This window comes from Muscardinus avellanarius, assembly GCF_963383645.1.
Source record: "Muscardinus avellanarius genome assembly, chromosome: 1".
NCBI lineage: Eukaryota > Metazoa > Chordata > Mammalia > Rodentia > Gliridae > Muscardinus > Muscardinus avellanarius.
This window is the reverse complement of record NC_137786.1, coordinates 230,461,202-230,595,232: the sequence shown is the minus strand read 5'-3', so window position 1 is coordinate 230,595,232 and position 134,031 is coordinate 230,461,202. Positions and strand designations below refer to the sequence as shown.

Below are 134,031 nucleotides of genomic sequence, written 5' to 3'. Positions count from 1 at the left end.
GAGTACATGTAAACCCAAGAGAGCCCAAGTTGAGCAACAAACACACACACACACACACACACACACACACACACATATATAGATTTTTTTTTTTTTTGCGGGTCTGGGGATGGAACCCAGGGGCATTCGAACTCCGAGTTCCACCCCCAGCCCTATTTTTTATTCTTTATTTTGAAACAGAGTCTCACTGAGTTGCGGAGGGCCTCACTAAGTAGCTGAGGCTGTCCGTGAACCGCGATCCTCCAGTCTCAGCCTCCGAAATGCTGGGATCACAAGCCTGCGCCACCACGTCCCGCACCCCTACCCCTTATTATTTTTTATTGTGAAACAGTTTTCTCGCTAAGTTGCAGCGGCTGACCTCAGAACTGCGATCCTCCTGCCCCAGCCTCCCAACTCTCTGGTATTACAGGTGTACACCAACATACTTGGCCATAAAAAAAAAAAATAATAAAAAGATTCTAATTCCATTCATCAGTGATGGGAGTTTGGGTTTGTGTCCACTTTCTGGCTATCATGAATAAAGCTGCTATGAACATTGGTGTGCAAGTTTTTGTTTTTTGTTTGAACATCTGTTTTCGATTCTTTGGGGTACATGGCCAGGAGTGGAATTGCTGAGTGACATGGTAATTCTGTTCTACTTTTGGGGGGGAATGCCAAATTGTTTTCCACAGCTGCCGCATAACACATTCTCACCAGCAGTGGGCCGGGGATCCGATTTCTCTTTATCCTTGGCAACACTTGTTGTTGTCTGTCTTTTATGTTACAGACGTCCTGGTGGGCGCAGGAAGGTTTGTGGGATGGATCTGCATTTCCCTCGTGACTAATGATTGAGCTACTTTTCATGTGGTCCCCCCCCCCCGCCCCCTCTCCTGTCATTTGTATATCTTCTTGGAGACATCTTTATTCAAATCTTTTGCTCATTCTAAAAATTGGGTTAAGGCCAAGTGTGATGGCGCATGCTTATAATCCCAGCCTGGGAGGCTGAGACAGGAAGATCATGGGTTCTCGGCCAATCTCAGTATTTAAGTGAGGCCCTCGGCAACTCAGTGAGACCCTGTTTCAAAATAAAGTATAAGCCGGGGGCGTGGTGGCCCACGCTTGTAATCCCCGCGCTTGGGAGGTGGAGACAGGAGGATCGCGCAGATTCGAAGCCAGCCGCACTGGTTTGAGAGACCCTGTTTCCAAATTAAATGTATAAAAATGGATCTGGGAGTGTAGCCCGGAGGTAGAAGGGTTTCAGGGACCCAGTACCACCAAAAAGAAAAAAAAGTATAAAAAAAATAGGGCAGGGGTGTAGCTTGGAGGTCAAATGCCCCTGGGTTCCATCACCAGTCCCGCAAAAAAAAAAAAAAAAAAAAAAATAGAGCTGGTGGTGGTGGCGCACGCTTGTAATCCCAGCATTTGGGAGGCTGAGACAGGAGGATCACGGGTTCACAGTCAGCCTCAGCTACTTAGTGAGGCCCTCCACAACGTACTGAGACCCTGTTTCAAAATAAAGAATAAAAAATAGGGCTGGGGGTGTAGCTCAGAGGTATCCATCACAGATGAACGGATCACACAATTATGACTATACACACAGTAGAATTCTGCTCAGCAATAAAAAAGAACAAAATTCTATCATTTGCAAGAAAATAGAAGGACCTGGAGAACATTATGTTAAGTGAGATTAGCCAGTCACAGAAAGGGAACTGTGTTTTCTTTAATATGCAGAAGGGGGGGCCAATGGGGGAGCTAGGGGGAGCCGGGTAATAGAGGAGAAACCTTAGTGGGGCCGGAGGTGGTCTAGGGGGAGGGGAGGGAGAGGAGGACAGAGAAGGAATCACTTCCGAGGACATTAGCACGTATGTGAGAATACCCACGTCCATCTCAATACCCTGTGTGGGAAAAGCCGGCCACGAGCTGTGTACGTGAATGTCTCTATCACTGGGATCTACATTATTTTTTATTTATTTATTTTTGGTATGGCGGATTGAGTTCAGGAGCATTCTACCATTTTTTTTTTTTTTTGCAGTCCTGGGGATGGAACCCAGGGGCATTCTACCTCCAAGGAGCCCTAGTTATTTATTATTATTCTTTTTTTGATAAAGAATAAGGATATTTAATGCACATGATAAGCATCTTTTATAAAATATGAAGGATCAGTATTGAAATAAATGTAGAATATCCTGCTTTAGAACACAGTCATCTCACATCCTATGTAGCCAGATCAACTCATTTGCTCAAATGGATCTATGGACCCTATTTATTTATTTATTTATTTATTTATTTATTTATTTATAATTTTTGTAGTACTGGGGGTAGAACCCAGAGGCTTTTAACCTCCGGGCTATACTCCCAGACCTATTTTATATTTTATTTGGAAACAGGGTCTCACTAAGTTGCTGAGAGCCTCACTAAGTAGCTGAGGCTGGCTTCGAACCTGTGTGATCCTCCTGTCTCAGCCTCCCAAGCGCAGGGATTACAAGCGTGCGCCACCACGCCCTGCCCGGCCTCTATGGACCCCTTTCTATAAACAAAGACAACATAGGTTTATTCCTTCCTTGTCCTCATGGAGTGCACAGGAAGGAGGAGTCAGGCTTCGAACCCATTTCTTGCTTTCAGGTCTGATATACAATTGGGTTTCCATCTCCGATACCCTTTTTTTTTTTCTTTTGGTGGTACTGGGGTTCCTGGAAGCCCTTCTACCTCCGGGCTACACTCCCAGACCTATTTTTATATTTTTTTTATTTGGAAACAGGGTCTCCTAAGCCAGCGCGCACGGCTGGCTTCGAACCTGCGCGATCCTCCTGTCTCCGCCTCCCAAGCGCGGGGATTAAAAGCGTGCGCCACCACGCCCGGCTATTTTTTTAAGTAGGAGAAAACAGCACGTGTCATTTGCAGAAGCTGGGAGCCCTTCACTAGCAGCAATGGATTTTATCTCCCCACTGAAAGCGGATGCCCACAGCCTCACCATGGAGAGTGGGCTCCGCTGCTCCAAGCACACCCTGGCCCCAGTGCAGCACAGAGGAGTGCGGCCATGACCTGGGGTCTCCTGGGACACCTGGCCCAGGGAGCCTGCCCGGCCATATGGGCGGGGCTCCCTCCGACTCACCCAGACATTTTTCTTACATCGTATGCTGTCCAGAATTCCTGAGCATGTGCGGCAGGAGCATTCTACTTTGGGGGAGATTTCTTCAAAAATTCAAGGTGAGCCGGGCGTGGCGGCGCACACCTGTCATCCCAGCATTCGGGAGGCTGAGACTGGAGGATCACGGTTCACGGACAGCTTCAGCTACTTAGTGAGGCCCTCCGTAACTTAGTGAGACCCTGTTTCAAAATAAAGAATAAAAAAACAGGGCAGGGGATGTAGCTCGGAGGTCAAATGCCCCTGGGTTCTATCCCCAGACCCGCAAAAAAAAGAAAAAAAAAAAAATTCAAGGTGGATTGGATTGGATTCTGTCTGCCTCTCCCGAATACTGGCCACCACCGCTGCCACCATCTTGGTCCGGCTCCACAAAACTTTTTCTTGAGTAGTATGTTATCCATAGTTCCTGAGTGTGGGGCAGGAGCAGTCTCCTTTTGGGGAGATTTCTTCAACAATTCAAGGTGTGTTTGATTGGAACTGTCTGCCTCTCCTGGATACTGGTCGCCACCGCTTGGTTCTCCTAGAGGAGGTTGTTAGAATTCCTGTGTGTGTGCGGCAGGAGCAGTCTACTTTCTGATCTCTTCCGGGATGTCCCTCCAGAAATCACTTTTCTTGCAGTGGCGGGTGTTGCGCATCTTGCCTCTAATTCCGCCATTTTCCACTCTCCTATATGTACCAGTATTGGGAAGAGGTTTCAAAATGTATTAATGTACCAGTATTGGGAAAGATTTCCAATTTTATTTATTTATTTATTTATTTATTTATTTATTTATTTATTTATTTGCGGGTCTGGAGATGGAACTCAGGGGCATTTGACCTCCGAGCTACACCCCCAGCACTATTTTTTATTCTTTATTTTGAAACCGGGTCTCACTGAGTTGCAGAGGGCCTCACTAAGTAGCTGAGGCTGTCCGCGAACCGCGATCCTCCGGTCTCAGCCTCCCGAATGCTGGGATTATGTCCGGCTTCCAATTTTAAAAATATATCTTTGGCAGTGAAGAAAGCCAGGAGCTGTGGGGAGAGGGCTGATAATTAGCAAAGGAATAGAAGAAGACTAGGGCCTTTTTACATTTCTAAAGAGAGGCAAAATTCCTCATGGATGTGAGGAAATCCCAGATCCCTGAGAAGCAACTTGACACATTTTGGAGTGTAATAAAAGGTGAGGGGTCTGTGCTGAAGCCTGAGCTGCGCCCCCTGCCCCAGTGGGGGCAGATCTGGCTGGGGTGGAGACAGAGCAGGAGACCTGGGTTAGAGATAGGGCGGCATGTATATATATCAAAGCACCTGCCGCAGATCTGGTAGGGCTGCCTATAAGAATACTCTGCATCCAGGGATTTTTGGGTAACATGGGGCTGTAACTGTCTTCTGTATTTCTATCTTTTTAATAAACTTCTTTAAAAAATCTTCAGCAAGAGTCTGGGCCATTGCATATTTATCCTTAGCTCAGGATAAGAACCCGCGTCTTTTTATCTTTTTGTGGTATTTTGGGGGAATTATTCCCAGGGGTCTAACAAAGATCCCTGGGGATGGTTCCCCCAGACGGTAAGAGTCACCCTCAAACCCATAACACTATATTTCAGATAGGAAGTCATCACTGGAAATGTCTCTGTATGTTGTCCCAGTCAGCTAATAAGCCAAAATCTGTTGTCCAGGGTTTCTCAGAGGGATTCATGTCCTATTTGGCCGCTGCCAACTGTCATCGCTGCAGCTGCCGCCGCCGCCATCTTTTTCCCTCTCCAATATTTTTTATTTTATTTTATTTTATTTTTCGGGTCTGGGGGTGGAACCCAGGGGCATTCGACCTCCAAGCTACACCCCCTGCCCTATTTTTTATTCTTTATTTTGAAACCAGGTCTCACTGAGTTGCAGAGGGCCTCACTAAGTAGCTGAGGCCATCTGTGAACCTCGATCCTCCGGTCCCAGCCTCCCGAATGCTGGGATTACAAGCATGCGCCAACACGCCCGGCTCTCCAATATTTTTTAATAAAAGAAAACAGTACGTGTCTTTTGCAGAAGTTGGGGGCCCGAGCGCTTAGCAGCAGTGGGTCCTATCTCCCCACCAAGAGTGGGGGCCCATGGCTTCACCACAGAGAGCAGGCTCTGCTGCTCCGAGCTCACCCAGCCCCAGCGCTGCGCAGAGGAGCCGGCGGCCAGGAGCGCTGGCCGGTCGGCCATGCGGGGCTCCCTCTGACTTGCCCCGAACATTTTTCTTGCATAGTATTGCAATTCTACATTGTCCAGGGCTCCTGAGCGTGTGGCGCAGGTGCAATCTACTTTCGGGGAGATTTCCTCAAAAGTTCAGGTTGGCTTAAATTGAATCTACCTGCCTCTCCCCGATACTGGCCGCTGCCATCTTGGCCCTCCTGAGCTTTTTTCTTACATAGTATGTTGTCCATAATTCCTGAGTATGTGGGCAGGAGCAGTGTACTTTCGGGGAGATTTCTCCAACAGTTTAAGGCCAGTTACACTGGATAGACAGATGCCCCTCCCAAATACTGGTCACCGCCTTCTGGGTCTGTCTCTCTATTATTCTTCTTTATTTTGAATCAGGGTCTCACTGAGTTGCAAATGGCCTCACTAAATAGCCGAGGCTGGCCTTCAACCGTGAACCTCCTATCTCAGCCTCCCAAATGCTTGGATTACAAGCGTGTGCTACCATACTCGACTACTTTTTATTTTGAAATAGGGTCTCCCTAGGTTGATGAGAGTCTCACTACTTGTTGGAGCTGGCCTCCTGTCTCAGCCTCCCAACTCTTGGAATTACAGGCATGCACCACCACATCTGGTGAATTCTATTATGGTGTGAGACTATAATGCAATAAAAATATGTATAAAAAGTAATTGTCAAGCTGGGCGTGGTGCCTCATGCTTGTAATCCCAGCATTTGGGAGGTGAACACCGGAAGATCCCGGTCCCAGACAGCCTCAGCTACTCAGCAAGGCCCTTTGCAGCTCAGTGAGACCCTGTTTCAAAAAATAAAAAGAAGCCGGGCGTGGTGGCGCACGCTTGTAATCCCCACGCTTGGGAGGCTGAGACAGGAGGATCACGCAGGTTCGAAGCCAGCTGCACTGGCTTAAGAAACCATGCTTCCAAATTTAAAAAAAAGTATAAAAATAGGTCTGGGAGTGTAGCCCTGAGGTAGAAGGGTTTCTAGGAATCCCAGTACCACCAAACAAACAAACAAACAAACAAATAAAAATAAAATAAAATAAAAAGAAGCCGGCCTTGGTGGCGTATGCTTGTAATCCCAAAATTTCGGAGGCTGAGACTGGAGGATCTTGGTTCCCGTACAGCCTCAGCTACTGAGTAAGACCCTTTGCAACTTGGTGAGACCCTGTTTCAAAATAAAGAATAAAAAATTGGGCAGGGGGTGTAGCTCAGAGATTGAATGCCTCTGGGTTTCATCCCCAGACCCCCCCACACACACAAAAAAAAAAGATTTTTAAAAATAGGATTGGAGATATAGCTCTGCGGTACAATCCCCCTGGATTCCATCCCCAGTACAGAAAAAAAAAATAATAATAATAATTGAAAAAGTAATTGTCTATCTCCTCAAGAAAAAAAAAAGTAAGGAAATGAAAAAACAAAAACAAACTAAATAATAAAACAGGGCTGGAGTATAGCTCAGAGGTAGAATGCCCCTGCGTTCAGTTCCCAGTAATGTACACACACACACACACACACACACACACACACACACACGCATGCACACAATTTTATTTTATTTTTTCTTCTTTTCTTTTGCAGTACTGGGGGTGGAACCCACAGGTTTTCTACCTCCAATCTACACCCCCAGCCCTATTTTTTATTCTTTATTCTGAAACAGGGTTTCACTGAGTTGAAAAGGCCTCACTAAGTAGCTGAGGCTGGCTTTGAACCTACATGATCCTCCTGTCTCAGCCTCCCCAATGCTGGGATTACAAGCATGCGCCACTAACCCCAGTTTATTCTTTTTATTTTTGAAACAGGATCTCACTGAGTTGCAAAGGGCCTCGCTAAGTAGCCGAGGCTGTTGTGAACCTCGATCCTCTTGTCTCAGCCTCCCACATGCTGGGATTAGAATGCTGGGATTAGAAGTGTGCGCCACCACGCCCATCTATTTAGAATTGTGTGTGGGCAGGATGTGGTGCCGCAGGCTTGTAATCCTAGTACTTGGGAGGCTGAGACAAGAGGATTGTGGTTGAAGGCCAATCTCAGCTATGAGGCCCTCTGCAACTTAGTGAGACCGTTTCTAAAAGAATAAAAAAGTAGGGTTGGGGGTATAGCTTAGAGGTAGAATGCCCCTGGTACCACAAAATAAATAAATGCATAAGTTAATTAATTAATATAATTAAAATAGGGATCAGGTGTAACTCTGAGATAGAATACCTCTGGGTTCAATCCCCAGTAACACACACACACGCACACACACACACACGCACGCACACTCACACTACCTCTGGGTCACATTATCAGGTAAGCCAAAGGATGGGAGATTGCTGCAGGGCAGAGACGCAGAAGGAGATGGACAGGCTTCTAGGTTGGGTTTAGGGGCGCCCAAGCCGAGGTGGGAGCTGGGGCAGTAGTGGGTACGCTTCTTGGGATCCTCTTTCTGCAGCCAACTGCTGTCACAACCAGCTCTGTGCGGGTGTCGCCAACTTGCAACCTGGGCACATCTGGCCTACACCTGTCCTGGCCCTGCCCTGGGCTTCTGTGACGCTCCACTGGGGGCTCTTGGAACCTTCCTGGCACTAGTGCATGTGCATTCTAGAAGTGGGCGCACACCTGTCATCCCAGCTACTGGGGAGGCTGAGGCAGGAGGATCTCAGGTCCAAGGCCTGGCTTTCCAGCCCTATTTTTTTTTTTTTTTTTTTTGATGGTCCTGGGGATGGAACCCAGGGGCCTCTACCTCTGGGCTACACCCCCAACCTATTTTATATTTTGTTTTGAAACAGGGTCTCATTAAGTTGCGGAGAACCTCACTAAGTAGCTGAGGCTGGCTTTGAACCTGTGTGATCCTCCTGTCAGCCTTCCAAGCGCTGGGATTACAAGCGTGCGCCACCACATCCGGCTTCCAACCCTATTTTTTATTTTTATTTATTTATTTATTTTGCAGTACTGGAGATGGAACTGACGGGCATCCTACCTCCAATCTATACCCCAATTCCTTTTTTTTTTAATATTTTATTTTTTTTTGCGGGTCTGGGGATGGAACCCAGGGGCATTTGACTTCCAGGCTACACCCCCTGCCGTATTTTTTTTATTCTTCTTTATTTTTGAAACCGGGTCTCACTGAGTTGCAGAGGGCCTCACTAAGTAGCTGGGGCTAGCCTTGAACCGTGATCCTGCGGTCTCAGCCTCCCAAATGCTAGGATTACAAGCCTGCGCCGGGTGCTGGGCTGGCCCTTCCAGTGGACGGGAACTCGCTCCTTGGGCTAGAGGAAGACAGCTGGCCTTTCTCTAAGGAAGGGCCCACCCTTTGTGCAGGAGGAGCCTTCGCTGTGGGTTCCTTCCTGCATCCTGTTGTCTAGAGCTGATCCTGGGCTCAGGCCAGGAGTTCAAGATGCTCCTTCCCGCCCGTGCGGGCCGGGGCATGGTGCCCAGGCCCAGTGATGGAGGTCGGGGACCCGCAGCTGAGATCCCCCTTAAGAGCGAAGGCTGCAGGCTTATGAGAGTGCGCCCCCACGCCCAGCAGGAGGGTGTGTGTGTATAATGTACTGGGGTTGAACCCAGGGGCATTCTACCCCCAAGCTACACCCCCCCCCCCAGCCCCATTTTTTATTCTTTATTTTCAAACAAGGTCTCACTAATTTGTATAGGGCCTCACAAGTTGCTGAGGCTGGCCACGAACCAAAGATCCTCCTGTCTCAGACTCCCAAGTACTAGGATTACAAGCATGTGCCACCACACCCCGCTATTTTTAAGGGTTTTTTTTTTTTTTTTTTTTTTTGTACTGGGAATTGAACCTAGAGGCATTCTACCTCCAATCCATACCCCCACCCGATTTTTATTTCTTTATTTGGAAATAGGGTCTCACTAAGTTTCTGAGAGCACTGCTACATCACCAAGGCTAGCTTTGAACCTGCGATCCTCCTTTCTCAGCCTCTCAAGTACTGGGATTATAAGTGTGTTTTCAGATTTTTTTTTTTTTTTTTTTTTTGTGTGTGGTACTGAAGATTGAACTCAGGAGCATATCACCTCTGAGCTACATCCACAGCCCGATTTTATTCTTTATTTTGAAACAGGGTCTCACTAAGCTGTGGAGAGCCCAAGTCCCTGAGGCTGGCTGTGAACCTGGATCCTCCCAAGTACTGGAATTTCAAGCGTGCGCCACCACCCAGCATGTTTTCAGAAGTTTTAACACAGTGTCTCGCTAAACTGTCCAGGTTGCCGTGTTCCCAGTCCTCCTGTCCCATCCTCCTCATTTGCTGGGATTATAGGCGCCGGTGCCCCCAGTTTATTAGGCAACTTTAAAAAAATTTACTTATTATTTTGTGATACTGGGGAGAACCCAAGGGGATTCTATCTCCAAGATATACTTGAAGTCCTTTTCATTATTATTATTATTTTTGAAACAGGTTCGCTTTAAATTGGTAAATCTGGCTAAATTACCGAGGGTGGTCTCAAAACTGTGATCCTCCTGTCTCAGTCTCCCAAGTACTGGGATTCCGGGCATGTGCTACCACGCCTGGAATTCTTCTTTTTGTGGAATTATATACTTAAAATTCCAGTACTTGGGAGGCTGAGACAGGAGGATTACAGGTTTGAGATCAGCCTCAGCAATTTAGTGAGGCCCTGTTTCAAAATAAAAAGTAAAATAGTGCCAGGTGTGGTGGTGCACGGTTGTAATCTCAGTATTTGGGAGGCTGAGACAGGGGAATCGTGGTTCGAGGACAGCCCCAGCTACTCAGTGAGACCCTGTTTCAAAATAAAGAATGAAAAAATAGGGCTGGGGGAGTAGTTTGGAGGTAGAATGCTTCTGGGTTCCATCCTCAGTACCATCAAAAAAAAAAAAAAAAAGAATAAAAATAAATAAATATATAAATAAAATAAAAACTAAAAATAAATAAAGAAAAAGTAAAACAGTTGGGGAAGCCAGGTGTGGTGGTACACGCCTGTAACCCCAGTACTTGGGAGGCTGAGACAGGATGTTCACAGGTTTGAGGACAGCCTTATCAACCTAGCAAGACTGTTTCAAAATATAAATAAAATAGCCGGGCGTGGTGGCGCACGCTTGTGATCCCCGCGCTTGGGAGGCAGAGACAGGAGGATCGCACAGGTTCGAAGCCAGCCTCAGCTACTTAGTGAGGCTCTCAGCAACTTAGTGAGACCCTGTTTCCAAATAAAAAATAAAAAATCTGGGAGTGTAACCCGGAGATAGAAAGCCTCTGGGTTCCACCCCCAGTACCACCAAAAGAAAAAAAGCAGAAAGAAAAAAAAAAAGAAAAAAATATATAAAAGGCTGCGGTTATAGCTCAGAGGTAGAATGCCCCTGGGTTCAATCCTCAGGGGCATTCAAAACTGTCATTGTGTAACTTTACGTGTGCTCGTATTTTTGCAAAGCTAGCATTTCTGGGAAATAGTGATGCCAACCCCTCCCCCTGGAGCCCCCTTCAGCCAATGGGGTGAAGAGCAGGAGGCTGCGTTCCCACCAATAGGAGCGAAGGTGCCCGAGCCCCGCGTGGGAAACGCCGGGCAGGCTTCCTCCGCGTGGTTCCCGCACGCCTGACCTCACTGGAGGCAGGAGCTCTTTTTGCAAAAAGTAAAATTCACCTTGCCGAGCTGCTTCAAATGCGTGATTTTTTTTTTTATGACCCCATAAAAATTTACTTCTGACAGTACTTGGGAGGCTGAGGCAGGAGGATCACAGATTTGAGAACAGCCTCAGCAGGTAGTGAGACTCTCAACCTAGTGAGGTCGTGTTTCCAAATAAAAATAAAATAGGCTGGGGTGTCTCTTGAAGGTGGAATGCCCTTGTGTTTAGTACCACAAACTAAACAAACAAAAACCCAAGGTGTACAACTCAGTGGCGTTTAGTATATCTACCCAGCCTTACCTAGTTCCAGAATATTTTCATAATTCCAAAAGGAATCTTGTAATCCTTCAAACACACATTCCCAATTCTTTTTTTTTGGGGGGTGGGGGTGGCACTGGGGTTCCTGGAAGCCCTTCTACCTCTGGGCAACACTCCCACCCAGACCTATTTTTTATTTTTATTTGGAAGCAGGGTCTCTTAAATCAGCCAGGCTGGCTTCGAACCTGTGCGATACTCCCGTCTCCTCCTCCCAAGCGCGGGGATTACAAGCGTGTGCCACCACGCCGGGCTCCCAGTGCTCCTTGACCGATCCCCTAGCAACCTTCAATCTGCTTCTCTCATGGACTTACCGATTCTGAATATTTCTTTTTTGCGGTGGTGGATGGGGATTGAACCCAGGAACATTCGACCTCTTCGTTTTTTACGGCTGAATAATATTCTGCTGTATAGACAGACCATATTTTGATCATCCATATTCCAGTTTATGGGCATTGAGTTGCTCCTCTCTTTGAGCTATTTAATAGTGCAGCTATGAATATTTCTGTACTGTATGAGTTTGTTGGAACACCTGCTGCCACTCCATCTGGGTATCTGCCTACAGCGGCATTGCTGAGTGGAAGGTAATTCTGTGTTTAACTTGCTGAGAACCTGCTGAATGGTCTTCCACAGCAGCTGCACCATCTTACATTCTGACCGGCAGTGGGCAGGGTTCTCCCTTCACACCTTTGCTGGAACTGGCCACTTTTCACTTTTTGTGAGTAAATCTATTCTAGGGGGTAGCGAGGTATTTCCTTGTGGCTTTATTTACTCAGGATGGAACCCAGGGGCATTCTACCTCTGAGCTTACACCCCCAGCTCTATTTTTATTCTTTTATTTTAAAACAGGGTCTCACTAAGTCACGGAGGGCCTTACTGAGTAGCTGAGGCTGGCGGCGAAACTGTGATCCTCCTGTCTCAGCCTCCCAAGTACTGGCATTACAAGTGTGCGCCACCACGCCCGGCTTACCCTTTCTTTTTCTGCTCCCAAAAGAGGCCAGCTTCCTGCGTAGAAGAATCTTGTCTTGTTCGGTATATATACCCTAGCAGTCTCCGGCTGAGCAGTCACTGTGACAGGAATACTAGCCTACCACTTTTTTTTGGAGGGGTGATATTGGAAATTAAATACTCGGGCATTCTACTTCTGATCTATGATCCCAGCCCTATTTCTTAGTTTTATTATTTTATTTATTTATTTATTTTTGCGGTATTGGATATGGAACCCAGGGGCATTCTACCTCCGAATTACACCTCCATCTCTATTTTTTATTCATTATTTTGAAACAGGGTCTCACTGAGTTGCAGAGGGCCTCACGAAGTAGCTGAGGCTGTCCGCGAACCGCGATCCTCCGGTCTCAGCCTCCCCAAATGCTAGGATTACAAGGTCTCAGTAAATGGCTGAGAGCCTCACTAAACTGCTGAGGCTGGTTTCGAACCGCGATCCTCATGTCTCAGCCTCCCAAGTACTGGGATTACACGCCTGCAAAAACCACGCCCGGCTCATAAGCAATTTTAAGAAATACGGCTGAGGTCCTCTTGTGCCTGGCGGGAAGAGCCCAGTATCGCCATCACCCGGCCTTGGCTGCTCCTCCGACCCCCTGCTGCCCTCCCTCCCTCCCCTGAGAGCTGGATCCCCGCCAGGAGCCGCTTGAGGTTCCCTTGTTGTGTCTTTAGCGGCCTTTTATCCAGACGGGTCCTTGGATTTTCCTTCTTCCTCACGACCTTGACATCTTTGGCCAGCACAGGCCGGTTTCTTGGTGGACACGCCTCTCAGCTGGGTTTCGCAGCTGTTTGCTCATGGTTTATGCAAAGAGGCCGCGTTTGCTGTTATTTCCACCAGAGCACAGGAGCACGAGGGCTGCCTGTACCAGTGACTTTTGTGTGTGTGTGTTTGTGGCCCTGAGGTTAAACCCTGGGACATTCTGCCCCGGAGCTACACCCCAGACCTATTTTATTTTCATTTTGAAAGGAGGTCTTGCTAGGTTGACGGGAATCTCACTACTTGATAAGGCTGTCCTTGAAACCTCAATCCTCCTGCTTCAGCCTCCCAAGTACTGGGATTACAGACGTGTGCTGCCGTGTTTGGCTTGACTATTACTGTGTGTGGTACTGGGAAGTGAACCCAGGGGTGTTCTACCTCTGAGCTATACCTCTAGGCCAATTACTCTCCCTCCCTTCCTTCCTTCCTTCCTTCCTTCCTTCCTTCCTTCCTTTCTTCCTTTCTTTTTTGTTTTGGTGGTACTAGGGGTGGAACCCAGAGGCTTTCTACCTCCGGGCTATACTCCCAGCCCTATTTTCTATTTTATTTGGAAACAGGGTCTCACTAAGTTGTTGAGAGCCTCACTAAGTAGCTGAGGCTGGCTTTGAACCTGTGCGACCCTCCTGTCTCAGCCTCTCAAGTACTGGGATTACAAGTGTGGCCACCACGCCCGGCTGTTTTTTATTCTTTAATTTGAAACAGGGTCTCACTGAGTTACAAAGGGCCTCATTAAGTAGCTGAGGCTCTCTGGGAACCGGGATCTTCCTGTCTCGGCCACCCAAATGCTGTATAAGTGTGCGCCACCACGCCTGGCTGCTAACTCTTACAGTGGAAAATCTGACTCCTACACCTTCAGTGTGTTTAACAACCTCAGTGTCCTCTCTTCCCCGTGTGTCTGATGTCTCCAGATGGCCGGAGCACAGTGGCCATCGCTCCCCTGCTTATGGGAAAGCTCAGCCTTGGTAAAGGGGAATGAGAGTCAGACGTGTTGGCAAACATCTGTAATCTCAGTGCTTGAGCGGCTGAGACAAGAAGGTCACTGGTTCAAAGCCAGCCTCAGCCACTTAGTGAGACCCTGTTCCTTTTATTTATTTAAATTTATTTATTTATTTATTTATTTGTGGGTCTGCAGATAGAACCACCAAGAGGAGCATTCAACCACCAAACTACACCCTCTGCCCTATTTGTGTGTGTGTGTGTGTGTGTGTGTGTGTGTGTGTGTGTGTGTGGTGCTAGGGTTGGAGCCCAGGGGCATTCTACCTTCTAGCTACACCCCCAACCCTAGTTTTTACTCTTTTTTTTTTTTTTTGGTGGTACTGGGATTCCTGGAAGCCCTTCTACCTCCGGGTTATACTCCCAGACCTATTTTATATTTCTGAAACAGGGTCTCTTACGCCAGCGCGGCTGGCTTCGAACCTACGCGATCCTCCTGTCTCCACCTCCCAAGCGCGGGGATTACAAGCGTGTGCCACCACACCCGGCTTACTCTTTATTTTGAAACAGGGTTTCACTGAGTTGCAGAGGGCCTCACTAAGTAGCTGAGGCTGTCCGAGAACCTCGATCCTCCTGTCTCAGCCTCCCGAATGCTGGGATTACAAGTGTGTGCCACCACGCCTGGCTGTGTCTTCTTTCTTTCTTTCTTTCTTTCTTTCTTTCTTTCTTTCTTTCTTTCTTCTTTTCTCTTTCTTTTTCTTTTCTTTTTTTTTTGTGGCACTGTGGGGATATAATCCAAGGGTCTTCTACCTCTGGGCTATAGTCCCAGAGCTATTTTATATTTTATTTGGAAACAGCGTCTCACTAAGTAGCTGAGGCTGGCTTTGAACCTGCATGGTCCTCCTGTCTCAGCCTCCCAAGGACTATTATTACAAGCGTGTGCCACCGTGCTCGGCTGAATCCTGTTTCTAAATAAAAAATAAAAAAGAGCTGGGGGTGTATCTCGAGGTAAAATGTCCCTGGGTTCAATCCTCAGTACCAAAAAGAAACCCTGGTTCCTGTTTCATATGGGTTTGGTATTGTTGTATGGTATGGGGGGGATTCATTTATTTTATTTTATTTATTATTTCTTTCCTTATTTTTTGTGGGTCTGGGGATGGAACCCAAGCTACACCCCTTGCCCTATTTTTTATTCTTTATTTTGAAACTGGGTGTCACTGAGTTGCAGAGGACTCACTAAGTAGCTGAGGCTGTCCGCGAACCGCGATCCTCCGGTGTCAGCCTCCCGAATTACAGGCGTGCGCCACCACGCCCGGCTGTGTGTGTGTGGGTCATTTAGCTTCTGCTCATTAAGATAACTGGGTCTTCAGCCCCGGTGTTTTGAACAATGCCTCCTTTTTCCAGTGACCAGACAACCCATGTCTGTCAGATGTCAACGTTCCATACAAAGCAAGGGTCTGTTCCTTCTCCTTTCCGTTTGCCCCCCCACCCCCCACTTTATAAGTCCTGCCACTTCACAGTCAGTTCAAGTGCCTGCCTGGGCAAGTCTCCCCTCTGGACTTTTTCTTAAAAAAAATTTTTTTTTTCAGTTCTGGGGATGGAACCCAGGGACTTTCAACCTTCGAGCTACATCCCCAGCCCTATTTTTTATTATTTTTTATTCTTTATTTGGAAACAGGGTCTCACTAAGTTGTGGAAGGCCTCACTAAGTAGCTGAGGCTGGCTGTGAACCTGCCATTCTCCTGTTTCAACTTCCCAAATGCTGGGATTACAAGAGTGCACCATCACTCTGAGCCCCTGGGTACAATTCCCAGTATCACTACCGAAAGAAAAAAAAAAAAAAAGCCCAGCCCCGCCCCCCCAACCTCCCCCCCCCAATTTCTCTACTGTTCAAATTCTTTTTTTTTTTTTTTTTTTTTTTTTGCGGGTCTGGGGATGGAACCCAGGGGTATTCTACTTCTGAGCAACACCCCCTGCCCTATATTTATTTATTTATTTATTTACAGGTCTGGGGATGGAACCCAGGGGCATTCGCTCTCCGAGCTACACCCTCTGCCCTAAATTTTATTCCTTATTTTGAAAAACCGTCTCACTAAATTGCACAGAGGGCCTCACTAAGTAGCTGAGGCTGTCCTCGAACCGAGATCCTCCGGTCTCAGCCTCCCAAATGCTGGGATTACAAGCGTGGGCCGCCACGCACACCGCAAATTCATTTTTTTGTTTTTTGTTAATTCTTTCTTGACAGTGCGGGTGATAGAACTCATGGCTTGGCTGATGCCAGGCAAGTGCTTTTTAACTGAGCTACACCTCCAGGGATGGAGCCCAGGGGCACTCTACCTCCGAGCTACCTCCAGCCCTAATTTTTATTCTTTCTTTCTTTCTTTTTTTTTTTTTTTTTTGGTGGTACTGGGGTTCCTGGGAGCCCTTCTACCTCCCGGCTGCACTCCCAGACCTATTTTTACATTTTTATTTGGAAACAGGGTCTCCTAAACCAGCGCGCGCAGCTGGCTTCGAACCTGCGCGATCCTCCTGCCTCCGCCTCCCAAGCGCGGGGATTACAAGCGTGCCCACCACGCCCGGCTAAATTTTATTCTTTGAAACCGGGTCTCGCTGAGTTGCAAAGGGCCTCACTAAGTACCCGAGGCTGTCGGCGAACCGCCATCCTCTGGTCTCAGACTCCCGAATGCTGGGATGGCAAGCGTGCGGCACCACGCCCGGCTCTAGATTTGTTCTTGACGGACACTATGATAAATGGGCATGGTGGTGCACGCCTGTAATCCTAGTACTTGGGAGGCTGAGGTGGAAGGCTCTCAGGATCTAGGCCAGCCTCAGCCAAGAAGCAAGATTCTCAGCAACGTCGTGTCTGGGCGTGGTGGCGCACGCTTGTAATACAGCATTTGGGAGGCTGAGACCAGAGGATCGCGGTTCACAGCCAGAGTAAAAAATAGGGCTGAGGGTGTAGCTCCGAGGTAGAATGCCCCTGGGTTCCATCCTCAGTACCGCAAAAAAAAAAAAAAAAAAAAAAAAGAATTAAGCCGAGTGTGGGCTTGTTTGTAATCCCCAGCATTCCAGAGGCCGAGACAGGAGGATCGGGGTTCACGGGCATCCTCAGCTACTACTTAGTGAGGCCCTTTGCAACTCAGTGAGACCCTGTTTCCAAATAAAGAATAAAAATTAGGGCTGGAGGTGTAGCTCAAAGGTAGAATGACCCTGGGTTCCATTCCCAGTACTGCCAAAAATAAATAAGGAGCTGGGCGTGGTGGCGCACGCTTGTAATCCCCGCGCTTGGGAGGCTGAGACAGGAGGATCGCACAGGTTCGAAGCCAGCCTCAGCTACTTAGTGAGGCTCTCAGCAACTTAGTGCGACCCTGTTTCCAAATAAAATATAAAATAAGTCTGGGAATATAGCCTGGAGGTAGAAAAGCCCCTGGGTTCCACCCCCAGTACCACAAAAAAAAAGAAGAAAAAGAAAGAGAGAGAGAGAGAGAGAGAGAGAGAGAGAGAGAGAGAGAGAGAAAGAGAAAGAGAGAATAAAAAAAAATGGGCTGGGGGTATAGCTTGGAGGTAGAATGACCTTGGGTTCCATCCCAGATACCACCAAAAAAAAAAAAAAAAAAAAAAAGAAAAGAATAAAAATAGGGCTGGGGGTATAGTTGGGAGATAGAATGGCCCTGGGTTCAATCCTCAGTACCTTCCTCACACACAAAATAAATAAATAAGGCTGAAAGTAAGTGAGGGGGTGTAGCTCAGAGGCAGAATGCCCTGGGTTCAATCCCCAGTAAAACACACACACACACACACACACACACACACACACACACACACACAGAATCCTATCATCTGCAAACAGAAATAATTGCAAAAACTGTACTTTTCTGAGACAGGAGGATTGCAGGTTTGAAGCCAGCATCATAAACTTAGTGAGGTCTCTACAACTTAGGAGACCCTGCTTCCAAGTAAGGAATAAATTGGGCTAGGGGTGTAGCTCAGAGGTAGAAAGCCTCTGAGTTCAATCCCTAGTGCCACAAAGAAAGGAAGAAAGAAAGAAAGAAAGAAATAAATAAAGAAAGAAAGAAAGAAAGAAAGAAAGAAAGAAAGAGAAAGAAAGAAACATACTGAATGGGAGTGGTGATAGCAGGCTTCCTGTCTTTTTTCTGATTTTGGAGGAAATACTTTCAATATTTCAATATTCAGAATGATGTTGGCTTTGGGTGTATCATATATATTGACTTTATTATATTGAGGTAAATTCTTTCTATCCCTAATTTCCTTCCTTCCTTCCTTCCTTCCTTCCTTCCTTCCTTCCTTCCTTCCTTCCTTTTGTACAACAGATGGAACCCAGAGGCATTCTACTTCTGAGATGCAACTCCAGCCCTATTTTTTATTCTTTATTTTTTTTTAAATTTTATTTTTATTTATTTTTTAAGGAGAGTATTAATGAATATATTTTTATTTATTTATTTATTTTAATTAATTTATTTTTAAAATTGGTGCATTGTAGTCATATATCAATCACATTGGAGTACAAGACTTGAGAGGATATACAAGCACACATCATCCAATTAGCCCTCCTCCAGCCCCCATCCCATTCCCTCCCCCTCCCTCCATCCCACACTTCTTTGGTGATTTACTTTGATACATTTGTTTATGTACCTCCTGCGTTTTAAAGAGGCTCCGTCCTCCAGTATTACATACCCTCTGATTGGTCACATTAGTTGCTTCACTATAGGGCCCTTTCTATAGCTCAACCTCTTCCTGTTGCCCTTTTCCTCCTAGTTATTGCTGATTAAGAGAAGCGTCTGATTTATATTTTCTGCGATATTTCTCTGTGCATGCTGCGTTGCAAGTACCAATCCCACTCTTGATGGTCCCAGTAGTGGCCTGGCTACTCAGTGGACTGATCCAGACCTCGCTGGCTCAAGCAGCGGCCTTGCCTCATGGGAGGCCCCAGTTCTGGTCTCACTGGCCCCTGCACCGTTCTAACCCCTAAGCTGGCTTTGGTCCCGGCCTTGGAGGCCGCAGGAGTGAACTTGCCTCACGCCAGGCTCCGATGCTGGCCATTGGCCCCTGCACCAGTCTAACCCCTTGGCAGGATTCCAATCCCGGCCTCGGAGGCCCCAGCACCGGCCTAGCCTCACGGCAGGCTCCAATGCCGGCCTCGTTGGCCCCAGCACCAGCCTAACCCCTCGGCAGGCTCTGATCCCGGCCTCGGAGACCCTAGCACTGGTCATGCCTCAAGGCAGGCTCCGATGCCGGCCTCGCTGGCCCCAGCACCGGCCTAACCCCTCGGCAGGCTCTTATCCTGGCCTCGAGGCCCCAGTACCGGCTTTGCCTTACTGAAGGCTCCGATGCCGGCCTCACTGGCCCCAGCACCGGCCTAACCCCTCGGCAGGCTCCAATCCCGGCCTCGGAGGCCCCAGCACTGGTCATGCCTCACGGCAGGCTCCGATGCCGGCCTCGCTGACCCCAGCACCGGCCTAACCCCTCGGCAGGCTCTTATCCTGGCCTTGGAGGCCCCAGTACCGGCCTTGCCTCACGGCAGGCTCCGATGCTGGCCTCGCTAACCCCAGCACCGGCCTAACCCCTCGGCAGGCTATTATCCTGGCCTCGGAGGCCCCAGTACCGGCCTTGACTCAAGGAAGGCTCCGATGCCGGCCTCGCTGGCCCCCGCACCGGCCTAACCCCTCAGCAGGCTCTTATCCTGGCCTCGGAGGCCCCAGTACCGGCCTTGCCTCAAGGCAGGCTCCGATGCCGGCCTCGCTGGCCCCAGCACCGGCCTAACCCCTCGGCAGGCTCCGATCCCGGCCTCGGAGACCCCAGCACTGGTCATGCCTCAAGGCAGGCTCCGATGCCGGCCTCGCTGGCCCCAGCACCGGCCTAACCCCTCGGCAGGCTCTTATCCTGGCCTCGGAGGCCCCAGTACCAGTCATGCCTCAAGGCAGGCTCCGATGCTGGCCTCGCTGGCCCCAGCACCGGCCTAACCCCTTGGCAGGCTCTTATCCTGGCCTCGAGGCCCCAGTACCGGCCTTGCCTCATGGCAGGCTCCGATGCCGGCCTCGCTGGCCCCAGCACCGGCCTAACCCCTCGGCAGGCTCTTATCCTGGCCTCGAGGCCCCAGTACCGGCCTTGCCTCAAGGCAGGCTCCGATGCCGGCCTCACTGGCCCCAGCACCGGCCTAACCCCTTGGAAGCTGCGATCCCGGCCTCGGAGGCCCCAGCACTGGTCATGCCTCACGGCAGGCTCCGATGCTGGCCTCGCTGACCCCAGCACCGGCCTAACCCCTCGGCAGGCTCCGATCCCAGCCTTGGAGGCCCCAGCACTGGTCATGCCTCAAGGCAGGCTGCGATGCCGGCCTCGCTGGCCCCAGCACCGGCCTAACCCCTCGGCAGGCTCTTATCCTGGCCTTGGAGGCCCCAGTACCGGCCTTGCCTCACGGCAGGCTCCGATGCTGGCCTCGCTAACCCCAGCACCGGCCTAACCCCTCGGCAGGCTATTATCCTGGCCTCGGAGGCCCCAGTACCGGCCTTGCCTCAAGGCAGGCTCCGATGCCGGCCTCGCTGGCCCCAGCACCGGCCTAACCCCTCGGCAGGCTCCGATCCCGGCCTCGGAGACCCCAGCACTGGTCATGCCTCAAGGCAGGCTCCGATGCCGGCCTCGCTGGCCCCAGCACCGGCCTAACCCCTCGGCAGGCTCTTATCCTGGCCTCGGAGGCCCCAGTACCGGTCATGCCTCAAGGCAGGCTCCGATGCCGGCCTCGCTGGCCCCAGCACCGGCCTAACCCCTTGGCAGGCTCTTATCCTGGCCTCGGAGGCCCCAGTACCGGCCTTGCCTCATGGCAGGCTCCGATGCCGGCCTCGCTGGCCCCAGCACCGGCCTAACCCCTCGGCAGGCTCTTATCCTGGCCTCGAGGCCCCAGTACCGGCCTTGCCTCAAGGAAGGCTCCGATGCCGGCCTCACTGGCCCCAGCACCGGCCTAACCCCTTGGAAGCTGCGATCCCGGCCTCGGAGGCCCCAGCACTGGTCATGCCTCACGGCAGGTTCCGATGCCGGCCTCACTGGCCCCAGCACCGGCCTAACCCCTCGGCAGGTTCTTATCCTGGCCTCGGAGGCCCCAGTACCGGCCTTGCCTCATGGCAGGCTCTGATGCCAGCCTCGCTGGCCCCAGCACCGGCCTAACCCCTCAGCAGGCTCCGGTCCCATCCTCGGGGGCCCCAACACTGGCCTTGCCTCATGGCAGGCTCCGATGCCGGCCTCGCTGACCCCAGCACCGGCCTAACCCCTCAGCAAGTTCCGGACCCGACCTCGGAGGCCCTAGCACAAGCCTTGCCTCATGGCAGGCTCCAATGCCGGCCTCGCTGGCCCCAGCATCGGTCTAACCCCTCTGCAGGTTCCAATCCCGGCCACGGAGGCCTCAGTAGTGGCCTTGCCTCACAGCAAGCTCCAATGTCGGCCACTGGCCCCGGCGCCCGCCTAACCCCTCAGCAGGTTCCGATCACTGTCTCTGTGGTTATTATTTCAAAGGTTCCAGTTGTAATATATCAGATCTCTGCCTCCCCCGAATATTGGCCACTGGCATTGCCACTGCCTCCACCGTTTCAAATCCTTCCCAGGCTCTTTTTCCACTCTGAATGTTGTCCAGTGTTCCTAAGCATGCGTGATGGTAGCATTCGACATTTGGTGTAATTTCTCCAAAAAAATAAAGTTGGTAAGATCCGGTTTCTGCTTCTCCTGAATACAAGTCTCCACCACCATCGCGGAGAACTCTTTCAACACCGCATTTCTCCTTGGTCTCCGCTAAACTCTCTCCTTATATGTGATGTCTGAGATTCTTAACAATATAGAGAAATAGCAGTCCTCTTTCACGGCGAATTTTTCCATAAGTTCCAGTGCATTTAGATAAGTTTTGTCTGCATCTCCAGTGTCCTGGCATCCATAACGGCTTTCTTACCTCCTCTCCGATATTTTTCTTTATCTTTTTCTGTTCTGGGCCCGGTTTCTCCAGGGGTCTGGCGTGCTACTCGCAGTTCGGCCCGGGGCCCAGAGTCCCGGCACCCGGGCCCCAGCTGGCTGCCCTGCGCTCAACCCCCGCCCAGAACCCAGCATCTTACTGGGCCTGGTTTCTCCAGGGGTCTGGCATGCTATGCGCAGTTCGGCTGGGACCCAGAGTCCAGTGACCCGGGACCCAGCTGGCGTGCCCTGCGCTCAACCCTGCCCAGAACCCAGCGTCTTACTGGGCCTGGTTTCTCCAGGGGCCTGGTGTGCTACTCGCAGTTCGGCTGGGACCTGAGACCGGGGCCCCAGCTGGCGTGCCCAGCGCTCGACCCCCGCCCAGAACCCAGTGTCTTACTGGGCCTGGTTTCTCCAGGGGTCTGGCGCGCTACTCGCAGTTCGGCCTGGGGGCCCAGAGTCCCGCGACCCGGGCCCCATCTGGGGCGTCCCCCCCCCCCCCCCCCCGCCCAGAACCCAGCGTCTTACTGGGCCTGGTTTCTCCAGGGGTCTGGTGTGCTACGCGCAGTTTGGCCCGGGGCCCAGGGTCCCGCGACCCGGCCCCGGCTTTTGTGCGCCGCGCCTTTATTCTTTATTTTGAAACAGGATCTCACTGAGTTGCAGAGGGCCTCACTAAGTAGCAGAGGCTGTCTGTGAACTGCGATCCTCCTGTCTCAGCCTCCTGAATGCTGGGATTACAAGCGTGCGCCACCATGCCTGGCTTGTCAAATGACTTTTCCATGTCTGTTGAGATGATCATGTAATTTTTGTCCTTGGTTTCATTTGTTTATTGATATGTGTGTGTGTGTGTGTGTGTGTGTATGTTACTGGAGATTATTTTTTGTGGGTCTGGGGATGGAACCCAGGGGCATTCTACCTTTGAGCTACACCTCCTGCCCTATTTTTTATTCTTTATTTTGAAACAGGGTCTCACTAAATTGCAGACGGCCTCACTAAGTAGCTGAGGCTTTCTGCGAACTTCGATCCTCCAGTCTCAGCCTCCCAAGCGCTGTGATTACAAGCAGGTGCCACCATGCCCAGCTATCTTTTTTATTTTTAAGCAGAGTCTCACTGTTTGCTGAGGCTGGCCATGAACCAACGGTCCTCCTCTCTCGATGCTGGGATTATTGCTGGGATTATTGGTCTGCGTGACCACACTCAGCTTTTCCTATGTTCTATTCATGTGATGAATTATATTTATTGACTTGCATATATTGAACCAACCTTGCATTCCTGGAATAAAACCGACTTGGTCATGGTGTACAATCTTCTTGACATGGCCTTTAATGAAAATTGACAGTTGTTTTTTTTTTTGTGTGTGTGGTACTAGGGGTGGAACCCAGAGGCTTTCTACCTCCGGGATATACTCCCAGACCTATTTTATATTTTATTTGGAAACAGGGTCTCACTAAGTTGCTGAGAGCCTCACTAAGTAGCTGAGGCTGGCTTCAAACCTGTGCGGTCCTCCTGTCTCAGCCTCCCAAGCGCAGAGATTACAAGCGTGCACCACCACGCCTGGCATTAGTTTTTTTTTTTTTTGGTTATTATTTATTTTGCAGAACTGAGGATTGAAACCAGGAGCATTCTACTTCTGAGCTATACTCCTATTTTGTATATTTTTAAATTTTTTGTGTAGTACTGGGGATTAAACCCAAGGGCATTTTACTTCCCAGGCCTATTTCTTATTATTTATTTTAAATTAGGTTTCACTATGTTACTGAGGATGGCTGCAAACCAGTGATGTTCCTATCTCACTCTCCTAAGTACTAGGATTACAGGTGTGTGCCACTAACCCCAGCTTTATGTTTTATTTTGAAACAAGGTCTTGCTAGATAGCTGAGAGTTTTGCTAAATTGCTGAAGCTGCCCTTGAAACTGGGACCGTCTTGTCTCAGTCTCCCAAATACTGGGATTACAAATGTGTACCACCACAGGTCTTAAGTAAGAAACTTTGAGCTGGGGGTGGTGGCGCACGCTTGTAATCCTAGTACTTGGGAGGCTGAGACAGGAGGATCACTCAGGTTCGAAGCCAGCCTCAGCTACTTAGTGAGGCTCTCAGCAACTCAGTGAGACCTTGTTTTCAAGTAAAAAAATAGGTCTGTGTGTGTACCTCGGAGGTAGAAAGCCCCTGGATTCCATCCCCAGTACTACAAAAATTTTTTTTGAATTTAATTTGCTTTTTTTTTTTAGTTTTCTCAAATAGAAGCCTATAATAATGATTTTATATTTTCTTTCTTTCTTTCTTTCTTTCTTTCTTTCTTTCTTTCTTTCTTTCTTTCTCTTTCTTTCTTTTGTTCTCTCTTTCTTTCTTTCTTTTTTTGCAGGTCTGAGGATGGAACCCAGGGGCACTCTACCTCCGAGCTACACCCCCTGCCTCATTTTTTATTCTTTATTTTGAAACAGGCTCTCACTGAGTTGTGGAGGGCCTCACTAAGTAGCTGAGGCTGTCCGCGAACCGCGATCCTCCTGTCTCAGCCTCCCGAGTGCTGGGATCACAAGCGTGCGCCACCACGCCCGGCTGATTTTATATATTTGTTCTGATATATCCTCGCAAGGATATGAATTTTGTCTCAGCATTGCATTTGCGGCATCCCATAGGACTTTTTGTTTGTTGTGTTTAGGTACTTGGCCTAGGTGTTAGAAACAGTTTTTAGGGGAGCTGCAAATAAAAAAAAAACACTTATAAAATTAAAAATAACTCTGCAAGGCAACTGACTTCGGCACAGGCACACGGCGAGCGCGCTTGCTATATACAAGGTGCTCAGTCTGCTCAGGGTTCTATCCCCCAACATGAGAGCCCCCATTGGCTAGAGTACAGTCCAATCCAGTTAGGGAATCTTCACTGAGCAGATTTGAGAAAAGGAGAACCGTGAAATCCGTACAAGATTGCAAGAGTGGAACAGATAGATGTGTGCACAGGTTACAAAATAGATGCCTAGGCCTCAGTTATAAAATGGAAATTTTGGCCGGGCGTGGTGGCGCCCGCTTGTCATCCCCGCGCTTGGGAGGCGGAGACAGGAGGATCGCGCAGGTTCGAAGCCAGCCGTGCGCTGGCTTAGGAGACCCTGTTTCCAAAATGAAAATGTAAAAATAGGTCTGGGAGTGTAGCCCCGAGGTAGAAGGGCTTCCAGGAACCCCAGTACCACCAAAAAAAAAAAAAAATAAATAAATAAATAAATAAAAAATAAAAATAAATAAAAAATAAAAAATAAAATGGAAATTTTCCAGTTTCTATTATAATCCTAAATTTGATAGGAAAGATTGCTTTTCTTTCTTACATAGGGACCGAACCCAGGGTTTCATGAATATTAGCCATGTACTTCAACACTGAGCTACATATACCCCAGGCTCCTACTTTTAATAATAATAATAATTTTCTTTAATAATAAAATTATTTAGTTAGTTATTTAGTTATTTTTGGTGGTGGTACTGGGGTTCCTGGAAGCCCTTTTTACCTCCAGGCTACACTCCCAGACCTATTTTATATTTTATTTGGAAACAGGGTCTCACTAAGTTGCTGAGAGCCTCACTAAGTATCTGAGGCTGGCTCCGAACCTGTGCGGTCCTCCTGTCTCAGCCTCCCAAATGCTGGGACCCACAAGCGTGCGCCACCACGTCCAGCTTTATTTTATCTTGAAACAGGGTCTCACTGAGCTGCAAAGGGCCTCACTAAGTAGCTGAGGCTGTCCACGAACTGCGACTTCCTGTCTCAGCCTCTCGTATTCTGGGATTACAAGCATGTGCCGCCACACCCAGCTAGCCCTCTTTTATTATTTTTAATTAATTAATTAATTATTTTGGTGGTACTCAGAACCCAGCTGCTTTCTACCTCTGGGCTATACAAGCGTGGGCCACCACACCCGGCTGTAGCCTTCTTTTATTTTGAAACAGAGTCTTGCTAGATTACTGAGAGTTTCACTAAATTGCTGAGGCTGGTTTAGAATTGCAATTTTTTTTTCTCAGCCTTTCAAGTACTGGGATTATAGGCATGTGCCAGCACACTTAGCTCTTCAACTTATTATTATTATTTATTTTTAAGGTCTGGGGATGGAACCCAGGGGCATTCAACCTCCGAGCTATAATCCCTGTTCTATCATTATTATTATTATTATTATTATTATTATTATTATTATTAATTTTTTTTGGTGGTACTGGGGTTCCTGGAAACCCTTCTACCTCCAGGCTACACTCTCAGACACCTATTTTTTATATTTTTATTTGGAAACAGGGTCTCTTAAGCCAGCAAGGCTGGCTTCGAACCTTCACGATCCTCCTGTTTCCACCTCCCAAGCACGGGGATTACAAGCGTTCGCAACCACATCCTGCCCCCTGCTCTATTTTTTATTCTTTTTTTGGTGGTACTGAGGATGGAACCCTTCTACCTCCGGGCTACACTCCCAGACCTATTTTATATTTTTATTTGGAAATAGGATCTCTTTTATTTATTTATTTATTTTTGAGGGTCTGGGTATGGAACCCAGGGGCATTTGACCTCCAAGCCACACCCCCAGCCCTGTTTTTTATTCTTTATTTTAAGACATGGTCTCACTGAGTTGCAGAGAGCCTCACTAAGTAGCTGAGGCTGTCCGCGAACCGCGATCCTCCAGTTTCAGCCTCCCGAATGCTGGGATGACAAGCGTGCGCCACCACGCCCGGCTGCTCAAATTATTTTTAACTTTCCCTTGAGGTTTCTTCCTTGACCCCTGGGTTATTTTGAAGTGTGTTGTTTGATCTCCAAGTATTTGGGGACTTTCCAGCTATGTGTTGTTTATTTCTACTTTAATTCCACTGTGATCAGAGAGCATAGTATCATTTACATTCTTTTAAATATGTTAAGTTTTTTTGTGTGTGGTACTGGGGTTCCTGGAAGCCCTTCTACCTCCGAGCTACACTCCCAGACCTATTTTTTTTTTTATACTTTTTTATTTGGAAACAGGGTGTCTTAAGCCAGCGCAGCTGGCTTCGAACCTACGCAATCCTCCTGTCTCCGCCTCCCAAGTGTGGGGATTACAAGAGTGCACCAGCATGCACGCCCGGCTAAGTTTTATTTTTGTTGTTGTTTGTTTCTGTTGAGTGTGATGCTGGGGATTGAACTCCGAGGCATTCTACCTCTGAGCTACACTGCCCTAGCCCTATTTTTAAAAAAATATTTATTTAGCCGGGCATGGTGGCGCACGCTTGTAATCCCCGCACTTGGGAGGCAGAGACAGGAGGATCGCGCAGGTTTGAAGCCAGCCGCGTGCGCTGGCTTAGGAGACCCTGTTTCCAAATAAAAATGTAAAAATAGGTCTGAGAGTGTAGCCTGGAGGTAGAAGGGCTTCCAGGAACCCCAGTACCACCAAAAAAAAAAAAAGTAAAAATATTTATTTATTTATTTTTTAATGTATAAAAGACTGCTGATAATTTGGACTTAACCAGTGTTACAGTATATCACTATAACAAATTATGACCCAGCCATTAAAATCACGTTGCAGAGAATGATTCACTAGCACACAGAAGCTGGATGTGGCGGCACATGCAGTAGAATCCCAGCAGTTTGGGAGGGTGAGGCAGGAGGATCCCTAGCTCGAGGGCAGCCTCCACAACTTGGCAAGACCCTTACCTAGTGTGTCTGAAGCCCTGGGTTCAATGTCTTCAATACCCAGCCCTGAGAAAAACAGCATATAGAGAAGCCGGAAAATTCAGCAAAGAGTGAGCGCTTATGTTACCAACAGAAACGTTCTGTTTGTGTAAGACGCCGAGAGGAAGGAATTCAGATGAAGCCTATGCTCCTGCTCGCCCTGCCCCCAACGCCCAGACTCCTTGGCGATTCCTCTGTCCCCCAGAGCAAATGGGTTCTCACCCCTGGCCGTAGGTATGGCTCCTTCTTTATTTTTTAACGTATACTCGCATGTAGGCAGATGTTCATTTTAACAGTGCTTATCATTAGGCAACTGGATTAAGAATCATAATTTTCTTTGTGGCTGTGTTTGTGTTTGTGAATTCTACAAACATATGTATTACTAAAGCATAATTAGAAAAAAATGTCATGACTTAAACAAAAGGAGGGGGAAAAAAAGAAAAAGGCATTCGCCAACGAGGACGGCCAAGTGCGGGGACGCAGGGAGAGGGCCCGAGGCCTGGCCGGCGGGGTCCATGTTCACACACTGCCCTTGTCCACCAGACCCCAGACCGGCTCGGACAGAGCCCAGGCGTCCGGGCTCGCCGCCCGCCTTCCCCGTCCCTCACCCGCGGCCGAGGTCCTCGAGGGCAGGCCAGTCCGTGTTCAGCCGCTTCACCAGCTTGTAGGCATTCACGGGGTGGGCCAAGTAGCCCTCAGGATCAGCAGCCGACTTGCTGGTCAGCGCTTCCATCTTGCTGGCCCAGCTCTTAATCTTGGAGAGCTTGGCTTCCTCCATAAGGATGTACTCCTTCAGGGACTGCACCAGGCCCTCCTCTGCATAAATCAGGCCAGTCCTCTGTCCGATGGAAGTGAAGAATTAGGCCTGCGCGCAGCTCAGGACCCCGAACCAGGCCAGCAGCAGCGTGGGCGCGGAGTGTCCTGGTCACGCTGCCCGGCCTGGACTTACCCCCGGGCTTCCAGACGGCCTGCCCCCTGCACTAGCAACTCCTGGCAGTTTCTGGCACACGCAGGGTCGGTTTTGTTGAATTAGCTAGCGGATTCGCACAGGCCTCCGCAACTGCGGGCTTGGGTGGGGGGAGAACTCAGGTTCGAGCGGGACGTTTGGAGCCCAAGACGCTCTGATCCCACAGCCCCATCTGATGAACGGGCGTGGCCGGGGCAGGAGGGCAGGGCGCGGGCTGGGGAGGAGCCCGACCTGACCTGACTGGCGGTGGGGCGGGGTAATATTTATTTTTGAAACAGGGTCTTAGTAAATTGATAAGAGCCTCACTACTTGCTGAGGTTGTCCTCGGACCTAGATCCTCCTGTCTCAGCCTCCCAGATATTGGAATTACAGGCCCGCAGCACCATGCCAGCCTCGAATATATTAAGATGGTATTTATGGCCTAGAATGCATTCTATCTTGGTTAATGTCCCATGCTAACTTGAGAAGAATATATATTCTGCTATTGTTAGATAAGATTGTCTATAGTTTTCAATTTTTTTTTTTTTGTGGTACTGAGAGTGGAACCCAGGAGCTTTTTTACCTTTGGGCTATACTCCCAGACCTATTTTTATACTTTATTTGGAAACAGGGTCTCACTAAGTTGCTGAGACCCTCACTCAGTAGCTGAGGCTGGCTTCGAACCCGTGCGATCCTCCTGTCTCAGCCTCCCAAGCGCGGGGATTACAAACGTGCGCCACCGCGCCCGGCTTTATTTTTTTTATTTAGAATGTTTCACTAAATTTCTGACTGTTTTACTAAATTGCTAAAACTGGCCTTGTAATTCTCTTGTCTCAACCCCCGAGGACTGGGATTACACGCTATAGCCAGCTAATTTTATACTGTTGATTGGTGGTAGAATTTGTGTGTATGTATGTGTGTGTGTGTGTGTGTGTGTGTGTGTGTGTGTGTATTACTGGGAATTGGACTCAGGGACAGTCTACCTCTGAGCTACACCCCCATCCTATCCTGGACCTGTGATCCTCCTGTCTCCGCCTCCCAATTCCTGGAATTCCAGGCTTGACTATGATGGTGTTGTTCAGCTCACTAATAGTTTAAATCTGCCTGCTGGAGCCAGGCGTGGTGTTGCACACTTGTAATCCCCACGCTTGGGAGGCGGAGACAGGAGGATCGCACAGGTTCGAAGCCAGCCTCAGCTACTTAGTGAGGCTCTCAGCAACTTCGTGAGACCCTGTTTCCAAATAAAAATATAAAATAGGTCTGGGAGTATAGCCCGGAGGTAGAAAAGCCCCTGGGTTCCACCCCCAGTACCACCAAAAAAAAAAAAAAAAAAAAATCTGCCTGCTGGATTTGTTTTTCTTTTCTTTTCTTTTCTTTTCTCTTATTTTCTTTTCTTTTGGGGGGGCCCTAGGTATTGAACCCAGGGGCAACCTACCTCTGAGCTACACCCCCAGCCCTATTTTATTTTTATTTTGAAACAGGGTCTCACTAGGTTGATGAGTCTCCCTCCTTGCTGAGGCTGTCCTCGAACCTGTGATCCTCCTATTTCCTTGGGATCTTGAAAGGCTCCATTGTAAAAGAAAAATTATAAAGCCCCTAGCAACTAGCCTAATGCATAGCAAATAGTTCCTCATTCCTGTTAAAGTGCAGATTTGAGAAATCTTTCTGCTACGGGTTAAAAGTGCAAGCTTAGAACATATTTCTGCTGCAGTTTGAAAAGTACAAGCTTAGGAAACATCATGATTAAGGGTACAGTGATAAAAAAAATATGTGACCCCCAGGTCAGTGTGACCCCCAGGTCAATCCGCCTTGTTCCAGAAATCTGCCGACTACAAGATGGACACACCTGGCATCTTGTCCAACGTTTGACCCCAGAATGTGCTTTTCAAATGGTTTTGTAACTTTCCTTTGACGCATGTAATCTGGCCCAATCCCCTCCCCAGCTTGCGGTCTTTCCCTTTAAATATCCCCAGCCTCAAGCGCTCGAGGTTGATTTCAGCTCCTGCGTGAGTCATGAGACGACCCCAGTGCGCACTGGCTCCTTAATAAACCTTTTGCTTTTGCATCAAGGATAAGTCTCTCGTGTGTACTTGGCGTCGCTTATCCCAAGGCTTGATTGAGGGTCTCCCCTCTACGGGGGTCTTTCAATCTCAGCATATGCCACCGTGCCCCACTACACCACGGCCTTTTCCAATAACCCAGTGTCCTCTTGTTACCGAGGACAAACTTAAACCTTCTATTTCCCTTGCCCTTAGTTGACTTTAAAAAAATCAGAGATTTTGGAGGTCACACAGCTGGTGACTTGTTCGTGATCTCCGACCAGCATCGCTGTAGACGGCACCTCCGCCCTGCGTGCGGGTCATGATGATAACGGTTGCCTAGGTTATTTTTCAGGAACTGGAAGGCCACGTTGGCTGAAAACAGCGCCTCTTCCTGGGCCTGCAGATGGCCGGCGGGTGGCTGGAGCGGGATGCCAGCCTGGGCATCTCTGTCTTCCCGTCCTGCTGTGGTCGTTACCTGCACTCAGGTTTCTCCCCAGCTCTGTGTAGACGTGTCGAGCCCTTGAGAAACGTTTTTTCTGCAACTGTGAAACAGGGTTCCCTTGGTCTAGACTTGCTCAGCCTCCCTCCTCCCCCTTTGAGGCTAAAGACACCGCCAGCTATGACCAGAGACGCCGGACCAGAGAGGGTGACATGACACCGATCCCCAAAAATCTCCACCACTGCAGCCCTCTATCAGCCTCTCTCTCTTCTTCATCATTCCTGCCTATCTGTCCCCCGGAGAGGAGAAGTTGATTTGAGAGCAGAGTTTCCATTGTGTGTGTGTGAGTGTGTGTGTGTGAGACACTGGGGTTTGAACCCAGGGCCTTTCTCTCTCCAAGCTACATCCCCAGTCCTTTCTACTTTTTGTTTAAAAATAGGGTCCTGCTAAGTTGCTGAGGCTGGCCTTCAACCTGCCATCCTCCTGTCTCAGCCTCCCGAGTCTGGGATTACAGGCGTGCGCCCCCACTCCTAGCTTTATCTCCATCGTTGGGGCACTTAGCAAAGCCTTTCTTTCTTCCTAATGCTCATTGTGGGCATTGGTTTTTCTGTAAGATGAGCTTCCAGACCTGGGTTTGGTAACACAATTGGTAGACCTGAGGGGTTTTTTTGTGTGTGTGGTACTGGGGTTCCTGGAAACCCTTCCACCTCCGGGCTACACTCCCAGACCTATTTTATACTTTTTATTTGGAAACAGGGTCTCTTAAGCCAGCGCGGCTGGCTTCGAACCAGCGCGATCCTCCTGTCTCCACCTCCCAAGCGCGGGGATTACAAGCGTGCGCCGCCACTCCCGGCTGGTTTTATTTTGAACTCTGGAACCAGGTAACAATACTTCATTCCATAATAGAATGAGTATTCCAATGAGCAGAACAGAGGAGGTTGATTTTATAAACAGAAAAGGAATTGAGAGAGCTGAAACCGGAAGATAAAAAGCAGATTGGGCATTTCAAAGTTACTTTCCTTGTCTGGAGGGGGGAGGGAGACCAGAAAAATAACTGGTCAACATGTGGTTACTTCTTTTGTGGTACTGGGGCTTGAACCCAGAGGTGTTCTACCTCTGAGCAATACCTCCAGCCCTTTTTATTTTTTTTTATTTTTATTTTTTGGTGGTACTGGGGTTCCTGGAAGCCCTTCTAACTCCTGGATACACTCCCATGGGCTATACTCCCAGACCTATTTTTATATTTTTTTTATGTGGAAACAGGGTCTCTTAAGCCAGCAAGGCTGGCTCCGAACCAGCGCGATCCTCCTGTCTCCGCCTCCCAAGCGCGGGGATTACAAGCGTGCGCCACCACGCCTGGCAAAGCCCTTTTTATTTTGAGACAGGGTCTTGCTAAGTTACCATGCTCTGGCCCGGAACCTGCAATCCTACCGCCTCTGCCTCCCTAGTGTTATACTCAAAGTCCGGGACCCCAGGGTGGCAGAGACCACCACCACACAATAATGCAAAGGCAGGAAGGGGGTGTATTGGGGGACTAGCTCGAGCTAGGGTCCAAGTCCCTCCAACGCAGTGGAGTCTCGACAAGGACCGAGTCTTTGTACTAAGGCAGTTTTATACATTTCAGTCACTCGGCTGTGATTTACAAAGGAGTTATCTTGAGACCAAAAGGAATTTTTACTGCTGTTGTCACAAGCAACGGACAAGATACGTGGTGCCTCCCATTTGGTTCGTGCCTCCTGGGGTTGGTTGGGAGTTTTTCACCCTGACCCAGGCGCCCAAACTGGCACTTAACTGTTAGTTGTTTTCCTGAAACTAAGGCCTAGCGTGTTTGCTGTATGAATGAAGTCTGTCATGGCCCCGCTTAGGTCCTACACTAGTACTGGGATTACAGGTATGGGCCACCATGCCCAACCCCAGACCTTTTTATTTTTTACTATTTATTGTGAGTATGGGGTTGGAACCCAGGGGCATTCAACCTTCGAGCTACAACCCCTGCCCTATTTTTTATTCTTTATTTTGAAACAGGGTCTCACTGAGTTACAGAGGGCCTCTACTAAGTAGCTGAGGCTGTCTGCGAACCATGATCCTCTGGTCTCAGTCTCCCGAATGCTGGTGTTACAAGTATGCACCACCACGCCCGGCTTATTTTATTTTATTTTATTTTATTTTTTGGTGGTACTGGGGTTCTGGGAAACTCTTCTATCTCTGGGCTACACTCCCAGACCTATTTTATACTTTTTTTTTTTTAATAAGGAAACAGGGTCTCTTTAGCCAGCGTGGCTGGCTTCGAACCTGTGCGATCCTCCTCTCTGCCTCCCAAGCGTGGGGATTACAAGTGTGCCTCACCACGCCTGACTGGCTATTTTTATTTTTTGTGGTTCTGGGAATTGAACTCCAAGGCATTCTACCTCCGAGGTATACCCCCAGCCTTATTTTATTCTTATTTTGAAACAAGGGCTCACTAGGTTGATGAGAGTCTTATGACTTGCTGAGGCTGTCGTTGAACCTGCGATCCTCCGATCTCAGCCTCCCATAGGCTGGGGTTACAAGTATGTGCCACCAAGCCTGGCCAACCTTTTATTTTGAGACAGGCTGTTTCTAAATTGTCCAGTCTGGCCTTGAAGTTGGGTCCTTCAGATGTAGAATAGAAATAATAAAATAGGCTGGGCGTGGTGGCGCATGCTTGTAATCCCAGCATTGGGGAGGCTGAGACAGGAGGATCATGTAGGTTCGAAGCCAGCCTCAGCTACTTAGTGATGCCCTTTGCAACTCAGTGAGACCCTGTTTCAAAATAAGGAATAAAAAAATAGGGCTGGGGGTGTAGCTCCGAGGTAGAATACTCCTGGATTCAATCCCCAGTACTGGAAAAAGAAGAAGAAGGAGGAGGAGGAGATGGAGGAGGAGATGGAGGAGGAGATGGAGGAGGAGGAGATGGAGGAGAAGAAGAAGAAAAGAAGAAGGAGGAGGAGGAAGAGGAGGAGGAGGAGGAGGAGAAGGAAGAAGAAGAAGAAGAAGAAGGAGAAGGAGAAGGAGAAGAAGAAGGAGGAGGAGGAGGAGGAGGAGGAGGAAGAAGAAGAAGAAGAAGAAGAAGAAGAAGAAGAAGAAGAAGAAGAAGAAGAAGAAGAAGAAGGAGAAGAAGAAAAAAAATAACCAGGCCCGGAAGGGTTCCTCTGACACCTGTGTTAATTTACAGTATAATCCACTCTTGCTAACTTGCAAGCCAGGAAAGTGAGCACTCTCCACTAAATGCAGAGCTTAAATGTGATACCCTGGACAGGCTTGCTGTTGGACTAGTTAATAATTCAACCTCAGCTGCTAATGTTAACACCTCGACCCAGGCCACCGTGGTAAAGTTAGAAGATTTACAGTAGACGATAGAAGTTACGATGGGATATGGGGCACACGCCTGGTCGAATGGGATTAGCAATTCTGCCAGCCCTAAATGAGCCTGGCCGTTTACATTTGTGTGGCAGGAGGGCTGGAGGTTCACATGGTCCCATTTCCACTTGGATGGACCTCAGACCCGACGGCATGAGTTGTATGATGGCCCTCTTCCAGGGCAATCCAGCGCACGGCAATGAGTCTCGTTAAGAAGACCTCACCTGCCAAACGCGGTGGCGCACGCTTGTAATCCCAGCATTCGGGAGGCTGAGACAGGAGGGTCTTGGTTTGAGGCCAGCCTCAGCTACTCAGTGAGGTCCTTTGCAACTCAGTGAGACCCTGTTTCAAAATAAAGGATAAAAAATAGGGCAGGGGCTGTAGCTCAGAGGTTGAATGCCCCTGGGTTCCATCCCCAGACCTGCAAAAACAAATAAATAAATAAAAAATAGAGCTAGGGGCCAGGTGTGGTGGCGCACGCTTGTAATCCCCGCGCTTGGGAGGCGGAGACAGAAGGATCGCTCTGGTTCGAAGCCAGCCGCGCTGGTTTAAGAGATCCTGTTTCCAAATAAAAATATAAAATAGGTCTGGGAGTGTAACCCGGAGGTAGAAGGGCTTCCAGGAACCCCAGTACCACCAAAAAAAAAAAAAAAATAGAGCTAGGGGTGTAGCTTGGAGTTAAAATGCTTCTGGATTCCATCCCCAGTACCACACACACACACACACACACACACACACACAATTGGAGCATGGTGGTATATACCTGTAATCCCCCAGTACTGGGGAGGCTGAGGTCAGTGGCATTCTACCTCTGAGCTATACCCACACACTTTTTTTGTGTGTGTGTGTGTTACTGGGGATGGAACCCAGCGGCGGTCTACCTCCAAGTTACATCCCCAGCTCTATTTTTTTATTCTTTATTTTGAAACAGGGTCTCATAGCCGGTCATGGTGGCGCATGCTTGTAATCCTCGCGCTTGGGAGGCTGAGACAGGAGGATCACACAGCTTTGAAGCCAGCCTCAGCTACTTAGTGAGGCTCTTAGCAACTTACTGAGACCCGGTTTCCAAATAAAAATATATTTTAAAAAATAGGTCTGGGGCCGGGCGTGGTGGCGCACGCTTGTAATCCCCGCGCTTGGGAGGCGGAGACAGGAGGATCGCGCAGGTTCGAAGCCAGCCGCGCTGGCATAAGAGACCCTGTTTCAAAAATATAAAATAGGTCTGGGAGCGTAGCCCGGAGGTAGAAGGGCTTCCAGAAACCCCAGTACCACCAAAAAAAAAAAAAAAAAAAAAAAAAAAAAAAAAAAAAAATAGGTCTGGGAGTATATGCCAGAGGTAAAAGCCTCTGGGTTCTACCCCCAGTACCACAAAAAAAAAAAAAAAAAAAGAAGAAGAAACAAGGTCTCATTAAGTTGCAGATGAGCTTACTAAGTAGCTGAGATAGGTCCAGACCCTGGGATTCTCCTGTCTCATTGTCCCAAGTTCCCTTTTTAAGTTTATTTATTTATTTATTTATTTATTTGTTTGTTTGTTTATTTGGGGTACTGGGGATGAAACCCAGGGGGATTGTACCTCCGAGCTACACCCCCAGCCCTATTTTTTAGTCTCTTTATTTTATTTTATTTTTGCGGGTCTGGCCAATTCTTTTATTCTTTATTTTGAAACCGGGTCTCACTGATTTGTGGAGGGCCTCACTAAGTAGCTGAGGCTGTCCGCGAACCGCGATCCTCCTGTCTCAGCCTCCCAAGTGCTGGGATTACAAGCGTGCGCCACCACGTCCAGCTGTCTATTTTGTAAATATGGTCTCACTGAGTTGTGAAGGGCCTAAGTAGTTGAGGCTGTCCTCGAACCTCAATCCTCCGGTCTCTGCCTCCTGAATGCTGAGATTATAAGAGTGCACCACCATGCCTGGCTTATTTATGCATTTATGTATGTATGTATGCATGCATTCATACATTTATTTATTTTGTGGTGCTGGGGACTGAATCCAGGAGCATTATTCCTCACAGCCAAACTCCCAACCCCCCCTTTTTTGGTGCTAGAGGTTGAACCCAGGGGCATTCTACCTCCAAGCTACATCCCCATCCCTATTTTACTATTTTTTTATTCTTTATTTATTTACTTATTTATTTATTTTTGGTTTGTTTTTTTTTGGGGGGGGCGGTACTGGGGATGGAACCCAGGGGCCCTCTACCTCTGGGCTACACTCCCAGACCTATTTTATATTTTATTTGGAGACAGGGTCTCTTAAGCCAGCTGAGGCTGGCTTTGAACCTGCAGGATCCTCCTGTTTCAGCCTCCCAAGCGCAGGCTTTATTTTTTATTTTGAAACAAGGTCTCACTATGTTGCAAAAGGCCTCACTAAGTAGCTGAGGCTGTCCATGAACAGGGTTTTTGTCTAGGGGAGGGTGTCTCGGTGCCTGCTTGAGCTGGGAGTGGTGGCGCACGCTTGTAATCCCAGCATTTGGGAACAGGAGGATCACAGTTCATGGACATTTACTTCTTATTTAGAAACAGGGTGTCATTAAGTTGTGGAGGGCCTCACTAATTAGCTGAAGTTGGCCTTGAACCTGTGATCTTCCCAAGTACTGGGATTAAGAGTGTGCCGCCATGCTCACTTAAACCCTTTTTTAAATTTTTAATTTCTTTTTGCGGGTCTGGGGAGGAAACCCAGGGGCATTCAACCTCCGAGGTACAGCCCCAGCCTTATTTTTTATTCTTTACTTTGAAATAGGGTCTCACAAAGAGAGCCTCACTAAGTAGCTGAGGTTGTCAGTGAACCACGATCCTTCTGTTTCAGCTTCCCAAATGCTGGGATTACAAGCATGCGCCACCACACCCAGGCTCTTTTTAATTTTTGAAACAGGGTCTAGCTAAGTTGCTGAGGCTGACCTTGGCCCTATGATCCTCCTGTCTCAGCCTTCCAAGTATTGGGATTACAGGTTTATGCCACCATGGTTGGGACAGGTTTCTTGATTGAAAATACAAGGTAAACCAGGTGTGGTAGCACACACTTGTAATCCCAGCATCTGGGAACTGAGACAGGAACATTGTGATTCACAGCCAGTCTCAGCTACTTGGTGAGGCCCTTCGTAACTCAGCGAGACCCTGTTTCAAAATAAATAATAAAAAAGTAGGATTTGGGGTGTAGCTCGGAGGTAGAATATCCCTGGGTTCTATCCCCAGTACTGAAACAAAACAACACAAAACAAAACAAAACAAAAAACAAAATAATTTTCCTGTCATTGAACAGGGATTTGAAGAGATCCTTAACTCAGCCCAGGAGGGTTTTTTGTTTTGTTTTGTTTTTGCTGTATTAGGGGTGGAACCCAGGGGCATTCTACCTCCAAGCTACACCCCTAGCCCTATTTTTTATTCTTTCTTTCCTTCTTTTATTGTTTTAAAAGCTTTTTAAAATTATTAATTACTTAATTACTTAATTAATTTTGGTGGTAGTGGGGTTCCTGGAAACCCTTCTACCTCCGGGCTACACTCCCAGACCTGTTTTTATACTTTTTAAGTTTGGAAACAGGGTCTCTTAAGTGAGCACGGCTGGCTTTGAACCTGTGCGTTCCTCCCGTCTCTGCCTCCCAAGTGTGGGGATTACAATCATGTGCCACCACGTCCGGCTTATTCTTTATTTTGAAACAGGGTATTACTAAGTTGTGGAGGTCCTGACTAAGTAGCTGAGGCTGGCCGAGAACCTTTGATCCTCCTCTCTCAGCCTCCCAAGTACTGGGATTCCAGGCATAGTACCACCAGGCCTGGCCCCCTGCTTGCTCTCTTGCTTCCAACCTGTGTAATGTTGGAGCAGAGTCCTTGATATCTCCTCCTTTCTGCTTCCCATCGCCATGTCCTGAGCTCTGCAGATCTGTCCTAACATGGACTGAACCTCTGAAATTTCAAAAACAAAAAAAAGTGAGCAAATAAATCTATCTTGCTCTAAGTTGTGGGATCAGTTATTTTTGGACCCTAGTAGTGAGAATGTTGATTGAGACAGAAATTGGTACCAGGAGTGGGGTCACTGTTGTATCTATGTATGACTGTGTTTTGTGAGTCTTTGGAACTGGTTTGTGAGAGGAAGTCGGAAGAGGCAGGATGTAGCCAGAAAGGCAGATTGTAGAGACCGTACCGAGGAGATTTCAGAGGGCAAAGAGGGCTCCATGGGAAAACAGGGTAGAGGCCACACATTTACAATCTGGCAAATAACTTATTGGCATTTTGTCCCTGCCCTGAAACTTTGTGTGAGGCTAAATTTAAAGATGATGAACTGATTAAGCTGTTGGAGGAAATCTCAAAACAGCAAAATATCCAAACTGCGTTATGGATATTTATGTCCATGTTCAGCTAATTGTTCACTAAATTCCAGGATCAGAAAGCAAAACAGAGACTTTGTAGATTTCTAGTTTGGCCAGAAAGGCACGTGTAAAGTTGGGGCCCAGAGAGATAAGTGTTGTGGAAGAAAGTAACATGGCTAAAGAGAGGTCAAATGCTTTGCCGAGAAACAAAGAAAGAAAGGAATGTGGTCAGGGAAGTTGAGGTGCGCCCAGCATGGAGGTGAGCCCAAGGGAAGACCTTAGTGGTGACCATAATGGAAGTGGGCCTCTCACGGCTCAGCACGACAGACAACTTCTTTGGGGTTCTTGGCTTCTGTGGCAAAAAAAAATTTCAACATGTGCCAGTCAAGAGATTTTTTTTTTTTTGCAGTACACCCCAGCTGTATTTTTTAGTCTTTTTATTTTTGAAACATGATCTCACTGCGTTGCAAAGGGCCTTGCTAAGAAGTTGAGACTGTCCGGGAACTGCAATCCTCCGGTCCCTGCCTCCCAAATGCTGGGATTACAAGTGTGCCCCACCATACCTGGCCAAACAGAACTTTGACAAAAGGTGAAGCTCTCTCAGGCTTAATCACCTCAGGAATTACCTGAGCTAGCCATTACAAAAGTATGGGCCTGGATGTGTGTGTGTGTGTGTGTGTGTGTGTGTGTGTGTGTGTGTGTGGTACTAGGGGTAGAACCCAGGGGCTTCTCTACTTCTGGGCTATACTCCCAGACCTATTTTATACTTTATTTGGAAACAGGGTCTCACTAAGTTGCTGAGAGCCTAAGTAGCTGAGGATGGCTTTGAACCTGTGCGATCCTCCTGTCACAGCCTCCCAAGTGCTGGGATTACAAGCGTGCGCCACCACGCCCGGCAGGGGCCTGGCTTTTTAAAGAATAACCAAGTTTTGCTAAATGAAACTGAAGATTTGAGATTTTAAAACCACATTTTTTCTTTCCTTCCCAATATGTCTCCTTTTTACCTAAAAATTTATTTCTTCTATTCTACATCATCAGACCCGGCTGCAGCCATCATGGAGGCATGCCCAGCAGCAGCCATGATGGGACTGGACCCGGCAGTGACCATAATGGAGGCAGACCCAGAGGCTGTGATTGAGAAAGGCCCAGCAGCAGTTAGTAAAAAGGGTGTGACTACCTTTCCTGCTGGTGGTTGATCTCGGGGTTCGCATAATGTTGGCTTTGTTGAAAAAAAAAAAAAAAAGGAGTCATGGAGTCTTCCCCACAGATTTCAAAGGAAGTCCTGGGAAGCCAGCCCATGTATGGCAGAGTAGGAATGCCTGCAAGCAGGCTCAAATGGAACAACTTGTGAAGCTGTGAGGGTAAAGTCAAGGTTACAAGGAAACCCTCTGAGATTTGGAAATGCCAGAAACATGGACCGACTGCGAGGAAAGGTTGAAAACCGTGAGCCGTGGAGCCAGTCTAGAAGAGTCAGTATGCTGCCCAGCGCAACCAGGTCATAGGGGTGGGGCTGCCAAGGTCCCGTGGAGATCACATCTCACCACCATGTCCCCGGAATGCCAGAATTGGAACTGCACGAGCAAATGCTTGTCCTGCTGGATTTTTTTTTATTTATTGTTTTGGTCCTATTCCTTCTTTCTATGCCTCTATGGCTCCCTTTTGGAATGAAAATGCGTATTCTGCGCCATTGTAAATTACATGTATGTAATACTTTATTATTACAGGGGCGCACAACCAAGAGTTCCCCTTGAGTCTCAGAGGAGACTTTGGACTTTGAACTTTTGAGTGATGCTACAACTGTTAAGATTATGGGATTCCTGGGGATGGACTAAGTGCACTTGTGTTGTAAGGTGGTCATGAGACCTAGGGGGCCAGAGGAGGAGTACAGTGATTTGGCTTCGACTGTCCCCCTAGCTCTCACAGAAACAAGGCAAGGTCGGAAGCGGGGCTTGCTTGCTAAGGAGGGGGCCCTGGGTGGTATCCTTGGGATTATATAAGACTCCTATATCCCCCTCCTGGATCTCTTGCTCTTAGTTTCTATGTGGTTTCTATGTCATGAAAGTAGAGCCCTTGTTCTCCCTTGCTCGGCTTCCTCCTGCCGTGCTCTGAGCTCCTCGGACCTGGCCGGGCATGGACTGAATCTCTGAAATCTCCTAAGACTGAGCAAATAAATCTTCTTCCTTTAAGTTACATGGTCAGCTTTCCTGGATCATAGCGTTGAGAATATTGAATGAGACAGGCATGAAGAGCACTTCAACAGCTGGGCATGGTGGCACATGCCCGTAATCTGAGAGGTATTTTACCTCCGAGCTACTTCCCCGCCTCGATTTTATTTCTTATTTGGAAACAGGGTCTCGCTAGGTTGCCGAGAGCCTCACTAAGCTGGCGAGGCTGGCTTTGAATCTACGATCCTCCCGTCTTCGCATTCAAATACTGGGATGACAAGTGTGCACCACCACGCCTGTTCTATTTTTTACTTTGAAACAGGGTTTCACTAAGTTGTTGAGCACCTCTCTATGTTGCAGAGGCTGTCCTTGAGCCCGTGACCCTCTTGTCTCAGCCTTCCAAGTTCTGTGATTGACAGCTTGTGCCACCAAGCCTGGCACCCTATTTTGTTGTTATAGTACTGGAGATGGAACCCAGGGGCATTGTACCTCTAGAGCAGCTATACCCCAGCCCTATTTTATTTTAAAAGAGTCTCACTAAGTTGTGGGGGCCTCACAAGGTTGCTGAGGCTGGCCTCAAACCTGCGATTTTCCTGTCTCAGCCTCCCAAGTACTGAATTACGGGCATGTGCTTCTATGTGTGCTTTCCCTGCGTTGATTTTAAGCCTTTGCGCCCAGCCCAGGGCTCAGGCAAGCCTTTGTGACTGGGTAACCTTGACTCCTTGGATCAATGCCCGGTCTTGAGTGAACCTCCTGTCTCTGAGTCTCCAGGTCTTCATCTGAACAGCCACGCTCAGGCTTCATGGGGTTGCTGAGAGGACCCAGGGACAAGACTTCTGGAAACTGGAACTTGGAGCATTTCCTGAGACTGCAGGATGTGGGCGATGCGGAGGAGCCGGTGGTTATTAAAAATGTCTCCAGGTAGCTTTGATACCTTCCTCTTGGTAACAAACAAAGTTACCCTCTTTATACACAGAGCACCTGAAGGACAGACTATAAGGTGCCCCAGTGACAGGTCCTCGGGGTGGGTTACCCCTGAACTAGAAAGTAATCTCGGGACCTGCGAAGCTGAGGCTTGAGGATCACAGTTTGGAGGTCCAGTCCAGCAATTTAGTGAGAACTCCCAGTAAGTTAGTGAGATACCTAAGTAAACAATAAAAAGCGCTGCGGATGAAGCTTGGAGGTAGTGTATCCCTGAGTTCAATTTCCCAGTACCAAAATAAATAAATACCCTCAAGTGAAATAAAGCACAAAGCCCCTTAGCTCTAGAGGAACTGGCTTCAGTCATTAGGCTGCCTTAGTTTTTTTTTTTTTTTTTTTTTTTTTTTTAATGTGCCTGGAAGAGGGGTGGAGGGGGCGTCCCAGAATCTAACCCGGGGTCTGCAGTGTGTAAGGCGAGGTCTCCGCCACTGAGCCACACCCGGCCCGTTTTCTTTTTTCTTCTTTCTAAAGCCATACACAGAAGCACTCAAAGGCTGGATCCCCACGTCTTGTTTTCTTTGTCCTCGGACCTGGCAACCCTCCACCTCATTCCCCATCTGGCACCCCAGGAGCACCAGGGCTCCTGCCCCCAAGTGGGTAAAAGGAAACCGCAGCTCTTCCCGAAGGGCGAGGCCAGCAGTTGAGAGGTCCGGGCTGTGAGACGGACTCAGTTTCCCCAAGGTGACGTCTCTCGGGTCGTCACGGCGACTGAAGGAGAGAGGGGCGATGTCCAGCCAGGATAAGAAACCTTAGTTCCTACCCTCTGCTACGCGCGCGCGCGCGCGTGTGTGTGTGTGTGTGTGTGTGTGTGTGTGTGTGTGTAGGGAAGGGGCTTCCTGGGTTTGGGTAATTTAGTATTTTCCACGGCTCCCCTAGAGCTGGGATTGTTTCTATTTCACAAGGCGGGGGAGCCCGAGTCCCGGACCGTAGCAGTCTTGACCACTGTGTGTCCGCCGGCACACAGTAGGTGCGGACCTCCCGGCGGCCGCGGCCGGCACCTCCCCGCGGGGAGGATAAACCTCTAGATCATCAGACCTGGCCGGGCCTCCCGCGCCCGGTCACTTGGACCTCCAGGAATCGCCTTTGTTGCGGGCGATCCACCGCCCGCGAAGCCAGCACCTGCTCCTCCCGCGGGGGGCCCCGCTCCGGCTTCGCGGGTTCGCAGCCCGGCCCGCCCGGCCCCGGGCCCCCTCGGTCGCAGCGCCCCGCCCCGGCCCGGCCCGCCCCCGCCAGCCGCGCAGCCCTCGGGGCCCCCGCAGCGCCGCCCGGGGCCGCGCCGGGCTGGCCGGGAGCCGCGGGCGGGCGGGCGGACCTGCCCCGAGGGGGCGGCGGCTCCCGCGGAGCCCGGCCTCGCCGCCCCTCGCCACTCGGGGGGCCCCCGGCGGCCGGGACCGGAGCCCCGGAGGAGCGGGGGCCCGCGAGGGCGCCGGCTCCGCGCCCCGAGCGTCCGCCGCGGCCGCGGGCTCGCCGCCGCCGCCGCTCCCCCCAGCCCCCCGCGAGCTGGCAGGAGGAAATAGCGCGCGGCCCCTTTAAATTTACCCAGGAGCCCTTAAAGGAGCCCCAGGGGCCCCAGACAGGAATCCCCACCCCGGTCCCGCCCGCGCCGCCGAGCAGCAGCAGCCGTCCGTGCGGCCGGCGCCCGAGCAGCGCCCGCGCCCCGGGGCCCCGCGCAGCCCGCGCCCCGGCCCCGGCCCCCGCGCCGCCCCGGGGCCCCGCGCCAGCCGCATGGAGCCCGGCGGGGACCACCGCGGCCGGAGCGGCGGCGGCAGGGGCGGCCCCGGGCCCGCAGCGGCCTCGCCCCGCGGCCGACGGCTGCCAGCCGCGGGCCCGAGCGGCGGCGCGGAGCCCGAGGACGACGGCGGCGGTAAGCGCGGCGGCGGCGGCCCCGGGGAGGGCGGCCGCGGGCTCCGGGCCCCTCGCCGCCGAACAAAGCGGGGACGGGGCGGCGGCGCGGGCGGGGCGCCACCTGGCGGCGGCGCGGTGCAGAGGCCCCCACCCCGGGGCGGCGCGGTGCCGTGGCCCCCCACCCCGGGGCGGCGCGGTGCCGTGGCCCCCCACCCCGGGGCGGCGCGAGGCCGTGGCCCCCCACCCCGGGGCGGCGCGATGCCGTGGCCCCCCACCCCGGGGCGGCGCGGTGCCGTGGCCCCCACCCCGGGGCGGCGCGGTGCAGAGGCCCCCCACCCCGGCGCGATGCAGTGGCCCCCCACCCCGGGGCGGTGCGATGCAGTGGCCCCCCACCCCGGGGTGGCGCGGTGCAGAGGCCCCCACCCCGGGGCGGCGCGGTGCAGAGGCCCCCACCCCGGGGCGGCGGGCTCGGCTGGCCGGCTGCTAGCCGGGGCTCTCGGCTCCCGCCCTCCCCGCCGCGGGCAGGCCAAGTCAGATGGGTGCGCCCACCCAGGCGGACACCCCCGGCCCCGCTGTCTCTTCCTTTTTTTTTCCCAGACTTTATTTGGCCCCGATTTGTTAGCCGTGGCGGGACCGGTCGGTGCTCTGGGCTCGGCGGAGACTCTGATTTCTCTGCTGCAGAGTCACCGCCTTGAGATCCGTGAGGGGTCTGCACGGGCCGCGGAGACCCTGCCCCGATCTCGGAGCGCCTTTCCCTAAAACTCCCCGTCCCCTTTTGTTTTTAAAGAATCTCAGCCCCTCCTCTTTTTTCCGCTCTTAAAGGGCCAGTCGGCTGTAGAGTAGCGAGGCTCCCGCGCTGGAAGGATGCTTAGGGACCCGCTAGCCATCCAGCGCCTCTGCAGACAAAGAGCTCAGGCCCAGGGAGCAGGCACCGCACACCAAAGGTTACAGAGCAAGTTACCAGTGAAGCCAGTGCCCCCCCCCCCAATGAATCTACTTGAAAAAAAGCAAACTAAAACAAAACAACAACAACAACAAAAAAAACCCAACTTCACAACGTGACAGGAGCACTCTCTGGTCCTGTCTTTTGTTTGCCTGACCCTGGGATTCTCCACCGGGAGGATGACCAGAACCTGCCCGTTCAGTCTCAGCGGCCAGGAGACCATTTTCTAGATAAAAGAGGGTCTGAACTGCAGGGAGGGCGGGGGACTGCTCCCTCTGACAAAGGGAGCACCACTGGGCTGGGGGGAGCTCGGTGCCCTCCCTCCTTATTGCTGGGCTGTGGCCGGCTTTCTGCCAGAGCAAAAAATAAATCCCCAGAAAGACTTAATGGGCTCTGGCCGGTGGTGGCCACTCCCTGCTGCAGTATCCTCAGCCACTCCGGTGGCCCTCCTGTCATCCCTTTTCCGGGGCACTGGTCCTCCTAGACTCCGGGGATGCGCACACCCAAGAAACTAGTGTCGCCAGAGGGACTGACAGCTTTGTCTTGGGGACACCTCCCTTTGGGAAAGGGACGCGTGCATAGCCCATCCCTAAAGCGGGACTCTGGAGGCCGCATTTGAGGCTTTATTGGAAGAAGGGAGGCCTTTGGGTGGGGCTCTCCTGGCTGGGGCCCCAGGTGGGTGGGTCTTGTGTGCAGCCTTGGATGCAGACAGATGCCCCCTTTGTTCCGCTCCCAGCCCCAGCCCCAGCCGAGGCTCTCCTGGCCTTATTCCTCCAGCTCTCCTCCAGAAAGGGCACCTGAGGAGGGAGCTGGCGGCCTCTCCGGCCCTCGCCTTATTTTTAAAAGTCACAAGTAGTCCGCACAGTGCCCTGCGTCCTTTTGTCCTCCATTCTCTCTCCCAGGTCCTTGCTCTGTGCAGAGGGCATCTGGACTCCCTGCTTTTCCCAGGCGCCTTTTATTGCTCCTGCCGCCCCCCCCCCCCCGCCCCTCCTCAAGTGCTGAAATCAAAGCCTTGGGTGCTTTCCCTGGAAGCCGGAGATTGAAAACCTGTCTCCCTTTCCCCTTCTTCAGGACAAGATCTTCAGCTGGAAGGGGGTGCCTTGGGGTCCTGGGGGAGTACCCCCCTGCCCTCCTCCAGGGCCAGGGGGCCAGCATCTTCAGGCAGGAAATACTCAGACCACTGCGAGGCCCGGGCCTCGAGGCCCGGGAAAAGCCGCATCCCTGGCCGCGACCATCGGCGCTACTACCACGACCACTGGCGGCTGGAGTACCTGATGGACTTCAACCCGGCCCGCCATGGCATGGTGTGCATGGTGTGCGGCAGCTCCCTGGCCACGCTCAAGCTCAGCACCATCAAACGGCACATCCGCCAGAAGCACCCCTACTCCCTGCACTGGAGCCCCCGCGAGAAGGAGGTCATCAGTAACAGCTGGGACGCCCACCTGGGGCTGGGGGCCTGCGGCGGGGCCCAGGGGCCCGAGGAGGAGGACGAGGAGGAGGACGAGGACGAGGAGGATGGGGCTGGCCTTCCAGCTTGTCCGCCCAAGGGCCCAGGTAATGCCGGACAAGGAGAGGCAGGGGCCTGGGTGTGCGGGGCCCGGCGGGGGCAGCCGCTAGCCCAGGGCTGGTTTACGCTCCTCCTCGGGGTAAGGTCACCGTAGTGCCTTCAGTGTCCGTGTAGGGGGAGGACAGTGGGAAGGGCCACCTTTGACATTCTGTGGTTCTCCAAGAACCACGGAGAGCAGAGGTTGGGTGCTGGGGAGGGTGAAGTGGAGGGAGGGTTTGGGGAAGATGCGGGGCCTGCGGGAGGGTCAGGGAGTTGAGGTGGAGGAGGCCAGAGGTTAGGTGGAGCCTGGTCGGGTGCAGAGGCAGGTGGGCAGCGGGGGGCTCCCCGAGGGCCGGCATCTCAGCTGCTTCCCTCCAACCCTTCCAGGCAAAGCCCCAGCCGGTGGGGCCTGCCGGCGCCAGCGGCGAGGGGCTCGAGGGGGCCCAGTGGCCCCCCGGCGGCGGCGCCTCTCGGCCTCCAGGAGGGCCGGGGGCAGCAGGGGGCTGGGGGCCCGGCGCCTGGAGCGGAGGCTGAAGGAGTCCCTGCAGAGCTGGTTCCGGGCCGAGTGTCTCATGGACTATGACCCGCGGGGGAACCGGCTGGTGTGCATGGCTTGTGGCCGGGCACTGCCCAGCCTGCACCTGGACGACATCCGTGCCCACGTGCTGGAGGCGCACCCCAGCTCCCTGGGGCTCAGCGGCCCCCAGCGCAGTGCCTTGCTGCAGGCTTGGGGTGGCCAGCCTGAGGCGCTTTCTGAGCTCAGCCAGCCCCCACCAGGTGCGCGGCCTCCCCCATAGTAGGGCTGCAGTGTGGGGTCTGTGGCCAGAGCTGGGAGGAGGCAGGGACTCCCGGCTGAGGGCTGAAGACCCCCTCGCCCCCTCCCCCCCTACACACACACTCACCGGGCTGGGGCCTCTGCCTTGGGGCTGGGGCGAGGAGCAGGATGGCCCCCTCTGCTGGGTAAGGGCCACCCGGCCAGTAGGCTGAGCCCCTCTCCTCACCCCTTCCCCAACAGACGATGACCTCGGCCCCCAGGACCTGACCAGAAAGAGCCGGGACTCCGCCCCTGCTGCCGGAGCCCCCTCCTCTCAGGACCTCAGCCCCCCAGACGTAAAGGAAGAGGCTGGCTGGGTCCCTGAGAGGCCCGGGCCCGCAGCGGAGGAGGAGGAGCTGGAGGAGGGCGAGGGCCACAGGGCGGGGGCCCCGGGCCGGCCGCGGGGCCGCGCCCACCGCCGCCACTACCAGGAGCGCTGGCGGCTGGAGTACCTCGTGGAGCTGGACGGCGGCCGGCGCGGCCTGGTGTGCATGGCGTGCGGCGGCGCGCTGGCCTCGCTGCAGGCGAGCGCCATCGAGCGGCATGTCCGCCGGCGCCACCCGGGCGCCGCCGCCCCGCAGTGGAGCGCGAAGGCCGGCCGCCTGCTGGCCCGGGGGCTGCCCGGCCCCGCGGCCCCCCGGGGCGCCCGCCGGGGCGGGGTGGGGGCGGCGGGCGGCGGGCCGGGCCCGGGGGGCACGCGCCAATGCCGCCCTTTGTCCCCAGGCGCAGCCCCGCCGTCCCCCGGGGCGCGGCCCGAGCCGGCCGAGGACGAGGACGAGGACGAGGAGGACGAGCCGGGGGGCCTGGCCTTCCCGCCGCCGCCCCCGCCGCCCCCGCCGCCCCGCAGCCGCGAGCAGCGGCGCAACTACCAGCCGCGCTGGCGGGGCGAGTACCTGATGGACTACGACGGCAGCCGGCGCGGCCTGGTGTGCATGGTGTGCGGCGGCGCGCTGGCCACGCTCAAGGTGAGCACCATCAAGCGGCACATCCTGCAGGTGCACCCCTTCTCCATGGACTTCACGCCCGAGGAGCGCCAGACCATCCTGGAGGCCTACGAGGAGGCGGCGCTGCGCTGCTACGGCCACGAGGGCTTCGGGCCGCCGGTGCCCGCGCCCCGCGACGGCGGCGCCGACCTCAAGCCGGGCGCCGCGTGCCGGGCGTAGCGGGCGGCCGTCCGTCCGTCCGTCCGTCCGTCGGTCCGTCTCGGTGCTAAGCTGCCGCGCCCCCCGCTGGCCGGGCCGGGCCGCGCCACGGACGGGCCTGAGCCCTGGGGCGCCCCGGCCCCCAGCCCGCCAGTCAGTATTAGAGCCTCGCCCCCCCCCTGGCCAGCTCCGTCCCAGGCCAGCGGGCGGCCGGCTCGCTCATGGGTATTCTTGGCCTCCCGAGGCCCCGGGCGGGGGCGGGGCTGCGGCCTGCCGCCGCGCTGGCCTCCCCGGAGGGCCGAGCTGGGATGCAGAAAGGGACTAGCACTTTTTCCCTCGCCCCCCTTCTGCCCCGGGCCCCCTCCGTTCACCCCGACACTGAATCTGGTGCTCTGGGCCAGCGCCAGGCCCATGGACCCGGGGCGCTGGCGGTCCCGCAGTAATCTGCCCTCCCGGCCCTAAGGCCTCCGCGGCCGCCGCCCGCCCCCGGGGCCTCCGCTTCCCTCTCTCCCTGAGGCGGCAGCGCCGGGCCCCTGGGGGGGGAGGGCCCTCTCAGCCCCGCAGTCTCCCAGGCAGGTCCGAGAGGGATGTGTAGACTCATTCTCCCGTGGAGAACAAGTGGCCCCGAGACCAGGCCCTTTTTTGCTCTTTGTATTTTATTTTGAAACTGTATTTAATGCTTTTATATGGAGGGGGGAGGGCGGGGAGAGAGCTGACCCAGTCACCCTTATGTGCAAATGTCTTTATTTATTAAGCGTGTGTCAGAGATAAGCTGTGAGGTGTGGAGGAGGGGCCTACGGGAGCGAGGGCAGAGGCAGGGTGGAGCACCCTTGGACGCCCATACCCTCTGCGGCCTCGGTTCTGGTCCAAGTGACTGCTCTTCACAAAGGGAAGCCACCGCGGGGCCTGGTCAGGGTGGGAAGCCAGGGGCAGGGCTGGAGGGAGCGAGTCCCCTCTCCCCACCGCCCAGGCTCAAGTGCCTCAGGCCCAGCCCTCTGACTCTTCCTGATTGGGAGGTGGATTTTTATATTGTGGATTTTATAGCATTTTTATATTATTTAGGACTGTCAGAGTTGGAAGGGATCCTCATCTCTTCCCTTCTGACAGGTAAAATTATGAAGCCCAGAAACTAAAAGCGATCACACAGCCAGGTAGCAACAGGACAAGAGCTAGAATAGTCTCAACTCCCAGTTCAGTGTTCTTTGCCTTAGGCCACCCTGCTGCCCGGCCTCTGGCGAGTTACTAGTTTCTTTGCCTATTAGGTATGCCAGGGCGTGGCATGTTTGGGCACCACAGGCCTTCACAGTGCACTTGATCCTTGAGGGTAGCGGACACCTGCACTTCACGGAGGATGCTGAGCTCTTAGAAGGATGGGTGGCAGAGGACAGCGTTTGGGGGTCCTGGCCTGAGGCCTCCCAGCAGGGCAAGGCTCTGTGTGTTCTTTGTTGTGGAGGCCATCAGGAGTTTGGGAGTCAGCTGTCCGTTGACTGAAAAGTGAAGTCCAGCGAGTGTGGACCTCCTGGATTTTTGAGAACAGTATTAGAATCTTGACCGTGGACGGCACAAGGCTGCCGTTCTTTTATGTTTCTTCACGCATGTTGCTTTCAAACCCAGAATGAGTATTCTGCCACTTTTTCTACAATGCCCGTTCAAACAGTCTAATCACCTGAGCCCACTGCCAAAGTTCAGGTAAGCCAGGGCAGGGAGCTGGTTAGGAACGGTTTCCCCTTGATAGGCAGGAAGAGGCCTCAGGACCGGATGTCTGGAGACAGCTCCAAGGACTCACTGGCCAAAGTGTGGTCCCTGAACCCACAGCATCATCTTAGGAGCTCAGAGGCTCTGGCAGAAACTGGGGTGGGGCTCGGAAATCCACTTTAACAGCCCCCAGTGATGCTGGGTCAGCTGGTCTTCAGCCCTGTGTGTGCCTCCTTGCCTTGGGGTTCTGACATGAACAGGTGAAGTTTCTTCATGGTTTTTTTTCTTTCTTTTTTGTTAACAGTATGCTTGCTATTAATGGCCAATATGTAAATGTTACTCAATACATATTTATATACCATGTTACTTAGTGACATTATTCAACCCTTTGTATTGTATTTGTGAAGTTGTTTGCATCAGTCATTTAAAAAATCCTTCATCCTAAGTTTTTTAAGAAGTATGTTGAATAAATTTTTAAAATCCAGCTTGAGTCACTGCAGCCTTAGTTCTGGGGAAGAGCGATTCAGAGGCGAGTTCTCCGAGGAAAGACCTGCTGCGTGACCGTGACTGTCTCCGTGCTCTGTGGCTGTGGTTTCAAGGCCACTCCGTACTGTGAGCGAGCAGGGAATCCTTCCAGGCTGGTGCAAAGCTGGCTGAGAGCCGGCGAGCAGATCCCACTGGCCCCTCCATTCTCACTCTTTTTCCTTTCTTTATGGTGCTGGGGATCAAACGGAGGGCCTCACGCACCCCCAGCCCCTCATCTTCCTCCAAGGCCCACCTCTTAGAGGCTCTCCTATGTCCTTTCGGAACCCAGTGCACAGCGGTGCTCTACTCTATGGAAATCGGCAATCTTGGGAACTCGTATGTTGCTTTTTTAAGGCCCCACAGTGGAGTGAGGATGGAGTTGAAGCCTTGTTTGGTTCTTACTTTACCCGAACTGTGTATAAAGAATAAAGTTAGCAGAATGACACCACAGCCATTGTGTTCTTTATTTTTTAATTAACACCACATCAATTTGCAGTTTTACAGGAACCAAGATTCAAGCTCCTTAGGTGCTACTGTATTTTTATGTTGCACGCACAGACACGCACACAGTTTCATTAGTAATTTTTTTGTCTATAGGGTTTTCTTAAAAAAAAAAATTCCTGCGTGGCACAAAAATCTTTCCAATTATCTTAACACAGCAGCAGCAACAACAACAAAAAAGAGCCAGGTGTGGAGGCTTCCAGTGCAGAAAGAGGTCCTCTGGAGGGGAAGTGCGAAAGAACACCAGTGTGTCGACTTCCTGGGAGGGGTGAAGGGGCAATGGCGAGTGAGCTGTCTGCGCCACAGAAAATCAGCTGAGGATTGCAAAGGAAAGGGGACAAGGAAGTGAAGTAGAGTAAGGCAAAGGTACCTTTTATTCTTCGAAATTCCTAATTTTTCAGAGTGGAAAGAATTCTTCCCACTACTTTTTATATAGTTGCAGTACTTTGGGACCATCAAATATGGTAGCCCTTACTTTTAAAGCCAGCAGCTTTTAAGAAACTCCCAACTACGGACTCTGTAGACTTATTTCACATGGAAAGAAACTCGTTTCAAAGAGCAATAAAAAATTCTCAGTTGCTCTCCAGCTGCCGGCAAGAGAGTCCCTTCCCCTGCTGTCTTCCGAGGACACAGAGCCCGTCCACGGCTGGCCCTGCCTGCACCTTCACCCCACACTGAAAGCACTCTCCACAGAAGCACTGGGCTGTGGCAGAGGTGCCGAGCCATCCCCGTGTCTGAGAATGGAACACAGCCCCGGAAGGCCGCCTCGAAGCCGCTACACTCCCCATGAACATAAAACGCACCTACCGGTGCCCGTGTGCGGTCTGGACCCTGGACGCACGCAAGCTCCGCGGCACCTGACTCTGGTCCTTAGGCTACAGCCAAGGGCACAGGCCGAAGATGCAGGCCGCGAGAAGAAAGCAGTGGGCAAGGATAAAGAAAACAGGCCTCTGTGTTTCTGTAGCTCACTGCTCGAGAATGTTCCCCGCCATGGACTGAGAGAGGGTTACAATAACTCAACGGGGGAGCCCACATGCAGATTATTTTTTCTCTAACAAGTTTACAGCAGTGTACAGCAGTTACAGACATTTATTTCATAATAAGAAAGTACAACCATATTTATTAAACTTGAGGTGAGGTGGGCAGGAAAGAGAGGGGAAAGCACATTCAGGAATGAATTCTCAAACTAACGCTCCAATTGGCTTCCAAGAGAAGCACCGGGCCAGCATCCTCCCTGTGGGGCCCTTCTTCCCTGGGGAGGAGCTGCTGGAGCTGCTCTGGCCGCCTCCCTCCCCCGCCCACTTCCTGTTTCCACTCTTACTTCTTAGATGGAATTCTGGGAATGAAGAATTATCACTATCACCTATTAAGTTATCCAGAGTTCGAGGTTATATCATTAAGGGAAGAACAAGAATATTAGGAGTAGCCACTCACAGTGTGAGACAGGAAGATGGAATCAGAGGGCTGCAAAAAACCCAAAGGAATCCCACTCCTGTCCCTAAACAATTTATTCATAAGTTAATGATTATTTCTTAACTTAAAAATAAGGGTGGAACTATAATGGGAACTATATAGTCCTTGGAAACTGGATAGAAGGACCCAAAAGACATGTTCTATTATTTGTCTTCTCCCTTACTGCTAATCTTTCCATTTTCCTGCTACAGGTAAAAGCTCCACCACCATTAAGGAAGAATTTATCCTATTAATTTGATTCTTTCTTTATTCTTTTAGGTTCTAAGATATAAGTTCTTTTTGCAGTCCAACATTTCTTGTGCTTGATACTGAGGTTAAAGGGAAAGGAAGGGAGAGAACATCAAATTTAAAAAAAAGGCCTGGAATGCAGGCTCAAGCTGACACTGAGCATGTCCCTTCATGGTACAAGTCACAGCTATAACTATTGAATGGTGTTCTAGTAACTGTTGAGCTTCAGGTTTCCACGTGGTTTATTCTGCCTTTTTCTTGGCAATTCCAGGGAGTTTTGCTTGGATCCTATTACGGAAAGATAGAAGAGGAAAAAATAAGCATTTCTACTAGGTTTGTATCTTCATAGTGATGCTAAAGACAGTCCTGGACCTGTTGGAGTAATGTGGAAGACATCCTCCCATTTCCCCAGAGATGGGAGAGGAGGGCTGGGAGCTGCTCTGTTCTCTGCTAGGATGAGCCTGAGCTCCGAAGAGACCCACTCCTCTCCCTGCCCCAGGCCGCAGGGCCTCCTGGGTCCTTCACTGAAGGTTCCAGAGAAGGAAGGTACTCAGGCATAATGCCTGCTGACTATGCTCAACACACTAGCAGTGCAGAGCCCATTTCCTTGGCTGTCAGGGACAGAAAAAGGAATGCCAAGTCACTACTAGTGCCCCCAGCCAACTCAGAGGTCAGGGTGAAAAAAACAGGTAAAAGGTCACGGGTCGGGTCTCTGGATCCTTTTTTTTTTTTTTTGCAGGTCTGGGGATGGAACCCAGAGGCCCTAATTTTTATTCTTTGTTTTGAAACAGGGTCTCACTAAGTTGCGGAGGGCCTAAGTAGCTGAGGCTGGTTGTGAACCACGATCCTCTTGTCTCAGCCTCCCGAATGCTGGGATTACAAGCGTGCGCCACCACACCCGGCTCCATGGGTCTCTGGTTCCTGGTTCTCAGGATTGCAGGATCAGGCAACCTAGGCCCTTGGAGGCCACCAAAGCTGCCCTTCACTCTGGCAAAGGGGCCGCCAAGCCCCTCCCCCAACGTCAGATTCCACAGCAGGTGCCCCGAGAGTCCCCAACACCAGCAGTCAAGACGTTAGAGCTAAGCTGGGCACGGTGGTGCACACCCATTACTTGAGACAAGAGGGCTGCAGGTTTGAAACAACTTAGTCTTGGCAACTTAGCGAGGGTGTTGGCAATTTTGTGAGACCCTGTTTCCAAATAAAGAATATAAAAGGGCTGGGGATGTAGCTGGAAAGAAGAATTCCTCTGGGGTCCCATCTCAAGCACCATGAAAAAACAAAAATCCTTGAGCTACAGCTATGTATCTTCGGCAAATAACTGGGAGTAAACAGCTACCACATTAAGATTTGCCCTGACTGCCTGGTTTTAGTGCCTATATAAAGCAAAAAAAATGGGTAAAGATTCTGTCCCCACCCAAACCTGACTGGATAAACTCAGTTTCTTCTTGCTGCACAACCGAGGCCCTTGTGCAGGCGAGGCGAGCGCACTGGCACTGCACCACGCCCCGGCCCGCACAGCCTGCTCAGGGCGCCTGCTAAACACTACACTCGAGCTCAGACACTCAGGGATCTAACAGGCACAGCGCTCTGATCCTTAGCTAATAATAGCTAAAAAATACAAAAGAATAATAACATTTTATTCTAATGTTAAAGCATACAGCAAATATAGAAATAATACACAGTTCCTTGACACAGGAAGACAAAAAGATGTTTATTACTATTTTCTTGATTTAAGCATTAACTGTTTAAAAAAGGAAAAGAGAAGTTAGGTGTAGTGGCATAAACCTGTAACCGCAGCACTTAAAAAGCTGTGACAAGTGGATTGAAGGTTTGAGGAAATGCTCAATAATTTATTTATTATTACTATTTTTTGCAGGACTGGGGACTGAATCCAGGAGCATTCTATGTCCGACCCCCTCACCCCTTTTTTTTTTTTTTTTTTTTTTGCCATACTGGGGATGAAACCCAGAGAAGTTCTACATCTGAGCTGCACCCCTAGCCCCCCTAGTTTTTATTCTTTATTTTGAAACATGGCCTCATTAAGTTGTAGTGGGCCTCACTAAGTAGCTGAGGCTGTGACCATGATACTCTGTCTCAGGCTTCCAAATGCTGGAATTACAAGAGTGCACCACCACGCCCAGCTTAAGAATGTTTCTTCTGAACAAGCAGCTGCAGTAATTTCTAGTAAAATAGAACTATTAACCAAGTTTTTTTTCAGGGTAAAAATGATTATTATCTTTGGCACCAGCATTTTATTTTTTAATTTTAATTTTTCTTTTTGTGGTACTGAGGGTGGAACCCAGAAGCATTCTACCTCTTAGCTACACCCCCAACTGGATTTTATTCTTTTATTTTACATTATTATTTTTTTTTAATTTTTTTTTTTTTTTTTTTGGTGGTACTGGGGGTGGAACCCAGTAGCTTTTCTACCTCTGGGCTACACTCCCAGACCTATTTTATATTTTATTTGGAAACAGGGTCTCAGTAAGTTCTTGAGAGCCTCACTCAGTAGCTGAGGCTGGCTTCGAACCTGTGCGATCCTCCTGTCTCAGCCTCCCAAGCGTGGGGATTATGAGTGTGCGCCACCACGCGGGGCTTTTTTCTTTTATTTTGAAGCAGGATCTCACTAAGTTGAATAAGGCCTCACTCAGTAGCTGAGGCTGGCTGCGAGCCGTGATCCTCCTTTCTCAGCCTCCCAAGCACTGGGATTACAAGTGTGCACCACCACGCCCCGCATGACATCAGCGTATTAGACAAAGGACTAAAAATAATCTTGGGGAAAGAAGCGTATGTCCTGATAAAATGTAGTTCCTAAATGTACTTACTTTTCAACAATTGACTTGGTCTGGTCCCGGGCGATGCCGACATAGTGATCAATCTGGGTCTTTACGGAAGGAAGGAAAGAAGGAAAGCTCAGTGTGGCGACACAGAGATTTAACAACTTCCCTGAAGGTATACTGACTGTTCTTTTTCCTCGTTCAACTTTAAAAAACCCAAAAAACGACTTAATATTAAAAAAAAAAAAAAAAAAGAAAGAAAAATCAATGCCCAGTTTGTCAGTTTTTGCGGTACTGGGATGAAACCCAGGGGCATTCGACCTCCGAGCTATACCCCCGGCCCTATTTTTTTTTGTGGTACTGGGGTTCCTGGAAGCCCTTCTACCTCCGGGCTACACTCCCAGACCTATTTCATACTTTTTTATTTTTGGAAACAGGGTCTCTTAAGCCAGCACGGCTGGCTTTGAACCTGCGCGATCCTCCTGTCTATAAGCGCGTGCCACCACGCCCGGCTACCCCCAGCCCTATTTTTTATCCTTTATTTTGAAACCGGGTCTCACTGAGTTGCAAAGGGCCTCAGTAAGTAGCTGAGGCTGTCCTCAAACCGCGATCCTCCTGTCTTAGCCTCCCGAATGTGGGATTACAAGCGTGCGCCACCACGCTCAGCTTGAAGTTTCTTTTTAGACACTCAGCTTCTATTCATTAAACACTTCCAACTTATTCTTTAATAGAAAATGCACCTGTGTGATAGAAACTCAAAAGGTAGCTGAGGCTGTCCGCGAACCACGATCCTCCAGTCTCAGACTCCTGAATGCTGGGCTTAGAAGCGTGCGCCACCACACCCGGCTTTGATCAGTTTCTTACAGGCACCAGACTTAAAAATGAACTAAAACTCGTCGTGTATCAACCAGCATCATCTGAATCGGAACAAATGCCTACCTTGTACTTCTCATAGACAATTGGGACGCTGAAAACAAGCAGGTCGGCTGAAAGACAAGATGGTGGGGTGTGGCAAACGCAGATGTGAGATGGTCACAAGCGCTCAAGACTCAGGTAATGCACGTTTCCCCTTATCCAACAGAGTGAAACACACATCTTCCTCAAAATGAAAAACCTGGCTAGAGCCCCCAACTTAGGACAGTTACAAAAGAGAGCTAACGTAGAGGAGTAACCTTCCCAGGCACACAGGCTGCTTTCTTTGTCCATAGACAATAAGCTCCAAATTATAAAAGTGGTTGTACTATGAATAAGATCCCTGCAATGAAACCAAATCTTGACAAGTCTCCTTTACTTTTACCTGTTTTGTTTATATAATTTTTCCCCCCAGACTTGAACTCAAGGGCATTACCTCTGAGCTATACCTCAGCCCTATTTTTATTCCCTTTCTTTCTTTTCTTTTGGTGGTACTAGGGGTGGAACCCAGGGGTTTTCTACCTCCCAGCTATACTCCCAGACCTATTTTATACTTTATTTGGAAACAGGGTCTCACTAAGTTGCTGAGAGCCTCACTAAGTAGCTGAGGCTGGCTTCGAACCTGTGTGATCCTCCTGTCTCAGCCTCCCAAGTGCTGGGATTACAAGCGTGCGCCACCACGCCCGGCCTATTCTTTGTTTTGAAATAGGGTCTCACTAAGGTGCGGAGGCCTCAGTAGCAGAGGCTGGCTGCAAACCTGTGATCTTCCTGTCTCAGCCTCCCAAGTACTGGGATTACAAGTGTGCACCACCATGCCCAGCTTGACATTTCTTTACAATTGGGACCACTGGATAATCTTGTAACCACAAACACAGGTTCCTCTAGTAACTAGTTCATGGTCTCTGTGGATGTTAAAGGCTGGGCCTCCTCTTTTATTTTAAGGAACATGGAGATAATTTCCTTGCCACTTACCAAGAATCAGAAGGGTGATTCCATTGAAAACAGCACCCACGTAGGTCATCAGCCACATGAAGACGGCCAGCTGTGAAGGTCAACATCAGAGGTGAAGCAGGAAGAGCCATCATGCAGAACCCAGGGCGTCCGACGCCATTCACCTCTGGTTAAGCATGTCTGCTTTTGCCTGATAAACTCTCTACTACTCTCCCTCTGCATCACACCCTCAACTCCGCCCTCTTTTCAGAAACAAGCTCAGTAAATAGCAAGGCTTAAGGTAACTCCGTTCCTCAGTCCCGCCACCAGAAGCTGCAGACGCAACTCACCTTCAAGGAGTCAACCAGATCCTCCACCAGGAAGAGACGGATGAGGAGCTTCAGGGCCTTATTGACGTGCACCATGGCGGCATTCATGTAGTTGTGGAAGGCTTCCGAGGACAGGGTGATGTCCACATCCAGGTAGGCTCTTTCAGAGGAAGAGGCAGGAGGGAAGGCTGTTAGTGCAGCAGTCCTTAGGCGTGCAGTGGCCCCCAGGGTGCACCTCAGAAAACTGTAGGGGTTTTTTTATTTTTGCCATCACGAGGCAAGGACACTATCATCCTTTAGTGGGCAAAGGCAAAGATTTCCCCAGATATCTGCAAAGTGTAGGACAGTAATGCACAACTGTGTTTATAGGTAAATTATCTATGAATTTCATTTCAGAATGATAAAGGAGGCATGGAAAATATTTGTTAAGCGAGGTATGGTGGTACACATCTGTAATTCTGGTACCTAGGAGGCTGAGACAGGAGGACCAGGCTCAGCAACTTAGCAAGATTCTCAGCAACCTACTGAGACCCTGTTTAAAAAAGAGGGAGAAGCCGGCATGATGGCGCACGCTTATAATCCTAGCATTTGGGAGGCTGAGACAGAAAGATCACACAGGTTCAAGGCCAGCCTCAGCTACTTAGTGAGGCTCTCAGCAACTTAGTGAGACCCTGTTTCCAAATAAAGTATAAAATAAGTCTGGGAGTGTAGCTGGGAGGTAGAGAAGCTCCTAGGTTCCACCCCCATTACACCCACACAAACACACAAAAAAAGGGGGAGAGCCGGGCAGGGTGGCCCTCGGCAACTTAGTGAGACCCTGTTTCAAAATAAAGAATAAAAATTAGGGCAGGGGGTATAGCTCGGAGGTGAAATGCCCCAAGGTTCCAGCCCCAGACCCGCAAAAAAAGGAGGGGGGGGGGAGCTGGGCGTGGTGGCACATGCTTGTAATCCTAGCATTAGGGAGGCTGAGACAGGAGGATCATGGTTCATGAACAGCTTCAGCTACTTAATAAGGCCCTCTGCAACTCAGTGAGACCTGTTTCAAAAAATAAAAAAAGACTAAAAAATAGGGCTGGGGATGTAGCTCAGAGGTAGAATGCCCCTGGGTGCAACCCCAGTATCCTACCCCCACACACACAAAAAAGGGGGGGGGGGAGGCAAGCTTGGGGTATAGCTCAGAGGTAGAATGCCTCTGAGTTCAATCCCCAGTACCACATACTCACATACACAAAAAGATAAATTTGAGAGGGTTCAAAACTACAGAGGACAGAAAGAGATGGTTTCTGTCCCCAGATACTATAGAATGAAGATGCAGCCGTGAGTATAACTTGTTCCTGCACTCAGTGCTGTCTCCTGCATGCAGCCATTCTGCTAGGTGCGGGCTGTCAGGAAAGGGCAGGCTACTTTTGCTTAAGGAGTCCACAGTCACGGGTAAATGAAAGAATAATAGGCATGTTTTTCCTTCCTTCCTTTTTTTTTTTTTTGCAGTACTAAGGATGGAACCCAGGGTCATTGTACCGCCGAGCTGCATCCCCAGCCCTGTATTTTTATTATTTATTTTTATACAGGGTCTCACTGAGTTGCAAAGGGCCTCACTAAGTAGCTGAGGCTGTCCACGGACTGCGACCCTCCTGTCTCAGCCTCCCAAATGCTGGGATTACAAGCGTGCAACACCATGCCTGGTTCTAATCTATCTATCTATCTATCTATCTATCTATCTAATCTATCCATCCATCTATGGTGGTACTGGGGGGGTGGAACCCAGAGGCTTTCTACCTCTGGGCTGTACTCCCAGACTTATTTTATATTTTATCTGGAAACAGGGTCTCACTGAGTTGTGCAGGGCCTTGCTAAGTAGCTGAAGATGTCTGTGAACAGTGATCCTCCGGTCTCTACTTCCCAAATGCTGGGATTACAAGTGTGCACCACCACACCCAGTGATTTCATTTCTATTTATTAAGAAAATATTTACAACCAAATATAAAAATTTAAAAATTAGATGTTATAGCTGGGTGTGGTGGTACACCCGTTAATCCCAGTATCTGGGAGGCTGAGACAGAAAGATTGAGGTTCACAGTCAGCCTCAACTATTTATTTATTTATTTATTTATTTATTTATTTATTTATTTATTTATTTAATTTTGGTGGTACTGGGGTTCCTGGAAGCCCTTCTATCTCCGGGCTACACTCCCAGACCTATTTTTACATTTTTTTTTTTTTAATTTGGAAACAGGGTCTCCTAAATCAGCGCGCGCGGCTGGCTTCGAACCTGCGCGATCCTCCTGTCTCTGCCTCCCAAGCGCGGGGATGACAAGCGTGCGCCACCACGCCCGGCCCCAGCCTCAACTATTTAGTGAGGCCCTTTGCAACACAGTGAGACCCTGTTTCAAAGTAAAGAATAAAATTAGGGCTGGGCCAGGCGTGGTGGCCCACGCTTGTCATCCCAGCATTCGGGAGGTTGAGACTGGAGGATCATGGTTTGTGGATAGCTTCAGCTACTTAGTGAGGCCCTCCGCAACTTAGTGAGACCCTGTTTCAAAATAAAGAACAAAAAAATAGGGCAGGGGGTTGACTCAGGGGTGAATGCCCCTGGGTTCCATTCCCAGACCCGAAGGGAAAAAAAAGAAGAAGAAGAAGAAAGAAAACAGGGCTGGGTGTAACAGGGTAGAACGCCGAGTTCCACGCCCAGCACTACAAAAATAAACCACAAACAAAACAAGCCCTCCCAGGTGTTATAATTAATACGGTTTTATAAAAGACATAAATCCACAAATATCAAAGCAAAAAGAACAAAAATATCACATTAAGACACTAGAGCAAGCCAGGTGTGGTGGAACATGCCTGTAATCCCAGTACTTGGGAGGCTGACACAGGAGGGTTGCAGGTTCACAACCAGCCCCAGCTAGTTAGTTTTTTTTTTTAATATTTTTTATTTGGAAACAGGGTCTAACTAAGTTGCTGAGAGCCTCACTAAGTAGCAGAGGCTGGCTTTGAACCTGTGCGACCCTCCTGTCTCAGCCTTCCAAGCGCGAGAATTATAAGCGTGTGCCACCACGCCCGGCAATGTTTGTATATTTACCAAGAGAAAGTACAAGCACTAGCAGGCAATTCAGTCCTGAGAGGTCACAGTAGGGTCTCTTTCTTTATAATCATTTGCTAATGTTCAAATAAAAAGTTTTTACAGAGCTGGATGTGGTGGTATATGGTTGTAATCCCAGTATTTGGGAGGCTGAGACAAGAGGATCTTAAGTTCAAGGACAGCCTCAGCAAGTAATGAGGCTCTTATAAACCTAGTGAGACTCTGTTTTCCAAATACAACTAAAATAGGGGTGGAGGTGTATCTTGGAGGTAGAATGCCCCTGGGTTCATTTCCCAGTACCACACATACCTACAAAATAAGTTTTTAGAGCTAAGAATTTGTGTGTGTAGGGGCGACTGGGGTTTGAACCCAGGGGGCATTCTACCTCCGAGCTACACCCCCAGCCCTATTTTTTATTCTTTTTTTTTTTTTTTTTTGAAACAAGGTCTCATTAAGCTGTGGAAGGCCTAAGTAGCTGAGGCTGGCCATGAACCTGCGTTCCTCCAGCGTCAGGCCCCCAAGTACTGGGATTACAAGCGTGTGCCACCATACGGGGCACGCCGTAACTTCAATACGGGTTTCTTCACGCTTTTCCTCTTCAATTTCTTAGCGCAAAGCCAGGTGTGGTGGCACACGCTTGTAATCCCAGTACTTGGGAGGCTAGACAGGAGGTTTGAGGCTCACACCCAGCCCCAGCTACTTAGTGAAACCCTGTTTAAAATAAAGAATAAAAACAAATGGGGCTGAGGGTGTAGCTTGGACGTAGAATGTCCCTGGGAAAAGTTATAGCACAAGCAGAAAAGCGAGAAATTAGACCCCAGAAATGCATGACGACCGACTGGTTTCATCAGGACTTGACCCTGGGATTATAAAAACTAAATGAGAGCTAGGAAGGAAATCAGTAATAAAGCAGAAGCAAAAACACTGCGTTATGATATCATCAAAAGCAGCCCCAGGGAAGATTTCAAAGCCATTCCAGACGTAAGCATGTGGGGCTCAGACAGGAACACAGCCGTCTGAGAACCACTCCAGGCGCGCTGGGTACGCAGGGTCTGCGCCTCGCTCAGCATTTACAGGCTCTTTGGTCTTTTTTTTTTTTTTTTGTGGTACTGGGGACAGAACCCAGGGCATTCTACCTCTGAGCGACACCCCCAGCCCTCTATTTTATTCCTTATTTTATTTTGAAACAGGGTCTCACTAAGTTACAAAGGGCCTCACTAAGCAGCTGAGGCTGTCCGTGAACTGCGATCCTCCTGTCTCAGCCTCCTGAATGCTGGGATTGCAAGCGTGCGCCACCGTGCCCGGCAGTATCTTTGTTCTTAAAATGTGAGACTCTAGCATGTCAAAAAGTGCTTGACTCCTACCAGGTGTGGTGTTGCATGCTTGTAATCCTAGTACTTGGGAGGCTGAGAGAGGATTACAGGTTCACAGCCAGCCTCAGCTACTTAATGAGGCCCTCTGCAACTTAGTGAGACCAAAGGAAGAAAAAAAAAAAAAAAAAAAAAAAAGAGGTGGGCAAGGTGGAGCATGCCTGTAACCCCAGCATTCAGGAGGCTGAGATATGAGGATCGCAATTCATGGACAACCTCAGCTACTTAGTAAGGTCCTTTGCAACTCAGTAAGACCCTGTTTCAAATTAAAGAATAAAAAATAGGGCTGGAGCCAGGCATGGTGGCATATGCTTGTAATCCCAGCGCTTGGGAGGCTGAGACAGGAGGATCGCGCAGGTTCGAAGCTGGCCTCAGCTACTTAGAGAAGCTCTCAGCAACTTAGTGAGACCCTGTTTCCAAATAAAGTATAAAAAAATAGGTCTGGGAGTATAGCCTGGAAGGAGAAAAGCCCCTGGATTCCAACCTCAATTCTTAGGGTGATCACACTGTCTCTAGAGAATAATCCATGTTGCCAATCAACTGTATAATTCTTGATTTCTAGTTAGGCCCAGTTTTCAGACCTGATCAGCCTCAGCCAACCCCTCCACTAAGATGTAAAGTATCACTTGGGATATTTCAACTCACTTGAATGGATGGCCTTCTTCTGACTTCTGTACAGCTTGGATGACAGACTTGTAGACTCTGAAGCTGATGGTGACGGAGAGAAGAGCCAGGATGAGGTACGAGACCACGCTGATGACACTGAAAGCGGCCAGGGAGAGCAGCATGATCAGTGTGGTGCCAAAGACGAAGCCGGTCTTCTTCACGTCTCGCCAGAAGATCAGGTCGTGCACTGTCAACGAGGAAGTGCAAGTTACTGACCCTGGACGGTGCTGGCGGGGCCCTGCGTACCCACGTCCTGCTGCCCACAGACTGGCCACCCCCTCCGAGATAAGCTGACACTGAAGAGTTTATTCAGCTACTGCAGGCCACTGGGGCAGTGTTACTGCCTTAAATGTTTTGGCAGAAAGGAAGGCTAGAAAATGTTGCTAGTCCTCAACTACAGTAAGCAGACGTGCTGGGGACATGCCCGTGGTCCCAGCGTTTAGGAAGTGGAGGCAGGGATCACTTGGTCCCAGGAGTCTGACACAGTCCATGCAACACGAGAGACTGCATCTCAACCAACCAGCCAACCGAGAAAGCAGACAATGCTTATGAAATGGCTGGAACAATCGGGCACGGGGGCGCACGCTTGTCACCCCAGCATTCAGGAGGCCGACAGGAGGATCGCGGGTCACAGACAACCTGAGCTACTTAGCAAGGCCCTCTGCGACACAGTGAGACCCTGTTTCAAAATAAAGAATAAAAAAATAGGACACCAGGCGTGGTGGCGCACGCTTGTAATCCCCGTGCTTGGGAGGCAGAGACAGGAGGATTGTGCAGGTTCGAAGCCAGCGTTGCTGGCTTAAGAGACCCTGTTTCCAAATAAAAAAATATAAAAATGGGTCTGGGAGTGTAGCCAAGAGGTAGAAGGGTTTCCAGAAACCCCAGCACCACCAAAAATAAATAAACAAACAAATAAATAAACAAATAAATAAATATAGGGTTGGGGGTATTGCTCAGAGGTAAAATGCCCAAGTTCCATCCCTAGTACCAAAAAAAAAAAAAAAAAAGTTAGATCAACAGACAACAAAACCAAAGCTAACCAGAAATTTCAAAATTGGGGTAGCCAGCAAAGAAAGTGGTGATAAAAACAGATAAATCTCTACTAGTCCTAGTTACAACGAAATACCAGTCTGTTAATCTGAAAAGAATTAAGGAAGGAGTGTGAGTAGGGCACCATATAATTATCCAAACAAGTGTGTGTATGTTTTGGTAGTACTGGGGATAGAACCCAGGGGTGGTTACACAGTCTACCTCTAAGTCCCATGTTATTTTTTATTTTCAAACAAGGTCTTGATAAATTGCAGAAGCTGGTCTCAAATCTGTGAGCCTCCCTTCTCAGCCTCCCACGTGTACCACCATGCCCAGCTAATATTCTTTTTTTTTGGTACTGAGGAGAGAATCCAGGGGCATGTTACCTGAGCTACACCCGCAGACCTTTATGGTTGAGAAAGACACAACACCACTTTTATGGTATTCCTGCCCTAAATATAACCTGAATCCACGGAGAAACATCAGTCAAACTCCACTGGAAAAAAAAACACCTACAAAATAACTCATCTACGCTTTTCAAACTATCAAAAAGACAAAGGCTGAAGAACACTTTCAGATCAGGGGAGTAAAGAGACCCAACGACAAGTAACTACAAACTGTGACCCTAGGCTGGGCCTTGGAGACGGGGATAGAAAGAGCTTAGTAAAGGACTCCACCAATGCTACATTTCCTAAATTTAAGAGTTTTATGTTTATGTAAAACGAAGTTCTTGTTTCAAAGAAATACACTTGAGTGTTTCAGAAGTAAAGAGCTAGGAGGTTTGCAACCAGCTTTTTTTTTTTTCTGCGGGTCTGGGGATGGAACCCAGGGGCATTTGACCTCTGAGCTACACCCCTGCCCTATTTTTTATTCTTTATTTTGAGACAGAGTCTCACTGTGTTGCAGAGGGCCTCACTAAGTAGCTGAGGCTGTCTGTGGACCGCGATCCTCTGGTCTCCGCCTCCCGAATGCTGGGATCACTAGCGTGCCCACTACGCCCGGCTTGCAACCAACTCTTAAACGGTTCACGGAAAACATCTCCACAAAGAGGAAAGGAGCCCGTGCGGCCCGACGGCAACAACCTGTGGCCACACGGGAGTTTTCTGCACTATGCTTGCAGGCCTTGTGTAAGAAAGTAAAGCTTACGGGATGCGGCTGGGATACAGATACATCAGAAAAGGACTGGGGGATAAACAGCTTAAAAGCAAAGTAGAAATTCCCACCTTAGTGCAAGTTGGAAAAAAAAAAAAGCCACTCTTTCTTCTGGAACTTTACTGCCATCTACTGGAAAACTGTCATAGGGACGGTCAAGCCTACAAGGAACCAGTGCCCCCTAGGGACGCGCCATAAGCAACTTGCATGACAGTACAGACAGCCCTGAGCTCTTCAACAGTGGAATTCTGGTGAGATGGAAGTCGACCTCCTGACTGACCGGGAAATATGCAGGGCTTGGAGAAGGTGGCCTGTCCTTTGCATTCAAGGCCTGGCTCAGAGGCTCCTTCCTGAGTGCCCTCCTGCGGCATTATTTTTCTTTGGCGCACTTAAACCTTACCTGCAGGGGGCTCTCAGTATCTGTCACCGAGTGCTTAAACATCGGCCCAGCTAATGATCAAGAGCAGCTCAACCACAGCTTCCGTTTGTTTCCTGATAATACAGAAATCTGCAGAATCCAGCAGACTAAGGAGCCTGAGTACAGAACCAAAGGAAGAAAACTGGCACGCTTTTGGAGACTTTACCTAGCCCTTCTGATGTCCTGGGAAAGGTGACAAGGGGAAGTTGCCAACAGCTCAACACGTGGATCCACCCTAAACCATACCCCGGCCCTTTTTACTTTACTTATTTGGTACTGTGATTGAACCCAGGGGCATTCTCCCCCCAACCTACATCTCCAGCCCTTTTTATTTTGAAGCAGGGTCTCCTTAAATTGTTGAGGCTGCCCTTGACCCTGCAGCCCTCCTGTCTCAAGCCTCCCTAGTGCTAGGATTACAAGCATGTGTTTACAACACCCAGCTAGTACAGTGCATTTAACAACAATTCCAGATGTGGTGGCACATGCCTGTAATCCCAGTGCTTGGAAGGCTAGACAGAAGGATCACAGGTTCAAAGCCAGCCTCAGCAATTTAGCAAGGCTCTTAGCAACTTAGTGAGATTCTTTCTCAAAATTAAAAAATAAGGCTAAGGGGCATGGTGATGCATGTCTGTTTTTTGTTTTATTTTGTTTTTGTGGGTCTGGGGATGGAACCCAGGGGCACTCTACCTCCAAGCTAAACCCCCCGCCCTATTTTTTATTTTTTATTTTGAAACAGGGTCTCACTAAGTTACGAAGGGCCTCGCTAAGTAGCTGAGGCTGTCTGCGAATCGTGATCCTCTGGTCTCAGCCTCCCAGATGCTGGGATTACAAGCGTGCGCCACCACGCCCGGCTAATGCAGGTCTATAATTCCAATACTTGGGAGGCAGAGATGGGAAGATCACAGTTTCAAGGGCCGCCTGGGCAACACAAAATAGCAAGACTCCAGCAACCTAGCAGAGCCACCCCCCAGGAGCCTCCATGTGTTCGGCTGTCTGGAAGCTCTCTGAACCCTGTTCCTTTTGGCTTTCATGCAGGCATCATTACATAGACATAGTTGGTTAAAGGACTGGCCGCTGGGGATCAGCTTCATCTTCTGTCTCTCTCCCTAGCCTGGAGGCTGGAGGGCAGGGCTTCTAATCCAGCCTTGGCTTTTCCACTGACCTTCTCTCCCAAACTGAAGCTGCTACCCAGGAGCTGCCAGCCACCCGTCAATCATCAGATACAAAAGACACTTTTGAAATCATAAGGATTTTCCTAATTGTTTATCAGAAACTGGGGAAGAAGGCTAAATATACATTTCACAGTATTACATCCAGGGACAGTCAGGATGAGCAGAGTGGGAGGATATGAGCTATATTTAGGAATTAGAGAAGGCGGAACTCGGTGATGGGACTAGATGTGGGAGATAAAGGGAGAAGGAAAAAGTCTAGTTGACACCTAGGTTCCAGCTGAGCAAAATGGGTGCTATGGGATCACCCACTGAGATGGGGAAGAATGAGTGGGTGTTATCTTTAGTTTGGAGGGGCAGTGATCCATCAGCATGGAGCCCATCGTTAAGTCTGAGCTGCAGGTCACATAAAAAAAACCTGATTTAAAAGTCATGGAAACTGCTTATACTACCAATACTTTGGAGGCTGAGACAAGAGGATTGCAAGTTTGTGGCCAGCCTCAGCTACTTATGAAGCCCTCCTCAGCTTGGTGAGACTTTTTCAAAACAAAGAATAAAAACTACCAGGGATGGTGGCACACGCTTGTAACTTCAGCATTCGGGAGGCTGACACAGGAGGACTGAGGTTTGTGGATAGCCTCAGCTACTTATTGAGGCCCTCCGCACCTCAGTGAGACCTGGTTTAAAAATAAAAAATAGGGAAGGGGTTGTAGCTTGGAGGTCGAATGCCCCTGGGTTCCATCTCTAGACCCGCAAAAAAAAATAAAAAATAAAAATAAAAATAAAAACTAGGGCTGGAGCTGGGTGTGGCAGCCCATGCTTGTAATCTCAGTAAGACTGAGACAGGAGAATCACTGGTTCTCGGCCAGTCTTAACAACTTAGTGGGACCCTGTTTCAAAATAAAATAAAATAGGGCTAGGAATGTAGCTCGGAGGGAATGCCTCTGGGTTCCATCCACCCACACACAAAAGGGTTGAGGGTATAGCCAGGAGGCAGAATGACCCTGGGTTCAATCCCTAGTAAAAAACAAAAACAAAATATAAGTCCTATTCAAGCAAACATGAAACATGTACCAACATTTACAAAGACCAAATCCTGAGCACTGAAACAGCCCCTCAAATCCTAAAGGGGTTCCGGTCAATTTGAGTGTGTGTTACAGGAGAAGACTGAACCTGGCCGTGCGTCCTAAGATGTTCTATCACTAAGTTCTGAACACAGCCCCTCAAGGTGCTTTTATGCTTCTGATACAGGGTAGTCACATAAAGTATCAGGGGAAACCCAAAATTAATATTACATTTGTAAATAACCCAAGAATGAAAGAAGAAATCAACATGGAAATTAGAAAACATTTGAATTGAATAAAAAAAGTATGTGGCTTATCCTGTGAGAGGTTCTGGGTTCAACTTTTAGCAACACCAAAATAAGTGAATAGATAATTCAAATGGCCAACAAATTTAAGTCAAGTGGCTGTTGGGTTCTGGGCTCTTGCCTGCTCCTGAAGCAGGAGGATTGCAAGTTTGAGGGCAACTTAAGGAGGCCCTGCATTAAAACCTCAAAACAATTATTTGGGGGAGGGTCTGGGGATGGAACTCAGGAGCATTTGACCTCCAAGATACATCCCCTGCCTTATTTTTTTATTCTTTATTTTGAAACAGGGTCTCACTAAGTTAGAGAGGGCCTCACTAAGTAGCTGAGGCTGTCCTCGAACCGAGATCCTCCTGTATCAGCCTCCCAAAAGCTGGGATGACAAGCGTGCGCCACCACGCCCAGCTCTCAAAACAAATTTTAAAAAGAGTTAGGGATGTAGTTCAGGGGTAGAGCTGGCGCCAAGCATGTTTGAGGCCCTGGCTTCCATTCTCAGTCAATGTGTGGGATTTGCAATCGACAAAGCCGAGCATGGTGGAATAGCCCTGCAGCCCCAGCTACACTGGAGGCCCACCTGAGCCCACAAGCTTGAGGCAGCCAGGGCAACACAGTGAGAAAACAACTCAAGAACAAAACAAAAACTCAAAATTCACTGTATTAGCTATGAAAGAATAACCACACGATTATCTTAAAAGATAAAGTGTCAGGCTTGGTGGTGCTTGCTTGGAATCCAGCACTTGGGGGGCTAAGACAGGAAGACTGCAGGTTTGCAGCCAGCTTCAGCTACTTGTGAGGCCCTCTGCAACTTGGCGAGACCTTGTTTCAAAATAAAATAAAATAGAGCCAGGGGCGTAGTTTGAAGGTAGAATGTTCCTAGGTTCTATCCCCAGTAAACACACACACACACACACACACACACACACACACACACTCCCCAATTTGATAAAATAATCCTCTTGCCTCAGCTTCCCAAGCAGCTAACATCAAACTGAATGAAAGAAGACAAGGATATTCTCTTACTACTTCTATTAAACACACTATATTCAGGTCTAGCCAGTGTAGCAAGTCAAGAAAACGATATTAAAAGGCAGCCAGACTGAAGAGGACAAAGCATGACTGCTTTTATTTACAGATGGCATGACTGCTGTTAGGGTTTTTTTGTTTTTGGTTTTTTTTGGTACTGGGATTGAACCTAAGTGCATTCTACCTCTGAGCTATACCTCCAGCCCTATTTTTATTCTTTATTTTGAAACAAAGTCTCACTAAGTTGTGAAGAAAGCCCTAGGTAGCTGAGGGTGGTCAAGAACCTGTGATCCTCCTGTCTCAGCCTTCCAAGTACTGGGATTATAAATGAGCATTAAACTGGGGGGGGGGGCACACTTTTGTAATCCCAGCATTCGGGAGGCTGAGACTGGAGGATTGTGGTTGGCAGACAGCCTCAGCTACTTAGTGAGCAGAGATCCACAATTTAGAGGCCCTGTTTCAAAATAAGGAATAAAAAACAGGGCAGGGGGTGTAGCTGGGAGGTCGAATGCCCCTAGGTTCCATCCCCGGATCTGCGGGGGAAAAAAAGTACCACCATGCACGGCTAGTGTTTGGGCTTAAAATGTCCCCCAAGCCCTCATGTGTTAGACAGTGCAGCCATGTTTGGAGGTAGGACAAGCTGGAGTGGCTCCCTGGGGATGTGGCTGTGAACATTGTATTTCCCAGGCAGGCCCTGCAGCATTTCCTGTGGCCATGAACAGAGGGTAACTGCCCCTCCTCCACCATGCCATGAGTACTACCAGCAAATGAAAGCCTCCTTCAAGCTGTGTAGCAGGTGTTTGGGTTCTAACAGTGAGAATGCTCACTAAAACAATTATTTATATAGATAATCCCGCCAGGCGTGGTGGCGCACGCTTGTAATCCCAGCATTTGGGAGGCTGAGACAGGAAGACCGAATCACGGCCAGCCTCAGCTACTTAGTGAGGCCCTTGCAATTCAGTGAGACCCTGTTTCAAAATAAAGAATAAAAAATAGGGCTGGGGGTACAGCTTGGAGGTAGAATGCCCTTGGGGTTCCATCCCCAGTACCCCCCCACCAAAAAAAAAAGAAAAAAAGAGAAGAAAATCTGAAGGACTTTACAAAAAGCTACTAGAACTAATAAGTGAGGTTAGGAAGGTTGTATGATACAAAATTAATATAACAAAATCAATTATGTTTCCAAGTACTAGTCTGATCATTTAGAAACTGAATTAGAAATACCATTTAAAATAGCATAAAGTGGGGCATAGTGGCAGACACCTGTAATCCTAGTACTTGGGAAACCGAGGCAGGAGGATCACAGGTTCAAGGACAGTCTCAACATATAATGAGGCTCTCATCAACCTAGTGAGACTCTTATTTATTTTCAAAATAAAAATAAAACAGGGTTGGGGTGTAGCTTGGTGGTAGAATGTCCCCGGGTACTGCACACAGAACATTCAAACACCATAGCGAGATACTACCTCATACCCATTAGAATGACTATCACTAAAAAAGCAACAATACACTGAGTGCAGTGACACATATCTATAATCCCAGTGACTCTGGTGGCTGAGGCAGGAGCTTGGGAGGCTGAGGTAGGAGGATCTCAAGTTCAAAGCCAGCGTAGGCAATTTAGCTAGACTTTGTATTAAAATAAAATAAAAAGGGCTGGGGATGTAGCTCAGTGGTACAGCGCTTGCCAAGTATGTGCCAGGTCTTTGGTTCAATTCCCAGTACTGCAAAACACCGCCACCACCCAACCAACCAAAAAACAAAACAAAACAAAGGCTCTACCATCCACCTAGTAACCTGATATGGAAAAAGGGTGCACTGTTCTCTCATTTCTTGTACTCACCCTACACTTAAACACCAGGAACAGATTTTTTTTTTTTTTTTTTGCAGGTCTGGGGATGAAACTCAGGGGATTTGACCTCCTGCCCTATTTCTTATTCTTTGAGACAGGGTCTCACTAAGTTGCGGAGGGCCTCACTAAGTAGCTGAGGCTGTCCGTGAACTGCAGTCTTCCTGTCTCAGCCTCCCAAATGCTGGGATTAGAAGTGTGCGCCACCACGCCTGGCTTAGGGACAGATTTTTTTTTTTTTAAGTCTACCCTTTTGAGTCTACATAGGATTATAAGATGTTAATTTTGGTTAATTTTCATAGAAGACCCTTAAACATTGTTGACTATAATTTAATTTACACAAGGAAACTAGAGAAGGCTGTCCCACCTAGTGTCTCTCAGTGTGATGTGAGAAAGAAATCAGGATGCAGGAGGGGAGAGGGTCCCAACTCCAGGGAAGGTTAGCACGTGACCATTATCAGGCCATGAACCAAGTGTTGCTTCCCTAGCGATTCTGGTACACCTCAAGTGGAGAACCACTCACTGCTCAGGAGCCTCTGTGCCAGCAGGAACTTCTGCAGCAGACACGGAGCCTGGCCACAGCCTCAGCCCATTTTATTTTTAACACCGGGGATCCCTATATTGCAGATAGATCTCCACCTTGCAAACCTCCTGTCTCCTCCCCCAGGTACTGGGATTACTGGTGTGCACCACCACACCTGGCTTGTTAGTGAAATTTAAGTGGTTCCTTTAAGAAAAAAATCCACATCATCTATAATGTGGCCATATTACTATTACTTTTATTGTAAGGGTACTGGGGATTAAACCCAAGGGCATTCCACTTCCCAGCTAAATTCCCTATTTTATTTTTATTTGTAAACAGTGTCTCACTAAGTTGCTGAGGCTGACCATGTACCTGCAATCCTTCTGTCTTAGCCTCCCAGGTACTGGGATTAAAGTGTACGCCACCACACTCAGCTTTATTGTAAAAATGTTAAAGGTGGTCTGTTATTTATGCCCAGGTTATTTAAGAATGCCAGGTGCAATACCCATAATACACCAAAAGAGGGTACTAACACACACAGCAGTAACCTCAGGCTAAGGAAAAAGAAAATGGTCTATACCAATTCAGTAGGACAGTGTAAACTTTGTTGACTCTTGACCCATTTACTGTATTACTGAATTTGAGGAAGGAATTTGGTTTGATTCTAAGTTTAGCCATTCCCAAGGTCAACTGAATAATATATTCTCCCAAGTATATACATCAAAGGTAGTAATAAAAAGCTGTTCAAATACTTATTCTGAAAAGAAATAAATGTGAAAAAAATTTAATGTTTAATATTCAGTTTTAACTTATCTCTTATTTGCTTATATATTTACACTAAGGGTTAAACCCAGGGTCATTCTGCTTCAGAGCCATACTCTCAGCCCTATTTTATTTTTTAAAACAGTCTCACTAAGTTGCTGAGGCTGGGCTCAAACTCAATCCTCCTTCTCAGCCTTGTAGATTACCAGTGTGTGCCACCACCAAGATTGGCTTAACTTCACTTTCTAGAGAATAATTCAAAGATCTGCATGATATACTTTATATTCTCCGCAACAATTTAAAAAAACTAATCAAAATACAACACATCCATGAAAAATTTCTTTTCTTTTTGTGGTATTGGGGATTGAAATCAAGGGCATTCTACCTCCAAGCTATACCCCAAGCCCTATTTTTTATTTTGAAACAGGTTCTAACTAGGTGGTGGAGGGTCTCACTAAGTTGCTGGTGCTGGCTGCAAGCCTGTGATCCTCCTGTCTCAGCCTCCCAAGTACTGGGATTATAAGCATGTATCACCATGCCTGGCTTCTAAGAAAAAAGGAAGAAGAAGGAAAAAGGGGAGAAGGAGGAGGAGAAAAAAGAAGCCAGGTTTTATGACCACAAAAAGAAAAACTGTTAATAAAGCCAAAGGCTAGCTGGGTATGGTGGCAGTTACCTATATTCTCAGTACTTGGGAGAGTAAGACAAGAGGATCACAGGTTCAAGGCTACCCTTAGCAATTTAGCAAGGCCTGGTTTCAAAATAAAAAAGGAATGGGTTTGTGAATCTCAGAGGTAGAAAGCCCCTGGGTTCAATCCCCAGTAACAAAACAAAAACAGAAAAATAACAGAATATAATTATGAGGAGGGCTGGTGATGTGGTTGACAGCATAGCAACTGCCTGACATGTATGAGGCCCGGGGTTCGATCCCAGGCACTGCAAAATGTAGGATGAAATACACGATAGAGGAACAGGCAAGCCTGGTGTGGTGGCACATGCTTGTAATCCCAGCAATTCTTAGACTGAGACAGAAGATCCGGGTTCCCAGACAGCCTCAGCTACTTAGTGAGGCCCCTTTGCAACTCAGGGAGATCATGTTTCAAAAAATAAAGAACAAAAAACAGGGCTGGAGTTGTAGTTTGGAGGTAGAATACCCCTGGGTTCCATTCCCAGTACCTAAAAAAAAAAAAAAAAAAAAGAGGAACAGGCAGTTTAATACTGAATTACATATGTAAAGAAAAAAGATGCAGACATTTTCACATATACTATTACTTTTTCATTAATACTCATAATAAATGAAGCTCATTTTTGAGTTACAAAATATATCAGATGGTGTTTATAAATCTGGATTCAAATTTGGTGGCTGCTGAAATGGGTTAACAGTCTGCTCGGCTACAGATTTATCCTTACCCAAAGAACTCCCCTAAGAGTGGCACAGTGGGCTCCCTGACGGAACACAAAGCTGCCACTGTCAAACACAGACAAACATGCTTCTGGCCACAGGCAAGCTGGCAGCGGGCCACAGCAATCTGTAGGAACCCCTTTCAAACTAACATGTCTCTCAGGCTCTCCAGAAAAATAGTTTTTTGCTCATTAAAATAACCTAACATCCCCTATGCCCTCCATTTCAGATTTATAAAAAGCACAGAAAACAAAATGCATTGACTACCCCCCACCAGCTGAACTGCAGGGTGGATCTGAAAATGCGAACTCGACCACAGTTATCTAAAGAATATAATTACAACAACGTTTTCAATGCTGAATTGGAATGGAATGGATAAAGAAGGCCATAACACTGGCTTTAGTTGTCTTATCCTTTTTTTTTACTCTACTAAGACTGGTCAGGCTTTTGTGCCTGTTGGACAACTATTAAATTTACCAGTTAAGAAACAGAACAAGCCAGGCATGGTGGCACCTCCTTATAATCCCAGTACTTGGGAGGCTGAGACGGGAGTCACAGGTTGGTTTGTGGCCATCCTCAACTACTTAGTGAGGCTCTCAGCAACTTAGTGAGCCCTTGCTTCAAAATAAAGAATAAAAAAATTGGGCTAGAGTAAGCTCCCGAGGTAGAATGCCCTTGGGTAAAAAAAAAAAAAAAAAAAAAGACAGAAAGAAACAAGAGCGGGTCTGGTGGTGACACCAGCTTCTTGGAAGGCAAGAGGATTGTAAATCCCAGGCCAGCCTGGGCAGCTATGCGAGATCCTTTCTCCAAATAAAAAATAACAAAGGCCGGAGAGCTGGCCATGGTGGTTCATGCCTATATTCTCAGTATTTGCGAGGCTGAGACAAGAGGATCACAGTTTTGAGACCAGCCTCAGCAACTTAGCAAGCCTCTCAACAATCTAGGGAGACCCTGTTTCAAAACAAAAAACAAAACAAAAAAAGGCTGGAGATACAATCAGTGGTAGGGCGCCCCCTGGGTCCAATCGCCAATAAAATAGTGGTAGGTGGGCGATCACACCAAAGTAAACAAATAGCCAAAAACAACAACCAAACCCCCACTGCAGATGTAAGCCTGCAAAAGCCACTGAATTCAACCTAATACTAGCTAAATGACAATACCGTGGAAAACCAATGGAATTTCACAAGTGTCTTTGTGCTCGTCCCCCCTTTTCTCCTTGTGCTGGAGACTGGAGCCAGGCCTCATGCATGCTTAGTGTGTGTCCTACCACGGAGCTATACTCCCAGCCCCACACATAAATTCATTTCTAACTCAATATTCCTTCTTTTCTGGTGCACCCCTGAGTTATACCCCCAGTCCTATTTTAGTTTTTTATTTTGAGACAAGGTCTTACTAAATTTCTGAGGCTGGCTGTGAACCTGCGATCCTCTTGTCTCAGCATCTCAGTACTGGGATTACAGGCATGCTCCACTGTGTCCAGTTTTCTTTTCTTTTCTTTTAATTTTTTTGAGGTCCTGAACCCAGGGGCATAAGTTTTCTAATTCAATATCTATGCTAGTCTTAAGCAACACACTTCTCCTATGGTTGTGATAAATGTTGACACGCTTCTCTGACAGTCTGTTAACTAACTCAGACACGTGACATGGTTTCATATTATAATATGTGACATAACATCGATTAAACATTGTCTCTAAAATCTATTATCAGTAATTAGTAAGATAAAATTTAAAAATAGAATGAAGCTTTAGGTAACGCACACACCCTTGAGCTTTCAGATCTTACTGTATTTCCCAGCACGTCTACCTAGTGTGTGCCCTACGGGGACAAGGAGGATCTGGAAACTGGGACAGCACCCCTCCATATTTTCCCAAAACATACAGCAAACTCAGAGAGTTTGAGTGAACACCTACAGAAACTGCCATCTAGATTTTACCATTTACCTCGTGTGTGTGTGTGTGTGTGTGTGTGTGTGTGTGTGTGTGTGTGTGTGGTATTGAGGATGGAACCCAGGGGCATTCTACCTCCATGCTACACACCCAGCCCTACTATTTTAGTCTTTATATGCTGGGATTACAAGCGTGCGCCACCACGCCTGGCTTGGAAGACCTCTTAGAAAAAGAAAAAAAATTAGAGCTGGGCATGGTGGCACGGGCTTGGATTGGCAGCATTTAAAAGGCTGAGACAGGAGGACCACGGTTAGGGAACAGCCTCAGCTACTTAGTGACGCCCTTCACAACTCAGTGATTTTCAAAAATGAAAACACTGAGCCGGGCGTGGTGGCGCACGCTTGTAATCCCTGCGCTTGGGAGGCTGAGACAGGAGGATCGTGCAGGTTCGAAGCCAGCCTCAGCTACTTAGTGAGGCTCTCAGCAACTTAGTGAGACCCTGTTTCCAAATAAAGTATAAAATAGGTCTGGGAGTATAGCCCTGAGATAGAAAAGCCCCTGGGTTCTACCCCTAGTACCACACACAAAAAATAAAAATACTGAAAAGTAGGGCTGGGGGTGTAGCTCCAAGGGACAATGCCCCTGGGTTCCATCCCCAGTACCACACACACACACACACACACACACACACACACACCCCTAATAAGAAAGAAGGAATAAAAAATAGGGCTGGGGTTGTGTAACTTGGAGGTAGAATGCCCCTGGGTTTCATCCCCAGTACCAGGAAAAGAAAAAAAAAAACTATAATAACATCAATAACTATTCTATTCTATTGCAGTTATGTTCAAAATGTACTCAACCAATTTTTAACTGTTAAAACACCAAAAGAAGCCAGGCGTGGTGGCACACGCTTGTAATCCCCGCTCTAGGGAAGCTGAGACAGGAGGATCGCACAGGTTCGAAGCCGGCCTCAGCTACTTAGGGAGGCTCTCAGCAACTTAGTGAGACCCTGTTTCCAAATAAAATAGAAAATGGGTCTGGGAGTATAGCCCGGAGGTAGAAAGCCTCTGGGTTCCACCCCCAGTACCACACACACACACACACACACACACACACACACACACACACAAAAAAAAACCCAAAAGATAATGCCACTTACATAAACCATGCTATAAAACATCTTGTAATTATTTTTGCAGGTAAATTTCTTAGAATAAAATTCTGAGGCAATCCTAGGTCTTTGTTTACAAACTACCTAAGTGCCTTCCTGAAAGGCTAACAATTTACACAGTAGTCACCAAACTACATTCCTGTCTATTTCCTTGCAACTGTTGCCAATCTGGATACTATACCTCAAAACTATCTTCACCAAATTAAGTGTGTGAGGCAGGGCTCTAATCCCCCCAAAATTATTAGAAAATATCATACTGTAATCATACTGTAATTACTGAGTAATTATAATATTATCATAAAGGCTTCATTATTTTTTTTTATCTGTTGTTGTTATTATTATTTTGGTGGTACTGGGGTACCACCTTCTAACTCCCGGCTACACTCCCAGGCCTATTTTTTGTTTTTGGAAACAGGGTCTCTTAAGCCAGTGGGGCTGGCTTCAAACCTGCGCAATCCTCCTGTCTCCGCCTCCCAAGTCCGGGGATTACAAGCATGTGCCACCACGCCCGGCTTATTATTATTATTAATTATTATTATTTTTGCAGTACTGGGGATGGGACCCAGGATCATTCTACTGCTAAGCTACACCCCCAGCCTGATTCTTTATTCTTTGAAACAGGGTTTCACTGAATTGCAAAATCGCTAAGTAGCTGAGGCTGTTCTCAAACTGCGATCCTCCTGTCTCAGCCTCCCAAGTGCTGGAATTACAAGTGTGCACCACCATGCCTGACACATAAGGCTTCATTATAAACTAGTATGTTGGGCCGGGTGTGGTGGTGCACACTTGTAATCCCAGCATTTGGGAGGGTGAGACAGGAGGATCTGGGTTCCCAGCCAGCCTCAGATACTTAGCGAGGCCCTTTGTAACTCAGTGAGACCCTGTTTCAAAATAAAGAGAAAAAAATAATAGGGCTGGGGGTGTAGCTAAGAGGTATAATGCCTCTGGGTTCCATCCCTAGTTCCATAATAAACAAACAAACTAGTATGTAATGTAATTTTAAGAAATAATTCTTTGGCCTATTTTTACCTGGCAACTTTAGGCAGAACATACGTAATTACTGAAGCGAATGTATGTATGTACTTATTTAGTGGTGCTGGAGATTGAACGCAGGGGCATTCCACCTCTGAGCTACAACTTCAGCCCATTAAAAAAATTTTTTTTTTTGGCCAGGCATGGTGGTGCACACTTGTAATCCCCACACTTGGGAGGCGGAGACAGGAGGATCGCATGGGTTCGAAGCCAGCCTCACTGGCTTAAAAAACCCTGTTTCTAAATAAAAATATTTAAAAAAAAAATAGGTCTGGGAGTGTAGCCCAGAGAAGGGTTTAAAGGAACCCCAGCACCACCAAAAAAAAAAAAAAAAAAAAAAAAAAAAAAAAAAAAAAAAAAAAAAAATCTGGAAACAGGGTCTCATTAAGCTACTTCCAAGTACTAGGATTACAAGCGTGCACCATCACGTATGGTGAATTGTTTTTATGTTAAAGACGACTCTTTAGATATACTTATTTAAAAGTAGGCATTGATACAAATACTGAAATGGTTAACATTTTTAAGGATTTATTCATAAAGATAATTTAACAAGTTTTTCAGTTTTTAAATATTCAAAGGAAGACTTGTCAGCCTCTAATTATATCATCTTCTTTAATTATTACCTAAAATATCTATTAATCATAAAATTTGTTCAGTGACAAATATGCTGAACTTCCATATCCCTTTTCATCTCTCCTACTAGGTTAAGTAACTCAGGTGGGAATTACTAATAATTAGCATTTAGACAGTTCTTTACTTACAACTATACTATAAAGCGCAGTAAAATAATTATGATCACCCTAAAATCAAAAGATGCTGAACCAGTTGGGTTAGTTGGCAAAGGTCACACCAATGCATGAAAGCACCAGTAAGACGTGTGTGTGTGTGTGTGTGTGTGTGTGTGTGTGTGTGTCATATAGGAACTAAACCCAGAAGCATTCTATCTACCTCCATGCTACAGCCCAGCCTTTGAAAAAAATTTTGTTTGTTTTTGAAATAGGGTCTTGCTAGGTTGCTGAGAGTCTTGCTACACTGATGAGGCTGGTCTTGAACCTGCGATCCTGTTTCAGCCTCCCAAATCCTGGAGTTATAGGTGTGTGCTCTCATGCCTGGCGACATAGGATTTTTTGTAGCCTCATTTCTATATGTTTCCTCTCTCAAAAGTAACCACCTAGCTGGGCCTAAATTACACTTGTAATTTTAGTACTTGGGCTGGCTGAGACAAAGAAGGACAGCAGACCAGCCTCTGCAACTTAGTGAGACCTTGTTTCAAAATAAAAAATAAAGTAGGACTGGAGATGCAGCTCAGAGGTAGAAGGCCCCTAAATTCAATCCCCAGTATTGAGAAGCAGAGAAAAAGTAACCACCTATAAGAAGTATTACAGCAACTCAGAAAGAAGTCTAGTATTATTGAAATGATGATTAAAGATCACCTACATCAATATTCTCATTTTACAGATAAGGCCCTCAAAGTTTTATATGTAAGCTAATTGTTCAAATCACACTTTTTTGTTGTTTTTTTGGTGGTACTGGGGTTCCTGGAAGCCCTTCTACTTCCAGGCTACACTCCCAGACCTATTTTTACATTTTTATTTGGAAACAGGGTCTCCTAAGCCAGTGCACACGGCTGGCTTCGAACCTGCATGATCCTCCTGTCTCTGCCTCCCAAGCACAGGGATTACAAGCGTGTGCCACCACGCCCGGCAAAATCACACTTTTAACCACAGTAAAACAAGAATCAGAACCTAGCCCTCCTTAATCCAAATTCAATATTTTCAATTACTACAGTATAACTGCTATTCTTAATGATTTAAATTTTGGGAGCTGGGCATGATAGCTCATGATAGCTCATACCTGTAATCTCAGTATTTGGGAAGCTGAGACAGGAGTATCACAGGTTTGAAGCCAGTACTTGGTAATTTGGTGAGGCTCTCAGCAACTTAGCAAGACCCTGTTTCAAAACAAAAAATACAAAAAGGGCGGGAGATGTAGCTCAGAGGTAGAATGTCCCTGGGTTCAATCTCTAGTACCAACCAACCAACCACCAAACAAACAAACAAACAAACAAACAAACAAACAAACAGATTGGGCAGGGACACTGGGTTCAATCCCCAGTACCATATACAAACTACAAACCCTGGGAATAATCCCCAGTATCACCAAAAAATGAAAAAATAAAAAAGGGCTGGGGTTTTGCTCAGAGGTAAAATGGCCTTGTTTTTCATTTTAGTACCAAAAAAAAAGGTATATTTTGGGGTTATCCAAAAACCTTGAGGGGTAGGGTATTGCTCGGTGGTTATGCACACTTACATGTGTGAGAGACACACTAGGCTGAATCTCCAGCCCTGCAAAAACAAAACAGCCAGGTGTGGCAGCGCATGCCTATAATCCCAACTTCAGTAGGCTGAGGCAGGAGGATCACAAATTCAAGGTCAGTCTCAGCAACTTAGCAAGACCTCGTTCTCAAAATAAAAATAGAAGAAAGAGAAAAGAAAGTAATATGGGCTGGGACTGGTATGTAGCTGGGTTATAGAGCTCTTACCTAGCACATGTAAGGCTATCCTCAGTACCACCAAAACAAACAAACAAACAAAAATAAAACAACAACAAAAAAAACACCTAATGATAATTCAAGAAATAATTTTCCACAAACTACTATGCACTAGGACCTGTGCTTGGTGTTAAATCTGACTCAATATTATGTACTAGGCAATGTATTACCTGCCCTTCCACATTTAATCCTCACAATACCATTATACAGTTAAGGATAATTATTATCTCAAATTTAAAGACTAAAATTTAGGAAGATTAAATAACCTATGCAAGCTGGGCATGGTGCATGCTTGTAATCTCAGTACTTGGGAGGCTGATACAGGAAGATCACAGGTTCTTGGCAAGCCTCAGCAACTCAGTGAGGCCACCTGCAACTTAGTGAGACCCAGTTTCAAAATAAAAAAATAAGCTGGGCATGGTGGCGCACACTTGTAATCCCAGTACTAAGGAGGCTGAGACAGGAGGATCACAGGTTCACAGACAACATAGCTACTTAGAGAGGCCCTCTGCAACTTCATGAGACCCTGTTTCAAAATTAAAGAATAAAAAATTGGGCTGAGAGTATAAGTTTGGAGGTAGAATGCTCCCCGTTTCCATCGCAAAAAAAAAAAAAAAGAATTGTTCCTCTAAAATCAGGAACAAGACAAGGATGCCCACTATCACCACTCCTTTTCAACATAGTCCTCGAGACTCTTGCCACAGCAATAAGAAAAAAGAAGAAAATCAAAGTAACTCAAATATGAAGAGAGGGCGTGGTGGCGCACACTTGTAATCCCTGCACTTGGGAGACTGAGACAGGAGGATCGCATAGGTTCGAAGCCAGCCTCAGCTACTTAGTGAGGCTCTCAGCAACTTAGTGAGACTGTCTCCAAATAAAATATAAAATAGGTCTGGAAGTATAGCCCGGAGGTAGAAAGCCCCTGGGTTCCACCCCCAGTACCACCAAAAACAAAACAAAACAAACAAACAAACAAACAAAAAACTATCCTTATTTGCAGATGACATGATCCTTTATCTAGAAGACCCAAAGAACTCAACCAAGATTTCTGGAGCTGATTAACCAATTCAGCAAAGTTGCAGGATACAAAATCAACCTAAATAAATCAGTTGCTTTTCTTTATGCCAACAATGAAAGAAATAAAAGTTTCATTTACTATAACCTCAAAACCAATAAAATACCTATGAATAAACCTAACCAAAGATGTAAAAGACCGCTACAAAGAAAACTATAAAACATTAAAGAAAGAAATTGAAGACGACCTTGGAAGATGAAAAGATCTCCCATGCTCATGGATAGATAGAATAAATACCATCAAAATAGCCATTCTGCCAAAAGTGATCTAAAGATTCAATGCAATTCCCATTAAAATACCAACAACATTCTTCATAGACCTAGAAAAATCAGTCATGAATTTTATATGGAGAAAGAAAAGACCCAGAATAGCCAAAGCAATTCTCAGCAATAAGGACCATACAGGAAGTATCACAATCCCGGACTTCAAATTAAACTATAGAGCAATAGTAGTAAAAACAGCATGGTACTGGCACAACAGGCATATAGACCAATGGAACAGAATAGAAGATACAGAAACAAACCCACACACCTATAGTCAATTAATTTTTTACAAAGGGGCTAAACTCATATGCTGGAGAAAAGACAGCATTTTCAACAAATGGTGCTGGGAGAACTGGCTCTCCATTTGTAGAAAGATGGATCTAAATCCTTACCTCTCACCATGCACAGGAATCAACTTGAGATGGATCAAAGACTTGGAAATTAGACCCGAGACTGTGAAGCTATTAGAGGAGGGCACAGGCTCAACACTACAACAGTTACAGGCAGTAACTTTCTCAACAAGACCTCCAAAGTGTAGGAAATTAAAGCAAGAATTAATAACTGGGATGGCATCAAATTAAAAGTTTCTTCTCAACAAAGGAAACTACCAAGAACCTAAAGAGAAAGCCTACAGAATGGGAGATCTGTACCAGCCACCACTCTAATAGAGGGCTAATATCCAGAATATACAAAGAGACAAAGAGCTCAAAAGACTCTACACTAGCAAATAAACAACCCAATTAAGAAATGGGCAGCTGGGCGTGGTGGCGCACGCTTGTAATCCCTGCACTTGGAAGACTGAGACAGGAGGATCGCACAGGTTCCATCACCTCGGCTACTTAGTGAGGCTCTCAGCACTTAGTGAGACCCTGTTTCCAAATAAAATATAAAAAAGGTCTGGGAGTATAGCCCGGAGGTAGAAAGCCTCTGGGCTCCACCCCCAGTACCACAAAAAAAAAAAAAAAGAGGCAACTGAACTGAATAGACACTTAACAAAAGCAGAGATACAAATGGCCAATAGATACATGAAAAGATGTTCAACATCATTGGCCACCAGGGAGAAGCAAATCAAAACTATGCTGAGATTCCATCTAATCCCAGTCAGAGTGGAAAGCATAAAAAAATCAAATAACAGCTGGGCATGGTGGTGCACACCTGTAATCCCCGTGCTTGGGAGGCTGAGACAGGAGGATCGCACAGGTTCGAAGCCAGCCTCAGCTACTGAGTGAGGCTCTCAGCAACTTAGTGAGACCCTGTTTACAAATAAAATATAAAATAGGTCTGGAAGTATAGCCCGGAGGTAGAAAGCCTCTGGGTTCTACTCCCAGTACCACCAAAAAATAAATAAATTAATTAAATTAAATTAAATTTTAAAAAATCAAATAACAAATGCTGGTGAGAATGTGGGGAAAGAGGAACTCTTTTACACTGTTGGTAGGAGTGCAAACTAGTTCAGCCGCTATGGAAATCAGTGTGGAGATTTTCTTTCTTTCTTTCTTTCTTTCTTTCTTTCTTTCTTTCTTTCTTTCTTTCTTTCTTTCTTTCTTTCTTTTTTTTTGTGGTACTGGGGTTCCTGGAAGCCCTTTTACCTCCAGGCTACACTCCCAGACCTATTTTATTTTTGGAAACAGGGTCTCTTATGCCAGCGCGGCTGGCTTTAAACCTGCGCGATCCTCCTGTCTCCGCCTGTCTCGGCCTCCCAAGCGCGGGGATTACAAGCGTGCGCCACCACGCCCGGCGCCAGTGTGGAGATTTCTTAGAAAACTGGGAATAGATCCACCATATGATTCAGCTCTACCACTCCTGGATATTTTTCCAAAAGGGTTGAAATCAGAGAACTACAGTAACATATGCATACCTATGTTCACAGCAGCGCAATTCGTAATAGCCAAAATATGGAACCAACCCAGGTCTCCTTCAACAGATGAATGAATTGTAAAATTATGGGAAATATACACAGTGGAATTCTACTCAGCTATAAAGAAGAATCATGGCATTCGCAAGAAGATGGAAAGACCTGGAGAACATTATGTTAAGTGAGACCAGCCAGGCACAGAAAGAGAAGGGACATGTGTTTTCTCTAATATGCCCAAACTAGGGAGCGTTAGGGATACCAGAGGGACTCCAGATAATGGAGGGGAAACCTCAGCAAAGCTAGAACGGGAGGATAGGAGAGGAAGAAGGCTGAGGTTGATTAATGGAGGAGCTACATCCGAATATGTGTAAAAGTATGAATGTAGCATGGTTAATACGGATACTCATTTTTGGGAGGGGGAAAGAGAAACGGGGTGGGGAGAGGGCACCAAGCAGTCTAAACATATACCATTTTCAATATGTTCCACTTATAAATTCAAGTAAAAGAAAAAAGAAACGGATGGGGAAAAAAAGAATTGTCCATGGGTTCATTTGAAAAAAGGATTATCAAAAAAGTTTGAAAACCAGCTGAGTGTGGTGATGCATGCTTGTAATTCCAGTGCTTGGGAAGCTGAGTCAGCAGATCACAGGTTCGAAGCCAGGTTCAACTACATAGTGACAACTTAAACCCTGTTTCCAAGTAAGAAATAAAATTGGGCCGAGGGTTTAGCTTAGAGGTAGAATGCCTCTGGGTTCCACCCACAGTGCCTCCAAAAAAAAAAAAAAAAAAAAGTGTGAAAATCATAGATCTGTATGTTGCATGTAACACTAAGTATATAGAGTAAGTAGAGAACCTGAATTTAGATTGGAGATTTGGGGCCCTTTGTGGAAGCCTGAGGGACTGAACCCAGGGGCATTCTACCTCCAAGACATACCCCATCCCTATTTTATTTTTAGTGATAATGGGAATGGAATCCAGGGGCATTCTACCTCTGAGCTACACCTCCAGTCCTTTTTTTTTGGTGGTACTGGGGTTCCTGGAAGCCTTTCTACCTCTGGCTACACTCCCACGGGCTACACTCTCAGACCTATTTTTATACCTTTTTTTTGTGTGTGTGGAAACAAGGTCTCTTAAGCCAGCACAGCTGGCTTTGAACCCGCGCGATCTTCCTGTCTCTGCCTCCCAAGCGTGGGGATTACAAGCGTGCACCACCACACCCGGCCTTTAAAATTGTTTTTTGAAACAGGGTCTCACTGAGTTGCAAAGGGCCTCACTAAGTAGCTGAGGCTGACCGCAAACCACGATCCTCCGGTCTCCGCCTCCTGAATCCTGGGATTACAACCGTGTGCCACCACGCCCAGCCCTATTAATATTTTTATTTTGAAACAGGTTTTCCTTAAGGTGACGAATGATGAGGGTTTCACTACTTTCTAATGCTGTCCTTGAACCTGCAATCCTTGTGTCTCAGTCTTCCAAGCACTGGGATTACAGGTGTGTACCCCCATGTCTGGTTGTGAAAGCCTTTAAATAACTTTCTTTTTTTCCTTTGGTGGTAGTGGGGATTGAACTCAGAGGCATTCTACCTTTGAGCTACACCTCCAGCTCGATTTTATTTCTCTTTTGGAAACAGGGTCACACTAGTTGATTTGAGGCTGTCCTCACACCTTTAATCCTCCTGTCTCAGCCTCCCAAGTACAAGGATTACAGGTGTGCATCACCATGCCCAGCTCAAAACCCCAAAAGAGACAACATGTGAAGTAGTCTGACTAAAAACCAATTGCAAGGAAAGAAATCATTTCAAATAGAAAATAAGAGGAACTGCTACTAGTACCATCTAATGAGCTGAGACCTTAAAAATAATAAATAAGGTCCAAAGTAATAGAACATAGCTGAGCGTGGTGGTGCACGCTTGTAATCTCAGCATTTGGGAGGCTGAGACAGGAGGATCGAGTTCGCCGACAGCCTGAGCTACTTAGTGAGGCCCTTTGCAACTCAGTGAGACCCTGTTTCAAAATAAAGAATAAAAAATAGGGCTGGGGCACAGCACTGAGGTAGAATGCCCCTGGGTTCCATCAAAATCAAAACAAACAAGCCGGGCGTGGTGGCGCACGCTTGTAATCCCTGCGCTTGGGAGGCAGAGACAGGAGGATCGCGCAGGTTCGAAGCCAGCCGCGCACGTTGGCTTAGGAGACCCTGTTTCCAAATATAAAAATGTAAAAATAGGTCTGGGAGTGTAGCCCGGAGGTAGAAGGGCTTCCAGGAACCCCAGTACCACCAAAAAAAAAAAAAAAAAAAAAAAAAATCAAAACAAACAAAAAAACCTACACATATAAAAACAGAGTAATAGAACATATGAGTTTCTCTTACGTATTACTCTAAATATAAACCAGTTCTATAATACTGGTTACCTACTTTCCGAGCATAAAATCTCCGTGGTATATGATCAAATTAATTAAAAGTTTCATTTACTGTCTTTCCCAGCAGGAATTCCTTTATCTTTGATTGCTAAGTAGATTTCACAAGGCCTCTATCAAAAAACCCAAGTGCCCAGCAGTATAACTATTATGGAGATTTTAAAATAATTTTGTAAATAAATGAGAACATGATGATATTCTTAGAAGGAGCAATCACCCTCAGGCCAACCTGTAAGCAAAGGACCCTGAAATAAAATTAAAACATCTAAAAAATTTTAGGGCAAATTAATTTTATAAGATGGTTTATTGCTCTGGGAAATATTGGTATAGGGAAACCAAAGCAGCCAATCAAAAGAAGAATTTCCACTTCCCACCATCTAGTGCCGGTGTCCTAGCTATAGCTCCATAGACGTGGGGTGGGTTAATTTGTAAACATCAACATGGGCCAAGGCCCACACCCTGGCCAGTCATCAATCACAGAATTCACGGCAGCACTTCTAATGTAAACGGTTACCTGAGAGGTCTGTCAGAAGGCTTGCTAGGACATGCTTGTTTACCAGTTCAGTCTTGCTAAAGCTGGAAATACTATCTACCCTATTTTCTTTGAGAATAGTGGGCTTTTTGGAAATCCCCAAATCAGATCCAGTCTTGACATCTGTATGTTCTAGGATGTCACCTGGTCTCTGGAGCCAAGAACCTGGAGCAAATGTTTGCTGGAGTCTTCCTTCGGGAGATTCTTCTCCATCCTGCCCAGAAGCGGAATCCTCGATCTGTCTTTCACCTAATTCTTTAAGAGCTCTGATTGTGAGCTGCTCCTGTTCTAAATCCAGAGACACCACCGGAGCACCAAGGGTGGAGAAAGCAGCCAGGTCACTTCCACTTCTGTCTTTGCTTTTCATGTCTTTCTTTTCAGAAGCTCGTGGTTTACTTTCACTCCAGGCTTCGGCAGGAGCGCCTTTAGTGTCTGCTGCCTTCTGCAATGCTGCTTCAGAGACATCTCCTCCCTCCCTCTCCTCTCCTTTCTCTCTGGTTTCTGTTAAGGCTGCCATCAAGTCCTCCGGGGAGGAATCATCTGTATCTTTAACATATTTTCCACATAATGACTCCAGATTGTCAGCAGCTGTCACATTTAGTGAACATTCTGTCTCATTAAAGACACGCGGAGGTGCTACTGACGGCAGTCTGAAGTTGTCAGTTGTAACGGGCTTTTCGGGCGCAACTTCACTCACAGTATCTGACTGTTTCACATCTTCCAACATGACATCCACATTGGGTACTTGTGAACACACCGTGTCACCAACTGGACTCCTTCCAAGAATGTCAGGCTGAACTTGATATGGCTCGGAGCTTCTGACTGGCTCCTCAGAGCTTTTAGATGTCTTACTTTCTGCCTTCTTGTAACTGGGCATCTCTCCGATTTCCCCTTCCCCTGTTTTTATCATGGCACTTGAACTGGAAACAGGTTTTTCAGCCTGAACTTTATTTTCAAAGGATACATCTGCTGTGATGTCCTCTATGACTGTGTCATCAGAGTCACCAGAACTGTCGGCCTCTGTAGCTTCTCCCAGGACAGAGCTCTGCCAGGTCATGTCATCCTTGAAGTGGTCGTTACAACCCAGCAAGACACGTTTCTCATGTGGAGATCCAGGCAACTCTGTGACTGTGCCATCTTGTTTCTGGGCGTCTACGTGCAAACATTTGACACCGACTTCTTTTGTGGAATCGAGATGATCTCTTACAGGTTTTCCAATGACAGCATTTTCTTGAGGAAGAGATGCTTCTGGCCAGTCGCTTGTGGATTTGGTGACGGAGGCGCTCCCATTAAGAGAACGCACAGGAATTTTCTGCTGAGCGTTCACTCTCAGATTCACAACTGGGATTTCGGAATGATACTCACTCCTGTCAAGTCCTGCGCTCTTCATGGTACCATCAGAAGATTTATCAGTCTGTTGTTTCACTTGGGGAACCAAATCCCAGGTCAAGATTTCATTCGTAAAGTTATGTATGTCATTGACACATCTGGACACCTCCTCCAGCGCTGCGGTAGTGTGTGAAAATTGTCTGGCGAGCAAGGCAGAGGTTGGGAAACGCCCTGCCTCTTTACTTCTCAGTGGAAACACTTTGTCATCAGCCTCTGCCACGTCCGCAGATGGTTCTCCATCACTGTGCACCACCCAGCTCCCCGCAGCGCTCGTGGTCTCCTCGTAGGACTCTTTAAATTCTCTGCCAAACGCTGCTCCGTCAATAATTACTTCAAACGGTGACTCGGGGGACTCTTTTTCCACAATACCACCGCCTGAAGCCTGAGATGGGAACAAGGAGTATGTACACGCACCTTCTGCCTCAGTCTGCTCAGGGAGTTGTTTCTGGGCTGTTACCAGTGTGAACTTGTCATCGGTATCCCGCGCACTTTTATCCTCTCTACTTGGTACCTCACTTGGGTTCTTAGACGCTTGGTCTTTATTTATTTGCTCTTCTTCTACTCGGCTGGTTTCCTTTGAGAGAAATGGAGGATTCGCTGGGAAACTGGCTGGAATGGAAGGGCGGTCACAAGGAACTCCTGCCGCAAGAGGGAGCAGAAGGGAGCCTGCGCTGTCCCTGCGGGTCCCCCGAGGCCTGGCCGCCTCTTTCGTATCTAGACGAGCCACGTGGTCTTTTCCTTCTTCGGCTGTAACGGGCTGGCGGCCTAACACTTCGGTTTTGTCTCCATGTAGTGTCGTGGGGTCAAGTTTTTGTATTTCAGAAGATGAAAGAAAGGAAGAAGTCATGATTTCTGAAGGTGGCTCATTAGAGCAAAGGGCGCGCAATCCCTCTACGGTCAGAATTTGAAAGAAAAAACTGTTCACCAGGAACAATTCACATTCAGCCAATCAGCCAAGCAGCATGCATGTATGTATATATACATATACATACAACATATACATATACACACAGGACGTATATATACACAAACATAAATAACAATGGCTCAACAGAGATCCTACAAGACATGCATAAAACTGCCAACAGGAAAGAGAAGAGCGGCATCATGCTATAAATTGCAAATGGCAAAAAATTTTCTTGACAAGTATTTTTTTTTTTTTTTTTTGGTGGTACTGGGGTTCCTGGAAGCCCTTCTACCTCCGGGATACACTCCCACGGGCTACACTCCCAGACCTATTTTATATTTTTTATTTGGAAACAGGGTCTCTTAAGCCAGCGGGGCTGGCTCCGAACCAGCGCGATCCTCCTGTCTCCGCCTCCAAGCGCAGGGATTACAAGCGTGCGCCACCACGCCCGGTGACAAGTACTTTTTAATTACTCTACCTTTTTCTTTTGGTGGTACTAGGAATAGAACCCTCTGAGCTACCTCATCCCTATTATTTTTTATTTTGAAATAGGATCTCACTAAGTTGCTAAAAAAAACTTGCTAAGTAGCTGAGGCTGGCCTCAAACCTGTGATCCTCCTGTCTCAGCCTCCCAAATACTGGGATTACAGTTGTACATCACCATGCCTGGCTAATTATTCTTCTTTTCTTTTTTCTTTCTTTGCAGTACTGAGGATGGAAGAATCCAGGGCACTGTACCTCTGAGAGCTATACCCCCAGCCCTATTTTTTAGTGGTTTTATTTTTCAAACAGGGTTTCACTCAGTTGCAAGGGGTCTTGCTAAGTAGCTGAGGTTGTCTGTGAACCTCCATCCTCCAGTCTCTGACTCCCGAATGCTGGGATCATAAGTGTGAGCCACCATGCCCAGCTAATCTTTTTTTTTTACTATGAAGTTAAAGCATAAAGAAAGGTGATGGTATTGGGAAATTTGGGGGGATTTTTCTTTTCTGTTTTCTTCCTGTGGTAGAAGTATTCAACAGAAGCAATATAATCATACAAAACAAAAAGTTAATATTATGAAGCACTGACGCCTTTCCCTCTGCACGCTTAACAATTCAGAACATAACTGCCTCTACAGATCCACTGTTAGTCTCAAAACCTGAGGGAAAAAGAAGTGGACAGAGTTCTTTTCTATCTTTACAAGAAATAACAGCTGGGGTGGTGGCACACACTTGAAATCCCAGCATTCGAGAGTTGGAGACCAGAGGATCACGGTTCACGGTCAGACGCAGCTTCTTAGGCCCTTTACAACTCAGAATAAAAAACAGGGCTGGGGGTGCAGCTCGGAGGTACAGTGCCCCTGGGTTACACACACACACACACACACACACACACACACACACACACACACACGCTTTCAACTTGAAAATGAGACTTACTCTATACGATTCCCAAGGAAGAGCTGTCCCACATACGAATGGCCTTGACGCTCTCAACTAAAGAGCATCAAAAAAGGCTGACCTGCTCCCTAACCTCTTGTTCCAACTTACCATTTTTCCCCCAGCACTAGGGACTGAATCCAAAGACATTCTACTTCTGAGCTATACTGCCAGCCCTATTTTTATTCTTTATTTTGAAACAGGGTCTCACTAAGTTGTGGAGGGCCTCATTAAGTGGCTGAGGCTGGCCTTGAACCTGCAATCCTCCTGTTTCAGCCTCCCAAGTACTGGGATTACAAGCATGTGCCACACACCCTGCTCCCAACTTGCCATTTTAATAAAAAAACTTAAATGTGTAAATTAGTATCTTTAGTTCTGACAGTTAACTCTAGAATTCCTTTTAAAATAGAATGAGCTGGGAATGGTGGCAAAGGCCTGTAATTCCAGTACTTGGGAGGCTGAGACAGGAGGATTGCAGGTTCAAGGCCAGCCTCAGAAACTTAGCAACACCGTTATAAAAAAAAAATCACACACACACACACACACACACACACACACACACACACACGCACGCACACGCAAGCCACGGGTGTAATCAGTAGGTAGAATGTTCCTGGGTTCAATGCGCGGTACCAAATAAATAAAATAGAAGTAATGCATTAAGTCTTCCCAGTTCTTAATCACCACAATAGTCATTAATACGGCTCTGTTTTCTAGCTTTCCAGTCTAACAAACTTTTATTAGGGAAAAGATCAAACAAGTGCCTCCAGGAGAAGGCACTGTCACTCTTGCGCACTGTTTTCTCTCTAGACCAAGTAGGTCTCGAATAAATAGTTCCAAATAATGAATCAGAAATTCAGTGAGGCTGAGTACGGTGGCATATGCCTGTAATCCCAGTACTTGGGAGGCTGAGAAAGGAGGATCACAGGTTCAAGGACAGCCTCAGAGGTAGAATGTCCTGGATCCAATCCTCAGTACAAAAAAAAAAAAAAAAAAAAAAAGAATAAAGAGTCCACTTGTTCAGATGAGACCCAAGGAGGTTGACAGCAATGTGTGAACACAGATGAGTAACTGGGAAAATGTGAAAGAAATTCCTTTGGGGTCATTTTCATTCAGCTAATGTTCTCTTTTTCTTTCTTTCTTTCTTTCTTTTTTTTTTTTGGTGGTACTGGGAATGGAACCCAGGGGCCTTCTACCTCCGGGCTCCACTCCCAGACCTATTTTATATTTTATTTGGAAACAGGGTCTCTGAAGCCATCTGAGGCTGGCTTCGAACCGGCGATCCTCCTGCCTCAGCCTCCCAAGGGATTACAAGCATGCACCACCACGCCCGGCTTAATGTTCTCTTTTTCATGAAAGAACCTGAATTATCTTATTAGATAAAAATCAAACTTATAATTTCATTCAAATTTATTAAAGATGTAAATAATTAAGAATCTTACTATAATAAATAAAATTCCACTACTACAAACATATCTCCAGCTGTGTGTGGTGGTAAACACTAGTAATCCCAGGACTTGGGAGGCTGAGACAGTAGGATGACAGGTTCCTGGCCAGCCTCAGCTACTTAGTGAGGCCCTCTGCAACTTGGCAAGACCCTGTTTCAAAATAAAGAATAAAAAATAGGGAGCCGGGAGTGGTGGCGCACGCTTAAAATTCCTGCGCAAGCGAGACAAGAAGATCATCACGCAAGTTCGAAGCCAGCCTGAGCTGGCTTAAGAGACCCTGTTTTCAAATAAAATATAAAAACAGGCCTGGGAGTGTAGCCTGGAGGTAGAAGGCCCCTGGGTTCATTCCCCAGTACCACCAAAAAAGGGGGGAGGGCTGGGGGAATAGCTGGAAGGTAGAAGGCCCCTGGGTTCAATCTCCAGTACTGCAACAAAGAATAAGGTTTCCAAATGCTAATAAAATCCTCTTATTTTGATGTATCATTGAAATGTGATATAGCAGGATCTGAGCTTTAGAGTGAAAAATAGCCTAGTAAAGCTGTAATGTACTGTACTTGGGGGGAAGTCTTCATATCAGCATGACAGAATGTAAGATAAAGTTTAGCACTGTTAAAAAAAAAAAAAAACAATCTTAAGTACTATAGGCTACACTAAAATCAGAAAGTCTAAAAACTGGGCTGTGTATTGCTATTGGCCATACTGGTCACTGTTCTACCAGAAAATATTTGAGGGAAAAAATGTGGGTTAAGGTAAAGCTGTCTGGGAACCCCTCCCTGCAGATCTGACTCCACCCCATAGGGATCATTTTATAGAGATGGAAACTTCAGACTACTCAGACCTGCCATCTTACAGATGGAAGTCAGCAAGGTGAATTAGTTATAATTCAGCAAATGTTTACTGAGTGTTTACCACTGCCAAACACTGTTTTAAAGTAGCGAACAAAACAGAGAAAAACCACTCTTGTGTTTACATCGCAGAAGGGAAGACAGCAAAATGCTGATGGTGTTGATGGCGCGTTTCATAAAATTGGTCTGAACTGAATGCTAATTAAATACACACACTACTAGGAAAATACAAAGGTGTGGTAAAAATGTTCTATGCTCTGGCAGGACACAAATTTGTCATTTTACCAAGCCTTGCTTTTTTCCTATCTTCCTTGAAGTCTTAGCACTCCAAAGGGTTTTCAGTTAGGTAGAGAATGATCTAAGGTAAAACTACAAGATCAAGCTATTCTCTGAATACCAAGAGGTTCTCTACTGAGCACCATGAGTGCCTCAAACACTTCAAAGTTTCTTGTGTGTGTGGTACTGGGGAATGAATCCAGGGGCATTCTACCTCTGAGCTATGTCCCTAGCTCTATTTTATTTTTTATTTTGAAACAGAGTCTCACTCAGTTGTAGAGCACCTGGATAAGTTGCTGTGGCTGGCCTTGGACCAGCAAGCCTCCTATCTCAGTCGCCCAAGTACTAGGATTACATGTGTGAGCCACCACACCCAGTCAAAACTTCAAACATTTATTAAAGATTACCTAAAATGATATAACTATAACATATGCAAAAATAATTTTAATCATGCTCTTTAATAACGATCTCATAGCTTACTATGTGGAGTGAATGATGTTTCCTGAGGGCAATGTTGGAAGGTAGACAGCCCGATTCTGCATTCACTCCTTGGTGACAGGAAGATGCAGGCGCTAGCTCTTAATATTACTGCCAATCAAACACTCCCACACACAGCCAAAGAAGGTGACATCCTCATCTGTGCTTTAATTTTAATGATCTTGTTTAGAATCTCAGCAAATGAAAAGAATTCCTTTGGCTAGCTGAAACCCTAACAAACTTGAACAGAGCTGACTAGTACAAAGACAATGAAAAAAAATTGGGTTGGAAGTAAAAAGTTTATCAAGGCATGAAAACATTAAACAGAACAAAGATCAGAATCTACTGAGCCTTTTAGAACTGCTCCTATGAGCAAAGACAATTAGTCGATATGGCACTTAGTGGTCACTGGTATTGTCCAAGTCAGCGCCTGGTAAACCAACAGAACAGAATCTGAGGCTTGTTTGGGGAATCTGAGGGTTGTTAGTTAAAATCCTATACACATAAGCCGGGCGTGGTGGCGCACGCTTGTAATCCTTGTGTTTGGGAGGCTGAGACAGAGGATCGTGCAGGTTCGAAGTCAGCCTCAGCTGGCTTAAGAGACCCTGTTTCCAAATAAAATATAAATATAGGTCTGGGAGTGTAGCCCGGAGGTAGAAAGCCCCTGGATTCCATCCCCAGTACCACCAAAAATAAATAAATAAAAAATAAATCAACCCTATACACATATTGGATGTCGGGGTGCATACCTCTAATTCCAGTATTTGGGAGGCTAAGGTAGGAGAATCGCAGGTTCAAGGACAGCCTCACCAAGTACTGAGACTCTCATCAACCTGGTGAAATCCTACTTCAAAATAAAAACAAAAATAGGGTGGGGAAATAACTCAGAGGTAGAATGTCTCTGGGGTCAAATGAAATAATAAAATACCCTATATAACTGCTTAGGGAAATTATTTCTAATTACTTAACATTTAAATGTATACTTCCTTTCCTATTTTATTTTATTTATTTTGTGTGTGTGTGTGTGTGTGGTTTGTTTTTTTTTGTTTGTTTTTTGTTTTTTTTTGGTGGTACTGGGGTTCCTGGAAGCCCTTCTACCTCCGAGCTACACTCCAAGACCTATTTTATATTTTTATATTTGGAAACAGGGTCTCTTAAACCAGCGAGGCTGGCTCTGAACCAGCGCGATCCTCCCGTCTCCGCCTCCCAGGTGCGCCACCACGCCCGGCTCCTATTTTATTTTTTGCAGTGTTGAGGATGGAACCTTGGGGCATTATACTTCCAAGCTACACCCCCAACCCTACTTTGTAGATTTTTATTTTTGAAACATGGTCTGAGTTGCAAAGGGCCTCGTTAAGTAGCTGAGGCTGTCCACGAACCGTGATCTCAGCCTCCTGAATACTGGGACTACAAGCATGTACCACCATACCCAGCCTTCCTTTCTACCTCCGAGCTACATCCCCAGCCTTATTTTTTATTCTTTACTTTGAAACAGGGTGTCACTGAGGTCACTGAGTTGCAAAGGGCCTCACTAAGTATCTGAAGCTGTCTGAGAAACAAGATCCTCCTGTCTCAGCCTCCCAAATGCTGGATTACAAGCATGTGCCACCACACCTGGCTTCTTCCTTTCCTATATTTATTTGTTTGTTTGTTTGTTTGTTTATTTATTTATTTATTTATTGGCACTGTGGAGGGGTGGTACTGGGGGTGGAAACCAGGAGCTTTTCTACTTCCGGGGCACACTCCCAGACCTATTTTATACTTTATTTGGAAACAGTCTCACTAAGTTGCTGAGAGCCTCTCACTACATAGCTGAGGCTGGCTTCGAACCTGTGTGATCCTTCTGTCTCGGCCTCCCAAGCGCGAGGATTGCAAGCGTGCGCCACCACGGCCGGCTCCTTTCCTGTTTTAAAAACTCCATCAAGGGCTGGAGTGTTGCTCAGGGGTAGAAAGTGTGCATAGCATGCATGAGGCCCTGGGTTCAATGAGCAGCAACACACTCAGGTCCACCATTTCACACACACCCAAACACGGCCGGGAGTGCTGGCGTGCGCTTGTAATCCCCACAACTTGGGAGGTGGAGACAGGAGAATCATGCTGGTTCGAAGCCAGCTGGGGGCTGAACAGGAGGATTGCAGTTTCGCTGCCAGCATCAACAACTTGTGAAGTCCTCTTTAACTTAGTGAGATCCTGTTTCAAAATAAAGAATAAAAAATAGGGCTGGGGGTGTAACTCGGAGGTAGAATGCCCCTGGGTTCAATCTCCAAATCTTATTATGGGAGGGCTAAGTGGCATATGCATGCAATCCCAGTTACTTGGGAGGCTGAGGTAGGACTGCAAGTTCAAGGCCAGCTTGGAAAAGACCCTGCCTCAAAACAAAAATGTATAAAGGCTGGGTTGGCCAGGTATGGTGGTGCATGTAATCCCAGTACTTGGGAGGCTGAGACAGGAGTATAGAAAAAGTTTGAAGGCTCTCAGCAACTCACAAAGACCCCGTTTCCAAATAAAAAATAAAATAGGGTTGAGGGGGTAACTTTGAGGTAGAATGCCCTGGGTTCAATTGCTAGGAGGACCACAAAAGGGTCAGATAGCTCAGTGGTAGACTGCCCCTGGGTTCAGTCCCCTTTACCACCCCCAAAATTATTCATTATGAACATAATAAATTGTTATTTTAGGTCATAATTAATGTGTGTGTGTGTGTGTGTGTGTGTGTGTGTGTGTGTGTGTGTACTGGGATTGAACCCAGGGACACTCTACCCCCAAGCTACACATATAGCCCTATTTTTTCTCCCATGATCCTGGGGATTGAGCCCAGAGGCATCTACATCTGAGCTATACCCAAAGCCCTATTTTTTAAAAAAAAATTCTGAATCAAGGTCTCACTAAATACATGAGAACCTCATGACTTCCTGAAGCTCCCCTCGAACTTGCAATTCTGTCTCAGCTTCCTAAATACTGGGATTTAAAAGCATCTGCCACCCCACCTGGCCCCTAGCCCTACTTCTTATTTTTATTTTGAAACAGAGTCTCACCAGGTTGATAAGAATCTCAGGACTTGTGAAGGCTATCTTTGAACCTGCTATCTTCATGTCTCAGCCTCCCAAGTACTGTGATGACAGGCGTGTGCCACCACACCTTGCTCTAGCTATTTTTGACAATGGTATTTAATGCTCATATTCATTTGTAACGTTGTGAACACTTAAAAAGATATGTTATTACTTAGCCGGAGTGGTGGTGCACACTTGTAATCCCAGCATTTGGGAGGCTGAGACGGGGATTGCAGTTCACAGCCAGCCTCAGCTACTTAGTGAGGCCCTTTGCAACTCAGTGAGACCCTGTTTCAAAATAAAGAATAAAAAATAGGGCTAGGGGTGTAGCTTGGAGGTAGAATGCCCCTAGGTTTCATTTCTAGTACTGCAAAAAAAAAATGGGGGGGGGTGAAGAAAAAGATAAATATATATAATTACTCTAAGTTTTCATGTCTATTATTAAGCTGACATTAATATTTTAAGTTTTTTTCTTTTTTGTGTATATGTATATGTGTAACTGGGGGCTGAACCTAGGGGTACTGTACTTCCAAGCTACATCCCTATCCCTTTTTTAAACTTGTTTTGAAACAAGGTCTTGCTAGGTTGCTAAGTCTCACTACTGGCTGCGCTGTCCTTGGACCTGCCATCTTCCTGTCTTCGCCTCCCAAGTACTTGGATTACAGGCATGTGCCATCACACCTGGCTCACGTTCTAAATTTCTATACCACTCTCAAGTAAAAATTTATTAAAAGATTCAGGGTCCCTTCATCACACTTTCTAATTATATAGTAGTTGGCAAATTGCCTAGTCTCATCTAAAAAAGGGAGGATATTAAAGCATCTAATTTTAGAACTGCTATGAGGATTAAGTTGTTAATACATGTTAAGAGCAGCACTAGAGCCTGGCACAGCAGTGTGTGTCTATAATCACAGCTACTCAGAGGACTGAGACAGGAGAATTGTAAGTCTGAAGCCAACCTGGGCAATTTAGTAAAAACCCTGTCTCAAAGCAAAGTTTCTGGCACTTAGTAAACCCCCAATAAGTGTCTCTAAACACCACATTTAAAGAAAAGAAAAAAACCTTTCCTGACACAAAAAACTTCAGGCTTATTTAGGAAAAGAAAAAAATGCACACTGTCAAGACAAAACAACCACTTTCCTCAATATACACTACAGAAAATTTTCATTCAGAGTTGTAGATACCTTTTTAGATACTTTATCTCCTACTATTCACAGATTTTTTTTTTAAAAAAAAGTAATTTAAAGAGTTTTTTTAATCCATGCCACAACGTTGGGTGTTACAACCTGAGAATCAGTTGGTATAAATCAGATGCCTATGGCATTCTAAGTCTTGCTAGGTTCTGTGAGGATAAAGATATTTAAGATAACTCAGCTTATAAGAAAATCTAAGCCAAGAAAAATTTCCTGAATAAAATGTTTCAGAAAATGATCTTCACCCCCAGGAAAGTCAAGGTATATTATAGTTCAATGTATAACTAACTACACAATTTAACAGGCTGGCACAAAAATTGCCTTTGGCACAATCTTTTATAGTTTAAGTTCTTAGGGCAACTACCATTATTTCATGGCCTTTATCTTTGATTTACCAACTCAAAATCTCTAAAGAGGACAGTACTCAAGGATCTGTATTATAAGTTTCCCAGACCACCATTTTACAGCATTTGGTTAGTTTTAGAAGGGCAGAAAGATCAGAGCCAAATTTCCGAACACTAGTCCTATAAAAATACCATAGGAAGCTCAGCGTGGTGGCGCACATATGTATTCCCAGCATCTGGAAAGCCAAGACAGGAGGATCGCAGTTCACAGCCAGCCTCAGCTACTTAGTGAGGTCCTCTGCAACTCAGTGAGGCCCGGTTTCAAAAATAAAAAATAAAAAATGGGACTGGGGGTGCAGCTTGAGGTAGAATGCCCCTGGGTTCCACCCGCAGCACTGCAAAATAAATAAATAAGACCCTGGGTTCTATCCCCAGTACCAAAAAAAAAAAAAAAAAAAAAAAAAAAAGAAAAGAAAAGAAAAGAAAAGAAAAAGATAAAAAGTTGGGCTGGGGTGTAGCTTGGAGGTAGAAAGCCTTGGAGTTCAATACTCAGTACCAAAACAAAACAAAAAATAAATTAAAAAATGACATGATGAAAAAACTAAATAAATACTGTGCCCGCAAAGTAAATATAATACATTTAAATTGAAAAAAATCCTTCATATACTGTTTACTTTATTCAAAATATCTTCTCTATTTCTTTTCCCCGAAACTAGCTCTCAGAAAAGTAAAGGTTTGGTACTTTTCTATGTGTGTATGTAACTTGATTAATGAAAATATGTGATCTAGAAATAAGTGATACTGAATGCTAGATTTTATATCAAAGAGTTCTTCCAAAAAAGAATGAATAGCTTAGAATTATATTATAGTTACTACCTGGTTAGCTACCCCCATTAAGAAATCCACTTTTAGTTAAAAGATACTTGTCACATGGAAAAACTACGTATCAGTGAAGAAAAGGTGCCAGCCTATAGCGGCCATTGTTACTTTTTCACTTAAATATGCATATTCATATGAAGGAGGCTTGAAATATTCAGGTATAGATTTTCCTACACTTGAATTTTCTCATGTTTACGAAACAAAATGGAAAGACAAATTACCGTGCAAAACAATATCAGCAACTTGCAGCCACAGCATCAAAATAGGAAGTTAGCCAGCAAACACTTTGCAGCCAAGCTAGATCCTAAACAAAGTCTCTTTTGATCAAAGAAAAATGTTTTGCTTTTGTATTTTTTAAAAAAGGCTGTAACTGGCAAAATGTTTCCCAAAGCTTGCCCCAAAGCGCAGTGTTGTAACTTCCTATCCAGATGCCTACTGCATTCGTCCAACTGGAATAGCATCGACTACCGCAAATGTGCTTCCAATTCTGAACGGTGGATGGATCTTTTCTTTCCAATCTACTGCTCACCTACTTTTCTTACGATGTTTTCTAACAAAGATCACAGTATTTTCCAGCCTCCACTCTTTTCAAAGGCTTCAAATAGTGAAACCAATTTCAGTTTGAAAGTTAACTGTAGTAGCAATAATATGGTCAAAATAGTAATTTTTGTTTCTATGCTCTTTTTGTGTGTGTTTATGTGGTATTGGGAATTGAACCCATGGGTGTTCTATCTCTGAGCTATACCCTCAGCCTGATTTTTTCTTTTCTTTTTTTTGGTGGTGGTACTGGGGTTCCTGGAAAGGCTTTTTACCTCCGGGCTACACTCCCAGACACCTATTTTGTATATTTTTTATTTGGAAACAAGGTCTCCTAAGCCAGCACGGCTGGCTTCAAACCTGCGCAATCCTCCGGTCTCAACCTCCCAAGCGCGGGGATTACAAGCGTGCGCCACCATGCTCGGTGCTTTTCTTTTATTTTGAAACATGGTCTCACACTAAGTTGATAGGGCCTCACTCAATTGCTGAGGCTGGCTGAGAACCTGCCCCTCCTGTCTCAACATAATCTCCCATGATTTTAACAGCAACCACAAAAAAGCGACATCTCTAAAAAGACCTCTAAGCCTCTAGCTAGTCTCCTTAACCATCTGTGTCACAGATGAAGCAGTTACCAGCATGGACTGCGGAGTCCTTGGTCTGTCACTAGCTAGCTATGTGACCTTGAAGCGAATCATTTCATTACTTTAAGCCCCATTTTCTCAACTGGTCTAAGAGCTACACCTTCCCCCATCCCCGCAGAACTGGCGGGGAGGATTAAATGAGATGATGACTCAAGTAAGAACTCAGGAAAATTTTGCCACATACCTCTCAGTAAAACACTAAAATTGATTCCTCTATTTTGAGACTCGGGATATAGGCTGAAATTTAACTCTGCTTGATTAAAAAAAAAAGGTATCAAAAAACAAAGACTGCAAGGATCTATGTGGGAGATAAAACTTATATAAGAAAGTAACCAATTAATCTATTGACATTCTAATTATAAACCTATTAATATAAAAAGGCTTAATATCCTAACTTATTTAGCACTATGTGTCTAAGTGGTACAATTTAATAAATAATCACACAATTTATTTTTGAAAAATCTGGCTGCCTTTTACTCAGTATGAATTAATGACATTTTTGTACATGCATCTCCTTAAAACCCAATAATGACAGATATTTCAGGATCAAACATATGAGTCACTCTTAAATCTAAAATGTTCTATTACTGCTACCCTTTGCTTAATATGGTTGATGCATATAAAAATTAGGTATGGCTTCCTCAGGCTCAGTGCCTAGGAGATGCGGAAGACATTAGTTAGGTTAGTGCTAATTATAGACTCAGAGTTGTGCTGGTGGCAGCAATCACCTTGAAAAAGGCCAGACCCGAAAAAAAAAAAAAAAAAGAAAAAAAAAAGGCCTATTTGGGACTAAATGGGTCCAGTTAACCAAGTGTATGTATCAACAATTTCCTTTTCTTATCTTTGTGTGTGTGTGTTTCTTTTTTGAGGATTAAAGCCAGTGGGACATTCTATCTCTGAGCTATACCCCCAGCCCTATTTTATTTTATTTATTTTTTGTGGTAGAGGGGGTGAAAACCAGGGGCTTTCTAACTTCAGGCTATACTCCCAGACCTATTTTATACTTTATTTGGAAAGAGGATCTCACTAAGTTACTGGGAGCCTAAGTAGCTGAGAATGCCTTCCATCCTGTGCAATCCTCCTGTGTCTCAGTGGCACTACCATGCCTGGCTCCTTATTTTTTATTTTGAAACAGGACATGCAATCCTCCTGTCTCAGCCTCCCAAATACTGAGATTACATGTGTGTCACACCACATCTGGCCTTTTTAAAAAATTTTTTGAAATAGGGAGTCGGGCGTGATGGCGCATGTTTGTAATCCCAGCATTCAGGAGGCTAAGAAAGGAGGATATAGTGGTTCGTGGACAGCCTAGGCTACTTATAGCAAAGCCCTTCGCAACTCAGTAAGACCCTGTTTCAAAAACTGAAAAAAAAGGAGCCAGGCACCGCGTGGTGGCACACGCTTGTAATCCCAGCATTCGGGAGGCTGAGACAGGAGGATCCCGGTTCGTGGGCAGCCTCAGCTACTTAGTGAGGCCCTCTGCAACTCAGTGAGACCCCGTTAAAAATAAAGAATAAAATGCAGGGCTGTGGGTGTAGCTCGGAGGTGTAATGCCCCTGGGTTCCATCCCCAGTACTGCAAAATAAATAATAAAAAAAAATAAAAAATTTAAAAAGACTAAAAAATAGGGCTGTGGGTATAGCTCAGAGGTAAATGTCCCTGGATTCCATCCCCAGTACCAAAAAAAAAAAAAAAATTTTTTTTAAATAGGATCTCACTAAATTCCTGAATCTCACAAATTGCAGAGGCTTGCCTCAAACTTGTGATCCTACTCCTTCAGCTTCCCAAGTACTGGGATTACAAACATGTACCACCTAGTCTAACTGGCCTTTTTAATTTTGAAACAGGTTCTTACTACCCTTCCCAGGCTGACCTCAAACTTCCAATCTTTCTGCCTTAGCTTCCTAAACTGCTGGGATTACAGATGTGTGTCACATGTCCAAATCTAAACATTAGTTTTTAATTTAAAAAATCCCTTTTTAAAGATCTCCATTCTACTTGAATGTGTAACAGAGATTAATTTTTTTTTTTTTTTTTTTTTTTTTTGGTGGTGGTACTGGGGTTCCTGGAAACCCTTCTACCTCCGGGCTACACTCCCAGACCTAGTTTATATTTTTATTTGGAAACAGGGTCTCTTAAGCCAGCACGGCTGGCTTCGAACCTGCCCGATCTTCCTGTCTCCGCCTCCCAAGTGTGGGGATTACAAGCGTGCGCCACCACGCCCGGCTAGAGAGTAATTTTTAAAGCAATGTTACCTTTTCAACATTTCCCATGATAGGTATGCTATGTATGAGTTACACCCAAATTTACTCTTTTGGATATTAATTATCCCCTTTCTGTATGAAAAAGTATCTTGAAATTAGAATCCATTTTAAAAGCTCTGAAATACAACAGAAATTTTATTCAATTTATACTGACTCTTTTTTCCATAGTAGAATAAATATATTACCAATTTTCCTATATTATTAAATTTCTCAATAAGGCCACCTGTAATGGTGGAGCATGCCTACAATCCCAGTACTTGGGAGGCTGAGACAGGAGGATCATGGGTTCGCAACCAGCCTCAGCAATTTGGTGAGGCTCTCTGAAACTTAGTGAGACCCTGTTTCAAAATAAAAAAATAAAGAGCTGGGTATAGTAGTACACACTTGTAATCCTAGCATTTGGGAGGCTGAGACTGAAAGATCGCGGTTCATGGCCAGCCTCAGCTACTTAGTGAGAACCTCTACAACTTAGTGAGACCCTGTTTCAAAATAAAGAATACAAAATAGGGCTGGGGGGGTAGCTCAGAGGTAGAATGCCCCTGGGTTCAATCCCCAGTACCGAAAAATAAATAAATAAATAAATAAATAAAATAGGACTGAGGGTGTAGCTCAGAGATAGAATGTCCCTGAGTTCAATCCCCAACACCTCAATCAATCAATCAATCCATCAATGTTTTCTGCTGACTTATATTTGGGGTCTAACTCTAGTACAATACCACAAATGGAATGGCGCTTTATAGCGCTACATATGAACTGAAGCCCGCACGTGCATATGCAGGCGTGTGCATCCCCCCTGACAGCTCACACGCTCTCTCTCTCTCTCTCTTTCAGACCCTTGGCAGTGGTCATACCTATAAACTTAAATGCCCTTCCCCATTAACTGACAGATTAAAAAAAAAAAGACACAGCTTAAATCTCTAGAAAAAAAGCCTTACTTGCCCAGTCACCGGACTTGCTCGATGCAGGCAATACGGAAGGAGCCGGAAGGAGCCTAGCTACTGAGAGGAGTCACATCTCAATACTCTAGCTCTTGACATCTTTCAGCCAGTGGAAGCACACTTCTAAGTTGTTTCCCAACGTCGCTAACGTCTCTAAGTTACATAAATGCAAATCTAAGAGTTAAAATGCACTGAGGCTGGAGTGTTTTCTGAGTCATAATTTTATATGCCACAAATTCTGCAGGCAAGTTTTCAACTTTTAAGAACCATTCAAAACTACATCTAAAGCTTATGCTATGTTAAATGGTCCATCCAGCCTCATTCATTTATTGACATTTATAGGAAACCCATTGGCAATTGCTAAATAGAAAGGACTGGCGTGTAATTAACGTTTTATTTTAAGGGATGCGGGGGCGATACAAGATTTGTGTCTCAATCCCCAGTTACAGCCTCTTTCTCAACATTTTTCTTTTATTAACGCACAATAAAAGTTTACAGACTTGCCTTGTGAGGTCGAAAATAGAGATACAGGCTGAGAGGAAGAGGAAGAAACAAAGGAATCTGAAAGAAAATATACAGCATGAGAATACGACAACCTCATACAGGAATCTTAACTTTCTCTTCTTCTACGGGGAGAGCCAAGTGTCATAATTTCTCTGGGTTTAGCAAAGGGGAAACCCCAAGTTTTGACTTTCAGTTCCTATTTTCACTCACCTGCCAATGTAACCTCATTTCATTTCTGAGATGCATATCTAAAAGTTAACCAATTATGGAAGTCAGAGAAAGAACGGAGGAACTACAATCATCTGAACAACCACTACGTCAAAACAGATGATGGTCCTCTCCTGCTCTTCAGGAGAAGGGAGAGTAGGGATCTGAGCACTAAGTAATATTTGCTTCTAAATATTTTCAACTGGACACGGCAGCTTTAGTCACTAAGAGGAGCGCTCCAAAATACCTAACTGGCAAATATGCAAAGCTGATCTTCAATACTTTAAAAAAAGAGAAACAATCCATTAGGAAAATAGTACTACACAAGAAATCTCCCATCTTCTAAAAGTATACTCTTAACTTTGCAATACATATCAAAATTTAAAATACAAATATCTTTCAACCTTCCCCACCCATGGACATATTTGAAGTCAGCAGATACACTTCCAGAAATACATCCTACAGGCATATTTTCACGTATGTACTAGAATGTGTATGAGGATATGCATTCATAAGAACATCAGTTAGAAGCACTAGAAATGCCCACCAATAGAAGACTAGATGAAATGTTTTATCTCGCTGGGTGTGGTGGCCCATGCTTGTAATCCCAGCATTTAGGAGGCGGAGACAGGAGGATCGCAGTTTGCAGACAGCCTCAGCCTTTTGCAACTCAGTGAGACCCTGTTTCAAAGTAAAGAATAAAAAATAGGGCTGTGGGTGTTGCTCAGAGGTAGAATGCCTCTGGGTTCCATTCCCAGTACTGCAAAAATAGTTAATTAATTTTAAAATTTAAAAAAATAAAAGGAAGCTGGATGTGGTAGTGCACATTTGTAATCCAAGTACTTGGGAAACCAAGACTAGAGGATTGTAGGCTCGAAGCCAACCTCGCAATTTAGAAAGGCCCTTAGCAAGCTGGGCGTGGTGGCGCATGCTTGTAATCCCAGCATTTGGAAGGCTGAGACAGGAGGATTGTGGTTCGGGGCCAGCTTCAGCTACTTAGTGGGGTCCTTTGCAACTCAGTGAGACTCTGTTTCAAAATAAAGATAAAAAAGGGCTGTGGGTGTAGCTCAGAGGTAGAATGCCCCTGGGTTCCATCATCAGTACTGCAAAAAAAAAAAAAAAAAAAAAAAAAAAAAAGCCCTTAGCAAGATCTTGTTTCAAAGGAGAAAAATAAAATAGGGCTGTGAATGTAGCTCAGAGGCAGAATATCAAGGGGTTCAACCCCCAGTACCACAAAATAAATAAAATCAAAAGGGCTGGGGATGTGGCTCAGTGGGAAAGCCCTTAGATGTGAACCCCTGGGTTCAATTCCCATAATGTGTGCATACATTCGCAGACATAAAACTTACACTAAGTAATAAAACATTTGCTCCCCTGAAAAAGAAAGAGGTATAATGCCAGTAGTGGTGGCCCACACCTGTAGCACCAGCACTCAGGGGATTGGGGTGTGGGGAGACACTTGAGCCCAGGAATTCAAGACCAACTCGGGCAACCTAAGTGCCAGACCCTATCTCAAAAGAGCCAGGTGTGGTGGTGCATGCCTGTAACCCCAGTACCTGGGAGGTAGAATGCCCCTGGGTTCAATCCCCAGCACACACAAAAAAAGGCAAAGTGAAGTGCAAAAGTGCATTCCATGAGACCCCGTGTGTTCTAGAGCCACGAGTGAGGCTACACAAGGCACTGGGGACCCAGAAGTGGGAAGGAGATTTGATTTTTTTTTGGTGGTGGTACTGGGGCTGGAACCCAGGGGCTTTTCTACCTCCAGGCTATACTCCCAGACCTACTTTGTGCATTTTTGGAAACAGGGTCTCAGTTGCTGAGAGCCTCACTACGTAGCTGAGGCTGCCTTTGAACTTGTGCAATCCTGTCTCAGCCTCCCAAGCGCTGGGATTACAAGTGTGCTGCGCCACCACACCCAGCTGAGATTTGCTTTTAATAGTCTTTGGCCCTTAAGAAAACATGACCTTCTCAAGAAAATGGTGGGAAATCAGTAAAAGTAGCCATACGAAAAACAAACCCTTAAAATTGTCCCTAAATATGCGTAACTTTATCCATTAACTCCCTTTTTGTTGGCAATTATAAAACTGTTCTCACAAATGTTACAAATACACTTAAAACTACTAGAAAACTGCTTTAAAGGACTGAGCCATAGCTACATCTGTAAGTACTATCTTAGAAAAACTAGTACATGTACACAGTCCTCTAACATCTTATACCCCTTTAAGATGCACCAATTTTTTTTAAAAAAAGATAATAATTGCCGGACGTGGTGGCGCACGCTTGTAATCCCCGCGCTTGGGAGGCAGAGACAGGAGGATCGCGCAGGTTCCAAGCCAGCCACGCGCGCTGGCTTAGGAGACCCTGTTTCCAAATAAAAATGTAATAATAGGTCTGGGAGTGTAGCCCAGAGGTAGAAGGGCTTCCAGGAACCCCAGTACCACCAAAAAAATAAAAAAATAAAAAAAGATAATCTGCAACTTAAAAATATATGTGGAAGGGGTGGAGATACCAGAAATTAAACCCAGGGGTGCTCTATCTCAGAGCTACAATCCCAGCACTATTTTATTTTATATTCTGAAATAGGGACTTGCCAAGTTGCTGAGGGCCTCCCTAAATTGCTAAAGTTGGCCTTGAACCTGCAATTCTTTTCTTTTCTCTCTTTCTCGTCCTCCCTCCCCCTCCCTCTCCCTCTCCCTCTCCCTCTCTCTCTGGCTCTTTTTGTGGTACTGGGGATGGAACCCAGGTGCATTCTACCTCCGAGCTATATACCTCCATCCCTATTTCCTTCCTTCCTTCCTTCCTTCCTTCCTGGTGGTACTGGGATGAAACCCAGTACTAACTCTGGGATATATTCACTCCCAGACCTATTTATTTTATTTTATTTGAAAACAGGGTCTCACTAAATTGCTGAGAGCTTCACTAAGTAGCTGAGGCTGGCTTCGAACCTGCAGGATCCTCCTGTCTCAGCCTCCCAAGTACTGGGATAACAAGCATGCACCACCACACCAGGCCATTCTTTATTTTTTTTTTTTTTAAACAAGAGTCTCACTGAGTTGCAAAGGGCCTAAGTAGCTGAGGCTGGCCACAAACCTGAGATCCTCCTGTCTCAGTCTCCCAAATGCTGGGATTACAAGCGTGCGCCACCATGCCCGGCTTCTCCTTTCCTTTCTTAAAGGAACCATTTGTACCTTCTCCCAACTGTTTCCAGATGGGTTCATTTCTATATGCATTTACTATCAACATTAAATCTTTTTCAATAACGACTTTAAAGCTGAACAAACCAGAAAAACCAACTGCTTTATGTAAGCCCAATGCCAAAAAAGATCCTATGAGCTTGCCAGCTGTCTACCTTTTCACCTCTACCTAAATACCTCCTCCTAATGGAAAATTTCAACATGCCGTTTTTATGCATCGCACCTGCTCTGATAAGGAACACAGATAAGTAGTCTGCAACAATACTGCATGGCGCTTTTAATTTACAAAAGCCACGCTGCAAACCTGGCAAGGTGGCTCCTACCTTAATCCCAGTTTTTGGAACGCTAAGACAGGAGGGTCTCAGGTTCTAGGCCAGCCTCAGCAACTTAGTGAGACCCTGTCCCAAAACAAAAAATAAAATAGGGCTAGGATTGTAGCTCAGAGGTAGACCACCTCTGAATTCAATCCCCAGTACGGCAAAACACAACACAACACACATTGCATTCATACTCCGTATTTATGCTACATGGAAATGAACTCAAGAATGATCTTAATCCTCAAATGCTAATAATAAAATCATTTTCTATAAGTAGCTAAGTCCAGGCACTGTAACATCGTGCCTGTAAGCAGCTAAAAAAGAAATACAAACCAATAAAACTCTGTCATGAGATCCAGGAATGCTACAGAGGCAGCCACTTGGGTAAATTAGGACTGCTTCAGAAGAGGTGGCAAGCTTGATCTTAAAGGGCATTCATCAGGTAAACAAAGAAAAAAGACATTCTGGAGAGAGGGAGCTGGTCAGGTTCCAAAGGCTTTAAACGTCACGTAAGGAAATCTAGATTACATCTTTGTGCAGTGAAGAATTACTGACGGCCTTCACATAAAGGAATGACACTGTCACAAGTGTTTTGAAAGGAACTCAGAGCATGAAATAACTGAAAAACTACTCCATAATTTTGGCAAAAGATACAGAATGGAACTAAGACAGCGAGGATGGGAATGAGAGGCCAGATTTGACAAGGTAGAATACCAAGGGCTCAGAATCACCTGACTGGATGCTGAACACTGGAGAAGTCACGAAGACGCTTTGTGGAGAATTGGGAGGCTGAGACAAGCGCAGGTTCACCATGGTGTCTGCAGTTTAGCGAGGCCCTCCACAACTCAGTGTTAACGTGAATAGAAGTAGGGCTGAGGGTGCAGCTCAAGAGGTAGAATGCCCGGGGTTCAATTCCCCAAGCCACACACGCCAAAAAAAGTCACTGAGGGATTAAGTGAAATGCCATTGGCGGGAACACAGAGGAATGGCTTACATGATTTTCAATTAAAAAAAGAAGCTATCTAAGGTATATCAAGATGGAAAATGTTGAAAGGCAGTTCAACAACATGGTCAGGCTCGGGAGATTACAGTAAGAGCTGTAGTAGGTGGAGCTGAAGAGGAGTGAACATTTGGGTGAGGTTAAATTCACCCAGGGAGTGAGGGCGTTTCCCCGGCTGGCTTGGACCTGGACTGTCCTCAGAGGCTCCAGTCCGGACAGCTTGGTCCCCAGCGGGGGCGCTGGTGCGAGGTGATGGAGACTGAAGGAGGTGGCCACGGAGCACATCCTTACAGGGCAGACTTGTCCCCGGCTTCCCCCACTCTCTTGTGGCCTTGCTTCTCTCTCCCTCTCCCTCTCTGTTTCCTGGCCACCATGAGGCAAACAGCTTTGGTCTGCCAAGCCCTTCCCACCATGATTTTCTGCCGTGCCAACCACGGGCCCGGAAAGAACGAGCCAAGTAAGTGACCGGGTACTAAAACTCCGAACCGTGAGCCAAGATAAATCCTTCCTCCTCTAGCTTGGCTTTCTCAGATATGCTGCCACAGTGACAAAAAGCTCACACACAAAACAAATTTGAGGCATACCAACACTTAAAGAGAAGCAAGAAAGAAGAACCAGTAAAGAGACAAAAAGGAGTCAATACAGTACCTAAAAATGTAAGTAAGCAGGTGTGCTGGTGCTCGCCTGTCATCTCAGCACTTGGGAGGCTGAGACCAGAGGCTCACAGGTTCGCAGCCAGCCTCAGCTACTTAGTGAGACCCAGTTTCAAAATAAAGAAAAATAGGGCTGGGAGTGTATGTACATATGTATGTATTTAATAAGTAAGCACTGTAAACCAGATTTAAATACAAACTTTTCCTGAAGGCCTCTTTCATTTTGTGCCACCCTATTAGACAGATCAACGGTACTAATATTGCCACTCTGAAATGTATGTAATATTCACCCAAAACTTTACTAGTCACTCTTTTAAACCTATTTCTTTTTTTATTTTTTGGTACTGGAGATGGAACCAGGGGCTTTCTACCTCCAGGCTACATTTCCAACCTATTTTATATTTTGATTGGAAACAGGGTCTAAGTTGCTAAGAGCCTCACTAAGTTGCGGAGGCTGGCTTCGAACCTGTGCTCCTCCTGTTTCAGTCTCCCAAGTACTGGGATTACAACTGTGTGCCACCATGCCCGCTATGTTTATCTTTTGTGATCGAACTCAGAGGTATTCTACCTCTGAACTACATCCCCAGCCCTATTATTTATTCTTTATTTTGAAATAGGGTCTCACTAAGATGCAGAGAGCCTAAGTAATTGAGGTTGGCTTTAAACCTGTGATCCTCTTGTCTCAGCCTCCCAAGTACTGGGATCACAAGTGTGTGCCATCATGCTAAGCTTGTGTTTATCTTTTAAAGCTCTATTTTAAGACCCCGAGCCCCCTTAGTCTCCACCCTCTTCTCAAGCAACATAATGAATGAGTGTGGAGTGGAAGAACAGGAGAAAAATAGCAAAACGCACATTTGCAGGCTTTGAAATTTGGGTCATCACTGTTCTAGATGTGCTGGGGGTGGGAAGAAGAAGCTTTGAAGTGGATGTGAGATTCAAGTTTTGATTTAGAGGGAAAACATAATGAAGACTATTTAAATTTTCTAACCTCCAGTAAAAATACTGTTTCAATGAAGTGTTCATTTTGGCGACCCTAGTACTTCAACACCATCAGAATACAGGCTGTGAAAAAAAAGAAAAAGAAAAAAGAAAACAAAGAACAAAGCAAAAAAAAAAAAGAAAGAAAAAAATTAAAAGAACACAGTCTGTATGTGAATGTGTACAATGTATGTATGTTTGCGTATATTTAGTATATTTAGTGGTGTTGGGGATTGAACCCAGGGCCCTAAACATGCTAGGCAAGCACTCTACCTCTGAGCTACCCCAACCCCAGGCTATTTTTAGACAGAAATTACATTCCGGAACAATTCTGCAGAATGACTTCTACATTTAGTCCTACAGCTTTTTCCTTTATGTTGTCCCCCAACCCCACAGGATACTGAGGACTGAACTCGGGAACACTCCAGCACTGAGCTACACTACAGCCTGTTTACTTGAGGCAGTGTCTCACTAAGTTGACCAGCTGGCCTGGAATTTGTAATCCTCCTGCATCACCCTCCAGAGTAGCTGGGATTACAGGTGTGCATCCAGCCACAGGTGTTTTTTTTTTTTTTTTTTTTGGTACTTAAAATTGAACCTAGAGATATTTTACTTTCAAGTTACAGCCCCAGCCCTTTCTTAAGTTGCTGAGAGCTAAGAACCTAAGTAGCTGAGGCTGGCTTCGAACCTGTAAAATCCTCCTGTCTCAGCCTCCCAAGCTCTGGGATTACAAGCGTGCGCCACCATGCCTGGCTACCCCCAGCTCTATTTTTTACTCTTTATTTTGAAACTGGGTCTCACTGAGTTGCAAAGGGCCTCACTAGGTAGCTGAGGCTGGCCACAAACCCAGGATCCTACTGTCTCAGCTGTCCAAGTGCTAGGATTATAAGCATATGCCACCACACCCAACTCCCTGTATCTTTCAAATGGCACAAAGTATGACGGCAGGCATATAAAACTCACAGAAAATGGGGGTGTGGATATTAGAGGCTTCATTAATATTTGATGAAAACATTACTATAAGAGACTTTTTTTTTAAATACCGGGAATTGAATCCAGGGGAATTCTACCTCCACACTATACTCCCAGCCCTATTTTTTATTCTTGATTTTTAAACAGGGTCTCACTGAGTTGCAAAGGGCCTCACTAAGTAGCTGAGGCTGTTCGCGAACCAGATCCTCCTGTCTCAACCTCCCAAATGCTGGGATTACAAGTGTGCGCCAACACTGTTTTGAAACAGTCTCATTAAATTGCACTGGGCCTCACTAAGTAGTTGAGGCTGGCCATGATCCTGTGATCCTCCTGTTTCAGCCTCCCAAGTACTGGGATTACAAGCGTGCACCACCATGCCTGGCTTACTATAAGAGATTTTAAGGTTTAGCTTGTTATTTTAAAATTAAGACTTTGCAAGCCAGACATAGTTCCAATACTTGGGAGATCGAGACAGGAAAATCACAGGTTCAAGGCCAGCCTCAGCAACTCAGCAAGACTCTGTTTCAAAATAAAAAGTAAAGCATGGTGGCACATGCTTTTTTTTTTTTTTTTTTTTTTTTTTTTGCGGGTCTGGTGATAGAACCCAGGGGCATTCGACTTCTGAGCTACACCTCCTGCCCTAATTTTTATTTTTTATTTTGAAACAGGGTCTCACTGAGTTGCAGAGGGCCTAAGTAGCTGAGGCTGTCCGCGAAGCGCGATCCTCCGGTCTCAGCCTCCAAATGCTGGGGTTATAAACGTGTGCCACCACGCCCGGCTTGGCACACGCTTTTAATCCCAGTACTGGGGAGGCTGAGACAGGAGGACCACAGGCTCATGGCCAGCCTCTGCAATTTGTAAGGCCCTCTGCAACTTAGTGAGATCTTATTTCAAAATAAAGAATAAAATAGGGCTGGGGATATAGCGTGGAGGAAGAATGCCCTTGGGTTCTATCCCTAGTACCACCAAAAAAATAAAAATAAAGAGCTGGTGGTGCATGCTTGTAATCCCAGCATCCAGGAGGCTGAGACCTGGAGGATCGTGGTTCACGGACAGCCTCAGCTACTTAGTGAGGCCCTCTGCAACTCATTGAGACCCGGTCTCAAAATAAAGAATAAAAAATAGGGCAGGGGGTGTAGCTCAGAGGTCAAATGCCCCTGGGTTTCATCCCCAGACCCGAAATAAATAAATAAATAAACAAACAAACTAGGGCTGGGTGTGTAGCTTGGAGGTAGAATGCCCCAAGTTCAATTCCCAGTACCACTAAATAAATAAATAAATAAATAAATAAATAAATAAATAAATATAAAAAGGTCTTGGGAGCTGGGTGTGGTGACGCACGCTTGTAATCCCAGGACTTGGGAGGCTGAGACAGGAGGATCAGCAGGTTTGAATCCAGCCTCAGCAGTTTAGTAAGGCTCTCAGCAACTTAGTGAGGCCCAGTTTCCAAATGAAATATAAAATAGGTCTGGAAGTGTAGTCCAAGGGTACTACAGCCCCTGGTTCCATCCCCAGTTACACACACACACACACACACACACACACACACACACACAAAGGGGACTGCGAAGGTACAATAATGTGGGTTAGATCCCCACTACAGAAAAGGGGGAAAAGTCGAGACTTTGGGTAGTGACTGGACATTTGTCCTGTTAATAGAGTAGCTACTAAGGCACTACATCCATTTAATGTAAACCCAAATGGCATGCATGAGCAAGATGCCCACTTTTTCTGTTACAACACTAAAAGGAGCTGGAATGCTTCCTTTGCACCACTTTCTTGGGGGTAAACGTATCTGCAATCTAACAGGAAGAGTAGAAGTCTTATTGCAAAAGAAACAGTTTGATAGAGAAGCAAAATAGATTGTGTAAATGGGAAATAAGTTCCGAATATTTTAATCCCCAGACTCTTTTTCCATTGGTGTTGGGGTGGATGCAGGGCCTGTGCGGGGCTCTACTGCTAAGCTGTATCTCCAGCCTCATCTCAGTCATTAGCACTCATTTACTTCTAACAATGTCCTCTCCTTTTCCAAATATGCCCAACATGTACCAAATCAAAATCCCCTATTTTTTTGGCATAAGATTGAAATTTAACTTATTTTTAATATTTAAAAATTCTGACAAGTCGGGCGTGGTGGCGCACACTTGTAAACCCTGCGTTTGGGAGGCAGAGACAGGAGGATCACACAGGTTCGAAGCCAGCCTCAGTTACTGAGTGAGGCTCCCAGCAACTTAGAGACACCCTGTTTCCAAATAAAATATAAAAATAGGTCTGGAAGTATAGCCCGGAGGTAGAAAGCCTCTGGGTTCCACCCCCAGTACCACAAAAAATAAAAATTAAAAAATTTAAAATAATAAAAATAAAAATTCTGACACAGATTAGCCTACCATTAAATTTTTAGAGGAGCTAAGTTTCTAATATGCAAAATTTAAGCAGTTATGAAAATATATTTTCTAGATTAGAGATGTTAATGGAGGAGCTAAGTGTGTAGCACCGTGGCAGAGCCCAGGCTTAACCTGCACAAGAAAGAGTTTAATCCCCAACACCGCCCCTACCAACAAAAGATTGTTAATAGAAAGTACCTATAGAGTCCAGAAGTAGTTAAAGAAGCCAACCTTGGACTCCAAATACATACGTATAGTTTTATAAGCGCCCATAAAAATTATTTGCTCAACACCTAAATGCATACATCAACATCTATTAGGGGCCTTATGAAAAACATAAGTTTTTTACAAAATTAGTTGATTCATTTGTGGTAATGGGGATTGAACCCAGTGTCATTCTATCTTTGAGCTATACCCCAAATTTTATTTCTTATTTGGAAACAGGGTCTCACTAGGTTGATAAGTTCCACTTCTACTTACTAAAGCTGTCCTCAAACCTATGATCCTCCTGTCTCAGCCTCCTTAGTACTGGGATTACAGGTGTGCGCCACCACACCCAGCTTGTAAAATTTTTAATTTATCTTTCAAAAATCAAATGTTCAGGCCTCATGCTTGTAATTCCAGAGCTTGGGAGGCAGAGACAGGAAAATCACACAGCTACTTAGTGAGGCTCTCAGCAGCTTAGTGAGACCCTGTTTCCAAATAAAGTATAAAATAGGTGTGGAAGAATAGCCCAGAGGCAGAAAAGCCCCTGGGTTCTACCCTCAGTACCACCAAAAAAAAAAAAAAAAAAAAGTTCTAGCCAGATATGGCAGTGCACACTTGTAATCCCAGTACTTGAAAAGCTGAGACAGGATGATTGTAGGTTCAAAGCCAGCCTCGGCTACTTAGTGAGGCCCTCTACAACTTAGTGCGACCATGTTTCAAAATGAAGAATGAAAAATAGGGCTGGAGGTATAACTCAGAGATAGAATGCCCCTGGTTTCAATTCCTAGTACTGAAAAAAAAAACCCCACAAATGTTCTTAACCTGAGACTTATAAATGGATCTGGCAGTTCGTGAACCCTGTGCGAGTTTATGCAATACTTTGTTGATAGGCATTTTTTTCTGGGAAGAGTTTCTCGATTTGTTCATTCAATAAAGTTTTATTGAACACCTATTATGAGTCAAGAAATAACTTGTTTTAATTACTGAACAAAAACAATAAGGTCTCTTCTCTTGTTCGAGCAAAAGTATCTTATGGCCTGCTTTGTGCCAGGTAGTATTCAGGCATTCAGCAACTCAGTGAGGCCTTGTTTCAAAATAAAAATTAAAATAAAAAAAGCAAAGGGTTAGCCGGGCATGGTCGTGCACACTTGTAATCCCAGCATTAGGGAGGCTAAGATAAGAGGACTGAAGTTCGAGGACAGCTTCAGCTACTTAGTGAGGCTCTTTGCAACTCAGTGAGACCCTGTTTCAAAACAAAGAATAAAAAATAGGGCTAGGGATATAGCTCGAAGGTAGAATGCCCCTGGGTTCCAGGTTCCATCCCCAGTATCACACACACACATACAAAAGGGGGGGGGGGCGGGTTGGGGATGTAGTTTGGAGGTAAAATGGTTTCAATCGCCAGTATCAAGTAGATAAAATATAGTAAGGCAGTAGGGCGTGGTGTCACATGCCTGTGTTCCCAGTACTTGGGAGGCTGAGACTAGAGTATTTCAAGTTTGAGGCCAACCTCAGGAACTTAGTGAGGCTCTCATCAACTTATCTACACCCTGTTTTCAAATAAAAAGTAAAACAGGGCTGAGGTATAGCCCAGAGATAGGCCAGGCGTAGTGGCGCACACTTGTAATCCCCGCGCTTGGGAGGCAGAGACAGGAGGATCGCGCAGGTTCGAAACCAGCAGCGCGCGCTGGCTTAGGAGACCCTGTTTCCAAATAAAAATGTAAAAATAGGTCTGGGAGTGTAGCCCGGAGGTAGAAGGGGGGAACCCCAGTACCCCCCCCACGCACAATATATATATATATATATATATATATATATATATATATATATATCTCCCAGAGATAGAATGCCCCTGGGTTCCATCCTTAGTACCATGCCACACAAATGTATTACATATGTATGTATGCATGTATGTATGTATAGCATAATATATATATTTATAGAGTAAGGCAGACTACGACAAATGCTTAGAAAAGTAAAGTGAGGCAGGGGAATCTTGTAAAGAATTTTTGTTTCTTCTGAAATTTTGAGAGGTGGCGAGGTGAAGACCTAAAGGAGGTGAGGAAATAAACTGTAATATGTGAGTGTCTTAGCCTGCTTTGGCTGCTATAACAAAATACCATAAACTGTAAGACTTGTGTATAGAAATCGGTTTCTCAGTTTTAGATACTGGGAAGCCCAGAATCAGGGAACGAGCTGGGGAGATTCGTCATTGCCTGGTGAGGGTGTGTTCCCTGGTTCACACGCAGTGTCTTCTCACATGGTAGAGCGGGCGAGTTCATTGTCTATAGTCTCTACTACAAGGACAGTAATCCCAATGGTGAAGGCTCTACTACCTCCCCAAAGCCTCACCTAATACCATCACCTTGGGGTTAGGTGTACATAAACATCCAGTTTATGGGGAAAAGTGTTCCAGGAAGAGTGAATAGCACATAAGACCCTGAAGCAGAGGGCATTTCTGGTGTGATGTACAACAGGAGACCAATGTAGCTGAAGCCAGGTGAGCAAGGGAAGTGGGGACAGGTATTTCAGGATACAAGCCCTATAAGGATTTTTGGCACTTACTCTGAGCATGACAGGATGCCACTGGAACATTTGTAAACAAGTGAAATGATCTGATTTACATGTTCTCAGGGTTAGAGCAGCTGCTATATGGAGAATATACCGAAAGAGAGGCATGGAATAAAGTAGGAAGCTCAAAGTACAGCTGCCCAGGAGAGCTGAGAGAGCCTGCCTGCACCTGAGTGGCAGCAAAGAGAGTTGAGGGAACCAAAAGGTGGAGGCCAGACTCGACAGTATTTGTTGAGGATTACGGGATAGAGAGGAGTCCAGGAAGACTGTAACTTTGGGTGTGTGCCTAGGTGGGGGTCTGGGGACTGAACACATGGGGTTCTACCTCTAAGCTCCACTCCAAGCCTAATGTTGATCTTTTATTTAGGATTTGATTGAATCACTACAGGCTGGCCTCAACTCCGTGATCTTCCTGTTCTTTTGCCCGAAGCCGAAAGCTCAGTACTTGGGAGAGTGAGACAGGAGGATCACAGGCTCACGGCCAGACTGGCAACTTGTGAGGACCTTTGCAACTTGGTGAGACCTTTTCAAAAAATAAAATAGGGCTGGGGGTGTCGCTTGGAGGTAGAGTGCCCCCGGGTTCAATCTCCAATACTGCAACAGAGGTACAAGGATGATCAGATTTGCAACTCAGGGAGACCCTGTTTCAAAAAACAGAGAATAAAAAATAGGGCTGGGGGTGTCACTTGGAGGTAGAATGCCCTGGGTTCCATCCTCAGTATCGCAAAAACAAAAAACAAAAGACATCAAGATGCCTAATTAGACGTGGAGACTCGAGAAAGATTTGAAAGACGCCAATTGACAGGTGGTACTTTAAACCACAGCACTGGATGTCATACACAGAGAAAAGCTTTTCTTTTCTGGAGTTCCTGGAGCACTCTAATGTATGAAGTTGGGAAATCCAGAGACTCAGAAATTAGACGAGTGGTTGCCAGGGGAGAGCAGAGAGAGGAAATGGGAAGAGGCTGGTAAAAGATATGAGGGGTGACGAAAATGTTCCGGAATTAAATAAGGGGCGATGGCTGTTGAACCCTGTAATATATTACTAAAAACTACTTTAGCCCGGCGTGGTGGCGCACGCTTGTCATCCCCGCGCTTGGGAGACGGAGACAGGAGGATCGCGCAGGTTCGAAGCCAGCCTCGCTGGCTTAAGAGACCCTGTTTCCAAATAAAAGTAGGAAATAGGTCTGGGAGTGTAGCCCGGAGGTAGTAGGGTTTCCAGGAACCCCAGTACCACCAAAAAAATAAATAAAATAAAATAACTTAGGGCACACAAAAAAAAGAAAAATGAATTGAGCCTTAAGTCTCTTGTTCTAGCCCTACTCTCAACTTCACAGCCTCTGGGCACATCCTTCAATCTCTTGAGAGCTTTGTTAGTAAAGTGAGCTTCGCACTGCCACCTGACTCCCAGAGAGAAATGGTTTGAGTCTTTCTTCTACTGAATTACTACTATTCTATCTCCCACAGTACATAGCACAGAGCTTTAAAATACTAAAAATGTTGTTGAATTAAGTTAGAGCACAGGTACAAATTAAACCAAAAAGCAATACACAAATGTTAAGATATCAAGTACTTCTACCTCATAGATAAAATTAAGGCCACATTCACTGTTGAAATACTTTCAAGTAACAAAAGGGAATCGGTATATTAAAAAATTTTTTTTTCTTAGCCAGGCGTGGTGGTGCACACTTGTAATCCCAGCATTTAGGAGGCCGAGACAGGAGGGTCACAGTCATGGCCAGCCTCAGGTACTTAGTGAGGCCCTTTGCAACTTAGCAAGACCCCGTTTCAAAATAAAGAATAAGAGCCGGGGCGTGGTGGCGCACGCTTGTAATCCCAGCATTTGGGAGGCTGAGACCTGAGGATCGGGGTTCGCGGACAGCCTCAGCTACTTAGTGAGGCCCTCTGCAACTCAGTAAGAACCAGTTTCAAAATAAAGAATAAAAAATAGGGCAGGGGATGTAGCTTGGAGGTAGAATGCCCCTGGGTTCCATCCCCAGACCCGCAAAAAAAAAATAAATAAATAAATAAAAATAAAAATTAATTAATTAATTAATTAAATAAAGAATAAAAAATAGGGCTAGAGGTGTACCTTGGAGGTAGAATGCCCCTGGGTTCCATCCCCAGTACTGCAAAACAATTTTTTAAATAAAGCTTGCATGTCCCTGTCCTAGTTAGGTTATAAAGATGTGCTTACAGGAAATAACTGCTCAGGTGATTTGAGAAAACACATTAGATCTTTATTTTGTTTTGGGCACTGGGGATCAATGGAACTCAGGCGAGTTTGACCTCCCAGCCCCCCTCCCACATTTTTTAAAATTCTGAAACAGGATCTCCCTAAGTTGTTGAGGCCGGCTTCTTCCTGTCTCAGTCTCCCAAGTACTGGGATGTTGCTGTGCCACCAGGCTCTGCAGATCTCTGAAATTAAAACAAAGCCAAAAAGAAAAAAAAACAAAAAAACACAAACAAACAAACAAACCCGAAACCTATCACAAGGGCTGGGGCTCAGTGGTAGAGTGCTTGTCTAGCACATATGAGATCTTGAGTCTTAACACTGAAAAGAGAAATGATATGGGCTACCTGCTGATAATTAACCTCCCCAGAATATAAAATCTAAGTACAAACCTCATACAATATTTAAAGAGATTCTCTCTGAAGTTGCATAGCATAGAGGAACATGTCTAATGTGAGTCACAGATGTGTAACAAGACTTCAATGATGCAATCGCAAGCAATACTGACTACAGGCAAACTTATTTAGTATACACACTTCTTTCAAGAGATCTAGAATACACCCTCCAATCCTAAATAACTGCTGGGCGTGGTGTTCCGTGCTTGTAATTCTAGTACTTGGGAGGCTGAGATAGGAGGATCTCAGTTTGTGGTCAGCCTCGGCAATTTATCAAGACTCTGTTTCAAAATAGAAAACAAACAAAAAAAAGGCATAGGGTGTACCTCTAAGACAGAATGCCTCTGGGTTCAGTCCCCAGTACCAAAGAACAAAATTCTAAAATAGCTGTTTTAAGTGAATAGAATAAATCTTAGTTTTCTGGACAACTTCTGAAAAAGTTGATCATATAAACAAAATATTAACTTGGTACCTTTTAATCTAAAACATTTCACTATTCCACAAGTCTATACTTTAGGAGGCTAAACTCATACCATAAGGAGGCTGAATGCAAACCATAAACTAAGTAGAAAAATTAAGCATATATACTTAATCACTGACATTACTAAACATATTTGGAGTCTTTATAATTAAACTCAGAACTAGGAAAACCATAAACTCAAGGGCTACAACTAAAGTGTCTTTCTAGAGAACAAACTAACTTTGGCTCAAACAAAACTGTCAAGTTTACCTTTCCCTTTAATAACACACGTCACCAATTCCTTCATGCCAGACTTCACTTTACCAGTGCTTGAAATATGCACAGAATTAGACATGTGACTGCTATTTTGGGACAAGTATAATTTCCTTTCAGTAGATTTCAATAAAAGCAACAATATTTGTAATATTTCGTTTCACACTATCTCTCAAACACTAAAATTAGAAATAAAAACATAGAGCCGGGCGTGGTGGCGCACGCTTGTAATCCCCGCGCTTGGGAGGCAGAGACAGGAGGATCGCGCAGGTTCGAAGCTAGCCCCGCGCGCTGGCTTAGGAGACCCTGTTTCCAAATAAAAAAATGCAAAAATAGATCTGGGAGTGTAGCCCGGAGGTAGAAGGGCTTCCAGGAACCCCAGTACCACCAAAAAAAAAAAAAAAGAAAAAGAAATAAAAACATAGATGCTCTTACCAGCAACTTCATAAACAACTCTGTGGAGAAGTCAATTTAGGGTTAAGGTTCACTTGTTAAATATATGTAGACTAGTTGTTTAATCTGATCAAAGTGGTTAAATTACTTGGAAACGTGACTCTAAAAGAAAACATGGTGGCACATGCCTGCAATACCAATACTTGGGAGGCTTGAGACCGGCCTCAGCAACTTAGTGAGCCTCTGTTTCCAAAATAAATAAATAAATAAATAAATAAATAAATAAATAAATAAATAAATAAATAAAGCAGAGGCACTGGCACACTCCTGTAATCCCCATACTTGGGAGGTTAAGACAGGAGGATTGCAGGTTCAAAGTCAGCCTCAGCAACTTAGACTCTTAGCAACCTGGCAAGACTCTTTCAAAAACAAAAAAATAGAAATAAGCCAGGCGTGGTGGTACATGCTTCTAATCTTGCTGAGACAAGATTGGCCAGCCTTAGCTACTTAGTGAGGCCCTCACAATTTAGTGGGCCCTTGTTTCAAAATAATGAATAAAAAATAAGGCTAGGGGTATAATAGCTCAGGGGTAGAATGCTTCTGTTTATCACTATACAATACTGCCACTGATAATCTGACATGAGTATAATACACAGATGTCAGTGTTGAGCACGCAGCCATATTTAAAGATTAAAATAAAAATACAAACTAGTCATATCTATTAGAACAAAAGTTAAAAATAATGGCATTAAAACAAAACACAGAAGTAAGAGGAAAGAAATAAAAGCAAGATCTTTGTATGTGTGTGAGTATATAGTATAGTACTGAAGACTGGATCAAGGGCATTCTACCTACAAGCTATACGCCCAGCCCTTCTTAAATTTTGTTTTGTTTTGAAACAGGGTCATGCTGGGTTGCTTAGAGTCTCACTAAGGATGATCTCAAACCTTGGGTTCTCCCATCTCAACTTCCCAAGTACTGGGATTACAGGCATGTGCCACCACACCAGGCTGCCTATTTTTTTTTTACTTTTATTTTTTTGTGGTAGTACTGGGGATGGAACCATGGAACCCAGGAGCTGAGCTACACCCCTAGCCCTATTTTTCATTCTTTATTTTGAAACATGGTCTCATTGAGTTGCAAAGGGCCTCATTAAAAAGCTATCTGCGAATCATGTTCTTCCTGTCTCAGACTCCCAAATGCTGGGATTGCAAACGTGCGCCACCATGCCTGACTCCCTATTTTTTATTCTATATTTTGAAGGAAGGTTTCACTGATTGCAGAGGGCTTCACTAAGTAGCTGAGGCTGTCCAGGAACTGCAATTCTCCTTCCTGTCTCAGCCTCCCAAGTACTGGGAGTATAAGTGTGTGCCACCACACCTGGCTCAGGCTGCCTTTTTTCTTTCTTAAATTACCCAAGCTGGGTATAGCTTGGAGGTCTAATGCCCCTGGGTTCCATCCCCAGTTCCATAAAAAAAAAAAAAAAAAAAAAAAAAAAAAAAAAAAAAAAAAAAAAACCCATCCAAGATGCTTTTGCTTTGAGGTAATTTTTTTTCTTTTGTGGGCCTGGGGATAGAACCCAGGGGCATTAGACCTCCAAGCTACAACCCTGACCCTGTTTTTTTAATTCTTTCTTTTGAGACAGGGTCTCACTAAGTTGCGGAGGGCCTCACTAAGTAGCTGAGGCTGGCCACGAACCGCGATCCTCCGGTCTTAGCCTCCCAGATGCTGGGATTACAAGCTTGCGCCGCCACGCCCGGTGTGCTTTGAGGTAATTTCCACAAACAGACAAATGAAATGTATCATTATTCTGACATCATGATTTTAATAAGAACAGTTTCTACCAAACTACAAAATTTCTTTTCTCTTTTTTTATTTTCTGTGTGAGAGGTACTAGGGACTGAACCCAGGGGATCTACCTCAAGTTACATCCCAGACTTTATTTTTTGTTTGGAAACGGAGTCACTAAGCTGTTGAAGAGTCACTCCATCGCTGAGGCTGTCCTTCAACCTGCGAGCCTCCTGTCTCCGTTTCCCCAGTGCTGGGATTACAGGGGTGCACCACCGCACCGACTAGGTTATGAAATCTCAGTGTTGCTGGAAATGTAGTAGCAGAGCCACTTGCTTAGCATGTGTGAGGCCCTGGGTTTCACCCCCAGCCCAACACTGCAAAAACAAAACAAAAGTTTAGAATTTCAACATTCTACAAACAGTAAACTATTAAAATAATTTTAAAGTTCAGCCAAGCTAGGCGTGGTGGCGCACACTTGTAATCCTAGTATTTGGGAGGCTGAGACAGGAGGATCACAGTTTGAGGCCAGCCTCAGTTACTAGTGAGGCCCTTTGCAACCCAGTGAGACCCTGTTTCAAAATAAAGAGTAAAAATTAGAGCTGAGAGTGTAGCTCGGAGGTAGCCCCTGGGTTCCATCCCCACTACCGCCAAAAAATTAAAGTTCAACCGACAGACACTTATCTAGACGTGATGTCTAATAAGGACAACCCTCTAAAAGAGCACTAAATATTTCAGTCTCTCTTACCTGGACCTCAAATTTTGGCCTTTGAAGTCTTCAGTTTCTTTCAAAGGCAGAAATCTGGGAGAGTGTCCTGTCCCTGACCTTCTCCACGCATACTACACTGGTGGCTCAAGGCACCTTACCACAGAGTGCCATTACTCATTTTCTAAAATTTATTACTGGGCCAGGCGTGGTGGCGCAGGCTTGTAATCCCAGCATTGGGGGGGGGGGGCCTGAGACCGGAGGATCGCAGTTCGCAGACAGCCTCAGCTACTTAGTGAGGCCCTCGCAACTCAGTGAGACCCTGTTTCAAAATAAAGAATAAAAAAAACAGAGCAGGGGGTGTAGCTCGGAGGTCAAATGCCCCTGGGTTCCATCCCTAGACCCGCAAAAAAAAAAAAAAAATTAATAATAATAAAATAAAATTCATTACTGTTTTCTGCAGGGTTGACAGCAATACTTTCTTTTCTTTTCTTTTTTGCAGTACTGAGGATGGAACCGAGGGGCATTCTACCTCCAAGCTACACCCATACCCCTATTTTTTATTTTTTATTTTGAAACAGGGTCTCACCGGGTTGCAGAGGGCCTCACTAAGTAGCTGAAGCTGTCTACAAACAGCAATCCTCCTGTCTCAGCCTCCCAAATGCTGGGATTACAAGTGTGTGCCACCATGACTGGCTTATTTTCAAATTATTTAAACAATCAAGATAGACTTTTTAAGCAACCATTTAAGTGACTTAAATTTTTTTTTTGAGGCACTGGGGACGGAACCCAGGGGGATTCTACCTCTGAGTGACATCCCCAGCCCTAATTTTTTATTCTTAATTTTTGAAACAGCGTCTCACTGAGTTGCAAGGGGCCTCACTAAGTAGCTGAGGTTGTCTGCAAACCGCGATCTTCTAGTCTCCACCTCCCGAATGCTGGGATTACAAGCGTGCGCCACCACGCCAGGACTGTGACTTAAATTTTGGAATAACAAATTTCATCTTTTCATGATGCCAACCAAACTTGAGACATTTCCTGAGAGCTTGAGATGCCATTTTGCAAGAATTTCTCAATGAAATGATGACTTCACTGCAGTATCTTAGTGTAAACTTTTATATTCTAGTAGTGACCTGACAAATGAGGACCTTGCATAGGCCCACCAAAACTGGATTTATGTTTTCTAGATAATATCAGTACATCTGCAATGGAAGAGATTAAGATAGAGCCTCTAGTTTAATTTTCAGGTGTTCCTTTCCAGCTCATAAATCAGATGATTCATTCAACAAAAACTCAGGTACTACTGATCTAAGAAATGCAAATTCTGTATCAAAATTTTATTAATAAATAATGAATGGATATGAGGCATTTAATACTATTAAGTGTAATGCAAATTCATGCACTTAGAACACTACTTCAGAATATAAATTCTACTTTAATATAAATTCTACTTTCAGCAAAGTGCCTAGTTTCAGTATCTCTTCCACTGCCATAAAGAGGGGAGTAAAAAAATAAGCAAGGCAAAGCCAAGAATAAAAATTGTGACATAGGTAAATTATATCAGAAATATGAGCTAAACAGAAATATTGTATATGTTATATAATTAAATTTGTATCGCCAATTAGCTGGGTGTGGTGGTGCACACCTGTAATCCCAGTACTTGGGAGGCTGAGACTGAGGCCAGCCTCATCAATTTAGCAAGGCCCTCAGCAATTTACTGAGATCCTGTTTCAAAACAAAAAATAAAGCCAGGCGTGGTGGCTCCTGCTTAAAATTCTAGTACTTGGGAGGGTGAGACATGAGGAAGGAAGATTATCCAAGCCAGCCTCAGCTATTTAGTGAGATTCTCTGCAAATTAGTCAGACTTTGTTTCAAAATCAAGAATAAGAAATAGGGTTGGGGGTGTAGCTTGGAGGTAGAATACCTCTGGGTTCAATCCCCACTTCAGCAAAAAATAAAGAAAAAAAAGGGCTGGGGGTGTAGCTCAGAGAAAGAATCAATCCCTGGTAAAACACACACACACACACACACACACACACACACACACACTAACTTTTGTCAGCCTGTAGTCCCAGCTAAAAAGGAAACTGGTGCAAGGCTAGCTTGGGCAACTTAGCCAGACTGTCTCAAGATAAAAATTAAAAAAGGGATAGGAATGTAGCCCAATGGTAGAGCACCCTTGGGTTTGACCCCTGTATCATAGGTGAAAAAAGAACATATGTATTGTCAGTCAGGGTCCACTTGGTGGTGGTAATATGTTTGTCTGTGAACAAAATACAGGCCCACTAAGGGAGACAAATCTTTCATAATAGTGCGTTAAAGGAATAAAAAAAAGTTGATTCTCAAATAATTTCACCATGTGGCTATCAATTGTTACAACCATATTTTTACTGCCTGCCAGCTAACTAGAATCATTCCTCCATACTTAACATCGACTTAACATCGACTTCATTTTGAGCACAAAAGACCAATTCCTAAAGCATAGGTCTGAAACAAAAATTGAAAATCAAAAATAAGCAAAAGGTTAGCCACAAAGGGGCGTCCAAACAGTAAGCAGTGAGAAGCGATGAAAGCCAAAAAAGACCAAGTTGCTAAGTTAAGGGAAGCTGCTGTTCATCTGGACCCTACCCAAGAACACAAAAATCGGGAGGAGAAACGCTGGCGGCTTAAAGGGAGCCAGGGTTCCAAATCTGCTGCCTCATTCCTCATTCCTCATCTGCAGAAGCTTCCTCTGATACCATTTCTACGCAAATGGTTATAACCGCACTGGAAAATCCAACAGGGCACGACTAAAGATCTCAGACAGGTGGCAATCCATTGTTAGGAGAAATGCCTAGAGAATATCAGAAATGTGTTCTTTAGAATGATCAACCCAAGCCAGGCGTGATGGCGCAGGCTTGTAACCCTAGCATTCAGGAGGCTGAGACAGGAGGACCACGACTCGCGGACAGCCTCAGCTACTTAATGAGGCCCTCTGCAACTCAGTGAGACGCTGTTTCAAAACAAAATAATAAAAAATAGGGCTGGGGGGGGTGTAGCTCACAGGTAGACCGCCCCTGGGTTCTATCTCCAGTACTTAAAAAACAAAAAAAATTATCAACCCAAGAATCTGTCAAAGGAGACAATGGGTCATTTTAAAACCTCTCAACAGCCTCCCTTGGACAAAACCCCTTTTCCTTCCAAGACTCAATTCCTATAAGAACCAACACCTGCCCATGGTGCTTTTTTTTTTTTTTAAGAAGGCATCTGCACTGCAGATCTCTGCGTGAGGGGCGCTTGCCAGCCAGCTCCCACCAGCAGGCCGACGTGGATACAATGGAAACTAAAGGAGGCTCACAGCTTCCCTCCTAGCCCTTCAAAGATGAAGGGCTGAAGGGGAGGGGGGTTCAAGCGGCCTCTGCTTTGTCTGAATTTTCTCACCCCCTCCCCTTTTTTTGCAGTAAACACCCCTTTTGTCAGACTTCGATCAATAACAAACAGCCCATGGGAAACGTGAAGCCAAGTCCTGTTGACAGCCTGGCATGGATCTATTTATTATCCTGTAGACTGTGAGCGACGGATTGCGTGTCCCCACCCCCACGCCGGCCGTGCTGCAGATGCGGCCGCGGATCCATCTTGGACCGTCGGCGGCTCCCCTCCCCAATCTTCCCAGAGGTATTCTCGTCACGCCTCCACGACGTCGGGGCCTCGGGAAAACGAGGCATTTATTAACGGGGCGCCTCGCCGAAAGCGGGAAGGAAACGGGCTCCGACGCTTCCGTGAAACGTCTTCATCCTCCCCGCAGGCAGACCCGAAAGTCATTAATTTTGGAGGGACCTGATGGTGCCGACACCTGTCCGCAGCAGCCCGCTCCCCACCGCGCCCGCGGAGCCACCTGCCCCGCTGCTCCGGACCTCGCTGACCTCGCCCACTAAGTCACGCGGGCCGGCCCCGTCCCCGGCCCCGGCCCCGGCCCCGTCCTCGTCCCCGGCCCCGTCCTCGTCCCCGTCCTCGTCCCCGTCCTCGTCCCCGGCCCCGTCCTCGTCCCCGTCCTCGTCCCCGTCCTCGTCCCCGGCCCCGTCCTCGTCCCCGTCCTCGTCCCCGTCCTCGTCCCCGGCCCCGTCCTCGTCCCCGTCCTCGTCCCCGGCCCACCCCGTCCCCGCCCCCACCTGTGCCCCTCGCCCCGTGACCCCCTCACCCCGCCTCACCCGCACAGGACGAGCCGCAGCTCTTCGCCCCCGGGCTCCCGCCGCCGCCGCCGGGCGCGGACGGCTCGGCCCCGGAGGACGACGAGGAGACGGACGGGGACTGAGTGGCCGCCGCCAACTCCGCCATGGCTACGCGAGCAAGGGCGGGCGAAGGGTGAAGAGAGACGCGGGGCGGGAGAGAGGGAGCGGAGACGGAATGATCGGGCGGCCGGCTCTCCGGGATCCCTGCGCTCTGCCTGCTCCGCGGACGGACTCCGACGGACTGACTGACTCAGCCCAGCGCGGCGAGAGGGAGAGCGCGCCAGCGCGCATGCGCACGAGGAGCTCGGCGGGGGCGGGCGGCGGCCGCGGAGGCGCGCGGCGGCGCAGTGCGCAGGCGCAGGAACTGTCCCTCCGCGCGCCTGCCGGGAAGGAGGGGCAAAGCCGGGCCCGTGGGGGACGCGCCCCTCCCGGGACCAGGCGCAGGGGGCGTGGCCAGGCGTCCGGCCCCGCCCATCACTGCGGGCCGGAGGCGTTCCCATAGGTCTTTATGTGAATGTTTTCGAGTCGGGTGATTATGTATTTTAAGGATAGAAGTTTCTTTATGCTTCCATTAGCTGGAAAAGCTCTTTCCAATAAATTACAGAGGTGAGGTCTTTTGTCTGATGCGTTTCCTTTTAGACTCCAATGAAAAGTAAACAGCTCAGTGTACAGAAGACCCACTCTGGAAGATGCCCAATGGAATTATCTGGATGTGTCGTAATGCCTCCTCCCCATGAAGCAGAGATGGCACAGTCCCGTGTTTGGTAGGTGGAGAAAGATGCCGTACAGAATGATGCTGATACCTGAACCTGACAGCACTGGCTAGAAACTGGAAATCTCAGCTGGAAAGGAAGGAAAACCTATTATGCATTCCAATCCCAAATGCAATGGAGTCGCAGATATACGGATCTTGCTGCCGTCCCAAAGAGAAGGCGACCTTGGGTCTTAAGGTTGTCTTTCTCTCCGAATAGGCTCTGAGTTAGAGAAGACATATTTTGGAAGGAAAAAAAAAAAAAAGCTGAGCTGATGAAAGAAAATCCAGGAAATAAGAATACCCTGGCTGTGATGGGTGGGTGCGGGGATGCGGGTTGGGGATGGAATGAGATACTAAAAATTCAAAAAAGGGCACACATGCACATAGTTGAATTTTATTCATAACCTAAAGGTCCTTAGCAGAAATGTATTTAAAACCTTAAAAACAGACATCTATCTAGCTTATACTGGATTTTGCTTCTTTCTTTATTTTTCTCCTTGGGTTGGCTTGCCAACTCAAAGCCTACTCCCTGTATCTGGTGAAAATATTTGAAAGATGCATGCTCTTTTTAAAAAGGGAACTGTATTCTGGAAAAGAATAAAAATCAAGGCTGGAGCCTTTGTTGTCGGTAAAGCAGGAATTGATGGCCCAAAGTGCAGTCGCAGGTTCAGCAGTCCTGCAGAAATGAAGCCTCTCAAGGGGGAAGGTGGCCACGGAGGCTGCCATGGAGGGAAAAACAATCCGACCAGGGGCCGTCTAGAACAGGCTGCATCTGCCTTTGACAGTTTGTAAGGTCAAGTACAGCCCAGACAGGGAAAGGGGGAACAAAAAAGAAGAATGAAGAAAAAAGAGAAACACAACATCCTGGCTGTTGCAATGCTCTGAAAATGGCACGGAAGAATATTTCCCAAAATAACTTCGAGGCAAATATCTTCTGCTGACACTTAGAGCATCTGCTGATAATACAGCGAACTGTCCCTTCCATGGTAAAGGGAAATCGAAGCCAACATGATAACCAAGCCAAGCATGTATCCCGATAAACGCACAGCTTTTTTTTAAATCTGTTATTCAGTGCCGGATAAGGAAATTATGTTGATACTTAACCCTGACAGAACTTGCTAGAAACTAGAGATTCCAACTGGAAAGGAAGCCATTTCCAGAAAAGAAGCTACAAACCCGACGAGGTGGCTCACGCTTGTAATCCCAGCATTTGGGAGACTGAAACAACAGGATCACAGGTTCGAGGTAGCAGCCTCAGCTACTTAGGCCCTTTGCAACTCAGTGAGCCTCTGTTTCAAAACAGAATAAAAAAATAGGGCTTGGGTGTACTGGGTGCCCCAGTACCACAAATAAATAAATAAATAAATAAATAAATAAATAAATAGGACTGAGGTTTGTAACTCAGAGGAAGAATGCCTTTGAGTTCACTCCCCCCCCCCCCCGGTATTGTAAACAATACAAATAAAAAATGCTGGGCATGGTGGTGTACACTTGTAATCCCAGCATTTGGAGAGCAGAGACAGGAGGGTTGCTGTTCTCGGACAGCCTCAGCTACTTAGTAAGGCCATTTGCAATTCAGTGAGAACTTGTTTCAAAATAAAGAATAAAAATATAGGATTGGGGGGGGTATAGCTCAGAGATAGAATGCCCCTGGGTTCCACCCCAGTACCATAAAATAAACAAATAACAAAATAGGACTGAGGTTGTAACTCAGAGGTTGAATGCCCCTGAGTTCAATCCCCAGTACCATAAAAAACAAAAGTAAACCGGGCATGGTGGCACACGCTTGTAATCCCAGTATTCCAGAGGCTGAGACCGGAGGATCGCGGTTCACAGGCAGCCTCAGCTACTTAGTGAGGCCCTTTGCAACTCAGTGAAATCCTGTTTCAAAATAAAGAATAAAAAATAGGTCAGGGTTCCATCCCCAGACCCTCAAAACAAAGTCAAAGAGAGCCGGGCGTGGTGGTGCACGCTTGTAATCCCAGCATTTGGGAGGCTGAGACCGGAGGATCGCGGTTCAAGGACAGCCTCAGCTACTTAGTGAGGCCCTCTGCAACTCAGTGAGACCCAGTTTCAAAATAAAGAATAAAAAATTGGGCAGGGGGTGTAGCTCAGAGGTCAAATGCCTCTGGGTTCCATCCCCAGACCCACAAAAAACAAAAACAATAACAAAAAAAAAAAATCAAAGAATAAAAAATGGAGGGTGTGGCTCGGAAGTTGAATGCCCCTGGGTTCCATTCCCTGACCCGCATAAAAAACAAAACAAAAACAAAAAGTAAAAATAATCATAATCCAGTAAGTTAATTAACTAATAGAGGGGCTGGTATGTAGCTCAGTGGTATAGCCTAGCAGATGCAAGGCCCTGGATTCAATCCCAGCACAATGGAAAAAAAAAAGATCGAGAGAGAAAAAATTCCTGTGGACTTAGAGTGGTTTGGGTTGGATAGTTTGGAGTTGTAAGGTCATTAAACATAGGCAGCAGTGGTTTGAAGCGAACACAGGGGTTGCTTTTGCGCATGTATACCAAGAAGGGCACCCTTCTGGGCAGACGAATCACATAAAAAGCACTACTTCCACCCAGTCTACCAGAATATGGCCTGGATTGGCTCTTCTGACCTTCCCGTCCGCGGGCGGCTGCGAGACAGTGCATACACTACACAACCATAGGGGTGATGGAGGCTCAGAGGTGTGTGGAAAGTGTCCTAGGTGTTGGTGAGACCTGGTTGGTTGGAGCCAAGGGCTTGAAATGAGACACGTAAACACGAGTAAACACAGGAACAGGGATAAAACAACAGGTGTTTTGGAAGGAGAGTCTGGAGACACAGTGGCATTGGTAAAGAATTGAGGCTTTCGCAGGGATGAGTGGTTTGTACCTATAATCATAGCTACTCTGGAGGCTGAGGCAGGAAGATTGAAAGTTTAAGGTAAGCCTCGGCAACTTAACAAGAACTTGTATCAAAAAATTAAAAAAATAAATAAAGAACCGAGGATGGTGGCGCACCCTTGTAATCCCAGCATTTGGGAGGCTGAGACAGGAGGATGGTGGCTTGAGGTCAGCCTCAGCTACTTAATGAGGCCCTGGGCAACTCAGTGAGACCCTGTTTCAAAAATAAAGAATTAAAAATAGGGCTGGGGGTGCTGGGCATGGTGGTGCACGCTTGTAATCGCCGTGCTTGGGAGGCGGAGACAGGAGGATCAAGCAGGTTCAAAACCAAGCGTGCTGGCTTAAGAGACCCTGTTTCCAAATAAAAAGTATAAATATAGGTCTGGGAGTGTACCCTGGAGGCAGAAGGGTTTCCAGGAACCCCAGTACCACCAAAACAAAATAGGGCTGGGGGTGCTGAAAGGACAAAGTTTGACCACACCAGAGACCACCTTGTAGCCAAGAGATTTATTGAAGGGGCCAGTATGAAAGGAAGAAAGAGAGACAGAGAGAGAGAGAGAGAGAGAGAGAGAGAGAGAGAGAGAGAGAGAGAGAGAGACAGAGGGGAAAAGAGAGAAAGAAGAATCCAGGAAGAGAGGGAGCGCATGCTGGGGTCAGGGTTATATAGGGGTTTGGGGTTACGGATTGGGGGCTCATAGGCTAGGAGAAATGCCCTTTGAACTAATTGGCTGGAGTCCCACGGGAGGGGGTCACGCGGCCCGTAATTGGCTGGGGTCAGTGGGGAATGTCCCTTCGCTGATTGGCCAAGGGCACCAGGAGGGGGCAGATCTCCCAGGTAAGTGGCCAGGTGTGGTCAGAGGGGGATGGTAGCTTAACTGGTCAGACCAGGGCCTTTCAGGAAACTTAGCTTATGGGGTGGGGGGGTTTGAAGTAAGAACCTAATTCATCTAACAGGTGCAGCTCAGAGATAGAATGCCCCTGGGTTCCATCCCCAGTACTAAAAAAAAAAAAAAAAAAAAAAAAAAAAAGGTCTAGGGATGTAGCTCAGAGCTTGTAGGATACCCCTGGATTCCATCTCCAGTACTGGAAACAACAACAAAAAAGGTTTTGCTTAGAGATAATAGTGATTCAATGAAACTTTTATGGCAGAGAATGGCTCATATAAGACTTTGTGTGTGTATATGTGTAGAACTGGAAATGGAACCCAGAGGCATTCTACCTTAGGGTTACACCCCCAGCCCAATTTTATTTCTTATTTGGAAACAATGTCCCTCACTAGGTTGATGAGAGTCTCACTACTTGCTGAGGTTGTCCTTGAACTTGTGATCCTCCTGTCTAAGCCTCCCAAGTACTGGGATTACAGGCATGCACCACCATGGCCTGGCAGATGAGAATTTTTTTTTTTTTTTTTTTTTGTTACTGGAAATGGAACCTAGGTTTTTGTTTTTGTTTGTTTTGTTTTGGTACTGAGGATTGAACCCAGGGACATTCTACCTCCAAGCTACAATCCCAGACCTATTTTTTATTCTTTATTTTTAATTATTTATTTATTTTGTGGTACTAGGGATGGAACCCAGGGGCATTCTGCCTTTGAGCTATTCCACAGCCCTACTTTTTATTCTTTGTTTTGAAACAGGGTCTCACAGAATTGCAAAGGGCCTCACTAAGGAGTAGCTGAGGCTTGTCCTCAAACCACAATCCTCCCGTCTCAGCCTCCCAAATGCTAGGATTACAAGGGTGCGCCACCACGCCCGGCTTAATTCTTTATTTTGAAATAGGGTCTCACTGAGTTGCAAAGGACTTCACTAGCTGAGGCTGTCTGCAAACTGCGATCCACCTGTCTCAGCCTCCTGAATGCTGAGATTACAAGTGTGCACCACCACACCTGGCTTCCCAGGGATTGTGTGTATGTGTGTGTGGGGGGGGGGTCTGGGGATGGAACCTAATGGCATTCGACCTCCAAGCTACACCCCCTGCCCTATTTTTTATTCTTTAGTTTGAAACAGCGTCTTATAAGTTGCAGAGGGCCTCACTAAGTAGCTGAGGCTGTCCGTGAATCTTGATCCTTTGGTTTCAGCCTCCCGAATGCTGGGATTACAAGTGTGCGCCACCATGCCCGGCTCCCAGGTATGTTTTACTTCTGAGGTAGGCCTCCCCGGCCCTATTTATTTAATTATTTATATATTTAGATATTGGAGATTGAACCCAGGGGCATTCTACCTCTGAGATACATCCCCAGCCCTATTTTTTATTCTTTAATTTGAAACAGGGTCTCGATGATAAGTCGCAGAGGGCCTCACTAAGTAGCTGAGGTTGGCTGCCAACCTGTGATCCTTCTATCTAAGCCTCCCAAGTACTGGGATTACCAAGCATGTGCCCTCCATGCCCAGCTTCTTTTATTTATTTTTAAATTTGGAAACAGGGTCCTGCTAAGTTGCTGACAGCCTTACTAAATTGCTAAAGCTTCTTTGAACCTGTAATTTTCCTGTTTTAGCCTTCCAAGTATTGGGACTACAGGTTACACCACTATGCCCAGTTTACTGTGATTTATTGTTACATATTTGTATATGCACATGATAATATTTTTTTGCAGGCATGCTAGAGATCCAATCCAGAGGCATTCTACTTCCAAGCTTCAACACTAGTACTTTTTTATTTTGAAACAGGGTCTCACTAAATTGCTGACGCTGGCCTCAGACCTGCCAGCGTGCGCACATGCACTACTGGAGATTGAATCCAAGGGTACTCTACCTCTGAACTACACTCTCAGCCCTATTTTTTTTTTTTTTTTTTTTTTTTTGGTCCTGCCAAGCTATACCCCAGCCCTACTTTTTAGTATTTATTTATTTATTTATTTATTTATTTATTTATTTATATGATACTGGAAATGACCCAGGGGCCTTCTACCTCCAGGCTATACTCCCAGACCTATTTTATATTTTATTTGGAAACAGGGTTTCTTAAGCCAGCTGAGGCTGGCTTCGAAACTGCGGGATCCTCCTGTCTCAGTCTCCCAAGTGTGGGGATTATAAGCGTGCGCCACCACACCCGGCCTTTAGTCTTTATTTTGAAACAGGGTCTCACTGAGTTTCGAAGGGCCTCACTAAGTAGCTGAGGCTGTTCTTGAACTGCGATCCTCCCAAATGCTGGGATTACAAGTGTGTGCCATTACGCCAGGCTCCTATTTTTTATTCTTTATTTTGAAACAGGGTCTCACTGAGTTGCAGAGGGCCTCACTAAGTAGCCGAGGCCGTCTGCGTACCACGATCCTCCTGTTTCAGCCTCCCAAATGCTGGGATTACAAGCGTGTGCCAACACACCTGGCGACCTTAGTTTTTTATTTTGAAACAGGATTTTGCTAAACTGATGAGTCTGGCCTTAAATCTTCACTCAATACTCTGTCTCAGTCTCCCAAGTACTGAGATTACAGGTTTGTTTCCTCACACCTGATTGTACACAATATATTTTTTAAGTGTGTGAGTCTGGGAATGGAACTCAGGGGCATTCGACCTCCCAGCTACACCCCCTGCCCTATTTTTTTATTCTTTATTTTGAAACAGGGTCTCATTAAGTTGCGGAGGGCCTCACTTAGTAGCTGAGGCTGTCTGTGAACCGCGATCCTCCGGTCTCAGGCTCCCGAATGCTGGGATTACAAGTGTGCGCCACCCAGTTTACACAATATTTTTTATTTTATTTTTGGTACTGGGGATGGAACCCAGTGGCATTCTACCTCCAAGCTACATCCCCAGCCCTATTTTTTTATTCTTTATTTTGAAACAGGGTTTCACTGAGTGGCAAAGGGCCTCACTAAGCAGCTGAGGCTGGCTATGAACCTGTGATCCTCCTGTCCCAGCTTCCGAAGTACTGGGATTAACAAGCGTGTGCCACCACACCCGGCTCTAGTTTCTTTTTCAAGCGTTAGACAGCTTGCTATTGGCTAATAATAAAGCAGCTGACAGCGTCTTAAGCTTTTACTATGTTAACAGGTTAAGAGTCTAATATTCACTTTATTTAGCATTCAGGAGGCTGAAACCAGAGGATCGTAGTGTGCAGACAGCCTCATACTTAGTGAGGCTCTTTGCATGGTGACGCCCTTTTGTAATCCCAGCATTCGGGAGGCTGAGGATCACAGTTCGCGGACAGCCTCAGTTACTCAGTGAGGCCCTCGGCAACTTAGTGAGACCCTGTTTCAAAATAAAGAATAAAAAATAGGGCGGGGGGTGTAGCTCGGAGGTCGAATGCCTCTAGGTTCCATCACCAGACACCCCCTCCCCTTACACAAAAATCACTTTATTTACTTTTGTAGTACTGGGGATGGATCCCAGGGCCTTATACCTCCAGGCTACACTCCCAGACCTATTTTTTTTTTAAATGTTTTATTGGAAATA

At 46.6% G+C, this 134,031-nt stretch overlaps 2 protein-coding genes across 7 annotated transcripts; one reads left to right on the top strand and one right to left on the bottom strand.

Annotated features, from left to right (window-relative positions):
- Positions 1-43,446: 43,446 nt before the first annotated feature.
- ZFTA (zinc finger translocation associated) lies at positions 43,447-48,032 on the top strand (the record flags this gene model as incomplete). Of its 2 annotated transcripts, XM_080712543.1 has the most annotated exons (4): positions 43,447-43,585; positions 45,581-46,063; positions 46,443-46,832; positions 47,071-48,032. In XM_080712543.1, 4 exons carry the CDS (start codon positions 43,447-43,449, stop codon positions 48,030-48,032), a joined length of 1,974 nt encoding a protein of 657 aa, XP_080568669.1. The 2 variants fall into 2 exon arrangements, with proteins under 2 accessions (XP_080568669.1, XP_080568670.1); XM_080712544.1 differs by lacking the exon at positions 46,443-46,832 and having other exon boundaries at positions 47,593-48,032.
- A 4,626-nt stretch (positions 48,033-52,658) lies between these two features.
- RTN3 (reticulon 3) lies at positions 52,659-126,111 on the bottom strand (the record flags this gene model as incomplete). 5 transcript variants are annotated; one of them, XM_080696718.1, is made up of 9 exons in its annotated part: positions 52,676-52,721; positions 55,259-55,317; positions 56,150-56,196; positions 57,095-57,164; positions 57,403-57,541; positions 62,476-62,683; positions 85,942-88,239; positions 103,067-103,123; positions 125,985-126,111. In XM_080696718.1, the coding sequence occupies 9 exons, from the start codon at positions 126,109-126,111 to the stop codon at positions 52,676-52,678; spliced, it is 3,051 nt and encodes a 1,016-aa protein (XP_080552844.1). The 5 variants fall into 5 exon arrangements, with proteins under 5 accessions (XP_080552848.1, XP_080552844.1, XP_080552846.1 ...); XM_080696720.1 differs by lacking the exon at positions 85,942-88,239; XM_080696719.1 differs by lacking the exon at positions 103,067-103,123.
- Positions 126,112-134,031: the final 7,920 nt, after the last annotated feature.